At 53.9% G+C, this 127,346-nt stretch overlaps 46 protein-coding genes and 1 non-coding gene across 47 annotated transcripts in view; 26 read left to right on the top strand and 21 right to left on the bottom strand.

Annotated features, from left to right (window-relative positions):
* Positions 1-330, top strand: part of AES1 (hormone-sensitive lipase HSL) — a 1,551-nt gene extending 1,221 nt beyond the window's left edge. The window contains exon 4 of the mRNA XM_062880290.1: positions 1-330. This exon is cut by the window's left edge and continues 156 nt beyond it. Within this exon, the coding sequence (XP_062731610.1) occupies positions 1-194 (194 nt within the window). The 3' untranslated portion in view covers positions 195-330.
* Positions 331-990: 660 nt separating this feature from the next.
* Positions 991-1,593, top strand: QC761_511295 (uncharacterized protein). The gene is made up of 3 exons (XM_062880291.1): positions 991-1,203; positions 1,260-1,338; positions 1,399-1,593. The coding sequence occupies exons 1-3, from the start codon at positions 1,041-1,043 to the stop codon at positions 1,502-1,504; spliced, it is 348 nt and encodes a 115-aa protein (XP_062731609.1). The 5' UTR covers positions 991-1,040; the 3' UTR covers positions 1,505-1,593.
* A 567-nt stretch (positions 1,594-2,160) lies between these two features.
* QC761_511300 (uncharacterized protein) lies at positions 2,161-9,144 on the top strand (the record flags this gene model as incomplete). The annotated part of the gene is given in 6 exon segments (XM_062880292.1): positions 2,161-3,097; positions 3,159-6,477; positions 6,493-7,552; positions 7,577-8,580; positions 8,644-8,721; positions 8,787-9,144. 6 exon segments carry the CDS (start codon positions 2,161-2,163, stop codon positions 9,142-9,144), a joined length of 6,756 nt encoding a protein of 2,251 aa, XP_062731608.1.
* A 752-nt stretch (positions 9,145-9,896) lies between these two features.
* QC761_511310 (uncharacterized protein) lies at positions 9,897-11,954 on the top strand (the record flags this gene model as incomplete). Its single annotated transcript, XM_062880293.1, has 1 exon — positions 9,897-11,954. The coding sequence occupies one exon, from the start codon at positions 9,897-9,899 to the stop codon at positions 11,952-11,954; it is 2,058 nt and encodes a 685-aa protein (XP_062731607.1).
* Positions 11,955-11,973: 19 nt separating this feature from the next.
* Positions 11,974-14,290, bottom strand: QC761_511330 (uncharacterized protein). Its single transcript, XM_062880294.1, has 2 exons — positions 12,367-14,290; positions 11,974-12,275 (listed from the first exon to the last, which is right to left on the bottom strand). Exons 1-2 carry the CDS (start codon positions 13,859-13,861, stop codon positions 12,151-12,153), a joined length of 1,620 nt encoding a protein of 539 aa, XP_062731606.1. The 5' UTR covers positions 13,862-14,290; the 3' UTR covers positions 11,974-12,150.
* On the top strand, positions 12,386-16,125 carry QC761_511340 (uncharacterized protein). Its single transcript, XM_062880295.1, has 3 exons — positions 12,386-15,394; positions 15,626-15,679; positions 15,783-16,125. The coding sequence occupies exons 1-3, from the start codon at positions 15,088-15,090 to the stop codon at positions 16,034-16,036; spliced, it is 615 nt and encodes a 204-aa protein (XP_062731605.1). The 5' UTR covers positions 12,386-15,087; the 3' UTR covers positions 16,037-16,125.
* QC761_511350 (uncharacterized protein) lies at positions 16,126-17,751 on the bottom strand (the record flags this gene model as incomplete). The annotated part of the gene is made up of 1 exon (XM_062880296.1): positions 16,126-17,751. The coding sequence occupies one exon, from the start codon at positions 17,749-17,751 to the stop codon at positions 16,126-16,128; it is 1,626 nt and encodes a 541-aa protein (XP_062731604.1).
* Positions 17,752-19,467: 1,716 nt separating this feature from the next.
* Positions 19,468-20,949, bottom strand: QC761_511360 (uncharacterized protein; the record flags this gene model as incomplete). The annotated part of the gene is made up of 1 exon (XM_062880297.1): positions 19,468-20,949. The coding sequence occupies one exon, from the start codon at positions 20,947-20,949 to the stop codon at positions 19,468-19,470; it is 1,482 nt and encodes a 493-aa protein (XP_062731603.1).
* A 289-nt stretch (positions 20,950-21,238) lies between these two features.
* QC761_511365 (uncharacterized protein) lies at positions 21,239-23,056 on the bottom strand (the record flags this gene model as incomplete). The annotated part of the gene is made up of 2 exons (XM_062880298.1): positions 22,015-23,056; positions 21,239-21,956 (listed from the first exon to the last, which is right to left on the bottom strand). The coding sequence occupies exons 1-2, from the start codon at positions 22,791-22,793 to the stop codon at positions 21,239-21,241; spliced, it is 1,497 nt and encodes a 498-aa protein (XP_062731602.1). The 5' UTR covers positions 22,794-23,056.
* Positions 23,057-23,525: 469 nt separating this feature from the next.
* QC761_511368 (uncharacterized protein) lies at positions 23,526-24,855 on the top strand. Its single transcript, XM_062880299.1, has 2 exons — positions 23,526-24,374; positions 24,435-24,855. The coding sequence occupies exons 1-2, from the start codon at positions 23,558-23,560 to the stop codon at positions 24,599-24,601; spliced, it is 984 nt and encodes a 327-aa protein (XP_062731601.1). The 5' UTR covers positions 23,526-23,557; the 3' UTR covers positions 24,602-24,855.
* Positions 24,856-24,951: 96 nt separating this feature from the next.
* On the bottom strand, positions 24,952-27,090 carry QC761_511370 (uncharacterized protein; the record flags this gene model as incomplete). The annotated part of the gene is made up of 1 exon (XM_062880300.1): positions 24,952-27,090. One exon carries the CDS (start codon positions 27,088-27,090, stop codon positions 24,952-24,954), a length of 2,139 nt encoding a protein of 712 aa, XP_062731600.1.
* A 496-nt stretch (positions 27,091-27,586) lies between these two features.
* QC761_511380 (uncharacterized protein) lies at positions 27,587-30,022 on the top strand. Its single transcript, XM_062880301.1, has 2 exons — positions 27,587-29,529; positions 29,597-30,022. Exons 1-2 carry the CDS (start codon positions 28,584-28,586, stop codon positions 29,890-29,892), a joined length of 1,242 nt encoding a protein of 413 aa, XP_062731599.1. The 5' UTR covers positions 27,587-28,583; the 3' UTR covers positions 29,893-30,022.
* An 819-nt stretch (positions 30,023-30,841) lies between these two features.
* QC761_0086420 (uncharacterized protein) lies at positions 30,842-31,733 on the top strand (the record flags this gene model as incomplete). Its single annotated transcript, XM_062872914.1, is given in 2 exon segments — positions 30,842-31,690; positions 31,696-31,733. Coding segments are annotated over 2 exon segments (264 nt in total). The 5' UTR covers positions 30,842-31,464.
* On the bottom strand, positions 31,060-31,884 carry JID1 (J domain-containing protein 1; the record flags this gene model as incomplete). Its single annotated transcript, XM_062872913.1, has 1 exon — positions 31,060-31,884. One exon carries the CDS (start codon positions 31,882-31,884, stop codon positions 31,060-31,062), a length of 825 nt encoding a protein of 274 aa, XP_062731597.1.
* Positions 31,885-32,740: 856 nt separating this feature from the next.
* Positions 32,741-36,051, top strand: DHH1 (DExD/H-box ATP-dependent RNA helicase dhh1; the record flags this gene model as incomplete). Its single annotated transcript, XM_062880302.1, is given in 5 exon segments — positions 32,741-32,784; positions 32,842-32,902; positions 32,961-34,236; positions 34,249-35,935; positions 35,947-36,051. 4 exon segments carry the CDS (start codon positions 32,741-32,743, stop codon positions 34,527-34,529), a joined length of 1,662 nt encoding a protein of 553 aa, XP_062731596.1. The 3' UTR covers positions 34,530-35,935; positions 35,947-36,051.
* A 2,848-nt stretch (positions 36,052-38,899) lies between these two features.
* Positions 38,900-40,874, bottom strand: QC761_511410 (uncharacterized protein). Its single transcript, XM_062880303.1, has 4 exons — positions 40,301-40,874; positions 40,144-40,229; positions 39,173-40,090; positions 38,900-39,123 (listed from the first exon to the last, which is right to left on the bottom strand). Exons 1-4 carry the CDS (start codon positions 40,465-40,467, stop codon positions 39,050-39,052), a joined length of 1,245 nt encoding a protein of 414 aa, XP_062731595.1. The 5' UTR covers positions 40,468-40,874; the 3' UTR covers positions 38,900-39,049.
* A 266-nt stretch (positions 40,875-41,140) lies between these two features.
* On the top strand, positions 41,141-43,934 carry QC761_511420 (uncharacterized protein; the record flags this gene model as incomplete). The annotated part of the gene is made up of 2 exons (XM_062880304.1): positions 41,141-41,744; positions 41,804-43,934. Exons 1-2 carry the CDS (start codon positions 41,479-41,481, stop codon positions 43,932-43,934), a joined length of 2,397 nt encoding a protein of 798 aa, XP_062731594.1. The 5' UTR covers positions 41,141-41,478.
* Positions 43,935-44,289: 355 nt separating this feature from the next.
* Positions 44,290-45,486, bottom strand: QC761_0086370 (uncharacterized protein; the record flags this gene model as incomplete). Its single annotated transcript, XM_062872912.1, has 2 exons — positions 44,290-45,121; positions 45,182-45,486. The coding sequence occupies 2 exons, from the start codon at positions 45,484-45,486 to the stop codon at positions 44,467-44,469; spliced, it is 960 nt and encodes a 319-aa protein (XP_062731593.1). The 3' UTR covers positions 44,290-44,466.
* On the top strand, positions 44,332-46,638 carry QC761_0086360 (uncharacterized protein; the record flags this gene model as incomplete). Its single annotated transcript, XM_062872911.1, has 2 exons — positions 44,332-44,375; positions 44,563-46,638. 2 exons carry the CDS (start codon positions 44,332-44,334, stop codon positions 44,711-44,713), a joined length of 195 nt encoding a protein of 64 aa, XP_062731592.1. The 3' UTR covers positions 44,714-46,638.
* On the bottom strand, positions 46,163-47,380 carry QC761_511440 (uncharacterized protein; the record flags this gene model as incomplete). Its single annotated transcript, XM_062880305.1, has 1 exon — positions 46,163-47,380. One exon carries the CDS (start codon positions 47,378-47,380, stop codon positions 46,163-46,165), a length of 1,218 nt encoding a protein of 405 aa, XP_062731591.1.
* A 310-nt stretch (positions 47,381-47,690) lies between these two features.
* On the top strand, positions 47,691-51,542 carry NMT1 (glycylpeptide N-tetradecanoyltransferase; the record flags this gene model as incomplete). Its single annotated transcript, XM_062872910.1, has 4 exons — positions 47,691-49,364; positions 49,414-49,784; positions 50,386-50,566; positions 50,634-51,542. The coding sequence occupies exons 1-4, from the start codon at positions 48,042-48,044 to the stop codon at positions 51,540-51,542; spliced, it is 2,784 nt and encodes a 927-aa protein (XP_062731590.1). The 5' UTR covers positions 47,691-48,041.
* A 1,659-nt stretch (positions 51,543-53,201) lies between these two features.
* Positions 53,202-55,821, bottom strand: QC761_511470 (uncharacterized protein). The gene is made up of 2 exons (XM_062880306.1): positions 54,529-55,821; positions 53,202-54,475 (listed from the first exon to the last, which is right to left on the bottom strand). The coding sequence occupies exons 1-2, from the start codon at positions 54,774-54,776 to the stop codon at positions 53,449-53,451; spliced, it is 1,275 nt and encodes a 424-aa protein (XP_062731589.1). The 5' UTR covers positions 54,777-55,821; the 3' UTR covers positions 53,202-53,448.
* Positions 55,822-57,052: 1,231 nt separating this feature from the next.
* On the top strand, positions 57,053-58,841 carry QC761_511480 (uncharacterized protein). The gene is made up of 2 exons (XM_062880307.1): positions 57,053-57,770; positions 57,835-58,841. The coding sequence occupies exons 1-2, from the start codon at positions 57,137-57,139 to the stop codon at positions 57,876-57,878; spliced, it is 678 nt and encodes a 225-aa protein (XP_062731588.1). The 5' UTR covers positions 57,053-57,136; the 3' UTR covers positions 57,879-58,841.
* A 409-nt stretch (positions 58,842-59,250) lies between these two features.
* On the bottom strand, positions 59,251-61,505 carry QC761_511490 (uncharacterized protein). Its single transcript, XM_062880308.1, has 4 exons — positions 60,271-61,505; positions 60,029-60,210; positions 59,701-59,965; positions 59,251-59,634 (listed from the first exon to the last, which is right to left on the bottom strand). The coding sequence occupies exons 1-4, from the start codon at positions 61,285-61,287 to the stop codon at positions 59,287-59,289; spliced, it is 1,812 nt and encodes a 603-aa protein (XP_062731587.1). The 5' UTR covers positions 61,288-61,505; the 3' UTR covers positions 59,251-59,286.
* Positions 61,506-65,033: 3,528 nt separating this feature from the next.
* Positions 65,034-65,570, bottom strand: QC761_511502 (uncharacterized protein; the record flags this gene model as incomplete). Its single annotated transcript, XM_062880309.1, has 1 exon — positions 65,034-65,570. The coding sequence occupies one exon, from the start codon at positions 65,568-65,570 to the stop codon at positions 65,034-65,036; it is 537 nt and encodes a 178-aa protein (XP_062731586.1).
* Positions 65,571-65,956: 386 nt separating this feature from the next.
* Positions 65,957-67,414, top strand: QC761_511503 (uncharacterized protein). The gene is made up of 4 exons (XM_062880310.1): positions 65,957-66,332; positions 66,395-66,639; positions 66,713-66,954; positions 67,018-67,414. The coding sequence occupies exons 1-4, from the start codon at positions 66,074-66,076 to the stop codon at positions 67,079-67,081; spliced, it is 810 nt and encodes a 269-aa protein (XP_062731585.1). The 5' UTR covers positions 65,957-66,073; the 3' UTR covers positions 67,082-67,414.
* A 599-nt stretch (positions 67,415-68,013) lies between these two features.
* On the top strand, positions 68,014-68,241 carry QC761_511505 (uncharacterized protein; the record flags this gene model as incomplete). Its single annotated transcript, XM_062880311.1, has 1 exon — positions 68,014-68,241. The coding sequence occupies one exon, from the start codon at positions 68,014-68,016 to the stop codon at positions 68,239-68,241; it is 228 nt and encodes a 75-aa protein (XP_062731584.1).
* Positions 68,242-68,456: 215 nt separating this feature from the next.
* QC761_511510 (uncharacterized protein) lies at positions 68,457-69,845 on the top strand (the record flags this gene model as incomplete). The annotated part of the gene is made up of 4 exons (XM_062880312.1): positions 68,457-68,705; positions 68,772-68,870; positions 68,951-69,330; positions 69,393-69,845. Exons 1-4 carry the CDS (start codon positions 68,639-68,641, stop codon positions 69,843-69,845), a joined length of 999 nt encoding a protein of 332 aa, XP_062731583.1. The 5' UTR covers positions 68,457-68,638.
* Positions 69,846-71,779: 1,934 nt separating this feature from the next.
* On the top strand, positions 71,780-75,063 carry QC761_511520 (uncharacterized protein; the record flags this gene model as incomplete). Its single annotated transcript, XM_062880313.1, has 2 exons — positions 71,780-72,088; positions 72,145-75,063. The coding sequence occupies 2 exons, from the start codon at positions 71,780-71,782 to the stop codon at positions 75,061-75,063; spliced, it is 3,228 nt and encodes a 1,075-aa protein (XP_062731582.1).
* A 361-nt stretch (positions 75,064-75,424) lies between these two features.
* KIP3 (tubulin-dependent ATPase kip3) lies at positions 75,425-79,732 on the top strand. The gene is made up of 4 exons (XM_062880314.1): positions 75,425-75,769; positions 75,836-75,875; positions 75,964-76,081; positions 76,135-79,732. The coding sequence occupies exons 1-4, from the start codon at positions 75,746-75,748 to the stop codon at positions 79,271-79,273; spliced, it is 3,321 nt and encodes a 1,106-aa protein (XP_062731581.1). The 5' UTR covers positions 75,425-75,745; the 3' UTR covers positions 79,274-79,732.
* Positions 79,733-79,949: 217 nt separating this feature from the next.
* On the bottom strand, positions 79,950-80,040 carry QC761_0086240. The gene has a single exon. It is a non-coding gene; the product is annotated as a tRNA-Pro (tRNA).
* Positions 80,041-81,013: 973 nt separating this feature from the next.
* On the bottom strand, positions 81,014-85,311 carry QC761_511535 (uncharacterized protein; the record flags this gene model as incomplete). The annotated part of the gene is given in 6 exon segments (XM_062880315.1): positions 81,014-81,693; positions 81,747-81,855; positions 81,915-82,061; positions 82,119-82,162; positions 82,220-82,415; positions 82,426-85,311. 5 exon segments carry the CDS (start codon positions 82,284-82,286, stop codon positions 81,014-81,016), a joined length of 1,047 nt encoding a protein of 348 aa, XP_062731579.1. The 5' UTR covers positions 82,287-82,415; positions 82,426-85,311.
* COX10 (Protoheme IX farnesyltransferase, mitochondrial) lies at positions 83,584-85,038 on the top strand (the record flags this gene model as incomplete). Its single annotated transcript, XM_062880316.1, has 1 exon — positions 83,584-85,038. One exon carries the CDS (start codon positions 83,584-83,586, stop codon positions 85,036-85,038), a length of 1,455 nt encoding a protein of 484 aa, XP_062731580.1.
* Positions 85,312-86,333: 1,022 nt separating the features above from the next.
* QC761_511550 (uncharacterized protein) lies at positions 86,334-89,761 on the bottom strand. Its single transcript, XM_062880317.1, has 2 exons — positions 87,276-89,761; positions 86,334-87,221 (listed from the first exon to the last, which is right to left on the bottom strand). The coding sequence occupies exons 1-2, from the start codon at positions 87,861-87,863 to the stop codon at positions 86,733-86,735; spliced, it is 1,077 nt and encodes a 358-aa protein (XP_062731578.1). The 5' UTR covers positions 87,864-89,761; the 3' UTR covers positions 86,334-86,732.
* A 340-nt stretch (positions 89,762-90,101) lies between these two features.
* QC761_0086200 (uncharacterized protein) lies at positions 90,102-90,790 on the top strand (the record flags this gene model as incomplete). Its single annotated transcript, XM_062872909.1, has 2 exons — positions 90,102-90,505; positions 90,642-90,790. Exons 1-2 carry the CDS (start codon positions 90,415-90,417, stop codon positions 90,788-90,790), a joined length of 240 nt encoding a protein of 79 aa, XP_062731577.1. The 5' UTR covers positions 90,102-90,414.
* A 355-nt stretch (positions 90,791-91,145) lies between these two features.
* On the top strand, positions 91,146-91,455 carry QC761_0086190 (uncharacterized protein; the record flags this gene model as incomplete). The annotated part of the gene is made up of 2 exons (XM_062872908.1): positions 91,146-91,172; positions 91,246-91,455. The coding sequence occupies 2 exons, from the start codon at positions 91,146-91,148 to the stop codon at positions 91,453-91,455; spliced, it is 237 nt and encodes a 78-aa protein (XP_062731576.1).
* Positions 91,456-93,779: 2,324 nt separating this feature from the next.
* QC761_511560 (uncharacterized protein) lies at positions 93,780-95,861 on the top strand (the record flags this gene model as incomplete). The annotated part of the gene is made up of 5 exons (XM_062880318.1): positions 93,780-93,987; positions 94,054-94,279; positions 94,337-94,477; positions 94,547-95,519; positions 95,577-95,861. 5 exons carry the CDS (start codon positions 93,780-93,782, stop codon positions 95,760-95,762), a joined length of 1,734 nt encoding a protein of 577 aa, XP_062731575.1. The 3' UTR covers positions 95,763-95,861.
* Positions 95,862-97,371: 1,510 nt separating this feature from the next.
* Positions 97,372-98,784, bottom strand: QC761_511570 (uncharacterized protein). The gene is made up of 3 exons (XM_062880319.1): positions 98,379-98,784; positions 97,904-98,323; positions 97,372-97,841 (listed from the first exon to the last, which is right to left on the bottom strand). The coding sequence occupies exons 1-3, from the start codon at positions 98,409-98,411 to the stop codon at positions 97,377-97,379; spliced, it is 918 nt and encodes a 305-aa protein (XP_062731574.1). The 5' UTR covers positions 98,412-98,784; the 3' UTR covers positions 97,372-97,376.
* A 227-nt stretch (positions 98,785-99,011) lies between these two features.
* CET1 (mRNA-capping enzyme subunit beta) lies at positions 99,012-101,686 on the bottom strand (the record flags this gene model as incomplete). The annotated part of the gene is made up of 3 exons (XM_062880320.1): positions 99,012-99,173; positions 99,225-99,677; positions 99,743-101,686. 3 exons carry the CDS (start codon positions 101,684-101,686, stop codon positions 99,012-99,014), a joined length of 2,559 nt encoding a protein of 852 aa, XP_062731573.1.
* A 490-nt stretch (positions 101,687-102,176) lies between these two features.
* RPN2 (proteasome regulatory particle base subunit) lies at positions 102,177-106,683 on the top strand (the record flags this gene model as incomplete). Its single annotated transcript, XM_062880321.1, has 3 exons — positions 102,177-103,232; positions 103,304-106,226; positions 106,279-106,683. The coding sequence occupies exons 1-3, from the start codon at positions 103,093-103,095 to the stop codon at positions 106,681-106,683; spliced, it is 3,468 nt and encodes a 1,155-aa protein (XP_062731572.1). The 5' UTR covers positions 102,177-103,092.
* A 438-nt stretch (positions 106,684-107,121) lies between these two features.
* Positions 107,122-108,470, top strand: QC761_511600 (uncharacterized protein; the record flags this gene model as incomplete). Its single annotated transcript, XM_062880322.1, has 2 exons — positions 107,122-107,930; positions 108,042-108,470. 2 exons carry the CDS (start codon positions 107,122-107,124, stop codon positions 108,334-108,336), a joined length of 1,104 nt encoding a protein of 367 aa, XP_062731571.1. The 3' UTR covers positions 108,337-108,470.
* A 12-nt stretch (positions 108,471-108,482) lies between these two features.
* QC761_511610 (uncharacterized protein) lies at positions 108,483-110,339 on the bottom strand (the record flags this gene model as incomplete). Its single annotated transcript, XM_062880323.1, has 1 exon — positions 108,483-110,339. One exon carries the CDS (start codon positions 110,337-110,339, stop codon positions 108,483-108,485), a length of 1,857 nt encoding a protein of 618 aa, XP_062731570.1.
* Positions 110,340-111,330: 991 nt separating this feature from the next.
* QC761_511630 (uncharacterized protein) lies at positions 111,331-116,123 on the top strand. The gene is made up of 4 exons (XM_062880325.1): positions 111,331-114,986; positions 115,117-115,694; positions 115,764-115,813; positions 115,880-116,123. The coding sequence occupies exons 1-4, from the start codon at positions 114,874-114,876 to the stop codon at positions 115,937-115,939; spliced, it is 801 nt and encodes a 266-aa protein (XP_062731568.1). The 5' UTR covers positions 111,331-114,873; the 3' UTR covers positions 115,940-116,123.
* Positions 111,731-112,918, bottom strand: GE2 (4-O-methyl-glucuronoyl methylesterase; the record flags this gene model as incomplete). The annotated part of the gene is made up of 1 exon (XM_062880324.1): positions 111,731-112,918. One exon carries the CDS (start codon positions 112,916-112,918, stop codon positions 111,731-111,733), a length of 1,188 nt encoding a protein of 395 aa, XP_062731569.1.
* Positions 116,124-116,182: 59 nt separating the features above from the next.
* On the bottom strand, positions 116,183-120,687 carry HST6 (ATP-dependent permease; the record flags this gene model as incomplete). Its single annotated transcript, XM_062880326.1, has 2 exons — positions 116,183-120,104; positions 120,158-120,687. 2 exons carry the CDS (start codon positions 120,685-120,687, stop codon positions 116,183-116,185), a joined length of 4,452 nt encoding a protein of 1,483 aa, XP_062731567.1.
* Positions 120,688-121,103: 416 nt separating this feature from the next.
* On the bottom strand, positions 121,104-121,906 carry QC761_511650 (uncharacterized protein; the record flags this gene model as incomplete). The annotated part of the gene is made up of 3 exons (XM_062880327.1): positions 121,642-121,906; positions 121,270-121,579; positions 121,104-121,213 (listed from the first exon to the last, which is right to left on the bottom strand). Exons 1-3 carry the CDS (start codon positions 121,705-121,707, stop codon positions 121,104-121,106), a joined length of 486 nt encoding a protein of 161 aa, XP_062731566.1. The 5' UTR covers positions 121,708-121,906.
* Positions 121,907-122,029: 123 nt separating this feature from the next.
* On the top strand, positions 122,030-127,049 carry QC761_511660 (uncharacterized protein). Its single transcript, XM_062880328.1, has 3 exons — positions 122,030-122,711; positions 122,881-125,777; positions 125,830-127,049. Exons 1-3 carry the CDS (start codon positions 122,491-122,493, stop codon positions 126,846-126,848), a joined length of 4,137 nt encoding a protein of 1,378 aa, XP_062731565.1. The 5' UTR covers positions 122,030-122,490; the 3' UTR covers positions 126,849-127,049.
* Positions 127,050-127,346: the final 297 nt, after the last annotated feature.

The raw sequence follows: 127,346 nt of genomic DNA, 5'->3' as shown, positions 1-127,346 counted from the left end.
TTGCGTTCAATGAGGCGTTGGATAACCCGACCGAGTATGGCTCGCCGGATGCCAAGTGCTGGAATGGGGATGGGGTTTCGTGCTTGTGGTTTAATGATTACCACCCGGGGATTGAGATTAACCGGTTGGTTGCTGAGGAGGTGGCTGAGGCTTGGGATGGAAGCTTCTTTGAAGGGAAGGTTTGCATCGAGTAGGGTGTAATGAAGGTATATTAGTGACATGAGACGTGTACATATCATCTGCTGGGTACATATACTGGGAGGCATCGTAACTCGCGTTGTTCTCCGTTTAGCCCAACCACAAGATTTTGTCAAGATATGAATCAGCCCACAACAGTTCCTTGCAAGACACCTCGACGGGATAAATATCGAGGCTATCACTTTGGGCAAACCCCAATATCGTAAAGTAGCTGCTTCATCCAGGCAAGTGATGTGAAATAAATAATGACCGCCAACCATGCAATGGGTGCCATCAACACTAAGCCAAGTGTCACGTGGAAAACGACTTGGAGGACGGCTAGGCATTAGTACGGTCTGGATCAACAACACGGACCGTGCTAAGACAGCGAGAATAACGGCAGCCAACACCAGACCAGATTGTCGATTCAGAGGCTGTTGCCGTTGCACTCCACTGTTGGATTGGACCCCTGCCATCTCACCTCAGCTAACAGAACGTGAGACTCGGGAAGCAGATCCGGACCTGTCGCGTTGATGACTGGAGGCCACCCTGATATCCGTGCTAATCTAGGATCAAATATAGGATGCGATAATACCGGCTAGGCGGAAGCACTAGCGTCTAGGGGAGCTCGGGAGATCACCTTGGACCCTGAATAGTGGATCATGATCCTGGATCTCATCTGAATGACCCCAACTTCATGACTGCCGATCACTTGACGGGTCGCCGAAGGATCGGAGGGGGGGGGAAGGACCCTGGAAAAACATAAAACAAGGCCGCCCGGCTCACAAACAACGACCTACTGCTCTTTCACCCTCGAACATCACCCTTGGAGCCTTTTCCTCGTGGCTCTCGACACCATCCAGATGTTCAACGTCAAGTCTCTTGCGGTGCTTGTGGCACTTGGCGTCCTGTCAGTCACGGCCTCCCAGTCGAATGGGGGTCAAGAGCAGATCAGTGTTTATGCCTGCAAGGACCCCTGGTGGGGTGGTCAATGCCGGACCTTTTATGGCGGCCGCAACGAGTGCGGTAAGCAGCCTTTCTTCCTTCTCTCTGAGTAACTATGGGTTAACAAAGTCCTCCAGTAAACTTCTCTGGCAGCTGGAACGATGTCATCAGTTCGATACGCCACTCTGGAAAAGGATGGCATTGCCAGTGGTGGGAGTAAGTCACAGCACCAGCCCTCAATCAAAGGAGTTCACATTGTTCTAACCATCATTGCAGACACGCCAACTGCCAGGGGCTGGTGTACCAGAACCAAGACGACGCCAACCTTAGCGATGGGAATGGGAGGTTCGATAATCGTATCAGCTCGTTCCGTTGCGGGTAATCGAGGCGGGTGTATGGTCGAACTTGATGAGCGACAACTCAGGAGATGTTGGGGTGATTGAGGGCATAATGTATAATATAACTGAATACAACCATTGCATTTGTGCAAGTTGATATGTTGTCGAATCTCGTCATCGAGGTCAGAGGGATGAGAGGTCACATAGTACCCCCCGCACCAAACCTCATCACTCAATGAATGCCATTGTTAGGTCAAAAAGCATTGCTTGCTCTGCAACTCGCCCCAAGAACGATTGACAGGCTCAAAGGCGCGCAGCCGTCAGCAATAAAACTCAATCCCATCGCCATCATTGAGTCTGAATGTTAGGTCAACACAAACCTTTGTTATTTGCATTACCCCTTCCGGACACAATCCGCAGAATTTCCATGTTCGCAAGCAGCCCTGTTGCCTTTGTTTGTTGCCCCTCGACCCAATGGCGGTCCTGATTTCCAGTCCGTATTTTGACTCCAAGAACAAAGAAAATAGCACGCAGCTCTCCCCACACAACACACCAGCGTGTTTACTGACCACGCTTTGTCCCCAAGCCTCGAATATTTCCACCTCCATGAAGCTTCCAACCCGCCCCATCGGCGTCTCACCTTCTCCCCCACCACCACCCGACCTAAACACACTGTCACCACAACCAAGCCCTTTCCAAGATGGCCCACATGTTTCAAAGGATTTGGAACTTTCTCAACGCCGGCTGGTCAGACACGTCTGAGCAGCGGGTGGCCGGGACACGACAAGACTGGAAACTGATGGCCACCCCCGAGCCCCCAGGCGCCTGGCCTGACACGCCGGCAAAGACACCACCGTATCGACGTCCCGTTTACGGCAAATGGAAAGCACCCAAGTTCGGCCACCGGAGCGCGAAAAAAACCTCGCCCTACGCATGGAACAAGCTCGCAGCGGAAAGAAAAGATTACCACCCGCTCGATCCCACGAGCGAGCTCACGTCGGTCAAGAACATTGACAAGGTTCCCGAAAGATTCTGGAACGTGGAGGAGGCCGCGAGGGAGGCAAAGGAACAGGAAAAGGACTGGGTGGGGAAACGGGAGGTGCCCAGGTTCTATCGGATCGACGACCCGTTCATGCCGGACCATGAACGGGAGGATTACAATCTGGATCCGCGGCTGAACCCAGATGCGCGGACAAAGGACCGGTTTGGGTATATCACCAAGCAGTTTAGGAATGCTGTTAGGGAGATTGTCAATGGGAAGGATGTTAACACCACGCTGAGGATGTTTCTCGAGGCCAACTTTACGACGCAGCAGCTGGCCAAGATTTGGCCTTTGATCCCTGTCGCGTACAGCAGCAACCGGGCTGAGGCGCTGATTCAGGCGGCGGATATGCTTGGGTATCAGAGGTTGAGGCCTCAGATTGGCAAGGTGTTGGGGTATGATGCTGAGGATGAGGCGTGGGATTTGCCGTCGAGGCTGGCGGCGTTTTATATTGGGGTGCCCATCCCGGCGCCGGGGGCTGAGGTGCAGGGCAATATGTTCGAGCCGGGGTCGAAAGAGTTTCGGGAGCAATACTTTGAGGATACGTATTACTTTTTGAATGACTTCAAGAAGTATATTCCGGAGCCTGCGAAGGGTATGTTTCTTCTTTCGGCCTCCTCCTTTGTTTTGGGGTTTCTTACTGACATGTTAAATAGCCCTGAATAATGTCACCGCCTCGCCAGTACCCAAAAAGATGGGTGATGGGAGGAGACTGTTGTTGACGAGGAGGAAAGAAGAAAAGCGGTATGGGCCTTACTATGATGGGCCGGTTGGGTTCAGAGGGAGGTCATCTGGTTTTATAGGGAAGCCCCCGTCGCTTGCGGGGATGAAACGGAGGCCTTATCATGAGAATGACCTGGATATGTACGCTGATGACGAGGGGAATTGGCAGCTCAAACCGCCGCCCTGGATGCGCCGGCTCCAGGACGATGCAGGGCTTCGAGGAGGTGGGAATGATCTCGAAGAACTGGAAGAGGATGAGTGGGAGGACGAGCTCGAGGAGACAGGGTTCGAGGCGGCGGAGGTGAGCTCAGACGGTGGGTCCGATGTGGTGATGGGGGAAGAGCAAGACCTCGTGTCTGATGAGGAGAGCACCAAGGAAGGCTCCGATGTGGACATGGTGGCGCTGGAGGACCTCGCCTCGCGCGAAGGTGATTTGGACGTGAACGCCTATCTCGACATGATGGAAACAAACGAGATAGGCCTTCGCGGTGGAGGTTTGGATGGCGATTGGGACATGGAAGAGGAAGAGGATGAGAGCGACGACGACCTGCACATCAGAGGTGGCATGGCAGATGAAGAACCTCCGAAAAGTAAGCAGTGGAGGAATCTAGCAAAATACCCACCGCCGTCGACCCTCGACAATGCCTCGGATCGATGGTCACTGGACGAGAAAAGGGCGCCGACGTTTAAAACCAAGGTTGGCCAGTTGGAGAAGCAGTTCGCCAAGGAAACTGATTTCCAGCCTGGAAAGAGCCTGATGATCCCGCTTCATGGGTACCAGGGTGTTGTCTGGTTCCGTCGTGGGATCTTTAACAGCTTTGTGGACGCCGTTGACCGTCTGCTTGGCCTTGACAGCAGAGCTGGAGTGACTTACAACCTCTACGTCATGGATCCCAGCAAGGATTATGAGTTGCAAGAGGAGAAGGACGCATTTCTCGCTGATATCAACCAGCATGCCTGCCGCGTGCAGTGTGCTGGGGTAGGTGCCCTTGCCAAGGACCGCGTCGCATTCAACTGGCTTTGCCAGCAGATCGACAAGCAATACCGTCCAGGAGACAGCGCGTACTTTGGGAAGCTGATCCCCTTCGTGGCAGGTCCACATGACCCCATTCCCTGGAAGTGGGAGCCGGGAGCCAGACACCATGTTGGAAAGGTCACCTTGGACTGGCCACAGTTGAAAGGGAGAGGTAGACCAGACGTTGCTTACCTTCGGTTGCCGTTGCCCGCCGGGGACGATGCTCCTGCCACTGCCTTCTTCACGAATCAGTACAGCCGCTGGATGCAACAAGTATGCCGTGTGTTGGTACCGGGAGCTATCCGCGACCGTCCAGGCCGCCCAGCGATCCCAGCTGCGCTGATAAATGCCTTCACCACCGACGAGCAGGGCAATCCAACCCAAGCTCCGGTAACATATGGAGGTTTGGCCTTTCTCAAGTCAAACTGGGAGGTAATTGCGGCGCAACTCGACGTAGTCAACGCCAAGAAATACACTTACGCGGTAACGCTTCGGGCATTCGCTCCAGGGGGGGCGGGGCAGGTTTCCGATCGATGGCACATTTTGGCCCCTGGCCAGACAAAGGCATATGACAGCGCGTGTGACGACTGGCATCTGACGCACTTGGAACTGACGGCTCCATCGATTGTTGCCGAGAGGTTGCTCAGACCGATCCTTGCGAGTGAAATCTGGAAGACAGCAGAAGGGGTCCCTTTCGCTGGGCTGACCTACCTCGAGGTTTTCTTTCCTGGCGAGAACTGGCTCGGGCCACACTTTGGAAAATACCCTGTTGCTGACGAAACGGGTGCACCTCCATCCCTCTACATAAGCCTTGTCGACGTACTCGATACGAGTAGCCCGGATGCAGAGTTCACCCCGGCATTAAGCAGAGCCTTTACGCCTCTTGTTGAGGCGTTTGTCGAGTTGATGGCGAAGATAGAGAAGCTGACAAAGGAAGCGATCTACCCCAAGGGTGTTAAAGCACCCAGCCCACTCAGCCTGTTCCCTCAGTTTATCGTGTCACGACCGGTCTGGAGGAGGTATAGTTTCCAGGATGCCTCCTACGACGGGGCTTCGGTGCATGAGTGCCCACTGTCTCTGTGGGAGATCTCACTTGACAAACTCCGAGAGTTCGTGGGCAAAGTGATGGCAAACGGGGGGCCGTTTGACAGCAAGACGGACCACTTCAGCATCACCCAAGGCTTTGACCCCGACCTCCCTGACATTCTTGTTAGTCCATCCATGACTGAGACTGAATGGGAAGTGGCCCGGAGGCTCATTGTCCACCCTTACCTGCGGATCAACAAGGTGGATGAGCAATCGTTGCCGGTTTTTGAGGACATCTATGAGCATCAGCCGTTCGGTTATCGCGACATCTACACCGAAACTCCACAGAAAAAGCTATGGGGCAGATACAAACCGCCGCCGGTTACGCACAACTTTGACTGGCAATTGTATCGTGCGACACCGATTGAAGACTTGGGGACATGGCAGCCCTGGGAGAAGCAGTTGAAAGTTCCGGTGCTAGATTTCCTTCCAGATGATTTTCAACTCGTGAAGATACCGAAGGACAAGCCAGAGTTGCCGGAACAATCCGAGCCACCTCCGCTGACGCGGCCGCTGCATCTGAGCGTCGCGCCTGTTCAACAGGAGCAGCCTAAAGAAAAGCCCCGTATGCAGCCGACTCCCAGTCCGACCCATAACAAGAGGCGGAGAGTGACCCTTTCCACCGAGACGGGAAAGCCAACGCTGGGCCATTACACTACACCCCGGGTCAAACCGGTCAAACCCGTCGCACGTTCTACAATCAGGACACCCCAAAAGCCCAGGGGATCTCCGAAACCATTTACAGCCCCCCGTAAGCCCAAGGGTGCTGTCGACCCCCGTATCGCCCAGGCCTTTGCAGGACGGGCGGCGAAGAGGGCTCCCAAAGAGCCAACAAAGGAACCAACCACCACGACCAAACCAACAAAGAAAAGCCCGGCAAAGACGGGTGTGATTCCGCCCGACCCCCAGCATTGGGTAGAAAATCCAAACCGCCCTGGATACTGGATTAGAAAGTGGCCAACCACCAAGCCCGGGGTTGGTCTCCCAGATATCACGGCAAAGGAAAACTACTGGAACCAAGTCCATGCCAACAACGAGGCAGAAGCAGCCGGCTACAAGAACAGGGAAACCTTAGACCAAGTGTACAGGAAGAGGATCCAAGAACTCACCGGCGAAAGCGATCCCACCCCACCCGCTCCTGCCAGCACCAGTCCTGCCAGCACCAGTCCTGCCACCCCCTATCCTCCCGGCAAGCGTGACGCCTCCAAGTTCGACCCAACAGACACCACACCCCGTCCCCCCGGCCCCGGTGCGGAAAACAAGAAGCCAGCTTCCCCTCCCAAACCACCTTACTCCACCCTGGAGGACATCAAGGCCTTGGACACGCTGACAAAGGCAAAGCTGCTTTACACCACCAAGCTCGCCCCCGGAGCACCCCCCACAATCGACCCTACCGACCCTCCCCTGGAAGATCCACCCGTCATCCGCGAGGTGGTCACCGCCCACAAACCCAGCATGTCCCCTAACCTCATCTCCAAAGTAGGCATCCAACCTTACACCCTCCACCCGCCACCCATCCCGGAAGGACTCCGCGCGAGGGCCATTCAAGACCTGGCTCTCCAGACGAGAAACTGTCCCTTCTTCCAGTGCTACCTCCCTGTTTTGCGCACCCCCGAGACGGCAGTCGACCACTTCCGCAAAGTGCACAAGCGTGAGCCATGCCCCATCTGCATGGACTTCGTCGGCCAGGGCTGGGATGCCGCCAAGTGGGACGAGCACTACGGGGATGAGATACATGTCGAGTGGTTGGAGAAGTGGTGCACCAACCCTGTCGGGAAACCGCTCAAGCTGGGGATTTTTACCGACGAGGGGATCCCGGCGGAGGATCTGACGGGGTTTGAGTGGGAGACCCCGTTTGATCCTGACGTGCCGAATGTGCGGGCTAGACCGTCGTGGTTTGATGAGGATGATGGCATGGCTGGGCTGGTGGCGGCTTCGAGGGGGAGTTGGGAAGGGGGGGTCCCGGTAAGTGAGATTAGGAAGAGGAGTCTGAGGAAGTGGAGTAGGTATATGGCTCAGATTGGGAGGACGCCGGGGTTGGGTATTGGGGTTGGGAAGGGGAATAGTGCTTTGGTGTCGGTGGGGGGGTGTTATGATGATGAGGTGGATGGGATGGGGTTTGATGGGGCTGGGGATACTCCTGAGAGACGTACCGGTGTCTCGGCTGGGACTCAGACCACGCCGGTGCAGGTGAGCAGCTCGACAGAGGAGGAGGAGGAGGAGGAGGAGGAGGAGGAGGTGGTGGCGGAGGAGGAGGCAGGTGAGGATGAGGAGGGTGCCCTGGAAGATTATCACTCGTCACAGGACGACAACTCGGGAGACGAGCCCGATCGGTTTGAATTTCCGGATGAAGGACCGTACAGGGCTCCGGGGCAGCGCTTCAGCCCTAGGACCATGCGGGAGAACATGCGGACTGTCAGTCAGAGACACATGGTGGGGCAGATCGAAAGACGGATCGGGATGAGAGGGCTTCCACAGGGGTTGAAACCGTGGCAGTACAAGGAGATCATGGAGGGACTGGGACATGATGGGAACCAGTGGGGACTGAGGACGACGAGGATCAGACCAGGCCGTGTTGGTCTGGGTGAGGTTGACGATTTTCCAGTTCGCGACAATGAAAACGATGGTGATGGTGGTGGTGGTGGTGGCGGTGGTGGTGGTACTCAGCAGACTGAACCACCAACGGAGGGTCCTGATCCTCCAGTAGCTCCACAACCTACAACGTCCAGCAAGAAACCGACTGCACGTCGTCCGCTGACCGAGGAACAAAAGCAAAGAATAAGGGAAAAAGAAGAAAAGAGGCGAAGGCGTCAGCGACGAGAGGAGGATCCCAACTATGTCCCCACCGGCGAGACGTCCGAATCATCCGACGAGTTCCTCGTTGTCTCTGATGAGGATGAGGAGACCCCCGCGGTGAACCAGCCTGGGAAACGAAAGCTGCCGCCAGATACCAGTGCCACGAAGCAGCGCCCGGGGAAGAGACAGAGAAGAGACTCCGAGGACGGCACGTACAAGCCTGACAAGGAAACGGAACAGCAGATCGCCCAAGAGGACAAGGTGCTGGAGGAGGAGTTCAAGGCCATTGCCGAGTGGGATGATGAAGTGAAGCAGATGATGGGGGACGGGCCGGTCAATCAGTGGCAACGGCTGCTAGCTCTTGTTAGTCAGACGGTGAGGAAGAAGGAGGAGCAGAGGGATCGGTTGAATGTGTTGAGGGATAAGAAGAAGAATAGCGCGAACGGAGAGATGAGCAAGTAAGTTTTTCGACGTCTAGTATTCCCCCATTATGAGGTAGCGCTAACACAGATGGGAAATAGACACGATGAGAGGAGATGGAAAGAGATCAAAGCCGAATTGGGCAAGTTGGCGAGGTCTGAGAAGGAGTATAGGCGCCTGTAAGTGTCTCCATTCATTATCTGGGACGTGTGATCGCATGAGATACTGACATGCCCTACCTTAGAGCGACGCGATTGGAAAACGAAAATGAAGAGGTGAAGGCTGAGGCTGACAGGCGAGCGACCCCTATGCAAACTCTTGGGAAGAGGGCGAGGAACATTAGTTTCAGGGAGCCGTTGGAGAGGGGACAGTCGCCGCCGAGGCAGCACCAGGGCGCCATCCCGTCGGCTCTGAAGAGGACGGAGAGTGCGGAGCAGGCTGAGCAGGCTGAGCAGGCTGAGCACCCGTGGGCGCGGTACATGGATCTCATGGGACAGGCCGATCAAGATGACGACGGCTTGTATCCATACCGACATGTTCTTGGGGCCACGGGGGAGGATGACCTGTATGGGGATGGTGGGTATGGGTATGGAGATGAGTAGCTATGATGAGCCTCAAGAACCTGAAGCCTATAGCTACGAAGAGTGGTTGGGCAAGCAGTAGATGGAGAGGGTTTCCTCAGTTGGTGCTTTTTCTTGTTTCAAAATCTCACAGCAAAATAAGGCAGTTGGAATTGGATAGGTACCAGTGTTTTTTCTTCTCTTTGCCTTTGATGAGAAGTGTGGCCTGTAGTTGCACCGCCAAGACAGGGCTAGTTTCAGAGCCAAGGCGCCGTCGAAGCCGCTGAAAATCCGGGGAAAAGCTTCTGCTCCACAGCGGCGCAGCGGGCTCCAGGCGGGCTTGTGAAGCTGTCGGTGGGCCAGTCACAGGACGTGTTTTCGAATCGGAACGCTCCCGACGTGCAGCTTGGCTGGACCCTGACATAACAACTTCTTTCTGTCGACGGCAACCATCGGCTGCCCAACTGAATCTTGCCCTGGTATGGCTTCCTACCGTGTTCGTCTGGCGGTGAACAGCGCGGGCCGCTGCGTGGTGGGCAGAGATTGGATGACTGCTAGTAGCAGGTGTCCGACCGCCCCCAACGCCGTGTTCGCTTCCGCAGCCGCTTCCGACGCCCGTGTCTTATGTTGTTCCCTGTACAACAAGGCGATCAGATGACCCTTCCATCCTGTTGGGTTTGTGGAGAGAAAACGTGAAGATATCTCTGGAACCGGTTTGTATTCTTTTATCTAAACTCCTTCCCGACATTTGCACAAAGCTTACCAAATCTACACACACACAGCCTCCCCCATCCATGGCGACACGCATCCCCCGAATAGCCATCACCTCCCTCCTCCACCATAGCCGGCCCCGACGCGGCCCCCCGATCAACCTCCGACTTCTCCCTCGTCCACTACACACCACCAGCCCATCCCATCACCCAAAACCACCCCCCAAAGCCTCCCACCTCGCCAGCCTCCTCCTAACCACCTCCCTCCTCCTCACCCTCCCTCTCCTATCCAAATCCGAAACCTCCTCCCTCGACCCTTCCCCCTCCCCTTCCCTCCCGCTCTACCACCTCTCTGAAATCCACCAGTCTCACGGCCCCACCTCCCCCGAACCATGGGTAACCCTCAACAACAAAGTCTACAACATCACCTCCTGGCTCCCCGCCCATCCAGGCGGGGACGTCATCCTCCGCGCCGCCGGCGGCTCCCTAGAGCCCTACTGGGAAATTTTCACCATCCACAACTCCCCTCACGTCAGAGAGATCCTAGAAGAGTATCTAATCGGGTACATCCACCCCTCCGACCTCGGTCCAGACGGGAAACCACCCGCCACGAGCATCGAAGACCCATTCGTAAACGATCCGGTGCGGGACAAAAGACTTATAACGCACACTTACAAGCCTAGGAACGCGGAGCCGCCTAACCAGGAGCTGGATAAGGGGTTTTACACCGAGAATGGGATGTTTTATGTGCGGCATCATATGTGGGTTCCTGAAGAGGATGGGGGGGAGTTGGTGGTGGAGTTGCCCGATGGGGAGGAGAGGAGGTACACGATTGGGGAGCTGAAAAAGAGATTTAAAACGGAGAGGGTTACGGCAACGTTGCAGTGCAGTGGAAACAGGAGGAACGACATGACGCGACACGCAGGGAAAACGAACGGGTTGCAGTGGGGGGTCGGCGCGATAAGCAACGCGGTTTGGGAGGGCGTGAAGCTGAAAGATCTCCTAAGAGATGCTGGGCTCGAGTTGGAACAACAAGAGAACGAAAAAGATATGCACGCTTGGTTTGTCGGCAGGGAGGCTTACTCGGCCAGTATACCGCTCCCGAAAGCGACCGACCAAAACGGGGACGTGCTGCTCGCGTGGGGGATGAACGGAGAAACACTCCCGAGGGATCACGGGTTCCCACTCAGGGTGGTGGTGCCGGGGAATGTGGCTGCCAGGAGCGTAAAGTGGCTGAGCAGGATTGTCATCTCGGACGAGGAGGCGACGAGTCAGTGGCAGAGGAGGGATTACAAGAGCTTTGGGCCGAACGAAGGGGGCAAGGAGGATTGGGACAAGGCGCCGAGCATACAGGAGATGCCGGTGACGAGCGCGATAACGGGGGTCTGGGTGGGGGAGTGTGTCAAGAAAGTTTCTTGGATGCCGGGGGGAGGTATTGGGAGTGGGGAGAGGGTGAATGGGGGGGGGAGAACGATTGATATGGCGGCTACACCGCAAAAGGTGGGCTTCACCCCCAAACCGACCTCTTCTGACGGCAATACCCCCTGTCCGGAAACAACACCGGACAAGGAACCCATTGCCCTCCAGGGATACGCCTACTCTGGCGGGGGCAGAAAAATCACGCGCGTTGATGTCTCCCTCGACGGCGGCGCGACGTGGGACCAGGCCCAGCTCGTGGACGACTGCTCCAACCCAGCCACGCCGTGCTATGGGAACAAGAGCTGGGGGTGGACAAGGTGGAGATACAACGGTACTCTTCCCGTCCTCTCCCTCCCACCCACTGTCCCCTTACCCCCGGCCCTGGCAAAGGTTGGGCAGGGCTGCGAGGATGGATTCGGCCGGTCGGTGAGCTTGATGGGACAGTTGCCTAAGAAGCAGTGCACCACGCTTATTGTCAAGGCCACGGACGAGAGTTACAATACCCAGCCGGAGAGCCACAAGGGGATATATAATGTCCGGGGCAACCTGGCGACGGCGTGGCATAGGGTAAAGATTTGTCCCGAGTGCACCAAGGGGAACGGGGGTAAGGGAGGGTTGGTGTGGAATACGGGGGAGACGTATGGGTGTGGGTTCAGGAAAGAGGCGGAAGAGGTTAGGGAGGGGATGAGGGCTGCTTCTGAGAGTACTGGGAATGGCAAGTGACGGTGCTGGCTGGGGACGGTCTGGTAAATATGGCGTTTGGGGATATATCTCAGGTTTCATGGCGCCTCAGACAGGAAAACGCCAATTATTTGGTCCTAATACATTAATTTGATCATGATTTACACCTCGGAGCAAGCCGCTCTATGCAAATAGCCAATCTGTTATCTCACCACCATCACAACCCCCAAAAAGCTCTCTACGCGGGGGCCAAGAACCCATCAATATCCACCCTCTGAAGGAAACTCACATGGCCAAACTCAGACCAATACTGCGCCAGCCTATCGTGGCTGATCAGCAACAACTGCGACTCAATAAAGCTATCTGTCGCGCCATCCCAAATAAATTTATGGGGTCTGTCAGCCATCATCCTCGTCCCTCCCGCCACAGGTAGATAGATCGAAGAAGAACTCACCATTGACAAATCCCGTCGAGCCCACATGTCCCTGGCTCTTCACAATCCTCACCCCCTCAAACGGTTCATATTGGCAGATATTGATGAGCCCCCTTTCTCCTAGGTCCGCAACTCGAAAGGTTACTTCCCCTCGGGGAACGTTAGGGTCACCCGTAAGTTTAACCGCCTCCAGCGGACCACGATAGACAATTTCGTCGTATTTTCGCTTCTCAAACTCGTCGGGCGACTCTTCCTCACGGGGTTGGATACTCTCGGCATCAAAAGGCGTCTCATCATCTGGTTGCGTGACAAGAAGAAATTCACACCCGTGACCCGAGTAATCGCCTACCCAGATCCCCCTAAACGGCTTTTCTTTTGTCGGGGTGTACAGTTTCGGGTCCAGCGTGGCATAAGTAGCGAGTTCCTGCCCTATCTGCATCCGGATTGAGACGTCGTCGTCTAGGCTGTCGTCTACGGCGTCGTCTCCCTGGACGGCAAGGGGCAGGTTCATCATGCTTACGGCTAACGGATCTGCGATGACGGACATATTGGAAACAGCTCGGCCGGGGATGCGCGTGGCAAGCCATGTTTTGATCACAAAGGCCTTGTCGGAGAGGTCGGAACGGGAGGAGGGGCGGGTCTCTGGTTTGAAGTGCCGTCCACCGGAGAGCTTGGCGGCTGTTCCGAAGACGCGGTGGCCCGAGGGGATGGCGGGGGGTGGCCAGATGAAGCCGTAGGGAAACTTGGGGGAGGCGCAGAAGGAGATCTCGTCGGAGGAAAGGACGCGGGTGTGGAAGATGGTAGCATACATCGAGTCGGTGGAATTCTGCATTCGACGCTCGCAGAGGAGACGTGAGCGTTTAGGCGGAGCGACTGAAGCTGGGGAGGGTGAGCGAGAGAAGTTGCCTTCCCTCGAGGAGGTGCGAGAACGGACAAGGCGGAGGTTGATGGTGTTGAAACGGGCCCAGGCTGGACTGTCCGAGTCGAAGGCAAGAGAGTCGGCAGAGTCGACGGCGTCCAGCTGGATCATGGTCTTGTCCATGTGAAGTTGAACGACAGGGTCAAAGTGGTGAATCGAGACGTTGCGGTTGGCTTCCCAGGGTTGAAAGGTGCGACTTCGGTTTGCGGCGACGAGTTGGTAGCCTTCGATGCAGCCCCTTCGGGGGTCGTAGCGGACGATGATGAGTCTGCCGGTGAGGTTGACATCTGCGAACCATATCTTGTATTTGGGCAGGTACCAGTAGGGATCATGGGCCCGGTAGAGAGCCTTGAAGCTCCGGCATGGTGCCGGAGTCCTGACTTGGATACCAGGGACGTTTTCTTGAATCAGAGCTTGCCAGAGGTGATCGGCGCTGGCACGGGTGTAGAGGATGCGTGATGTCGCCGAGACAGCGACAAGGTCAAAGGGTGAGAGGTAAGATAAGATGCTGTACACCAGCTCAGGGGGGAGCAGCTCCAGCCTGGAGAGTTCTTCGGCTGCCATCACCACTGCGGCGCCGTGTTCCAGATGGCTCATTTCAGCCGGCGTTTCCTCGAGATGTCAAAGATGGGGACAAGGCGGGGTTCACTCCACCTCTGCCATCAAGGTGCTCTTTCCCCTTCTTTATCAACAAAAAATGGAAGGTGGACTCTTAGCTGAGGGGGCAGGAGACACCGGAGGGAGAGAGCTACCCCGCACCACCAGATGCAGAAGGCAAAGTTGGAGACAAAGCGACAGGGCAGCTAGCATGAGGTTTTGCATCATCGACATGGCTCTCATCCTCATCATTTATCCCCAAATATCGCGCGACCACGCCCTGGGAACCCCTCCTCCCCCCACCATGTCACACAACCACGAGGTGCAGGGTTCGAGCTGCTGCCCGGCACCGGCGCTCGGGTATCGGATCTGTGATAAAGACGGCCACCATTGCGGAGGGCACACATGTGCAGATGCCATCACGGTCCAGATAGGGCAGGTGTATATGGCCCCGGACTGAGTACCGAAGCTAGTGGCGACGGCAGCAGCTGCTCGGTCGGCGCTTCAAGCCCGCCATCCCCGCTCCGGCAGTCAAGCTCGAGTGGGGTCCCAGGCGGTACTTCAAGACTGCACCCAAGTGGTACGTACAACGAAGTACCTTTCTTATCGCCTTCCTTATCACGCAGCCCAACGGACAGCACAGCTCCACTGACCTCACCGCAATCCTCACCTCACCTTCCGGGATGAGAGTGAAACATCAGGCATCGGCTCAGTCACATTGTTATTTACTTCACCCAATACCATCGAGACATCGTCGACGTCCTCCCTCTTTTGTCGATTGGACCAAACACTCCCGATTCTGGTTGCGCCGCAGGTTTCCCGATCTCGGGTATCGATCTGGACGGCCAGTTGGCAGCGAGCTCACCAACACGGAAGGTGGCAGAGGACGACTCACAATTACCATCCGATGCGCATTGTGTGACTTTCAGTGTCGGACTTCAAAGCAGGCCGCATCTGAAGACGAGAAACGGGCGAATTGTTCTTTTGGGCTACTGGCGACCACCGGGGCCGATCCCTGATACCCAACCGTCAACTGTGCCAACTCACCCATCCCTCAGCAGAACCCGACGACGATAAAAATCCCAGACGGCACCGCTCTCAAATCATCCCCGTTACAGTCACCACCTCCAGTCGGCATCGCATCTCATGTGCCACTGCCAACCTCGCAGGCCAAGTCCTGTCCGTCATACTCGCCTTCCTACTTTGTCATAGCCACACCTCTACGGATGTACATCCCGGACGCGCGTGAACTATTCCACACGATGGCGTCCTTGATCCCAATCGTCCAGGAGGTCCTGCCCATGATCATGCCGGCATCCATATCTGTGACCAGATCCGCCGATATACTCCCCCCCTCGGAGCACCACACATCAGGTGACCAACAAGCCGATGACCGGACAGATGTATCCCCGAAAACGGTGATACCAGCAGCAGCGCCGACTCCAGCACCAACTCCAGCGCCAGCGGCAGAAGGGCCGCGGGTTATCAGCAGGGACGCCATAGTTGGGCAGGCGGAGAGCATGTGCGCGACAGGTGAGTTTTAAGTTCCGATGTCCCCTACTTGTTCCCGGGCCCCCTTGATCAGTGGGTTACCGTGGTTTGCCCATGCTGGAAAGCACCGGTTGGCTGGCTGAGGGTGGGAAGGCCATCCATCCATCCATCCATCCATCCATCCATCCATCCATCCCTTCCCAACACCCACCACCATTTAGCTAGCTGTTGAGCTTGATGAGCATGCTACCAACCAATATCCCGCTTTGCCAGTCCTCATTGTGAAGCCCCGATCATCCTCTTTAATACACCACAACGGAGAGCAAGGTACGTTTTTTTGTCTGTTTCTTTCCTTTCCAACTTGATACATATCCTAGAAAGTGTTGTATCATGCAATGATCCATGACCCTGATGTACCTCACCCTCAAAGAAACAATCATCTACGTGACATCCGGCACGGGCGTCCTCCTCGCCCAGCCAAAAGACGAAGACGAGCAGCACCCCGAACGCCACGTGCTCGGAAAGGGGGACTTTGCGTATATTCCTGCGTGGCTCGAGCACCAGGCTGTTAACGAGTCGGAGGCGGAGGATTTGGTGATGGTTGTGGTGCGGAGCGGGTCGGCGCCTGTGGAGGTTAACTTGAGGAGTTGGGGCGGAGCAGAGTTGAAGGAGGGGAGGTCATGACTTGGGTGTTTTTGTTTATTATTTATTTATTGACATATAAATGGAAAATACCTACGCATATATAGGAAATATCTAACCTATTTACAATGTTATTTTCCATTCTCCTTTTTGTGACCACAATAACTCTCCACCACTTCAGCAACAAGTTGATAGTCTTTTTTCTGTTCAAAAACCTGCGCGTGGTCTAGGTCGGGGAACCAGATGATTTCTATCCCGTCCCGTGTCTTGTGTGTTTTTTGTGCTTGCACATCAGTTGTTGCCGTCGTTGTTGTTGTTGTTGTTGTCCACCTGTGATCCTTTTGCTTTGTCCAATCCCCCTCTTCACAAGCAAGGTACTTGGCCACCGTCCCGGTATCAACTATCAGATCCCTCCCGCTCAGCACAACCGCCACTTTTCTCCTTTGGGTCGTCGTGGTCGTCAAGTCCTCCCTCCAGAGGATGTTCTCCCTCCAGAAAAAATATCGCCCCAGCCCCTCCCCTACCCCGAGGTCTGTGCTGGCAAAGTACCACAGCTGCCATTCGTTTGCTTTGGCGGGTTGGCGGCGGGTGAAGTTGTAGGCCACATCGGGGAGGTGGAGCAGGATGGTCACGGGGTCGATTAGCACCAGGCTGGTGACGCGGGGTGAGAGGGTGGTGTCGGAGAGGATGTGGGCTGCGAGGACGGAGCCGTAGCTGTGGGTTACGAGCGTGAATTCCTCCCAGCAGGGCGGTAAGTGGGAGAGGATGGAGCATAGTTCTTGGAGGAAGAGGGTTTTGGACAATGGGGGGCATGTTAAGCGGGAGGAAAAGGGGAGGTTTTCCAGGATGAGGATGCCGATTTCCTTGGGGAGGGAGAGGAGGAGGGGTGGGTAGGGGTAGAGGCCTATGCCTATTCCGTGGAGGAAGATTACCGGTTTGTGGGTTGGGGATCGGTGAGGGCGGAGGTAGTAAGAGAGGTGGTTTGCCGGGGAGGGGGGGCGGTGGGGGAAGAGGTGGGATAGGACTGGGGGGGGGAAGGAGTGGAATAGTTTGGGAGAGACGACAGTTGCTGTGGTTTGGGGAGGAGGGCAATAGGGGCGGTGGTGGGAGAAGTTGTTTCGGTAGAGGGTGAGGTGGGTGAAGGCGTCGATGGCACAGACGAGGAGATACCAGATGATACTTCTGTAGCGGGTTTGGATCGGATCAAAGGTAAGGCGGAGGGCGGTGGTGGAGTTGCCGCGGCCGGGAGGGAATTTACGATTGGAAAGGGTCTCGATGTGGGAGATGTAGCTGTCGATTTCGAGTTCGATTTCAGGGGTGAGAGGGGCGGTTGAGTCTGTGTCGAAGAAGCCCCAGAGGATGAAGTCACGGATGTTGTCGCGTTTTATCTCAGTGAGGGGTGCGTTGAGGAACCAGAGTTGGAGGTAACGGTGCCAGTCGGGGACGTTGGCGGTGCATTGTTGGAAGAGCGCTTGACGTTGAGAGCTGGTAAGTGGTGGGGAGGGGTGGATGGCCTTGCTTTTGAGCAGGCGTTCTTTGTGGGGGAGATAGAGGAAGAGGAGGGAGAATATCTCGAGGATGCAGAGAGTGAGAATGAATAGTTTGAGGGCTATTGCTGTGGGGGAGCCCGATGTTGGTTGAGGCCCGAAAAAGAGTGAGGTGAGAATGAGAAGTGAGAGCTCGATGAAGAGAGCATGCTCAAGGAGAAAAATGCAGATGCGGATGAAAATGAGGTTGGTAAGCGAGTGGCTGATCATGATTTGGTTGTGCAAGTGTCAACCGCTCCATAACACAAGTATGGTGTTTATTTTCATGGATAAGAAATAATCCATAATGGATTTGTGTTGGTGTGTCTATCGCCAGGTGGGCCCTGTTCTGTTGGGCTTGGATGACGTATGCGTGCCTGGCTGTGTGTGATTGGATGAAACTGAAGATGTCCTCTACGTCTATCTCAAGTACCTGATATTATAATGGCACAAAACCAACCGAGACTCGGCGCTGGTGCCTCTATTATAACTAGCACTTTGTACTGCCACCAGCCGCTGTTCAATTCGCCACAAAAATGTCCACCAGTTGAGGGTGTTATTCCTGCCACCTGTGCGAATCCCCCACTACAGGCCTTGCCTGCCGTCTACCACCCTAAACGTGGTTTATAGGAACGAATTCCGACAGTCCCAAATGTCTTCGGACACGTGGTTTTGGTCTTATAGCCAATTATGATTTGGGGACCGTGGATGCCTAGACAGACATCTTTTTTCCTCGGGGAAGGCTTCAAGTTCAAATCCAAAACAGGTATTTGGTTTCCTTCCCCCCTACTTTGTCAAACACTGGTTTTGTCCACACCATCAACACCGCCTTTGGCTCGGGTGGCACTAGGCCCCTTTCCAAGATCAGCGAGGAAGGCAGCAGTGTCACGGATGGCAATGCCGAGCCATCCATGATGAGACAGAACCTGAGGTGGTACACTCTCTGATCTGGATGATGACAAGAGTTTCAGCACTAGTCAAGGCTGCCATCAAGGGGTGTGTGTATGACGAGATGAAAGGACATTGCAATGAATCATGGTTGTGATGGAATGGGTATCTTGCATTTTTGCTGGGTTGTCAAAAGTTGGACAAACACAGCGGTATTAACTGGAGCTTTGATTGGATACTACGGGCTTCTTCTGGCTACTGTTTGGGGGGCTTGAGGGATGAGAGTTGGGGTATTCCTGGATAATGTAGGCACCTAGAGTGAACGACATTCGTAACTTTAGCTGTTACCCCCGGTCGTGCTCGTTCGGAGAAGCGAGTTCCATTCTCAAGACAGCCGGCGCTGAACAGCTGAGGACGGTGTTCCGGATTCCAACCGGGTTTTGGCTTTACATCTTTTGTGTATGAGCCTAGTGCACACTAGTTAGCACCGGTGACCGAGCTAGCCTTCACCAGTGCCATATCGTGATACCACCTCTTCGCCCTGGAATTCAAAGGCGCAGGTCACACAAAGAACCTAGATCACCGCTGGACATTTGATGGTTGCGACCCCGGCATTGAGGCTGTGCTTGCCAAGAGGCGCATGGCAAGACGAACAAGGAGGTTGTGGGGGCGGGGAAGAAGATCAGGGGGAAGTAACGTCGTCTGAGCTCTGTTGATAAGCAGGCACATATATCATCTTTCACATTCCCATATTGTCACAGTATATACTGTGCCTGGGGATATGTGGGGCCACCATTCTGGTTGCTTCCTGGTGGTTATATTCCGGGCCTGCATGGCCATGGTAGTTTTGTTCCTGTGCCTGTGTAGCGGTTTGTCAATTCACACCATACCATAACACATATATCGTGCCCAAAGAATCGCCATTCTCCTCCTCAAAGATTGGCCATACAAGATCGCCCGACGCCATTTTCCCCCAGCTAAGCATAAAAATACCTAGGTAAATATATTTAACCGCGCCCATTTCCTCCATAAACTCACATCACGTCCCTTTTCCCTTACTCAACCACCCCCCCTTGGTACCCCCTCCCCTATCCTCCGTTCCAAATCCTCCATCCCCGCCAATATGCCCGCAACCCAATCAACCTTCCCCCCTTCCTCCGCCCCATCCATATCCATCTTGTGATACAACCTCAACAACCTCTCCCGATGCCCCCTAACATCCCTCTCCACCAACCTGAGCGCCTCCTCCACCGTCTCCGGCTCCTCCTTCCCCGCCGCCATCTGCTTCGTCAGCGCAAGCAGCAAATCATGCTGCGCATCCAGTTTCGCCTCAAACGCCGGCGGATCAGGCGTCAAAAGCTGCTGTGCTTGTGGCTGCGGCCGGAAAAGGATATCATTCTGCAGACTCTGCAACCCGTCCACAATGTGATGAGATGATTCCATCAGCGTCGAAACCGCATTCGTGATAGTCGAAAGCGTGCTCTTCAACTCTTGGGGGTCAAAGCCATTAGGTTTTGAGGGGGGTGGGGGTTCGGCTTTGGCGTTGGCGAGCTCTGCCTCTAGGATGGAAATCCGATTGCGGAGTTTGACCACCCCTTCGTGTTCGGACGAGTCTGAGAGCGGGACAAGGTCTGCGATTGATGGGGGTCTGCTGGGGATGTGGCTGCCGGCTTTGAGCAGCCAGGAGGATCTCGGCGAGGGATCTCCCCCTGGAGCGGTGGGTAGTTTGATGCCTACCAGGTGCTGGGATGCCTGTGGCGTGTTTGTCGACTCTGGAAGAGGGACTTTGGTCTGGGCTTCGACTGGAATTGGATGGTTGGTGGCTGAAGTCGACGTCATTCTGGCTTGTTTTGAGCTGCGTTCAGGTGGCGGCGAGGCAGACCGCTTGCGTGGGTTAGACCGACTAGTGCTGCCAGCTCGATAGGCAGATTGGTTGCCAGGCGAAGCTGGTCGGTCGTTCCTTGAGCTCTTGCTCGAGAGCTGGGACTGTGTTGAAACAGGCTGGTCCTTCAGAGAGACCCAAGCTGCATTCAGCCATTGCTTCTGCTGGGACTTGAAAAAGGCAGCAGCGCGTGCTCGAAGGTCTGCTTCCTTGCTAGGCGCAAACTGGAAAAGCGAAGTGTTCCGTCCTCGGTGATCCAAAATGTCGATCCACTCGTCGGCCGACCTTGCTGTTTGGGATGAGGCACTGGTTGGGTATCTGCCCTTGACAGCCTTGCGGGCGGCGACGAGGACTGTTACTATCGACTTCACTGCGTCTGCGTTGGCGCTGAAGCCTTGAGAGATGACATGCCAGAACGAGGGAAGCTCGTAGAACTCGGCGCATTCCACCAACACGCCAAAGAGAACAGCAACATTGTTCCCATATCTTACCCTGCGAAAGGCTACTGGGTCCATGTTTCGGAACAGGTCGTGGTCTATGTCGGTGTAGACGCTTGTCAACCAGGCAGCGCCCCATGACGTGTCGAAAGGCTGGCCGATCTGAATGTCGTGGGAGAAACCATCCAGAACGATGGCCTGAAGTCTTTTAAAGCCGCCCATGCTGTCCAGGTCTTTGTCTCATGCGGCCTGTCCCGGATTTGTCCAGGCGTGATGTGATGGCCAGCAGCAGGTCAGGCAGTTGCCCGCAATGATGACGGAGCCGTGCCCGACCAATCTGTGATTTCTGATTTCACCACAGTGCAGTGCCACACTGTGTGAGTGTGTACCAAGCGCACCGTGTTTCCAACTCGCAGCCAGTGCTTCTCTGTTTTTTTTTTTTTTTTTTTCTTTTTTTTCTTTTATTGTAAAACTACCTGCACTACCTTAATCTCCATTCCAAATCTCAAACTCAGACACTACGTCGGTATGCTTCCAGGTAGCTGGTCAGTCCTGGAATCGCACTGAAGGCCCTAGTAAGCTCTCCCAGATCCACCGTCGCAGCCAAGTTCAGGTAGAAGCTCCGCCATGCCTTCTTCTCTCTCTCCTGGGAGAGAGCCAGCCACGGGCTTGCTTGCCGTGCCCAGGTGTTCTCCTGGAAGAGAGCCAGCCAGAGGCTTGCTGGCCGTGCCCAGTTGTCTTCTCCCACCTGCTCATTGCACACAACGTCGTCTCGCCACTCTGCCCCAGCAGCCGTGTACCTGGTTGAACGATCAAGCTTGGTCTCGAGAAGCTTGATATCGGTCCGAAAATGGGCCAGCTTTGTAATGTCCAGACCCGCGTAGTACTGGCTGAATTCAACTGCTTCCTTCTCGCTCATGCTCCTCCTCAGCCCTCTCGACTGCCCTTCCGACCGCCACCAATGCTTACCCGGCATTAGTCGCCTGGCGATCGCCTTGAGGAGACGATCGCAGGACGAGATGCCAAAGATGCAGAAATGATTGATGTTGCGCATACCATTCAAGCAGATCTCGGGGGCGCCGCCTTCCATTCCCGCCAAGCTTGTGTTGATGGTCTCACGGATGGCCAGAAGGTGCCTGGCCGTGGTGTAGATGGCGGGTCGCAGGTCCATCAAAGTGGCCCAGAGGTAGACGCTCCGAATCGGTGCTTCGCTAACGTGCGACAAATTTCTGAAAGAGTCAGCAAGATGCGATGTGTGCCACAGACCCGGCAAGACGATGTGCTTACTTTGTCCATGTCATCAACAATTCCCCCAGCGATCCAACTGCTCCAACGATGTCCTGAGGACCATCTGGTCCATCCAACTTGTTTCTCAATTCCAGGCATGCGGCCACGATTGGTTCGTGCAAACATGGGCTGTGTTCAATCGAATATCCCGAGGTGTCACGAACCAGGAACGCATGGTAATCATGTGATCCCACAATGAATTTGTTCAAGTGCGGTCCAGGGCCGCACGTAGACTCAAGGACGTGGTTCAAGGCATCCAAGATTACACCATGAACCCTGCTGTGCACGGCCGGGTGGTCCCTAATTTGTAACATGGCCTGCCTGCAGTCCAGAAGTTGTGAAGATATACCTCTTGCCTTGTCCCCGTGGAAAGGGTACGACAGAAGCTGCGCCCGATCCTCCTCCTCCTCCTCCTCGGACTCAGATGCCGAAGCGTCCTCCCCATGTGCCTCTGAGGAGGCTTCGATGGTGTCGCCCGTCACTGTCTCGGAGAGAAACTGAGCATCATCAGCCTCTTCTGCGTAAGGGACTGTCGATATCTCTTCGGTATCAGGGCCGGTGCCAGGGCCGGCAGTGATGTGAGAGCCATTGAAAGGGCCTTGGGCAGGTAGGTTGGTGGGTGTAGGTACCCTTGTGGTTGCCGGTGCCAGGCCGGTGCCAGCACCAGAGTTGAAGCCCGAGTCGGAGGGGGCTTCAACCATGGAATAGCTATCATCGTTGTCAGCATCAATGTCTGACCAGTCGTCGCTGATAGAAGGTGTTGTGGCAGTGCTTCTCATGTCGACGAACAAACAAAGGGCGAGAACAAAATACCAACTTGTGGGAGGAAGAGAAAGCAAAGAAAACCAGGAGCAAACCGCTGGTAAAGGGGTTTTAATAGTAATTTGCTTTGAGTCAAAGAAAAAAAACCACAAGATACGCTTCAACAGTGGCCCTGCTCACTGCACCAAACCCAAAAGCTAATATCAGAGTTTTCGAAGGGGAGAGTTTGCACACAGCCTTTGGGTGGCAGCAGTCGAGGTGGATATAAACTGGTCATCGACTATGTTTCCATGCCTTCTCCCTCAACAAAATTCGGAGGAGGGGACCTTTGGCTTAGCTTGAAGCTATCCCGGCTCATCTGATTTACCTAGTTTATAAGCCTTCCAGTAGCTGTTCCAGCCCGGTATTTTTAGTATAAATACCTACCCAGTACTCATCAGTGTCGGGCCAGAACCCTCACCCACAGGTGCCCCAGATAGCCGGGTTAGCCGGGGACCCCCTAAGCTAGGTTTGGGAAGCACCCTCACCACCAAAAACCCAGGTATCACCACTTTCTTAGTGCTTGAAAAAGCTTCAAAGGAAAACCCTAGGGCTTGGCTTGAGCAAAAATACGGTCGGCTTGGCTTAGGGTTAGGGTAGCTCCAAGTTGGGGGCTCAGCAGGCCGGGCATTGGTCTTCCCGATTCGTCAGCCTGAACTTTGAGGTTAAATATCCAACGTCGTCTGGCGGGTTTGGCTGCCTGGTGGGGAGACAATTCCTCCCTGCATCTCCAAACGTCGGGATGACCTCCAACACCACCACTTTCCCCCAGTTTCAGCAGTTTCCTGCCGAGATACGCTGCCAAATCTGGAGGTACTGTTTTCGACAGCGCACTATATCGATTGGCTACAGGAGGGACCATTGGTGGACATATGTCAACCTGTGGCCTCTCCGCGATCTCACCCAACCCATCGCCACAGTGTGCTACGACGCCTTGCATGAAGCCGTTTTCCATCGAAAACCCGTCGAGCCCGCCCTCAGCCACGCTTTCAAGCCCATTCAGTGGCTCAATCACAGCACCGATACCCTCTACATCCAGCCACCCGATTCCTACGAAGACAACGCCTTATCTTTAGATGCCAAAGCTTTATTCGAATGGCTCTTCTCCTCGGGCATCACTATAAGTTTCCATCACCGCCTCCTCTCCGACTGGAAAATATGGGAGGACTGCCCTGACGACGGCACGCCCCATGAGCTTTGGAGACAGCTCAAAGAAGCCGCCCAGACCCGATGCTTGCAGGTGGTCGTCATGGAGAGTGACTTGCACCTGACCCGGGATGAGACCCTGTCGACTGGGCTCTGGGGGCCTTTCGCCGAGCCAGGGGATATTGCCTATTCCCGCCCGGATAAGTTCCTGGGCACCTCCCAGCTGCAGCGTGGTCACGCGATATGGCGAGCACTATCTCTCAGCTTTGCCAACCGGTTGGATGATGGCGTGGAAGTTGGGTGTCAGGTGGTTGACTCTGTGAATGAGTGGCGTGAGAGGGTTTCGTCAATGGCACAAACCAGTTCAACATGGTTTGATCAGGAAACGAGGAGGGCTTTGGCAAGCCAAGCCGGTTCGTCAAGCGAAGATTCTTCTATAATATGAATGGGTTGTTTACTTATACACTGGCTAGGTAACGGATCTGTTGGCGTTGTGCATCTGCCTCCTGCCACGCCTCCACCCGTCATGTTTCAACAAAGAAGGGAGAACTGGATCAGGCTTTGTGATGATGTGAACCCGGAGGCGCTGGTACCGGTGGCGAAGTTGCAATGGAGGTTACATGGTCAAACCAGGGTCTGAAAACCCAAAGGATGGCACAAACACCCTCAACTGCCCTACATTTTGCCACTCTTGCCCGATATGGTGTGGGCCTACAGCGAAGTACAGGTGGGTGACACAAATGATGAGGTTACGGAATCCTTCCTGGCAAAATAAGATCATCCAGGAGGACAACCCAGCGACAGAAGATGGTCGGTCCGTCCATGACGGGAACAGTGGGGGTAACAGAACAGATAGATATTCCACAGAATTGATAGCATCAACGCCAAAGTGTGGGCCCCCGTCATAGCATACAAATGAGACAATGTTACGTGATTAGACCCTGATCACCAACAGCCAATAAATGTAGGAGAAATACAATACCCAAGAAGTCACACAACCCCAACGGCTTCAACCTCTTCGGCTTCAGCCTCATTCGTGAACCCCATCCGACCGTCATACCTCCTCTTTTTCGTCCCCTTTTCAATACCAGCCGACGGCACAACTTCCTCATCTTCACTCTCCTCCCCACGAGCCAAAGCCAGCACCCGTCCCAACTCCCCGACAATTCTCTTCCCCCTTTTCTTCTCAGCCTCATACTTTTGAGTAATAACCGCATTCTCCGCCTTGAGCGCATCATTCTCCCCACCCACCCTCGCCACCTCACCTTTCAACCTCCCCACCAACTCCCCCGTCTCTCTCAACTCCCCCCTCACCCGTTCAATCTCAGCCCGCCATCCCAAAATAGCCTCCTCCCTCCCGTTTAATTCCTCCTCATACATCGTCTTCACCTCCGCCAACTGGTCTCTATACCCCCGCTCCAGCGCCGTGACGTGAAGCTGCTGATCGATACTCTCCCGTTCCAACCTCTCCTCCAGATCGCTGATGAGGGTTTCTAGCTTGGAAATGCCATTGGTGTATTTATCCACCGCCTCCCTCAACTCCTCCACCTTGGCCTCCAACTCTTTTTTGTCGTTTTGCTCCTTCGCCAACCTCTCCTGTAAGTGATCAGTGAAGTCAACCCTGGCACTCAACTCCCCCTTCAACCCCCTTTCCCGCTCCCGCAACTCCTCAATCACTTCCCCCGCGTCTTTACTCCTCTTGTCCAGCTCCTGCAGTTTTTGCACCATCATCTTGAGAACTTGTCCCCCCGAACCAGACAAGGGGAGGGTTAGTTCCCCGGGGAATAAGTACTCCAGTTCTAGGCGGCAAGAGCGCAAGGTGGAGGATATGCCGGTTATTATATCCAGCGCGTCTGGGTTTGGAGTGCTAGCGGGGGCAAACCCGAGGGAGGAGAGGGATTTGTTCAGGGTTGTCAACGCGTGGGTCTTGTCGGACAGGGACGTGAGGGTTTGAGAGAGGGAGGATAATATGTCCGAGGGGGCGGTGCCGGTTGGGAGGGAGAGGTGCGAGGTTAACTGGTTTTTGAAGATGTCGAGGTCGCGTTGGAGGGTTGATAGTTTGGTTTGGAGATGGGGGATGGCGGGGTCGGGGAGGGAGGTTTGGATTGCGATTGAGGTGGCTGTTGTTGTTGTTGTGGTGCGGGGCTTGGACGAGCAGGGGGTTAAGGGGTCGTCGGTGGTGTTGAATTGTCGAGCTGGGCTGGTTGATGGCGGGGTGGGGAATGACGACCGGAAGGAGGCAGAGGTGTGGTGGACTGTGGCGTTTGGCTTTCGGGTGGGCGTGCTGCATGCTAGTTCGGCCATGGTGGAATCGCCAAACATCTCCTCGTCTGTGTCGTTGCCTGGGAGGTCGTCGTCCATGCCCAGATCCATAGAGTAGGCATCCTTTGAGAAGGGATCACGAGCGGCGTCCGTCCAGTCTTGCTGTGGGGGGCTGCTGCTTGCTGCTGTTGACGGCCTAGAGGGTGATGATGTTGCCCCTGACATCTGGCTCAACTGCCTCCTTAGCCGTGATACCTTCCTTTCCAGCTCCCATACCCGGTCTGTGTCCACCATCACCGTCTCCTGCTGTAATCTCATGATCGCCTCGTCCTTTTCCTCTAATTCCTGCCTCAGACGGTTCATCTCCTCTTTTGTCTGCTTTGCCTTGGACTTTCGTTCGGCGAAAATGGTGTTCATCTCCTCACTGAGCCCATTCCGTCTGATGCGGCGTTTAACCCGGCCATCGAGAACTTGGCGGAGGGGAAGGAAGGTGATTTCTTCGCTTTCATAACTGGTATTTGCGGCTGAGTAGACTGGTGCTGAAAAGTGTCGGCGCTTAGGGGTGCCTGTGGCCAGACGAGTCCGGGACATCATGGGTGTCAGGCCCGTCCAAGACGTCGACACCTCATCTTCCACTGGTGTTGCTCCATTCCCAATAATCGGTCCCGGATCCGAAAATCTCACGCGTTTTCTTGTTGTCTTCCTCCTCGGCGTCGTTGCAACTGCCGAATCTGATGTTTTTGGTGGGGCTGTTCGTGATGAAGATTGCCCCTTTGTTGAAGTTTTGGACGAAGCCTGAAACCGAACACTCGCCGCCGTCCTCCTCGGCGTGCGCCGAAGCGCAACGGGAACATCTGAATCCGCCATTGTTGATCAACCAAGAAGAAGAATAGTCTTCCGAAACGTCCCAGTCACACACAAGCATCAGTGGATATCAAACTCAAAGAAAAGACAATCCTCGGATTTTGTACCCAACAAAAAGCCCAACCCTGATCGCCACTGCCGTTGCCCCACAGCTGCAGCCTGCACGCAATCAGGCATGTTTATTTACTTTCCCTTTTCGGGGTAAAAGTGGGCCCAGGGGAACGCGACCGCGACCCAATCAAGCACAGTTTGCTGGGAACCCTCCCTGCGGTTTTGATGGATTGAGTCACCATCGCGACTTGTTGCATTCTTGCACGCGTCGTGCCACGTGGTGAGGTGTCAAGCAATGGTATTTGACGTGGGTGACGTAGGGAATGTTGGAATGTCGACCGAAACCTGCATTTTGGGTGACAACGCATAGGGCATGGATGCAGGGGAAATTGTTGATTGGATCTTGAGAAGAACAGAATGGTATGTGCAAACCAATCAGGTGTTTGCCATGTTGCCCAATACGGTCTACAATCCAGCAATATCTTGTTTGTGATGTTGCTCCTCATCTTTGCGGCTACAACAATGCACAATTATAGCTTCAAAGGACGCTACACAAGCCCTTACCAGTACTCTGTCTGTAAATTATACTAATATTCTTTCTGTAAAGTCCTGTGTTAAGGTGACGAGATCTTGTATAGTTGTATGAACACAGTTTGGTGCTTACATCAATCAGCTAGGTGGGCAAGAACATCCTGTGTCTCGTAATGGCAAATGATGTGTCCAGCTCACTCAACGACTCCGTCCTAATTTTTGAACCTTGGTACTCTTGCCTACCCACTCAGTCTTGTAGTTTGCTTTCTTTGTGGTCCCATGTGGCCAATGGGCCCCAATAGTTGAGTGATGCGGACTTAGGTAGGCATAATACCACACTGCAAGTTCTAAGTTCCAGTGCAAATTAAATATCAACAGGCTTCCTAATTCAACAACACACCACAAGCAGTCTTGTCGATACTGCATTAAAACCCTACGGCGGGCTATTGCTCTCGGTCTTTGCCGCGGGGCTTTGCCATTCATTGTCATGCTCGTTATCAGGCTTCCGTGGAAGTCGAGAGAGCAACCATCCCAAGCAGCGGAAGCACAGGAGGGTCATTGTACTATCAAGCTTTCAAAGACTTTCGATGAACAATGGCTATACGGTCTACACACCGGCAGTTTCTAGACAATATGAGGATCTGTTAGAGATAGCTCAACATTGCCCTGGCCTCCATAACCACCAGAGGATACACCACCAAACATCTGAGCTTCTTTCTGCCTTTCTTATCGGGCCTTTATCGCTCCTTATCACCTGCTCGCCGCCCTCGTGACCCATCGTTCCTTCCCTGACAGTCCAGGACAGTGAGGTCGGTAAGGAGGTTGTTTTTATTCTCCCATATTTCTTCTCCCCCAAGAATTGCGGTTTCTCTCCCTCGCCGAAATCTCTCCTACAGCGTCAGACGACCGCCACCATGCCTCCCAAAAAGGAGAAGGCCTTGATCAAAAAGGCCACCCCCAAGGGTCGCCTCAAGGCCAGCAGCACCGAAAGCACCAAAGACAAGGCCACTGCGACCACCTCGACCAAGAAAACCCATGCCGCCTCCAAGGCCTCCAAGGACAACGACGACGGCCTCGTCAAATTCCCCCAGTTCAAGCGTTTCCCCCTCGAGATCCAGCAAGAGATCTTCACTCAAGCCCTCCGCAAACCCAGCATCCACTTCATGAACGTCGAGAAAGCCGTCATCCCGGGCTACACCAACGACAAAGGCAACTGGGTCGACCCCACCTGGCATCTGACCTACTACCCCAAACCCAAAAGCACCGACGGCTCGGGCTATCGTATCAACAAGGACATGGGCTCCGTCAGCCGCGCAGCCCAGCAGGCTGTTATTCTCGCCACAAAAAACCCGGGCAACCTCCCCTTCTCTCGCGCCTGGGGACCCATGGACACAAACCACGACCTTGTCGTGCTCGACTTCCTCGCCGGCGCGACGTCAAACCCCAAGTCTGACTTTCGCTACTTTCATGTTAATAACCAGTTTTTCGTGCCGTACTTTGATCCCGAGCTGTCTTTTCCCGCGGGGAGATCCAGGCTCAGGGATGAGGGGGAGATGAACAAGAAGTCTGTTTTTGGGACGGAGACTCCGGGTGGGATGGCTGATCTGAAGAAGGTGGGTGTTGTGTACAAGCAGAGTTCTGAGCGCACTTGCGCGAAGCAAAACACTGTTTTTCAGTGCTGCATCCATGTTGACGGGAGCATCGTGCCTCATGGGGACTGGACCATGTGTCCGGATGAGGTGGCGGGGTTTATCGACTCGATGCCGGGGTTGGAAGTTTTGTACTTTGTCGTGCAGGTTCCAAAGGGAAGCAGGGAGGATAGGGAGCGGTTGGAGATTTATAGGAGGTGGTTTTCTACAAGTGAGTCTTGGCCTCCCGTCTCATCACAATTTTATCACGATCTGCTACTAACCTGATCCTTGACAAGCTTACCATGAACAGCGCCGCATCAAGGGCCAACCTGAAGACTGGCTCACCCTGTTCCACGACGCCGACAAGACCTACATCGGTGTCGACCGCTTCCTCATGCTTCCTAGCGATGAGGCCCGGCGTATGGACCTTGATGTTGTCAGGGAGGTCAGGGAGCTGATCAAGGAGGTTCATAGGCAGCTGACGCAGGACAAGGACGCGACTCCGATGGATCTCCGGAGGATCTTTCGGACTCCGCTGGGGAAGAGGCAGGCAATGGCTTACAAGATCTTGCTGCCGGTCAGTGGCATCTAGATTAGATATCGGTCTCTAGGTTATCGGAATTTGGAGTTTGACCTGGGCTGGAAAGGGGAATCAAGAGGTTTCTTTTGTAGTTAGGCCATATGCTTGGTTGGTAAAGTGGAATAAACACGGTGATTTTGAGACTTGGTGTTCGGTACCTACTATGTGTGTCGTGAAGAAGTGTTGGCATGCCAACCCTGAAGTTTTACCCATTGCAGAGGCAGGGAATTTTGGTGCCTTTCGCCAACATCTTGCTCCCATCGATGGAAGCCTGTCTACAAAATTGAAGCATCTGCGCTTGATGTATGTTGTCAAAGTTCGTCATCCATCTCCATTGCCTGACCTCGGCTTTATATCATCTGGTCTAATAGCCTCCTCATGAGGCTCTGCCGGCCAATGAATTCTATTTTCAGGTAAGAAGGTCATATCAGACACATTCAAACCGAATCTCTGTTTTTAACAGTCATGCAAGCTCCGTGAACCATACTTAACATGAGGATGAAAGATGCCCTTCCCCATGACGAAATAGATATGGGATCTCGGACTATGGCCACCATTGTGTGAGGAGAGGTATTACTCCAGTGGAATTAAGCTCCATCACCTTCACATCTTCTTCAACTCGGTTCCCAGGTCTTCCGCAGCCTCGTCCCAGCCACCATTTCTCACAGATAATGGCTCGGGGACAAGAGGAAAGAACAAGACACCGATGGATGAGGGATATGGCCCGTGCACAGAGACAATGCCCTTGCACATAGACAATGCCCTAAGCAGCCTCAACGCCCGAGACGCACTACACAGTGATAGACCGAGCTCTGATAAAGTCTTCAGATATTCTATTATCCGGTTCTCCACGTGATCGTGCCCCGACAAGCCTTCGATAGCTCCCGTTTGACCCCGCCACGTGCAAGCGACTTGTTGAACCTACTTTGGAAGTGGGCAGACGCCGTCCTTCTCGAGTTGCCGCAGAGAATCGGGGGTTTTCTCTTCTTCTTTTCTTTCGCGAGCGGCAACGAAACAACCACTACGACAAGAGGGCCGGTCGCTCCAATACAATCAGTGTCTCTCTGGCTTGAATCAAGCAACAGGCACCATCAGAAAACAGTACAGGTCTGTATACAGTCTATGATGACCGACTATACGACTCGCTGACAGAAATCACCGAATACAACCAGACCGACTTCATGGCGCCTCGGCCTCACCACCTCCACCGTCTGAGGCTCTGTGTCCTGGTAAATCATATTCCGACTTTCCAAGCTCTCGTGACAACAAGAATGTCTCGACCCTACCCTCGCGGCTCATGGCCGCTTTCGCTCTCTCGCGCGACATCATCTCTCTGGTGATGACGGCCTGTTGCTGGGCTTGCAGGTTCAAGATGCTTGCCGACTTCTTCTCGGCATATGCTACCTGGGTCCAGACACCAACAACAGCACAGCATGCCAAGATGGTGGCGAAGCCAAAGTTGGACATGAAGACCGGCTCTTGCTTCTTGCCATCCCTCTCCTGGTACCATTGCTCCCAGTCTTCCCAAGTGGCGTTCTGGCTGGCGTTCCCAGGCTCCTTCCTCCATGACCTCCCTGCCGCCCGATGTTCAACATGTGGGTCCGTGTGATTTCCCCAGCCAATTCGGTGGAGGTCGTAGAGTCGACGCTTCTGAGGATTGCTGAGGATGTCATTGGCCGCAATGACGAGGCGATATCTCTCGAGCTTCGTCACATGGGGGATGCCATCGTGGGCCGAGTGATGGTGGAGATCGGGATGATAGAGTTTGACCAACTGGTTGAACCGTGCTTTGGTGTATACATCGTCTTTGGTAAGTCCGAAGACCTCATACGGAGTGGGGCTTGCAGAAGTAGGCCATTGCGGTGGCTTGTCCTGAACCGAGGCATATGAGCGCTTCTGGAGATGGCAGCGCGGTAGCTGACACGATGACGTTATCGAAGCTGATGGCAGCACAAAAGTGGTCAAGGGAAATGGTGAAACGGTATGTCTTTTGAGCAGCATCATGGTGAAGTTGACAGGATCATGTGTCCAGAGCTTGAAGGTAGGAAAAGGACCATGGCGCCGGCAACACAAGAACAACTCGTGCTCGCGTCAGTGGCGGATACTAGTGGTGTCTGGTTGAAGTGCAAAAGGGAAGATGCGGGACCTGCGACAATGGAGGGGACGGGACCATCGGCGTCTTGGCCTTTCTACAGTGGGGATCAACCCCACAGCCGGTTATCTTATCGCTGCCAAAGCACCGCCCCTGTTCTAGGAGAAAGCACCGTTGTTGGGCACGTGACGAGGAAACCATCATCGTCCCGAACTTTTCGAGTGGTTGCTGCAGAGAATTGTTCAGCCCTGCCTGCCTCATCTTTCTGCCCCGCATCGACGACTCCAGATCACTCTCCCGGCTCTACACCGACTTCTCGAGCAACACACGAACCACTTCGAGCCCCCAACAATCCATTCACTGTCCCCCACCACCCACATCCCATTCGCAGAGAACCGCACTATTTCTCTGTCCCGACTTCCCAGTCCCCGAACCACCGAAGCAAGCCTCACCAGATCACCACACCACCAGACCACCAGACGAGTAGCTAGCTCCACAGCTTCCACGACATATCGGTCGACCAAATCAAACCCACAACTCGATCCCCAACATATGCCGCAACTGGTATAGCACTTCACAACCCACAACCCACCGACCGCACGACATCCACCTCGATTCGCAATCTGGAAGAGCCAGTCTTGCGCCTCTGCCACGACCACGACCGACCACAAGACCTCACTTGAACAAGACGGACGGGATACCTCCGCGCCACCGAATCCGACCGACTTACCTCTCTTTTCCCAAGATTTCCCTCCTTTTGCTGCCAAAATGACCGACAGTCTCGCGGACAAGCTCCAGGCGACAAGCTTGAAGTATGTGGCGGGCATCTTGCTCTCGACCCCCATGAACTGTGGTGGCTAACAGATCAGTGATGACGAGTGGAAGAAGAACTTGAACATTCCCACGAAAGACAACAGACAACAGACCGAGGTTTGTCCCCCTCATGCTTGTTCCTGACCAGGTTTGCTAACACTCCTTTGTTGCGCAGGATGTCACCAACACCAAGGGCATGGAGTTTGAGGACTTCGGACTCAAGCGATCCTTACTGATGGGCATTTTCGAAGCTGGTTTCGAGAAGCCCTCGCCCATCCAAGAAGAAAGCATTCCAGTTGCGCTCACCGGGCGTGATATTCTTGCGCGCGCCAAGAACGGAACCGGCAAAACAGCTGCCTTCGTCATCCCCGCTCTCCAAAAGATCAACCCCAAAATCAACAAGATCCAGTGTCTTATCCTGGTCCCGACCAGAGAACTCGCCATGCAGACATCCCAGGTTTGCAAGACGCTTGGAAAGCACCTCGGCATCAACGTCATGGTTACCACTGGTGGCACAGGCCTCCGCGATGACATTGTCCGTCTCCAGGACCCCGTCCATATTGTGGTCGGCACCCCGGGCAGAATCCTCGATTTGGCTGGAAAGCAGGTGGCGGATTTGAGTGAATGCCCCATGTTCATCATGGACGAAGCTGACAAGCTTCTCTCGGCCGAGTTCACCCCCGTCATCGAACAACTTCTCCAGTTCCACCCCAAGGATCGCCAGGTCATGCTGTTCTCAGCCACCTTCCCTATTTCGGTCAAGGATTTTTCTGATAAGAACATGAAAGAACCTTACGAGATCAACCTCATGGACGAGCTCACTCTGCGCGGTATCACCCAGTACTACGCCTACGTCGAGGAGAAGCAAAAAGTGCACTGCCTGAACACCCTCTTTTCAAAGCTGCAGATCAACCAGTCCATTATTTTCTGCAACTCGACCAACCGTGTCGAGCTTTTGGCCAAGAAGATCACCGAGTTGGGCTACTCGTGTTTCTACAGTCACGCCAAGATGCAGCAGCACGCTCGCAACCGTGTCTTCCACGACTTTAGGAACGGTGTTTGCCGCAACCTCGTCTGCTCGGATCTTCTCACGCGTGGTATCGACATTCAGGCTGTCAATGTGGTGATCAACTTTGACTTCCCAAAGAATGCCGAGACATATCTTCATCGTATCGGTCGCTCGGGCCGTTACGGCCATCTTGGTTTGGCCATCAACCTGATCAACTGGGATGACAGGTTCAACCTCTACAACATTGAACGTGACTTGGGCACTGAAATCCAGCCCATTCCTGCCACCATTGACAAGAGTCTCTACGTCTACGAGAATCCCGAGTCGATTCCTCGGCCCATTTCCAACTTCAGGCCTGCTGGTAACCAGCAGCAGGGTCAACAGCAGCAGCCAGTGAACCCACCAACTCACCAGGCTCAACCCGCTGGTCCCCGCCCGGGAGGTGCTTCGGGAGGTGCTTCGGGAAACTGGCAGGGACGGGCTCCCCAGCAGATTGAAGGCAATCAGGCGTCAAACAGCTTCCAGCAGTTCCCGGACCAAGGCGGCCGGGCAACCAACACTGGTTTTGCGCCCCGCGGAGGGTACCAGTCCCGTGGAAACCCCGGCGGTCACCGGGGCAATGGCCGAGGCCGCGGTGGGTTCCAGCAAACCCAGCCTTCTCGCTATCCGACCCGCGGCGGTCGTGGTGGTCAGGGGCAAACCCCTATTCAGCAGCCCCCTTCTGGGCCCAACTAAGGTGCTGAAACTCTTTCCTCTACGTGACGCAGGTGGGACACCATGAGCATGGCGTTACGTGTTTCTTCTGTTTATTTTCCTTTTGGCATTGTACATATTTTCTGCGCCTCTGGTCCGTCAACTCCCAACGGCCCCGGCGGCTTCAACCGTCGACCCTACCTTTCGCGACTGATTTCTTCGAGGACACCTGCATCTGCACCAGCACTCTCACACAGCAACAGCGCCCAGGCTACCAAGCATTTTTATGGCGCCTCATCACACGATCTCGAGCAAGATCGGCTGTATCATACATCACAACAACTAATTTCTCTTCTTGCCCTCGGGCTTAATCTCGAACATCTTTCGTCGTCATCGCGTTACAGTCAGCTTCTTCCTTGACGACTGGAAATTCGCAGCGAGCGTCAGGGTTAGCACGCGGGTGGTTTGAAGTCTTGTAACATTGTATTGCGATGTACTCGTTCATTTTTTTGGCTGTTTTTCCCGCTCAGGTCCTCGCGTTATTCGGCCTTTTCATCACGTTTGCAGAGGCCCAGCCCCTGTTTTCGACTGGGACACAATTTCTTCTTCAAGGATAGGACGAGTTGGGCCAAGATGCCCCTGGGGAATGCAATTTTTCCTTCACAAAAGTATCAAATGGCACGCGCATGGACTTTGCATGGTTGGTTGGAGCCCTCGAGGAGACGGTTGGGCTGGGAAGAAGGTGGTATGAGCCTGGGTAATGGGTTTTCCGGCGAGATGGTTCATATACAACGGCGTTTGGGTCATTTCACGGGTCTGGCTTAACTGGGAATCGGCGTATATGGGAACTGGAGGTTCGGGCTGTTGGCGTTTGCCTGGTTGGGGAAAAGGCATGGAGTTGTACCCATATTTTCCCTCGTGCTCCTGGAGGCATTCGACGATTTCCTTGTTGTCATTTTTTTTCCGGCTGGGCTTGGAGGGAATGAGTGTATGCGGCTGCGTTTTCGGCGTTGGCTCGGTGCTGGGGTCACGGTGGTATTCCGCATAGAGTCGACTTGCGCTCACGGCGGTGGTGGGATGGTGTTCTCACACGCCCATCAAGGACAACGGACTGTTTACAGGCTCACGATAGTCTGGGGGATCATGTTGAGTCCCAGCAGATTTGGAATTGGAAGCGAACAGGTCGGCAGCGCTCGGATTTGCAACGGCCATCTTAGCCCTTGTCCGGCGGACTGGCTGGTTGTATTTTCACAGCGACTCTGGCATATCTTTGGTGTTTGGCAGAGACTCTATCTCTTGTCAAAGCAATTTTGGAACAAGTCATCACCTCTCTTCGGCGATCTTCTCGGTATCTGGGAGGATCATGATCAGCCATCGACAACAAATACGATTGAGGAGGGTTTGGAGGACTTGACAAAAAACAACACAGAAAACAGGAAAAGATATTTTTTTTTTTTAATTTTTGGGGAGCTCTGGGAGGATTTGATGGGTTTTCTGACTGAGCGGGTTTTTTTTTCGAAAGATTTAAGCTTGGGCTTGGTGAACCGGTTGAGGCCTCTTGGGACAAGTTACATAGACAATTGATGTTGTTTATCTCCTCACTTTTTGGTGTCCTGTGCGGCTTGATACTGAATTTGCATGATGAGTGGACTGGGCCGACGTCGGCCTGCAATGCTCTGGTCTTTCGGTATGACTTCAATCCCATCCGGTCCATAATTTGCTCATGATGCAATATGTCCTGGTCCCTCTCTCTTTGTACCGCGTGGCCTCAGCTCGTGACGTGAGATTTTCCCCTCCCCTCTTCACCGTCTTCAAGACAAACACACTATATACAACTGTGCCGCTCGTCGTCAACCCAGTCTCTCCTGCAGTTATAGAGAACAAGAAAACGACAGCGACATAGAACACGTGCCCAACTCAGATCGCCATGGCTACCACAACCATGAACTGGCTGTATGAACAGCTGTTCCCCCCCGAATCCATGCGGCGTGGCATATTCGAGATTGTCGCTGGAGTGTGGTCAATTAAGCTTACTTCACCCCCTCCCCTCTCTCTCTTCCCCTTCCCCCATGGCGGGTGGGCATTTGTTAGACAACGTCAAGGCTGATCTCTTCCATGGCCAGTTCCAATCGTACATCGTCTTCGAGAAAAACTGCTTGGCATGATCCGTTTGCGCGCCATCACGATACGTCACCGTCTCCGTTTTGAAGGCAAGACTGTAGCCTTGACGGCCCTGGAGTGCGGTTTTGCGGCATGTGGCGATGACCCTCCTCGGTCTTTGGCGACTTCCATACCCCGCCTCAATGGACTGCACCCGCCCGCAACCACAATTTCATCGGGTGCTCAGCTCAGTTAGAACAGATATATGGCATCTTTGATCGCGACGAGTACGAGGCTATAACGACGACCCGGATCTGTGTAATACATGGGCGCGAGAGAAGTCCACGAGCCTCGTGTAATGGGTCAGATCTCATATGTAGGTAAGTAGCTAGCTAATCACTCTCAGTAGCTACCTGATTTGAAAGTCCACACACAACCAAGACCAAGCATCAAAAGAAGTAAGGCCATCTGAAAAGAATAGTGGATCTGACCCTGGGGAAATCAAGAGGGGTACATCTATAATGTCTTACCTCGTCACCAACAGCCCTGTGATCGGTGACTAGAGGTACATCCGACAAGTCTGTGACACAACGATGACAAGGAAAGCTTTCATGCTCAAAGACCGAGGGCAAATAAGAAAAGTCTGCGCTCAACACGTCAGATGTTTAGATTTACGGCTGATAACATTATTACCTCGCATAACTTGCGCTGCATATGGGTTGGACGGCTCAATATCACTGAGGATGCGTTGTCAGACAACAGTCAGCTAATGTAACCGCAGCGAAGCATCCTGAGGTCACGTATAGAGCGGGAAATCAACCAGAAACACTTGAAGGTCAACTTTAGAAGGATACAATGCTATAGCAATCCTGGCTGGGGTCAATAATGTGCATGTGGTTGTGTAGATCAATCATCTCAGAGTTTCGGAGCATCCCCGGGTGACTCACCTAGGTAGCAATGGTGAGGTAAAATAGCTAGGTGAATTACGGTATGTATGTATAACTATTCATTTGCTCCTTTCATACATCTTCCAAGCTTTTCCCCATCACTCTCAGCTTACCTCAAACTGTATCCAGCGGATTCAGTACTTCTATTACCACAAACCACCTGACTATTATGTCCACTCAAACGTCAGCCCCTATCCAACCCCCAGAAGCTTCGCCGAAGACCCGACGGAAGCCATGCACTTCGTCAAGTGGACAATCAAATTGGGTTCAAGAACAAGACACCAAAGAAGCAGCCGGCTCAAGGGCATAGCCCTGGAAGGATATGCTCTGAGACCAAGCTCAGGACCGAAACTTTCGCGGTTACGCACCTCTCCCGTGTGACGATTCCGGTGCCGGGTCAGCCACGCGTACAGACTTCTTTCGAAATCCCAAAAGTCCGGTAAATGACAAGAAAGGAAAAGCCAAGGGATGTGAGAAGGTTGGAGACGATGGCAAAGGTGGGTAGCTCGGGTCAGGGAAAGACTGATGCTGGTGGCTTCTATCAAACACCTCACAACATTTGCCGGATAGTTAGATGACCATGGTATGGAACCTGCGGTCTAAGATGGAGAGGGCTTTACAGAATGGTCCGGATCAATCAATCAGGGGCTCAATCTGGGCTTCATTCAGGGGTTCATTTAGGCGGTTGTTGTTGAGCTTGGAACCCACACAGCTGATTTGAAGCCTGTGATTGAAAATGATGGTATCCTCTGACAAAAACAAACAATCCAAACGAGGATACCATACCCATCTATGTCACCTTCCCACCTTGCCTGAGTCGAACTAGGTATTCAATCTTCCCTGTCCATCTACTGCATCAAGACTTGCGTTTCTCCACACTTGTTTGGAGATTACATAGGTAGTTAATTGGTAAGGCTTAGATAGTCAATCGTTGAGTCAGGGGTATCGTCCAGGGGGCTGAGTCATTGTTAGATTCAACACTGGTTTGAGGCCCGATATATGGAGTTGTGACGTGTAATTTTATGGAGTGACGAACCAATATGTCGTGATCCTCCCCCGAGCTTATCCCTCAAGTTCACAGTCGGCATGCTTTCATAATAGATATGGATTTTCTTTCATAATTCAAGCCTTCCAAGCTTCCAACTGTTTACCTCCCCTAGCCTCAGCTAACTGGTCTCCCAGCTTAAGCCTCTGCATTTACCAGTCTAGCTGGGTACCTAAGTTGAGCTTACATTCTGTCAATCACAACCTTTTCTTCAACAGACCGAGTTGTGCTCTAACCAGATACCTTGTCTAAGCTTAGTATGTAGTAGTCTGAGCTGTTCCATTTATTGGCTTGAGTATTGGTCAAATGTAGCACCATGACAAGTGATGGGATGGGTAATCACATCGTAAAAATAAACCACAAGATGGATGCACCTTATGGAATGATGCGCAATAAAAGTTACTTCGTAAGTCTCTATGCAGAGTATAAACATTAAACCCACTCCCTACCACTCTCCACAGCCTCACATCTCACTCTTCCACCCCTTCAAATGACCTCATGATAGCCAACAGCGTTGGCGCATAAAACGTGACATCGTTGTGTCCTGCAGTCTGTCAGCAACCTTTCATCACCTTCATGTTGACATTACTCACCTCCAAAAGGAACCAACTCCTGCCTTACCACCACCCCTTCCTCCATCCACTCGGCCACAAACCCCTGGTTCTCATCCTTCACCACCCTCTCCCCCTTCAACCTGTCAATATCACCCTCCGTCAACTTATCCCCCACCAGCCCCCCCACCGCAGCCCTAAACACCTTGTCATCCTCCTCCGCAGGAATATCCCAATCGTTCTTCGCATGCACCATCTCCAACCTCAACCTACCCCCCCTTCGCTTCACCTCACGCGTGGTTTCCTGCCAGCGAGCGGCACTCTCCCACTTATCCACCACCCTACCTATCACCACCCTCAACAACCAAGGCCACCAAGACAGCGGCCTCAACACGGGGATGAAGCCCGCGATGCGATACCCGCTCAGCATAGCGGGCAACGAGCTAAATCCAGCGACAATGACCGAGCCAGCAAAGTCGATTTGGTGGTTAACAGCAAAATGATGCGTCACTGCGGCGACGACAGCCGTGCCGAGGGACTGCCCGAGTAAAGCGATGCGCTGAGGTGGGACGCGGCATTCGTTGAGGAGGAAGTTGAGGAGGGAGATGGCGTCGGTTTTGAGGCCGTCTTCGGTGGGGGAGCCGGTGGAGAGGCCGAAGCCGCGGTAGGAGAGGGTGAAGAGGTGGTGATTGAGAGAAAGGGTGTGGTAGACTCGGGGACGGTGGGATTGGAGGAGGTGGCCGGCGTTGCCGTGGAAGGATACGACCACTTTGGCGTCGGGGTCGTTGAGGAGGAGGTCGTACTGCAGGGTTTTGGTGAAGTCTTTGTGACATGTGCCCTCGTCGGGGCGCGAGATAAGGGTGGGGGAATGTTTGCTGTAGAGGGTTAGGGGGAGGACGTGCCAGGCGTAGAGGGATTCGTTGTCAGGGGTGCCGAGGAGGAAGGGGGTTGCTTGGTTTTCTGGGGGATGGTCAGTGTGATGAGGTTCATGTGAAAGTGGGCAGGAGACTGACTTGCGAAGCCGTATCGTTGGGCCTGGTTGCTTCTCTTTCGAGCGCCTGGCCACCACAAGCTGTGGATATTGTGGGCATATAAGAACCTGGGACGTGCATTGCAGTCAGTTTTTTAAAGAACAGTAAGCTGTAAGAGATGAAAGATGTCAAGTCATACTGGCGCTGAAAGAATGGTATCGAGCTCAACCCAAGAAACAGAGCATATACGGCAACAGGAACACCGAGAACAAGCCCCACGAAGAGGCCGGAGATAGCAGCCGGGCCCAGCATCCTTGATGCAGAGCTCCGGGACAAAGCAGCCTGAGTGAGTCGTTCCAGGGACATGAGAAGACGTCCGTCTATATAGGAGGATGCTTTTGCAATGAATCAAAACGAAACAAGTATGAGCATGCCAACGGCCCTGAAAAACACCTTTGCTGACTTATAAGATGGTGGCTTGAAGCTTGGAAACGGCCCGTGTTACGTCGTCAGATCTGTGGCTGGTTGCACTGCTGAGCTTGGACAGGGACATGCAGTTGACCTTGTGAGCTTGATAGTGGTGATATCAGAACACTGCACGAAATGCGTGACACTCTGTTAGTGGCAATAACTGTGATCATGCGGCTTAGTTGATCCCCACCAGATATCCCGGTCAGCCGCACTGTCCAACAACTCATCATCAGCAAGACTTTGCTCTGGAAAACACGGAGCGCATTGTGATGGGACACATGTTGAGATATGTAAGAGATGGATTACTCTGCTGCACTTTACCAAACCTCAAGATACAGCAGGAGTAAGAAGAAGAGAACCATTTGCGAGGTGAGGTGCTTGGGGAGCAATCCTGCATCCCCAATTAATTACAGCAGCGCATTCATGGCCTGTGATTAGCTAGGGCCAATCAGACGGCAGGAGATGTGTCCAGATATAGTTTAGCGCACAGGAAATGCGTGCTTGATAAATCGAGCAGCATCCACCCCCCAGCTTTTGCCGATGCTTGCTAAAGGTGCTTCCCAAATCCCAGTTGGACCCATTTTCTTTTGGGGGTTGGAACTGCTGGTGCCTTCGTCACGGTCTCGGTCCCTTCTTTTCCAGCTGCATTCTGCCATCAGCAGCACGTCTTGGGACTGATCTCCCTTCAATTGCCCACGCGCACTCGCGCGCTCTTCTTTGCTTCGTTGGGGTTTCCTTTTTTTTTTTTTTAATTAACCTCATCCGTCTAGATAAATCTCCCTCCCGCCATCAACATCGAATTGCTTGCTCGCCATCGACGCTCCAGCTCGACATCTCGATCGATCCCGATGTGCTTATGACGAGCTACTTACCAACTCTACACGTCGGGCTTGAATAGTTTGCGAGATGGAGAAGAAGAGGAAGCTTCCAGCACGCGCTGCCGCCCGGGTTGAGCAGGCTGCCAAACGGAGGCATACCGATTCGACACCAAAGTCCGTCTCCAAATCTGCGACGCCGACACCTGCCCCGGCTGCAGAACCAGAACCCGCCCCGGTTGAAGAGGTTCCAAAGCCGTTACCGAAATCGATCAGTGCTGGCAAGCCCCTGCCAACCGTCGCCTCGCCACAACCACACGATCTCTCAAATAAGGATTATCAGTCGGTGACAGAAAGGTGCGCTCCCTTGGCTTGTCATGCTGTGGCAGGGCGAAATGCTGACATATTCTTTCCAGTGGTGTCCTTTCCGAGTCTCTCGCACGATCACGGCAGCAATGGATGTCGGAAGCCATATTCCCAAAGTATTGGTCCAAACCGGTCAAGAAGAAGGGACAAATCATTGAGGAACCGAACAACCCGCCAAAGGACAGCATGGTGAAGCTGGGAAATGTGACCATTATCGTGGAGCCGCACAGTTTCGAGGCAACCATGTATGCTGTCAAGGACCCGAAACCGCCTCCGCCTCCACCGATCACCCAGCGACCAGTTCTGCAATATGGTCCCCCGAATGGGGTCATGCCTCCACCGGCTACCCCAAAAGTGACACAATCTGCCGAGCCGCCGTCTCCTGCTCCCGCGCCAGCGACTCAACCTCCAAGTCAAGCTCAGACACAGACGAAAGCACCAAGTCAGGCGCGACCGCAAACCCAGACACCGACCCAGACTCCCACTCTTCCGGCGGCGCAGCCAGCTGGGGTAAATCCGCAAGGACCGGGTCAGCCGCCAGCTCCCAACCAACCGCCGGCTCCAGAAGTATCGCGCATGACGCCCACCATACCTGCAGCTCTGCCTAGACCAGTTGCCTCTCCACGAGGCATGGAATCAGTCCTGTCTCCAGGAACAGTCACCCCGCAACCACCAGCGAGGCCACATATCACGGCGCCGTTTGGCACCCAGCCGCCACGACTTCCACCTTCGCCCAATCCCACCATGGTGGCGGGCGCAGGCGCTGCGGCTTTCCCTGCCGGGCAAAGCCCCGCGCTGGCTAAACCTCCGATGAATGGTGCTCCGGCGGCCCCAGGGACACCTGCGCAAGGAAAACCGGCGCCGGGAACAGATCCGATCATCTTGATGCTGGCCTCTAGAGCAGGGACTGATGCCGAGCTGCGAGATCTCATGAAGCGTGTCGCCAATGGCGAAGCTGCCAAACAAGAGCTTGCCCGATTCCAGGCCATCATTGATGCCATCACAGCGGAGAATAAGCGCAGCGGTAGCACCGCTGGGCCTTCAGCTGAAAGGCTACTGGTAGACGGCCGTACAGTGAAGTACTTTGCGGATGAAGTCAAGGCCATCCTGGACATTGTCTTGACCTCTAATGCCAAGCAAACATCTGCAGATTTGAGAGCGCCGAATGGGTGCGATCCGCTCATTGTGGCCTTGGTCAAAAAGGCCCTGGACGACATTAAGACGAGGGAAATGGTCCGACGTGTAGCGGAGAACAAGACCCAGTTCTCAGACGCTACTGACCTGAAGCTGATAATTGATCAGCTGCGGACGGCGTTGAAGGAGAAGGAAGCCCACCCCCCGAAGACGCCAGCGTCGGCAACGACACCTACAGTAGCCAAGCACACCAACGGAGTGAATGGCAGTGGCAACAATTCGGCCTCCTCTACACCAGTCCCACAAACGGCGCCTCAGGCACAGCAAGCCCTTCGATCCAAAGGACCACCACCGCCTCCCAAGCCAGATTATTCGGCTGTCCTTTTTGAGTTTGCTGGTGGCAACGGTGATCGATACATGTTTCCGAAATTCAGCATTCTGGAACAGATGCCAATGTCTCCCGGAGCGGGACAGCAAGTCGTGGCGTCTTTCCTGGTAGTCCGCCGGGGCAGCAAGTCAGAGTATCCGCAGGCGGACCCCGACCAAGATTATTACGAGCCCCTCACCGTTAGGCTCTTTGCTCCCAGCGGCCGCCACCTCGACAATCTCTTTCGAGTTGTGGCTCCTCAAGAAGAGGTTCGGCGCTATATGGAGGGGATAATGGAGACGATGACGAGGTCAGAGTATGTTCTGCTGGCCATGCGGCTGCCGAGGCGCGACGGCACAGAGACAGAAGATACCGAGATGGGCGGAATAACCAACGGGGCCGCCAAGGACAAGGAGGCCGAGATGGAAGAAAGGGAAAAGAAGCCGGCACACCAAACCCCGTCTGCCCCGCAGGTTTTGTGGGCCACCAACCCGCCCAAGATCGAGATGACTGAGCTGAGCTCACGGTCTAGGGGTAGCGGCAAGCACCCCAAGGTGGAAATGCAGGAGCTGGCCTCACGGTCGAGGGGGTTGGTGTATAATGGTGTGGAGGCAGCCGACGAAGATGCGCAGTACCAAAGTTTTATTGCGACGGTGGCTGGCAAGGCGAGCAGGGAGTAGGCTGGTGGTTGGTTGGTGGTAGGTGGAAAATATTTGTATCAACTCTTCATCCTTGTGGAACTATTCTCTTGCTTTCTTTCTTTCATTTTTTTTTTGGGACAACAGCGCGTTGCAGATGGTGGGGATACCTGGGCAAAACGGAAAAATATGTGTTGCCCACGCGTGGAAATTCTTGCCTTTGTTTTTATTACTATTTTTTATTCTCAGTATCCTCATTTTTGGTGATGGGGTTGGGTGCTGGGCTGCTACTAGGTTTCAAGATTTCTCTCTCTTTGTGTGTTGCGCGACAAGAGACTTGAGGTATTCATGGGCTGGAGTTTTGGGACTTTGACGTGGGGCTGAACTTTTTCTTTGGTTACGAATAAACTACTGCTGTGTGTATTTGCCCCTATTTAACATGAAAGATTCTATGGAGATGGGTGAAAGGGTTGTGTTATTGTTGTGTGTTACATGATCAACTTGTTGTATATTCTGCTCATCAACGACTTAGAACCAAACACCTCTATCCCTAACGACGAAACCATCATCGCTCTCACAAGATACTAACAGCACGAAGGTAATCCCCCTCCGCGCCCCCCTTGACCCCGTCCCGATCGGTCCCCCAGCTGACGTGTTTCCACTCCTGCAGGACTTGCTGCGTCTCGTCCAGATTTTGGTTCACGCTCTCCCAGGCATCGCTCCCTAGGACCAATCTGACGGGTACCTTTTCGCCCTTTTGGATCTTGTTGATGACTGAGACCATGGTTTTTGCCATTTTGGAGGGGGACCCGGGCATGTAAGCCGGCGGATCACGGGTGAACATGGTTATCAGGGAGGTTATTCCTTGGGCGTAGGGTGTTTCTTGTGGTGGTGGTGGTGATGATAAGAGGGAGGAGGAGGAGGGGGAGGGGGAGGGGGATGATTGGCGCGGTTGGCCAAGGTTGGTGACTGTGCCACCGCATTCGAAGGCCAGGACGGAGATGTGGAAGGGGAGGAGTTCCTTCGCGAGGGAGGTGATTGTGGTGGAGAGGGCGGATTTGGAGGCGGAGTAGTGGGACATGAAGGGGAGGGGGGTGTAGGTTGATGAGGAGGAGGTGAAGGCTATTGTTACGCCCTTGCGGTTGTTCCGGAAGAGAGGTAGAAATGCTTGGGTGAGGCGCATGGGGCCGAAGAGGTTGACGGTGTAGATTTGGGAGATGTATTCTTCGCTGATGTTTGGGGTTAGCGGGGGGGTTGGGAAACGGGAAAGGGGATAAGGGGGGACGTACGAGGCTTCCTCGAAGGGTTTCATGGCTGACATGCCTGCGTTGTTGAATAGGACGTCGATGCCGCCTGGGAAAAGGTCCCAGGCTTGGGCGGCGATGGATTGGAGGTGGGGGAGGGGGGAGGCGATGTCTAGTTCTAACAACTTGAGGTTGTCGGGGTGGGAGGTGACAAGGTCGGAGGGGAAACGGGAGACGATGTTTCTCCCCGTGGCGATGACGTTTTGAGATTGGGAGAGGAGGTGTTGGACTAGGGCGAGGCCGATGCCGGAGGTGGTGCCGGTTATGAGGTAGGTCTTGGGGGAGGACATTTTGTGTTGGTGTCGGTAGGGTTGCGTTGGAGTGGCTATGTGGTAGTTGTTATTGGAACTTGTACTGGTGATGATGATGATTTACAGGATGAGATGAAGGAGACAACATCTTTATACACGGACGCTCCATCGTACAATCACTCAATACTCAGGGGACTCCCGGGCTCACGAATGTCTCAGTATCTCCGAATACAACCCCCATCTCACAGGTTCGTCAGATACAATGCAGCGGAATGTCGTCCGGCCGGAGCGGATACACACCCCGGAGGCTGCGGAGGTGTGGGTCCATGCGGACGGCAGCGGGTAGGGCATTTGCGGGCGGTGCGGCCGATGCGGACGGGTGGGTCCCCGACTAACCACCAGACCAGCCAAATGTGCTGCTCAATGCGGTCAACTTTTCCGCATCTGCGCTTTCACCGCGCTAAGATGCAGCAGATAAGAGGAATTACGAATGTCTTGAAAGGGACGGTCATATTCGGCAGAGAGATGTTGGCTGAACGTGTCACACCTCATACGGTGCTCGGTCTCGGGAATTAGGGGGTGGTCCTCGTCCGTGGCAATGTGTCTTGGTGGTGTCCAGAAACTGTTTTCAATTTTATGAGGGAACGAGATAAACTAGGGGGTATGAATGAACCCAATCGCTAAAAGGAACAACGGTAAAGACAGAAGAACCGCATCACGACCAGTCCGAACCCCATCCGAGCTGACGGTTGACATGCGCAATGGCCGTGACACCTCGTCTCACAAAGCTCGGAGCATTGACCGCGTCCATAACGTCAGCCACAACATCCGGCCCATCAGTGTGAGACGCAACAAGATCATTGTGGTCCAGACACGTCTGCCTCTTCCCCAAAACAGCACGGCTGATGGCCCTCGCCCAGGTATTGTAGATATGATCCTCCGACATGCTGACATAGGCCAGTCTGCCATTTTCCTGCGGCCTGGAAAAGTCCCAATCGGCCGTCACAACCTCAAAGGTCTTGGTTAAGAAGTATAAGAATGGCCAGGAGAAGATCCACAGGAAGGTGAGATAGAAGATCCAGCGGATCCAGTTCGTGTGGCGCCACCTGTTGATCCAGCAGTCGTTGTAGATGAATACATATTCGTCCTTGACCGGGAAGGTGATGCAGACGCTGCCGCGGTAGTTGGTGCTGCGGACGAGAGCGTCGAGCTGACTTCGAAGTTTCTCCTCGTCAAAGCCAACGACACGACGGCGGAGGACAAGGCATTTGACGGCGGCATGGCTGGCGCAGTAACGGTGGCACCACTCAGACAGGGTAGGTTTGGGGCCTGTGCCAACCTCGATGTCTTGTTTGTATCCAGGAGCTCTTTTTCTGAAGACAGTGCCTCGACAGGTCTTTTCGTTATTCTCAACGGTGCGTGTCTCACGCCATGAGAGCTGAGTGGCGACATCAGAGAAGAGATAGGGCGTGAGTTCGACACAGACTTCAAAGTCGGTCACGGCTTTCTCAGTCTTTTTGCCGTTCTCCTCCACCATCTGCCGGTGAGTACCATGGATGCACACGAATGGCCTGGGTGGCTTTGCAGCAGAGATGTTGATCTGTTTCTCTAGAAGCTTAGGGTCGGCTTCGAACACCGAGGCGACAAAGATCTCGACTCCAGTGTTCTGGTCAACCTTTTTGGGTGCCAGGTCGGCGGACTGGCCGAACTGAGTTCCAGGTGGTAAAAGAGGGGCACCGCTGCCAGCGTCATTGTCGATATCAGAGTAGAGAGGTGGGAGGTCATCAGTTCCCAGGTCGGGAGCGTCGAGATCAAGAGGAAAGGCTGGGTCGCTAACACCACCGGTGGGAGTGTGGAGTGACAAGGCGTCAGGGTCGGCGTCGGCACTGCCACCGGCGCCGGGTGTATAGGCCGGAGGGGTTGGTTTGCCCATGCTTGCGATTGCTACCGTCTGGCCTGAGATGTAGGTGCTTGATTGAGATGATGTTGGACGAGCATGAAAAAGAAAGCTGAATAGATTGCGAATAAAGAGAAGCGGCTGAACGCCCCTTGAACCACAAACACCGCGAGGACGGCACTGCACACTTGGGCGGCGACAGGCAACAGTGGCGGAGCGCTGTCGTTTGCATTGAACACTTGCTGCGTAACCAATCAGAAGCTCATCGCCCCGCAATCTGAGCTGAGCACTCGATCCATACTTCTGGTGCGACTTCAACAAGGCTGGATGGTTTTGTATCTTGACATTTGGTATGCTTTAAGAAAGCGGAATGAGGCCTGTATATCTCGGGATACCTACTGATGACGAGTGTCGGTCGACGCAATACGGTTGACAACAGTGAACCGAGCAAACTGCATAAGACTTATCGATAAAGAGCTGGGGGTTGAGACCCACCATCACAAACTCCCAAAGCTTGGAGGGGGCCCGCGTCGAAGTAACCTGGAAGCTGCCCCGCACACCTGCTTGAAACACCAAGCTCCGTTGCCGACACGACACCACAACTCTGCTGCCGAAGTTCCAGAAAGGAGAGACTTGAACCTTTTATGCATCTCGAATCTTCGCACATTGGTTTCCGCGTCCCAGATATTGCCCCAACATGTCGACCGAATCGAAAGAGGTCGGCCCGACCAAGGAGCAGGAGAAGGCTGCTGAAGCTCTCGTCAACCTAAGCTCTGCCAAGGGCACCACAGCCGAGTCGGAAGGGGAGTCGGGGTCCGAAGCGGAGGAAACACCACAAGCAGGCGCAAACACAGAAGCTCCCGCAAAGAAGAAGAAGAAGAGCAAGAAGAAGAAGGCCAAACAAGCTCTTGCTCAAGCCCTCGGCGGAGGCCCTCCCAAAGAGCTGACTGCCGCCGATGTCGAGGCCGACCCCAAGAAGGCCATCGCGGGCCTCTCGAACGACCAGATCGCTGAATTCCTCACCCTCAATCCTGCCTTGCGGAATGAACTTCTCGGCGCACAGGATGCCCCGGGCTCGTCGGACAACACGGCCAAAGCCATCGAAGCCTTCAAGAAGCTCAAGTTACAGGATATCATGACCGGGTTGGCAACGAGTGGCAAGAACCGCAAGGATATGGCTTCGTACAAGTTTTGGAGCACACAACCAGTACCTCAGTTCGATGAGGAGCCCAAGCTCATCGAGGAGGGTCCCGTCAGAGTCCAAAAAGTGGAGGACATTCCAACCGAACCCATTGAACTTGCGCTTCCACAGTTCCGCTGGGTCACGATGGATCTCACGGACGAGAGGCAGTTGGAAGAGGTAGAGAAGCTTCTGTATGGTCACTACGTGGAGGATGACGAGGCCATGTTTAGGTTCAAGTACTCTGGCTCTCTGCTGAGGTGGTCTTTGCTGTCTCCGGGATGGCGCAAGGAATGGCACGTTGGGATTCGCACTGGCGATACCCTTTGCGCTTTCATTTCTGCCATTCCAACCCAGATGCGGGTACGGGACAAGATTCTTCAAAGCTCCGAGGTCAACTTCCTCTGTATTCACAAGAAGCTCAGAGGGAAGCGCCTTGCGCCAGTGCTCATCAAGGAGATTACACGGCGCATCAACCTTGATGGCATCTGGCAGGCCATTTACACGGGGGGTATTGTCCTCCCTCGGCCAGTTAGTACCTGCCGATACTACCACCGCGCCTTGAACTGGATGAAGCTGTATGAGGTTGGCTTCAGCCCATGCCCAACCAACAGCACCCCCAAGTTGCAAGATATTAGGTTCAGGGTCCCCGAGAACACGTCGACTCGCGGGCTCCGTGAGATGGAAGCCAGGGATCTCAACGCGGTGCAGGTTCTGGTCGAGGCGTACCTGAAGCGCTTTGATCTGACTCCAGTGTGGTCCAAGGAAGAGGTGTCGCATTGGCTGTTGCATAACAAAGAGGCGCCTGGTGAGCGTGTGATTTGGTCATATGTTGTTGAGGTTAGCATCTCGCCCCGTTTATGTCTGTTCTGCGCTAACATATCTCCAGGGCGACGACGGCAAAATCACCGACTTCTTCTCCTTCTACTGCCTCGAGTCGTCGGTCATCCGGTCCAAGAAGCACTCTGCCATTCGCGCCGCCTACCTCTTCTACTACGCCTCGGATGTTGCTCTCAAGAGCCCTGACGACCGCCCGGCCCTCAAGGCTCGTCTTAATGCTCTCATGGCTGATATGCTCATTCTTGCCAAGAAGGCCAAGTTTGACGTGTTCAATGCGCTGTCGCTGATGGATAACTCGCTGTTCTTGGAGCAGCAAAAGTTCCACCCCGGTGATGGGCAGCTTCACTACTATCTGTTCAACTACAAGGCCAACCCTGTCCACGGTGGTGTCAACAAGAGGAATTTGCTGGAGGAGAACACGTCCAGCGGTGTGGGCTTTGTAATGCTTTGAGTCAGGGCCATGTAATAGCTTCGAGTTGTTGGGATGCGTGTTTGGTGGTGGTAGCGTGAAAGCAAAAGGCGTTCAGGGAGCATTTTTCATGCTGGATACAAAAGTAGACTGTCCGGTTGTTTTTGAGCCATGTGAACTACCGCTATCAGTGATAGCATTGATCTGGATCGGCTTCTACGAATTCTCTATGATTTGTATAAATGATAGACCACCAGATCAATGTTTGCTGTCAACACCCTAACCCTCCACCGCGGACAGTTCAGGGATATTTTGATGGATTCACATGCTGATTACGTCATTTGGGTCAGGGGGGGCCGCCGTGGCGCTCGCGCCGAGGCTCAGGCTCAGGAACGCTCGCTCCGGCGGCGATGACAACAAAAGTTGAGACGACCAGACTGCTGACCGGATAAAACCTTGACAGAAATCTATCATCCTGTCAACACCGTGCCTAAGCTAGCCGATTTACAGCACAGAGTATATTTGATCTGACTACCCCTCTCGATCACAATGCAAGCCCATAAACCTCTCATTCTCCTCACTCATGGGCATCTCACTAACCTTACCAAACAGGACCCTCGACCCCCAACTCGGAATCCCCACCGTGGCCGAAACGCTCGCCCATCCGGCCTTTCCGACAGCCATCTGGAACCTGGAGCCGGACCGCAAGGGGTTGTGTCCCGTGGCGGAGGGGAGGGGAGGGCCGTTTGGGATCAACTGGGAGGTTCACGGGGATGGGCCCATCAAGCTAGTCGTACGTCCCCCCTTCTTTTCGCTTGTTTTTGTGTTTCGCTTTGATGTTTGACAGGGAAGGTGAGTAGTTCATCATGGGCCTCGGCGGGCTTTTGACTGGCTGGCAGAGGCAGACGTATCACTTTGGGCATTTGAATCGGGAGAGGTACTCGGTGCTGGTGTTTGACAACCGGGGGATGGGGGGGAGTGGGAAGCCTCTGATGAGGTACTCTAGCAGGGAGATGGCGAGGGATGTTTATGACCTCGTCACGTCGGAAGAGGTCGGGTTCCTGAAGACGGGAGAGGAGAAGAGGTGTCTGCATGTTGTGGGAATTTCGCTCGGGGGGATGATTGCGCAGGAGTTTGCGTGTTTATACCCCGGGACCATCTCGAGTTTGGGGCTGTGCTGCACGGCGACGGAGATTAAGAATTATGAGTTGACTTGGTTGGAGAATATCAAGTCGAGGTTGGGGATGTTGATGCCCAAGAGTCCGGATGAGAGTGTGGCTGGGGTGGCGAGGCAGATTTTTGCGCATGGGTGGCTGCCGTTGCCAGATGATGCGGAGGTGCCTGTTGCTGGGAGAGATCCGAAAGTTTTGCCGCCTGCGGGGACGGATTTGAAGGAGTATGGGAGGTTTGAGAGTAATGCGCAGAGGTTTGTTGCGCAGGAGATGCACAAGAGGATGGATAAGGAGCGGTTTGGGTTGAAGGGGTTTTTGTTGCAGTTGATTGCTGCTGGGTGGCATTACAAGAGTGAGAAGCAACTGCAGGAGATGGCTGATCAGGTGGGGAGGGAGAGGATTTTGGTCATGCATGGGACGGAGGATGGGATGATTAGCTCGCCGCATGGGGAGGTGTTGATGGAGTGGCTGAAGCCGGGGAAGGGGTTGATGGTGGAGGGGATGGGACATGCGCCGAGTATGGAGAGGACGAAGTGGTTTAATGAGTTGATTGGGGAGTGGTGTGAGATGGGGGAGAGGTTGGATGGGAGGGGGTAGACTTGGAGAGGTATAGACAGACTTGGTGAGCCTAGTAGATGCCTATCGAAGATCGTAGATGAATAAATCCAGGGCGATTAAAGAGGGGTTAGACTTTTTGCAAGACTATCACAGTCCACCACCACCAAGATGTCCGCGTTGCCTGATCAAGTAGTTGGTGGATGATTTCAAGGCCAAACCATCAATTGTAGTTGTTGATAAGGCTTGATGATCAGATAAGACGATGCACAACGCTTCAGGCCCCCTCACACCAAACCGTCACCCCATTCTACTCTTCCTGTCTTCTCTTCCTGTCTCTACTCGGTCACCCTCCCAGCTTTCAGCCGTCCCATCAGCAGTTGTTGCTTCTTGCGGGGGTGGCTACAGAAATTGGCGTCTGCTCCTAGATCAATTGGCCGTAGCCGTGTTGGGCAACTAAGTCAACAATTGACCGAGGGGTCTTCGTGCACAGGCAACCCTACGTTTTGTCTGGGAAAACTGTCGCTTTCAACGTCAGCCAGCTCTTCCTGTTGTTTCCAGTGTGACTGGGCGTATATCTGAGGCTTTAGTCCTTAGCCGTGATATTCAAGTCTGGTGGTTTGGAAGTGGTGGTTAAAGTGGTGATGAGAAGCCAAGCGTTGGTTTACAGTGGGCGAGTCTCTGCGAGGCCTATGTAAGTGCCTGATGTAGTTGCGGCCAATCGATATAGGGGCGCACGACAATTTCTGTAGCCACCCTCGCTTCTTGCTCCTTCTCCGGCATCCGGTCCCAAACCATCCATCCCATAACTACTACTGTTCTATCCCCATAACACAATAGCAGGAACAATAGGTACAAACAACCAAAGAGCCACTCTGCCATCACGTCTCAAAGGTTCAAGGTCGTTCCCCACAGTTAGGTGCCACGAAAACGCACACAGCATCACCCTAGCATGAGCCATCAACGCCAGCGCATCGCAGATCAAGTTTCGCACAAAGTAGCCCACTCCCATTTTCCAGTCAAGATACCCGGTCCTTCCATCCCAAAAATTGAACACTAAACGCTACCAGATGGTATTGCACGAGGAGGTTCAAGTATATACCCGACCAAAACAACGGGACCAAATCGTACGCTGTTGCGGCGAAAGCAGAGATAACAAGGGGAGTAACGAAGAAGTCGGAGTAAGGTAGACAAGGAATAGACAGAACGAGTCCAAGACGAGAAAGAAGACGGAAAATACAGTGATGACAACGATGTGCCGGAACAAAATTGTGCGCTGTGTGATGCGGTGGGTGGCGCTGTTGACACTGACGCGGACTGTAAACTGGTGGTTGGTGTGGTAAATGTGATTGGCGAAGGGCGACTACGTCGATATTGGTTGGTGAGGAGGCGGTGGTGTTTCTCTCCTGTGAGAAACACGATCCTGTACGGTAGGTGTGACGATGCCTGATGAACCGGCGGGATTGATCGGGTCTGTGTTTTGGTTGGCAATATCGGGATCTCTCTCTGTTATAGTCTGCAAGGAACGAAAACCAGGTGATACCTGAAGACACTGGGCAAGGTCGTTTGCTTGCATGGTCCTCTGCTCACCTCTTACCTTCTATTTGCCCTGAGTTCTGCTACCTTATTTGCTCCAATCAGGGTTACTCACGATGCAAACACCCACGGTCAAGGAAGGTAGCATGGGAAATCAGAATGGACCAGAAGTATACAATATCAGAGATGAATAAGATGTTAGTGACGAAAGAGAATTATGTTTGTTTTATGTCGATCGACCCGGCTGGAGCTTATCCAAAAAGCCTCACTGTACAATCTGTATGTGTATAACCCCCTTCCTCAGCGAACAGATACATCTCTCTACCAAAGCATCATCAGTCATGACCAACTCTCAAAATCCCCCACAAATAAACCAACATTACAAGAACAACAATAACAGCAATGGGTATCATCAAACCGTCTCCTTCCAAACCGGCAAGAAAATAAAAACAGTCACCCAAATCGTCGCAAAGATCGCCCCTCCCACCAAGCTCTGCAACACAATTTTTCTCTGCAGCCTCCTCAGATACTTTTCCTTGACCCGCAGCCTCCTATCGAAAATCATCAACCTTGACACCGACTTCAAGAAGCCTCCCTCGTTCCTCAAAACGCTGTCCGTGTTGTCATCAAATCTCTCCCACGGCAGCCTCTGCCTCTTGGAAAACAACAAAAGAAAAAAGCAGCTGCCTCGCAGGCCAGCAAGAATGAGCGAGACACCAAGCCACCAGTTGGGCCACGCCGCCCAGGCCTCCCATCGGGTGTGGGAGCCCCGGTAGGGGACAAAGGCGCGGCACATGACGACGACATAGCCGGCAATGAGATTGGCAATGCCCAGCATGGTTGCCACGCAGACTGTCTCGAATGTCCCATTGCCTACTCCTAGGCGGACAAAGTTGCGGTGGGAGCAGTTGTGCATGAGGCCGTAGACATGGTCGGCAACTGGTTTGAGTGCGGAGGGCTGGGTCGACTTCTGCAAGTCGGCAAGAGTCTGGGCTCGAAGAGCGGCGGGGATGTTGAGCTCCTTCTCTCCGGAGGGCATAAGAAAGAGATGAATGATGGTGTCGAGTTCGTGGCGGCTGGCCTGGCCGTCGGAGTTCATGAGCTTCATGGTGGCTGGAGCAGAGTCGGAGGTGCAGGAGGTGATCTGGAGGGATTTGCCATTGGACTGGTCGGGGGTGAGTTGAAGGGCGGCGGGTGAGCACGAGCGGGAATTGCACATGGCGCTGGCAACGATGAGCTGGGAGATGCGGTGAAGCGTCTTCTCGGGGTCTGCGTCCTCATCATCGCCGTTTTCTGGATCTTTGGGACTGCATGAACTGGCTGCCTGGCTTTCCTTGACAATGGATGAAGTCGACTCTGCTGCGCTGGAAATAGCCCCATATTCCTTCGTGTGAACTGGCGTGAGACCCTTTTCGTAGGATGCTTCGTAGTTTTTGTACCTGTGCCATCCATTAGTCCTGTTGGCGGGCGAAGGTCAAGTGTAAGTGCTCACCAGATGTAGAACTCGAGGTTCTCGGCCGAGAACTCAATGTACTTGAGGTACATGTAAAAGTCATAAAGGGACATCGGACTACATGTCTTGTTTGCGAGAATGCGGTCGAGCCTCAGGCGGCTTGGAATGGCAGCCGGAGTCGGGCTCTGAGGGCGCTCGCCAGCATTGACGTGTGCCGAATATTCTTTGATGTCCCGGTACTCGGGCTTCTTGTACCAGTCAAGCCATTCTGGAACCTTGAGCGGCATGGTGACGGTGAGCAGTCTCGGAGACCGCAGAGGGAGTGAGGAGAGGGAGCAGTTCCCGGGCGGACGTTGATTCGTTTTACATTCGTGATGAAGTGAGAGAAGGGGACCAAGAAACTGGACGAGACGGCCAAGATATGTAGGGCTTGCTTGGAAATAGCGATCGAGGGGGGGAAGGGGGGGAGGAGTCGGGTCAGGAGGAGCAGCTTTGACCACAATGCGGGCCGGGACGCCACTCGGCGGTACCTATGACCACTGAAACGGACTGATCTCACCAATTTGGCTAGAGGCGTCCATCGTTGTTTGCTTTGACCCGGCGCTATGTATCCATAATGGCACGCAAGCCATGTGGGCCAACCAGCTGAGGCCATCAGTGCGTCCACGACAACAGCTCAACATCTGACGGGCGTCGGCATCGCAGGCATTCTTGCGAGTCTCACGGCTCGGCAGACGAATGAGGATCTGCTCTCTTTACCCACTCGGGTGGTATTCCTCTGTTTGCCATGACATTCACGGGGTCGAAATTCCCTGCAGCAAGGCGAAGGTTGGAGGGTCTCAGGTCAACCGTTTGCATTTTGGCGGAATGTCTCGTGTTGGTCAGCCCTTCCGGAGCTTCTCGAACAGTGTGTGTGTCTTTCTTCTTGTCTTTGATGACGGAAAAAAGTGCCGCACCCACGACAACGGCGCTTTGTCTCGAGATGTCGATATCTCAAGCCGCCATTGATGCCAGTGCGTCAGAGCCCCAATCAGAGGTTGTCTCTCTTCCCAAGAGGGTGTCATCGAGGACACGAGGGGAGTCCAAGTGCATGTCTGCGGCCCCGAAGGGTTGTTGAGACGTTGACTTCGAAACAGTGCGGGGTTGATGCAAACATATCGAGCGGAGGGAGGTTTTGGGAGAACTTCCACTGGTTGACCCGCATGAGGTGGGAACCCTTTTCGGCGTAGATCTGCGACGCTCAGATCTTCCAGGTTATCGAGCATGGTGATGTTCCACTGCTGCTGCCCTGTCGTTCCTGCCAAGACCAACCCTTCCTTTTTTCGGGATGCCCAGTTGCAAGGAAAAGCAGGGGCAAGGGTCCGTGGCATCCCGGCTGTCCATCGATAGCCAGTCATCGACGGTTCGTTTTCAGGCCGAGTCTCCATCCACCACGCATCACGCACAGACCCTAGCTGGGAGAGGAAGCTGTCAAGGTTTGTCTCGACCACTCTAGGCATCACAAGCGAGCGAGAGGTTTTTGTTGTCCTTCTGCGAGCCTTGGCCATCTGGAATGCTCTGTAGCCGTGATATGGATCGACAAGAATCGAATTCGTCGTTTCCCATCATCGCGATCGAACCTCACAGTTGACAATCTCCATCCCAACAACCATCATGTCGTTGTCAGTAGGATTTAACCTTATTTTCCCCTGACCGCTTTGTCTCCATGTCCGATCATGTGGAAACTCGAAGATCATCATATGTCGGCTTGGAGACTTGGAAAGTTCTTGGGTCTCTTCTCGAGTGGAATTGATGCATATTTCTGCGAGCTTCGTTGATGCAAATAGATCTCTCTTTGTGCCCAGGCACTTGTGCAGCATCGACTCCAGACTCGGTGTCTCACCTGCATCTCAGTCTGATACGGTCTATAAAGAAGAGCAAAGTGGCGCAGAGGTTTTAGCAACAGGGTGATGTAATTTGCTCTGGACTCTTCTTTCTTGCATGAAGAAGACCTGTATATTCAGGGGCTGTACACTTGCCACATGTATAGAAGCCGCCCAAACATAGCTCCGTGACTAAGCTCTAGAGAATGGGTCTGCTGCCAGCGTCGCCTTTTACCCGCTCCTTTCTGTTCTCAAGATGACAGTATCATTGCCTGTAATGTGACCCTAAACTTTGATGGGGTTACCGAGTTTTGGGAAGAGAAGGGCAAGCTGTTTGGGTGCCCGCAAATTCATAAAGTCTCGAATGGTATCTCGATCGATGGCCGCAGCTTAATGGGGCAGCCAAACTCACAGAAGTGGTCGATTTCGCATGGCTTTTGAGCCTTGGTTGATCATTCTGGTACATTTCCAACGCCATCACTTATTGCCTTTGCCCGAGGCGTCACTCGCAGTTTTCTCTGTTCTACGATTCTTTCGTCCAGCACCCCGGCATAGGACAACACAGCCAGCCGTCCACATACCAACTTGTAAGATGTACCGGTATTCGGCTGCTGGATCATTGACCGCCTTCATCTGGTTGAATGGAAAAGACAAATGATATGACGACCAGCCCCAGGTTCAGCTTGGCATGCAGGACAGACCTGCCATCCTCCCATTCAGTCCGGGTAATATCAAACCTTTTTACTCGTGCTGCTCCCACACGTAGAACTTTCGGTTGGCTAAAGATGTTACATTCGTCCAAGCAGGAGGTAAAAATAACCTTTTGGTCGCGTGATCTTACAACTGTCCATGTCTGGGCAGGCCAGAAGCCCTTCCCACTTGTCTTTAGGAACCGTAGCGAAGTTACATGGAGAAAAAAAATGATCGGTAACGAAAGGAGCTTTTCGTCCATTTGCGAGCAAGAATATGGTCTAGACTGTGGACTGATGAATCAGGGACCCGGGCACTGGTGTGAGGGGAGGGGGGATACAAATAGAGCGGACTTGGACCTCCAACCCATTCGCTTCGCAAGGTTCGTCTTTCAACTTGGAACCTATCCTCTGACCGGCAAAGACCAAATCACCACAATGCACTCCATCCTCGTCCTCGCCACTCTTCCCTTGGCTGCCTTGGCCGCTCTCAACGGCAGGTGCACAGGCAGCGCGGCCACTGGCAAGTGGGGAGAGTCTGGCATTTGCGTCAGGACATCGACTTGCAACTCGTATGGCGGCTCATACAAGACTGGTGCCTGTCCCAACGACCCGTCCGACGTCAAGTGCTGCTTGGTCGGTATCACTCCTAACGCTGCCACACAACCCTGTGGTGCCGATTCGTGGTGCACCTGGACGTCGAACGGTTGCCTGGGTAGATGGATCTCTGGTAAATCTTCTCCGCTCCAGTATTTCCTTGTTTTTTAGACATCAGTTATTGATCAAGTGATTAGAGCGTTGCCCTGGCGGATCAAATTACAAGTGCTGCAATATTTAGGTCAGACGCTCAACTACAAGGATGGGGAGTTATATGTATCCACCAGTCGAACGTTGAATACCTCTCCTAGGATTGGGGATGGCTCTATCAATATGATGTCATCTTCAGTTCAGAATTACATATCAGCGGTTCTTCAGAAAGATCTTGATCAAGTCCACGGGCGAGTAATTGGCCCAAGTAACACGGCGAAAGATATCTGTTGCGAGGGTGGGTACTTGTAAGTACCCAAGGTAGGCAAGGTGGTCAGGCAGCCAAATTCGAGTAAGTCGGTTGAGACATAGCTCCCAATACCGCAACAGCGAGCCAATCATACACACTGCGAGTATATTAACCTGCATCCTGGGTAGCACAGCGGGGTGATGAGGCAAGCTTGAATGTAACGCTCGAGCTGGGGAACGGCGGTGCAAGCGTATGATTTTGGGCTAACTGGGAACCACTTCAAATTCCAGGCCACAGGAGACCTGCTTTTCTTTCCTGCGCAGCTCTTCTTGTCTCACAACTGGACTTACAACACCTTTCGGAAGACTTTGAGATGGCCACCAACACCACAGAATCAGTTGCATGCGGCAGGAAGGACTATTTCGCTTGTAGTCCTAACGTCACAATCGACGGGTGTTGTCCGATAGGATACATTTGCGGAGAGAGGACATGCCACCTCCCGGGTTGGGACGAGAACTTGAGTTTGACGGAGCCTGTAGGGCCATATCCCAACTTTGAAGGTTACCGTGCTTGTCACGAGGATACTGGAGGTGAGCAGTTCTCTCTCTCACCTTTCACGCGAAGGCTATCTGTGAGACTAATCCTCAGCAGGGAACTGTTGCCCATTCAACTATGCCTGCCTTTCGATCCTGCAAGCAGCTCAGCGGCTCTCTCTTTGGCACGTCTCACAACACACGCCGAAAGAGGCGCGGGGTCGTCATCGACAACCGTAACAGACACTTCGCCCGATGCGATGGGAAGGGACAACCCGCCTATTAGCTTGCCGTTTCCTGGGGCCCAAGATGTGACCCGGGACTCTGGCTTGAGTCAGGGAGCACAGCTAGCGGTTATCATCTCTACCACTATCATCGTTTTGCTCATTGCCATCGGGATTTATGTTGTCATCCGACGACATCGACGACGGAGTAGACGTGATAAAAGCCCTGAGGAAAGCCCGCACGTAATGGATGATGAAAAGGAGGCCCAATTAGAGCTAGGCTCCAACGACCCTTTCCCGTGCGAGACGCCAGCAGACAACGGGACCATGGAGCTGTCACATCACAGAGAAGCTTGGGAGTTGGAAGATACACAGTATACCCCAGAGTTGCCAGCCTATCATGGCGTGTCAGAGGTGCATGTCAAACGACACGAGAGTGGGAAGAACGAATAGTTGGGTATTTTTCAAGTCTTGGTGTTGCTCGAATCCAACTCAACTAAAGGCAGACTTCCTCTTCGCCTCAGCCACTTGAACAACCCTTTGCAACAACAATGTCGCCTGAGCTGTGTCGGTCGTATCAAGAACAGTCATATGGATAGAACCGCCCGGATGCTCCTCAACTCTGGTCTGAAACTCGTCAATGAAAAATTGAACCCCTGCTTTCACATCACCTGGGTCTCCTTGATACTCAGGATGAAAGTCAGAAATTGGGACGTGACCACTGTTGACCTTTTGCTCAAAGAGGTCTCTTTTTGTGAAGTTGACAAAGAATGTTGTGTTGGAGAACCATCTTGAGTTGACAAGGGACTCGAAAAGGTTTAATGACTCTTCCATGTTGAACTTGAAGGAGGGTATATATCAGCAACTGTGCAAGAGCGGACTTTTAGGTAGGCAATTAAAACGTACCGAGTATTTATCTTCACGTAGTCGTTCATCGTATGCCCCTACAGGAGCCTGAAAGAGGACAATATCAACATCTTCGAATTCGTGAATCCATTTTCGTCTTTCGGATCGGGAGCCTCCAACGTCGTATACAGAGTATGGTATGTTGCCAACTGTGAAGACAGAGCGTGAGATGCCTAGTGTTTGGACCACTGGTGAAATGTGCATCAAGTCCTGGTCAGTTGGCACGTAGTTTTTATCGGAAATTCGATCAAGATGGCGCATGAAACTACAAGAGAAAATGTTAGCCGAGCACCTGAGAAAAGACACAGGATGTAGGGCGCCACCTTACTATTCAACATCAAATGGCGGCTTTGACCTTTTCTTCTTCAGGTTCTTCATTGCACGAGCGCGCCAGGTCTCATCAGCCCAAACCTCGCGGATTAGCGGAACCACCCGATCACAAAAGATGATATCATCCTCATCTGCAAAGTTGTCCATCTCATGAAGGGCGATGGCGTCTTTGAGGATGTCCTGTCCATAATGTCAGCATCCAGAACATGAATGGTAGAGCTCCAGGGGCAGGCGACTAACCATTTTTCCACACACCAATTGAGCCACAGCGTCTTCCTGGCCAAACAGGAGTAAATAGAAAAAGCGACAAAGTTCCTGGACAACTTCACGTCTAATGCGGATTTTGTCATGAGACGTCGGCATTTGACTCTGGTTGCCCCAGACATACTGCATTTGTTTCAACAGCGTGCTCTTGCCTGAACCCCCAGCTCCTAAAAGCAGGATTTTGACCTTTGAATTGAAAGGAGGGCCGATGGGGATGTTGCTAGTACTGTTCCTTCTGTTGGGGACTCGGTCTATCGTTATCGTCATCCTCCTTTCGGTTTCAGCTGGCAATAGGGTCGTTGCTTCAGACAATGTTCGTCGGGATGTTTTTGGACCACGGTTCAAGAAGGTTGTTCTCCAGGCACGACCGTAAACCTTTGTGGTGAGCAGTTGGCTGTCGAATGGGAAGATGGCAGAGAGTCTCGACAGGGTGTCAGTCTCCACGGTGCATATTGAAGTTCTGTCTTCGTGCACGATGAGAGAGGCCGAGTCCTGCTCCATCGCGGCGATGGCGGTTCGTGTGGATGGCGCCTCGAGGAGCTCTCTTTGTTCAGCAAGTGATTTGGTGTTGCAGGCTGCTAGGAGTAGTGTCAAGGTGGCCGTCTGTTGTCCGAGCATCTTTTGGATGGCGTCGATATTGGATCCGTTCAAAGCGAGCTTCAACTTTCCAATGCTGCTCAACCGCACGCGTCCCTGATGTAGACTCTGGAGGTGGTTGTCGAGTTTGCTGGCCAGGATTTGGCAGCACATCAGCACCGAATCCAGGTCCATTTTTAGCTGATAGTGAGGCTCTGGTTGTGTTTCGGCCCATTCTGCTATTTTGACCAGCCCTGTTCGTAGGACGCTCAGCTGACTGGTGAGGTTCATGAATAGTAGGTCGGCATCCTTGTACTGGTTGCGGAGGGTTGCAATGGCACTGATGGATCGTGACAGGACATCGATAATGCCTGCCACCGAGCCCACAGCACCGACGATTGAAAGAGGGTCGGCCATCTCATCAGAGTAAGAGATGCTGGATATTGAAAATATGACAATTCCAAGGGATGTTCGAGAGTTCCTCAGGACTCCAGGGGCAGCAGTGGGGTGAAATCCTTCATTGTGTTCAGTGTTGAGCGGAGGTGGCGGTGCATCGAGACGTCTATGTAAACTGGCGACGGGGTTTGCGAATTGCCCAGGCAGCCTTGCCGAGCAGGCGCTTATGCGTACCTAAGGTATCTGTAGGGTCTTATCGGCCTGTGGTTGGTCGTGATTTTGCGAGGGGCGGCCTCAGTTCTTACTGCGACATTCAGATAAGCTGGCAAGATAAGCTCCCTCAGTTGGAAGTCAGCCACAAAGCTCCACGAGCACCAAAGGCCTGTCAGGCTGTCCAATGAAAGGCACAATTATTGTATTGTTAAAAAGGCCTCTTTTTACAATATGGTACCCAATGACTGTCAAGGAGAGGAGCTCAATGAAGCGTCGAACTCAACGAAAACAAATAGCTCAGCCACCGACCGCCAAGCCAATAGCTTATGAGCTGGACAAGTCCAACACATCAAAACCAGAGTGAGTTTGCCTCATTTTCTTTCTGAGAATTCTACAACTCAGCTGAATGTTGATCAGAGATGGGCGACCACATCCTGGAAACAATCACTCTATCCCAGCAGCCATGTCCCATCGATGAACGACGCGACACTGGAGAGTTGTATATCAAGCTCTTGGTTGTCAGCGTCACTACGCTCTTCTCTTATTCCCGACTTCTCAAGATCAAGGAAAAGACCTGCTTCACATGGAGTCCACTGTACTTTTGGCTCGCGCCCCTGAGTTATGTGATATCATATGTCCTGGGTCTGGTCTTCATCTTCAGTATTTACCTATTCGGCCTACTTTCCCGGATGTTTAGTCCAATTCTCGATCCAAACCGAGGTGATCACAATCCAGAAGCCAGACTAAAGGCGAATTTGCGATGTCTCTTTGGCAAGGTGCCCCCAAATCGGCTCACCTACCAGCAGTCAACCTCGAGAGAGAGAATCAACTTTTGGTTGGAGACGGGTCGGAACAAACGTGGAATCCAGTACCTGAGACCTGGAAGGAAATCGCAGAGATGGTCGGGAGACTGATCACAGCTACCTTCTTCCTAGCCCTATGTGTTGGGACCATTATCCTCTACCAGCGACGAAGGGAAATGAACGCTGTTTCCACGGTGAGTCAAAGAATCTTCGAGCTAGCCTGCGCAGGTTTGGTTGCTGGCATCTTTACACTGTGTTACATCTTGCGGGTCCCAATCTTCAATCAACCTATTTCCGAGTAGCTCAACACAGAGACGATTGATTCTGTTGGCTTTATCTTCCGAGACGTCTGTCCAAGTGAGGTCACGGAGGCTGTGGGCTTTTCTCAGCTATTCAAGCATATTGCAACCACTGGGCTGGTTTGCCTCATCTTCAACTATCATCCCTCGATTTCTTTTCTCTTCCACGACGGTTATGTACGAGGTTGCAGCTGGATGCTGGATTCTTGGATCTCTACAATGCCGCTCCTAGCTTGCACAGGTGCTGGTTACGGAGCATGGGTCATGGTTGTTGGGCTATTGATGGTGTTCGAGTAGAGGAACCGCGAAAGATTGTGCACCCTTCTGGCGATACCTGTCGGCGGTCTTCTTGTTGCTTTTTTTGGGTGTATAATTATGGAGATTATATTCGTGACGGTCACGCCACTTCTATGGATTCTGCAATGCTTACAAGACCTCCATATCACTAGCCTTGGTGCCTTCGAAACCCACGCCACGATGTGCCCTGCCCGGAGCTGATCTGGACTAATCCGTTATCTGAGAGGATTCCATGGTTGGCTTGAGCTTTTATGTACACAGATACACTGACTGAGACGGGTACATGTACTCGCTTACTTGAATTATCGGCATCTCTCTCCTGTAAACGAACAACGATCTCGATCATATCCCACCCTGCAAGCCCTCTTTTGCTAAACCAGCTAGCCGCATCCAAACACTCTCAGGCAAGACGCCAATCTTGAATGCCAAAGCCTTTGGCTTCCTGACTGTTGATAATACACTCCATACCGGCCTCCTTCGACCGGGATGTCCGCACTGGACCCCTCCCTGAGAGGACCGGATGTTTCCAACCCAGCAGATTGAATTCGTGAATCTTCAAAAGAACCGTGCCTTAAAGCCTGACCGGGGATAGGCCGCGGGCTTCCCTTGGTGGGACGTTTCAACAAGGATATGAGAGGCGGCATGGTGGGACTGAAGACTTTGATAAAGAGTGCTTTGAACAGCCCTATGGGGCTCTAATTGTCGGGAGATGTGTGGGACAAAATCATGTACCTGTCTTCCACAAAGATGTCAGGGCTTTTAAGAGAGCAATCGGACATCAGAGGTCTAGACCTGTCACATCGCTGCTGTTTCGGGCAACCTTTCTCGCCGAGATGCTTATCATCTCTCGGACAGGGGCTCAGCTGTAAGCCACGAACCACGCTTTCATGACGAAAGCCAATTGGTGAGCCGCTGCGCAGACACCCCCCTCGTCAAGAGAGCCTATCAACGAGGAGCTCTGCGGAAAGATGGTGTGAAACCTGGGAGCGGGGTTATAGCTGCCGATTTTGGTGAACGCCTGACTGCCTAAGGTACCTACGTAGGTATCTTGAAAACCTGGTATGCCTCGCCTCGTGTTTCGTTTCTCATGACGACCTTCCACAATGAAAGACAGTGCACTTAACATCAACTATCCCTTCCCGGAAGCTCTGATACATCCAAAGAGCCTCAAAAATGACACCAGCTTCGGATGTCGAGTCCTCCAACCGCCTTTCTCTTCTGAAAACGAGCCACATCGGTTCCCTTCTCTTGGTGGAACTCTGACCATGACCAAGGCCGGCGGCTCCTCGTGAAATGAGGCGCATCTTTGGGCTGTGGGGGGTGTAGCACGAGGGTTTGGTGGCGTGAAGAAGTAGTTGTTTGGTCTTGGATCTTCATAATAGCCCTGTCTCATAGCAGAAAATCCCGGACTAACATGCAGATTTGTTGCTGGTGCTGGAGGAGGTGGCCCCGAAGATATGTACGGGGCCGGGACTGGTGGCTCCCCGTGAAATGACCCATATCTCTGAGCTTGCTCGGGTGGCGGGTAAAAGTAGTTGCTTGATGCTGGAGGAGGCAGTTGCGGAAGCATATATGGTGCCTCACTCGTGTGTTGGGTTGGGAATGGTGACTGATCACCTTCTTGGTTTACGTTATTCGCGGTGCCAGTCGGAGGCGGAGCCGTTGGAGAGTAAGTGTTTGGCGTCATTGTGCTGTTGGAGGCATCTAGGGAAAATGGCATATGTTCATGGAAATCTGACCATGAAACTCCAGGAAACGTTCACGTATGGCGTGGTATATAGTTTTTTGAAGTGGATACTCCCAATATTTTACATGGGCTCACGCTTAGAAGCCAGCCATATGGCGTCTTGCATAAGTTCCACAAGTGGCGACATGGGTCATGCAGCAACATGTGTAGACTATTCTTGTATCGTATGATCGTTCGCGAGCTTCATTGGGAATGGCTGCTTACAGGGATCAAGTTGGAGCTCAGCCGCAAACCACACATTTGTGTAGCGGGACGATGGCCAATCAGTGAGCGACCATTGAAAGTTCTGCTGGTACCGGGCAACAGTATTGGGTGGCTATACGGAAAGATGGTGTGAATGGACGAGGTGGGTTGCATACAGCCATCTATCTACTAATCAGACAAGATATCCTCACCGCATTTCTCATGTTAACCTCGGAAAGAACATGTCAGGAACTTTTTCATCATCGAAGGCTCCCGGGATGGCCAGTCGTCAAAGGTACCGATCCTCTCCCCACCCAAAACTCTTGAACTATCTCTACCGAGCTCTGATTCAAAGGTCCCAAACCGTGCGGCGCAAAGCATAACCTCAACGTTCTTCTCGAGGAGCAAAGTAGAGCCTGGCTCAAGATTGTACTCCGAGAGCAACTTCTGCGATTCCAGCACTTTGCCATTGAAGTAGAAAAAGAAGGCGTCTTTCGAGCGACCATCCACGAACCACTTGTCAATTTGCTCAAATATGCTGCCTGCGGTGGCTGTTGAGAGGTTGATAAGTAGTGGTATGGCGATATTGGGCGCTACTTCGATGAAGATTTGATACTTTTGAGCCGTCTCATGGGTCTCCTCTTTGCGGGAAGGTTCAACTGAGGTGTTCTCCGCAGGTGGCTGTAATATTTGATTATTCTGTGGAGATACCTTGTCGTTAACTGCATTATCTGTACCGCGTCTGTTCAGGCTCCGAGTCATCGTCGAAACCAGGAGGTGGTAGCATAACTTGTTGTTACCTAGGCGAGCTGTAGCTCGGTAAGTAAGGTAGATAAGGTAGCTAAAACTCAAGAAAGAGAAACAAGCGATTGGAGCAGGTACCCCTTGGCTAGAAGTTGAAGTAGAGAAAAAGGAGTTGTGATGGAAAGTCTTGTGGGGGCCAGAACTTCTCTCTTGTTATAGCCCCTTCGCTTACATTATGTCGTGGAACCACCTGCTGGTAATTGGACAAGACTTGCATAAGCAATCCAGAAAGGTTACGTCAGTCTTAACAGTGAGAGCTGAAAAGATGAGGTTTTCTAGCCGTACAACCCCACGCTTTTGCTAACCGTGTAACCCCCACCCAATACCTCCCAAAGATAGGTAGTGCCAAAGAGGGGTTACCGATGAGCAGGTACAGTATCAGCCTCTGAAATAATCAACCTTCTTTTCGTCTCTTGCTAGACATCGAAGAGCAGTTGGACCCAGTCCACTCGGACAATGCCATGGCCACTCAGATGCAGTCCCCCCTGAATCAAAGGGTGGTAGCCCATTCCCTGCCAGCCACCCAAGAAGCAGCTACCAGAGCCCTTTCCCACATGATGGGATCAGCCGACAACTGGGCTATGTTCAAGGGACACCATACCCTCAATGTTCGCAACCTTTTGCATTTGCAGAACCAGCTGGATGAGTTGGCTCGAAAGCACGAACAAGACGACCCGAACTTTGACATGAATGAGTTGGATGAAGTCCTGTACAAATACAGTGAGTTATATCCTTTTTCACAAGGCTGCCTATTCTCGTGTTACCTAGCTGATTCAGACAAGACCGAGCTCTTGTTGCGTATGCAAAGGTTAGTGAGCTTCTTGAGCCTGAAGAAAAAAATGTAGCAAGTATTCTGCGGTATAGCAGAGCCAGACTCAGCAATCACCCCGCGGTCTGGGCCTTTCTTTCCGAAGCATACCAAGACCTCATGCATGGAGGGTTCAGTGGCATGGTCGCCTTGTACGTGAACCCCAATGGCGGGGCCTTGTTCTCATTTGCCAACAGGATTGTGGGCAAATTCGCCAGGGTAAGTAATCCTATTCTTTATCAACTACCCCTGGCACTTGGAATATTGTGGGGTCTAAAAGTCATCGATACAGTTGCTGTCTCCAAGGACAGATGGAGTCCATATTTGGTCTGAAGCGACAACAAACAGGATAACAAGAGCAGTGTTAGGAATGCTTTCTGCCGGTCTCTTGCTTGTCCCCATAGTGATCATGTCCTTTGTTACGGATGGCTACAAACCACTGATTATTATTATCGTGTGGACGATTGCGTTTTCAGCCATAACATCCTTGCTCACTGACGCAAAATACAGCGAGGTTCTAGTAGCTGCGGCAACGTAAGTCTTGCAGACATTCTTAAACACATACTTATGCTGACACTGACCAATCTTCTGTGGCAGATATGCCGCTGTCATGGTTGTATTTATCAGTGGGGACGGGGTACAAAAGCAGGAATCAGCCTGAAATGAAATCTTTGCCTTGCAAGCTCACCTTGGATTCACCATCCTTCACTTCAAACACGTCTACAATGGCCATGTTAGGTGTTGGCGTTACTACTGAGCTGAATGCCTTGCCCCTATCTCTTCAACCCCTTTCGACAGTCAACGGCTGGCAATACCATCAACGTGAGCTTGGGCAGGAACACATCCCCCGTTGATCACCATAGAGCCCCGTAGAGTACAATCAAAGCGAATGGCGCAGACTGGTCAGTTCTTGAAGCCCTCGGCAGTGCCAGTGATAAACTCTGCTCGCTGTCCCCATCTCATAAATCGGTTTTTATTCCCTCAGCGACTCCCAAGAAAGAATCTGGCCACAAAAGCCAGAAAACTCGAGCCCAAAGCAATTTTTCGTAAGTGATGTTGCCTTTTTCTGGAGCCAGGACACGGCGGTGTCTTTGATATCCCTTCTTCAAAAATAGTCTGTGAAATAGCAAGCTAGCCGCGATTAGCACATCAAACAAGAGACATGTGTATGTGAGTTGAGCAGAAATGTAAATGAAGCGTTTGCTCGCCGACTTTGTGCGCCTGTCCGCCCAGAGTTAAGAACCTGCTCGCCATGTTGAACGTTAAGTCGCCCAGTAATTGGAACACCTGCTCGCCCATTTTTAAGCGTTTTCTCGCAATTATAAGAAGGCCTGCTTGCCTATTTTCAGCGCCTGTTCGCACATTAGAGAGGGCTTGCTCACGCTATTCGAAGAGGAGCTGCTCGTGCTAGAGACAGTGTGCTCTTGGTTGTTCTGGCGTGAACAGACGAGTATAAGATTTATGTTTTCCATCCAAGCATAACACGTTGTTATTTTGTTTCACATGCTAACAGAGATATAGTCTAGATTTCACCACTTTACGATCACTCGTTTTGCTCTTCTTCTTATTTTTGTTTTACAAGAAAGAAAGATAATGCCTGTGGCCACGGAGAATGGGGAGAAGAACAGCGGCGATGGTGGCGGCAAAAAGGAGATGCCAATGTTCAAGTGCATCTGTTATAGATGCAGCTGCGAAGAGGAGTCCGAGGATGAGGGCAACACGTGCATAAAGTGCCTGATTCTCTGCTACTGGGGCGGCCACCCTCGCAGAAAGTTGAAGAGGTCGACATCCTGTCCCGCTGCTGCTGCCGGTAAGCGCTGAGCTTTGGCATCAACAGAGATGGATGGCGGTAAACAGCCGGAGAAGAAGAGCAGGAAGAGCAGATGTTGGTTGTTGGTTGCGGTGGCGTTGCTGGAGGAGAACAAGGGTTAGGGTCAATGGAAAGTTTACGAGAGGCCGTGCACTGGCACGTGACTCTGTGCTTTGCCTGTTATCGACTATCTCCGAAAAGGCTTAGCGTGATCTGGCGGCTGGTTGTCGCGCGCATCGAGAGGTTGAACATTTTGGGAGCGCAGTCAATTGTGCCACTTGCTTCAACTCCATCCTCCAATTCCAAACATCAACACTCGACGACTTTTCTGCGGCCGATTGCGCAAACACGCGATTTCCGAGACTCGAATCAACCAAATATCTCGATAACAAACCAAAAAGAAGCAAAATGGGCAAGAAGAAGCGCGGACACCCGGACATTGAAGAGCTCCTGGCCCGGCCGTGGTGCTACTACTGTTCGTAGACCCTATCGCGACTGATTGTGATTGATTGGATTATTGTCTTTGGCTAACACTTCCCAGGCGAGAGAGACTTTGAGGATCTGAAGCTCCTGATCTCCCATCAGAAAGCGAAGCACTTCAAATGTGAACGATGTGGCAAACGATTGAACACCGCCGGTGGTATGTGCTGCCCTCCGCCTTGAGCGCATCCATTCCTTGCTTCTTATCAGCCCGCACAATTGCTAATGTCATATTTATAGGTCTCTCTGTTCACATGAACCAAGTCCACAAGGAAAATCTGACCAGCGTCGAGAATGCTCTGGCTAACCGGCAAGGACTCGACATCGAGATCTTCGGCATGGAGGGCGTCCCTGAGGACATCATCCAGCAACATAACCAGCGCATCATCCAGAACTTCTACACAGCCCAGGCGGAGCGACAGGCTGCTACTGGAAATCCACCAAGGGGGCTGTCCGGTGGACAAGGTCCGACCAAGAAGATCAAGATCGAGACTCCCGAGGAGATCAAGAAGCGGCTGGCAGAGCATCGCGCAAAGGTTGCCGCTCAAAAGGAAGCGATTGCAAATGGCACCCCCCTCCCAGTTGTTGCCCCAGCCAATGGCCCAAGTCCATCTCAGGTTGTACGTGCCATTCCAATTCATTCTGTGCACAGAGCAGTGCTAACCTACCACTCCCTCAACAGGCTTCTCCTTTCCCTCCACCGCAGCCAGGTTTCCCATATCCTGCAGGAGCCCCAGCATACCCTCCTGTTACTTACTCCCCCGGGGCAGCCCCTGGCGCTTTTGGCAGCCTCCCGGCGAGACCTCCAAGTGGTGGCCCGATCCCTTCGGCACTCCCGCAGAGACCTTCTTACCCGTACCCCGGTGGTGTGGCCCCTCCTGGCTTCCCAGGTGCTTCACCAGTCGACGAATCTGCGGCCAATGCCGGTAGAGCACCCGGTGGCGATGATATCGATCAGCTGATAAGGATGGCTGAGGCGGGCATCAAACCGGCCAAGAACGGAGACGAGCAGCCAGCCCCGACAGAGAAGAAGAAGAAGGGGATGCGGATGGTGTACGATGACACCGAGGTCAGTCCCGAGGAGAAGATGGCCTTGCTGCCAAGATATCGGTGGGTTGAGGAGGCGGCGGCGTGAACTGTTGGTGTTGAAGAGCGTTTGGATCAAGAGATTCGTTGATGGCTTTCATTTGGCAGCTGCGATTCGGCCATTGCGGAAATTCTCGAGACCGGCATACACCTTGAACCTCCAGCTGCACTTGCAGCTGTATGTTTTTTGTTGGGTCTAGAGACGTTAGGAATGGGCAGGCTTGTGGGAACTGTTAGGTACGTTCCCTTCTATGTATCAATCAATTTAAGAACAGAAAATGGCATAGCGTGTTATGATGGTTTACATATGCCGACTCAAAGTACTCAGTTCCCAACGTGATCATCCGCGCTACGCGAGCCTGGTGTTTGAGGGTGAGTCTGCCATTTCCCAGGCTCGTTGCTAATGGTGCTCAGGAGAGGAAGTTTATGAATGCATCCACCGACCGAGGTGCATATTCACCGGTTACTCAGGTAATGTGCCCATCAACTTTGAGCCATCAAGGGTCTCTTACTCGGGATCCGGACCGTGGCCCAGTTCTGATGTCAACTTGGTTGCATTAAGCACAATGCAAGGAGGACGCATCCATACTACATACCGGTGTACAACCACATACACAAACCCGACAAGGCCGTTGGCAAAGCCGTTCGACACCTCCACCGTCGCATACAACACACCAGCACACCCGATGGGCCCGATTCAGGAAGTGATGCCTCAACAACAAGCACCTCCACGGTCCACCTTGTCGATCTGGACCATTCATAGAAGCAGCTCGTCGGCATCGGATGCATCACATTCACCACCGGCCCACGAGTGAGCCTGGTAACTGGTGTCGTCTTGCCATTTACGAAAGGTTAAAGTGGTTGTCCATGTGAGCCAAGACATGGAATTGGCGGCTAAACGCCCAACGTCACTCTGCGAGTCCCGCCTCCCCAACCCCACAGCACCACCTCACGTCTCCGCCTCCGCCTTTTCCACTCAGCCGTCCGCCGTCCGCCTTCTCCAATTAGTTTTCACAGGGGTAACTCTTCATTGCTTTAATATCCTCCCGTTTGTCGATATTTCACAACAATTAGCAGTATGGGATTAGGCTCCCGAATTAGAAAATGAGGACCTAGAGTCCATGTCGAATAAAGCATCGAAGTCCCTACCACTTGTTCAGCTCAATTTTTAGCTTTGTTGACCCGTCTCCAATTTTCTAAGAGGATCTTCTCCCCGCCATCCCCTCATGAGCACACCTCAACATGCATAAGGTACTACGACCATATACCTTGCTTCGCTCCTGGCTAGCACTCCCCCACCTTTTTGTCTTACGGGCTGCGGGAATAACCTTCTAGAAGAGCGGTGCCGAGGAAAGCCGTTAGCCCTAGGAACGGCGAACGCACTTCCGCCTACCATTGCCAAGTCATTTGATCGCGGTACTCGAGTGGCTGGCGAGGACCTTGGTGATGTCGTCGATGTCTCCCAGGGCTTAGCTTGCGAGTTGCAAGTGATCTCCGCTCATGATTCCTTTTACCCGCCATCCCGTCGTCACCCGGGTCTTGGGGGTCTCTACCATATTCTTGGCTTCCCAGCGCTGGTATTTGTCCAATATCGAGTGATGGCTGGAGGCGAATTACACCACGGGTAGTTTCCAATAGTGATCGGTTGCACTCTTCTGCACCGGTATACCATTTTACCTTTGGAGGGGTAACGGATACGACCTCGCCATGAGGAGATGGCTCGTGGTTAATCTATTTACCCAGGAAAACCGGTCAACATACCCCTTCTGGGCCATGCGAGGCCATGTGGTTTGCCATATTGCCTCCCAGTGGAGCGTTCGGTGCCTTGCATATCCAGGAAACTGGGTGTATTATATCATGTACGGTGTGCCTTCCCCGGGAATGCCTCGCCTCTCCTGATTGTTCACATATCTCGATCTTGTTGCCCCTTTTCCTGGGTGTAGCTGAGCAATCCCGGTCTGAACATCAAGCTCGTCATCCAAGATGTTCGCTACGGGTGTGAAGGGAGCCCTTTGGCTCGCCTTCAGCTCCGTGGTGACAGGTCTGGGCCAGGAACGCATCATTTCTCCTAATGCCACTGGTTCTGTTCTCCAGATTGCCGGCGGATCTGTGTCTACGGGCCAGATTCTTGTGGCTCCGGATGAGTACTGGGGTGTTGTCCGTGCTGCCCACGATCTTGCTCGGGATTTCGGCAGGGTCACGGGGATCAACTACACGGTCAGCAATGGCGAGGCTGGCGCGGCCCCGATTACGTACACGTATAACCCCATCAACAACAAGAACAACACCTTTGTGAGTCGTCCGAACAGCTCGGGAAATGAGGGCCTAATTTACTGACAAGGTCACAGTTCTCTACCCTGGGCACAGCCAACTTCACCGGCCCAGACTTTTCTGACCCATCCCCGGCCGACACTGTCATTATTGCCGGCACTATTGGTCACTCGGCCATCATCGACGCCCTCATTGCCTCGGGGGCCGTCGACGTCTCGGAGACGGAGGGCAAGTGGGAAGCATTCACCAGCCAGGTGGTCGAGAACCCCATCCCAGGCACCACCAAAGCCCTCGTCATCGCCGGCGCCGACCCCCGCGGCACCATCTACGGCATCTACGACGTCAGCGAGCAAATCGGCGTCAGCCCGTGGTACTTTTGGGCCGACACCCCGCCCAAGAAGAGCAAGAACCTTTATGTCATCAAGAACAAGAAGGTGCAGGGTTCCCCCACAGTCAAGTACCGCGGCTTTTTCCTCAACGATGAGCAGCCCGCTCTCACCAACTGGGTTGCCTCCCACTGGGAGGATACCCCTTACGGTCCTGGTTACGGCCCGGCGTTTTACGGCCTCATCTTTGAGGTCTTGCTCCGCAACAGGGCGAATTACCTGTGGCCTGCGCTTTGGGCGACGATGTTTATGGTTGATGACCCGGGGAACCAACCTCTGGCAGATGCGTTTGAGATTGTGCTTGGGACGAGCCATACCGAGCCGTTGATGAGGGCGCAGAATGAGTTTGGGAAATTTTACCCGTTGCCGTGGGCGTATAATGAGAATAATAAGACGATTGATGAGTATTTCCGGTATGGAGTTCAACGGGCGAAGCCTTATGCGAGGAACAGCTTGTGGACTGTGGGGATGAGGGGGACGGGGGATACGCACATTGAGGGGTTGGGGGTTGAGCACATTGTCGAGATGTTGACCGTTTTGGTGGACAACCAGCGGAAGATTATGGCTGAGGGGCTCGAGGTGGAGGATGTTACTACTGTTCCTCAGGCGTGGTGTTTGTACAAGGAGGTCATGACGTATCTGTTTGCGGGGTTGGAGGTTCCGGAGGATATCACGCTTTTGTGGGCGGATGATAACTGGGGGAATGTGAGGCGGTTGCCGCTGTTGAATGAGACGGAGCGGTCGGGGGGTGCGGGGGTTTATTATCACTTTGATTATGTGGGGGATACGAGGAGTTACAAGTGGATCAACACGAACCAGCTGAGCAAGACGACGGAGCAGATGCATTTGTCGGCGGCGAGGGGGGCGGATAGGATTTGGATTGTGAATGTGGGGGACATGAAGGCTTTGGAGGTGCCGATCAGTCACTACTTTGATCTGGCGTATGATTACAAGAGATGGCATAAGGATAGCACGGAGGAGTGGGCGAGGTTGTTTGCTACGAGGGAGTATGGGCCGAAGCATGCGGTGCATATTGGGGATATTTTGGAGAGGTATGGGATGTTGGCGGGGAGGAGGAAGTTTGAGTTGATCGAGCCGCATGTGTATTCGCAGATCAACTACGGGGAGGCGGATGCGGTGTTGTATCAGTGGGCGGAGCTGCACAAGGAGGCTCAGGCGATTTATGATGATCTGCCGGTTGAGCAGCAGCCGACGTTTTTCCAGACGATTCTTCACCCGATCATGGCGGGGGAGATCGTCAACAAGATTCAGATTGGGGGCGCGAGGAATATGTTTTACTCGGGCCAGAAGAGGAACGCGGCGAACAAGGTCATTTCGGAGGTCTTGTCTTGGTCTTCGGAAGATGCCAACCTGACGAGGAGATGGGACGCGCTGTTGGATGGAAAGTGGAAGCATTTCATGGACCAGACGCATCTCGGCTTTGATGGCTACTGGCAGCAGCCCATGAGGAACACCCTCCCTGCTATGGTCCATGTCCAAACCGACTTTGCTTCCCTCGCTGGCCACGTCGGTATCGGTGTCGAGGGCTCCAACGCTACCGTCCAGGGAGACGACAAGTACCACCCCAACTCGGCCAACCAGCTCTCCGTCCCAGTCATGGAACCTTATGGCCCCATCACCAGGTACTTTGACGTCTTCTCCCGCGGCACCCAAGACTGCGCCTGGACCGCCTCCCCCTGGCAACCGTGGGTCAAGCTCTCCCAGTACAACGGCACCGTCGGCCCCGACACGGCCGACACCAGGGTGTACATTACCATCGACTGGGCCCACCCCCAGATCAACTCCTCCACCGTCCCCATCAACGTCACCACCCCCTGCCGCGGCATGGACCGATACGGCTTCGGTCTCCCCCGCGTCAACGTCCCCGTCAAACTCCGCTCTCTCCCCTCCAACTTTACAGAGGGTTTCGTCGAGTCGGACGGCCACGTCTCGATCTCGGGCTCCCACTTCAAGGCCATCATCCCCCCCAAGGAAGAGTCAGAATGGAACCGCAATAACGTCACGTACGAGGTCTTCCCTCACTTTGGCCGAACTGGTTCAGGTGTGGGTATGGTGCCCCTCAACACGGAGAAACTTACTGTTGAGACCGCCCCGGCGTTGGAGTACGATGTTTACTTTTTCAGCAACCACTCGGCTGCCAATGTCACGCTTTACATCTCCCCGGCGCTGAACTATCTAGGTGATTACAACCCGCTTGAGTATGCCGTGGCGTTGTACCCTAAAGGGGGAGACGAAAAGGTGGTGAATGTGAGGCCTGTTGGGCCGACGGTGGGGACGGGGATGCCGGCTGGGTGGCAGAATGCGGTAGCGGATCAGGTTTGGGGTGCTAGGGGACGGTACACTACTAGTACTTTTGAGGTGCCGAGGGAGGGGGCGTATACACTGAGGATCTGGGCGCTGATGCCGGGGGTGGTGGTGCAGAAGGTTGTAATTGATGTGGGAGGGGTGAGGGAGAGTTATTTTGGACCGCCGGAGAGCTTTTCGGTGGGGAGGGATAAGGTTGGGGGGTATAATGGGACGACGATTTTGAATGAGGTTGATACTATTGGGGGGTGGAAGGGGGACTCGAAGGAGGGGCATGGGCATTAGGGGGGTGTTGGCTGGTGGATTAATGGTTAGAGATGACATGAGTATATGAAGGGGAGCGGGGATGGTATGATTTTTTGTATACGTAGTTGTAAATGAGACCTACTTGAAGTCATCTTGAAAAGGCAGCTGTGAATTTGGTGCAAGTGAAGCCTCAGGCAGTCAAAACAAGCAATTGGCCCCAAGTGGCATCAGGTGCCCAGCGGTGCCAAGGTGTTTTGTGCCTGAAGCCGGCGGGGTCAACGTGGGGCTGGTGCCAGCACAGACCTGCACTAGCTACGTCGCCGTGGAAACCAAATAGTGGAGTGTCCAAAACAACCAGATGCGCCAATCAACAGCCGCCTCAGACACCTAAAGGAAGAAACGAAGCCAGGACCGGGACGTCATTTCTTTCCTTTCCTTCGCTGGAGTCGCCTGTCTTTCCTTCTGGGAGTCTTGCGTTCGACAGAGGCAACGGTGCCTTTTCTTTCCTTCCGCTCTTTTCTTGTTGGTTTAACTTTATCTCGTCGCATCACATACACCCACCCACCACCATCACCACCACCACCACCACCACCACCACCACACACCGCCAGAACGAGAAACTACCGAGGGGCCTTTGTTGACGGCTTTGTTGTCCCACATTCTGCCAGGTCGCCCGCGCTGCGAGGGCGGCTGGCACCCAGAGGGCCCAAGATGGATCCCAATGCCTCGTCTATTATGGTCGCAGGTAGGGCACACACCGGAGGGAAGAGTTGGTGGGCTGGGTGTTTGTTTACCTACTGACGGGAACTAGTGCGAGTGCGACCTTTCACCATTCGAGAAGCTGCGCAACTGTGAGCATATCTGGCCCCTCCCTCGAGCATATCTGGCCCCTCCCTCGAGCAGCCCGAGTCTCGAAACTGACAAAACCCCCCTACAGAGTCAGGAACGACGATAGCACAGTATTTCTTGGCGATGGCTCCCTCGCCGCGGCTCCCACTCCCAAACTGCACCAACGTGGGCTCAGATCAGTGATCAAGGTCGTCGATGACAGATGCCTGTACGTGCCAACAAACAAGATGATAGTCTACACTCGAGCTTACCACTCTGCAGAGTTTTCGATCCGCCCGAGGACAACCCTGTCCAAAAGTTCTCCCGATCCGTCGTTCCCCGCGGAAAGAAGGTCAAGGACCAAGTCTTTGCTTTCGACAGAGTATTCGACGAAAATGCGACGCAGGCCGACTTGTACGAAGGAACAACCAGGGGGTTGCTGGACAGCGTTCTGGACGGATACAATGCCACGGTATTTGCCTACGGCGCCACGGGCTGTGGCAAAACACACACCATCACGGGCACGCCCCAGTCGCCGGGTATCATCTTCTTGACAATGCAGGAGTTGTTCGAAAAGATTCAGGACCGCAGCGATGAGAAGCACACCGAGATCACCCTTTCTTACCTCGAAATCTACAACGAAACGATCCGCGATCTGTTGGTGCCGGGCGGGAGCAAGCAAGGGCTGATGTTGCGCGAGGATTCGAACCAGGCTGTTTCGGTGCCCGGTCTCACCAGCCACCGCCCGAACAACGTGCAGGAGGTTATGGATATGATAGTGCAGGGTAACGAGTATCGCACAGTATCGCCCACAGCGGCCAACGCCGTCTCGTCCCGATCCCACGCCGTGCTCCAAATCAACATCGCCCAGAAGGACCGCAATGCCGATATCAACGAACCACATACCATGGCTACTCTCAGCATCATCGATCTTGCCGGAAGTGAGCGCGCCAGTGCTACCAAGAACAGAGGAGAAAGACTGATCGAGGGCGCCAACATCAACAAGTCACTCCTTGCGCTCGGCAGTTGCATCAATGCGCTGTGCGATCCACGAAAGAAGAATCACGTTCCCTACCGTAACAGCAAGCTCACACGTCTCTTGAAGTTCTCTCTTGGTGGAAACTGCAAGACGGTCATGATTGTGTGTGTCAGCCCGTCGAGTGAGCACTTTGACGAGACCCAAAACACACTCCGATATGCCAACCGCGCAAAGAACATTCAGACCAAGGTCACTCGCAATGTCTTCAACGTCAACCGCCACGTCAAGGACTTTTTGGTCAAGATTGACGAGCAGATGGCCATGATTAATGAGTTGAAGGCGCAGCAAAAGGATGCCGAGAAGATCTTCTTCACCAAGTTCCAAAAGCAGATGGACAAGCGGGATGGGATTGTCAAGGAAGGAATTGCCAGGCTGCGTGCAGCATATGAAAATGCGGCGCAGGAGAGGCAGGAGAAGGTCAACATGATGAAGAAGCTCAAGATCTTTGAAAGAAGGTGCGGGCTCCTGTCAGCGTGGATTGCTGCTTTCGATGCTGTGTGCGATTCCAGGGGTGACGAGGATGCGATGCCGTCCAACTTGTCGGCTATGCGCAAGACGGCGCACGGGGTTCTGATCGAGCTGGAAAGCAGCAGACATCATATCCGGCAAAAGATGGAAAGGTCAAACTGGGAGAGGGCGTTGGATTCGGCACTGCACCACAGTCTAGGGCAGCTACCAAAGGGCGACGGGATTGCTGACACGTCGGAGAGAGACACGTTGACACGGGAAGCCGAGTCACTAAAGACAGCATTTGTGCGGGACGCTTATTGGGAAGTATTGGAGCAGGACAAGGCCGGTGATGCGGCTGTGCTCCAGGTCCTGATGACGGCTCAGTTTGAGATTCTGTCATCGCTGTCTGAGACGCTCAACATGACTGAGGAAGAAGCCATTACTCACGCCAAGGGGATTATCAGCCGTCTTCTGGAAACCGGATACTCGGCAGCCTCCCACGTCGTCAAGCCGGACGGATCCATGATGCCCGTCGAGCTGTTCCCTCCCACCAAGCGCGGGACCCCCAAGCGTAATAAGTCGCTCAGCGTCCACAACCTCAAACCCATCCCGGCGCCCCTAGGTCTGGCCGCACTGTCGACAGCGCAACAGCAGGTACTTGTTTCTCCGATGAGAGCTTCATCCCCGAGACGCCGTAAGGTCGGCACCGCCAGGAAGGGTGTGTCTTTCACGCCTGTCAAAAAGAAGAACTCTGTCCGCTGGCGCGATGACGAGACGGAGGATGGAACCCTGGCTGACTTCGAGAAGACGCCCCAGAAGTTTTCTTCCCCGGCCGAGGCCTCCCTTATCGATACCACCGAAAAGTCCCTTCCGGCTCCTCCCCCGGCTCCCTCATACCTCAACCACCCGGATTCGCCGCCGCCCAAGGAAGCCCCAGCCCCGGTTCCCGCACCCACAGCCTGCGAATCTCCGAATGATGACGACTCAACCATGTCTCTGCCCGACGTATCGACCCTTCGTGTCAGCAAGCCCTCGACGAACCGATTCCAGGCTGGGTTCCTTTCCAAGTCCCGCACGTCACAGATTGGCACCAGCTCACCACCGCCGCCTACCTTTACATTGAACTTGACCGGATCGAGCGATGTCGAGGATAAACCGTCGCCGCTGCGCAGCATTCCCGTAAGTAGAGCAGGCAACAGCTTCTCGCCTCCTCAATACCGGAGTGTGAGCCCCAAACTTCCCAATAATTCCATTCTTTCTACCCTGAAGGAGAATGAGTCTCCACAGCCGCCACAGCCCCAGCGCCTGTCGCCATCGGGCATTTCCAGGTTACCGAGAGCATCGCTCGGCTCGGGTTCCGACTCGGAGTCGTCCACCCTCGACCCGCTGAAGATCAGAAGTGCTCTGCACTCGCACAAGCGCAAGGAGCGCCTGTCTCTGATGTCTGGCACCGCCTCTTCGAACGCCAAGCGCGTGTCGACAGTGGGGTCAGTATCGGGACACCGGGCTTCGCTGTCGTGCTCGGGGCCAGCCACATCGGCCGCCGCATCCAATGGCATCTCGCGCCATCGCCGCGGGAGCGCGGAGAGGAGAAGGTCGCCGCCTATCAGCTGCTCTCCCCCTGGTAAGGGAGGGGAATTGTCGTTTTTGAGCCTGAACAGCGCTGTTGCTTCGGTGGGGACGAACGGTAGGCTTACGCAGGGCCAGGCGAGGAGGATGAATATGGGGGGTGGTGGCAGTTTGAGGAACAAGGATGGGCCGGGGCATAGTCCGGGAAGTTCGAGGGCTAGGCAGCCGGGGCCGCCGTTTCCGGGGATTGGTGGACTGCCGGGGATTGGGGATGGGAAAGCTAGAAGGGTTACCATTCAGGCTTTTTCGGGGCAGGCTCAGGATGGGGGGACGAGGACGGGGGGGTTTGAGGAGCAGGCCTAGTATGGTTTGGCGGTAGGGGCTTTGCATATCACCGAGGGGGATTCTGTATGGTGATTTGGAGTTAGGAGTTTTGCTTGTTGATGAACCGGACCGGACTGGGTACAAAGTTTGAGGGTGTTGATTAGTTTGAGGGGCATGGGACGGGTTGGGGTGGGTGTGTTTCTGTGCTATATCAACATGCGCACACTATTGCATTATTGCTTTGCGAAGGGGGATGGTTGGGGGTTGAGTAATTATTGCTTATTTTGGGTTGAGAGGTGGCGTTTGTTTTATGAGAGAGCAAGAGTGGATGATGAACTTGTGTATAGTTTATGGGGTTGGGGAGGTGTAAAGTAGATGATATATGAAGTTTGAGGTTTGATGATGATGCTTGTGTTGTGTGGTGTTGTGTGTGTGTTGACTTGGGGTTGATGTTGAGCGCACTGGATTGGTGCATACATTTAACATATTTGGGAGCTGACGCCGCACTGCATCGGTGATACTTTTTACATCATGAGACTGGTGTTCCAGATGCTTCGTCTGTGGTGGTTGTTGTTGAGACTGCCGAGAACCAAGAGAAGCAACTCGGACTGACTTATACCGAGTACTCCACAAGTGCATGCGGATGGAGCCCTCCGCCGCCATCCACCCACCCACAAAAGTTGAAGATTGGAAGAATGAAATCAACACACAACAAGGGCCGCTGGTCTAGTGGTATGATTCTCGCTTAGGGTTCACCCTACAGCATTGCTTGCGAGAGGTCCCGGGTTCAATCCCCGGGTGGCCCCGACCATCCTTCCTCAGGGAGGAACTCCTTTTTGGGGGAGTTTTTTCTATTTTTGAGAGATGGTGATGTCCTGTTGCATTTTTTTGGGGGGGGATTTTATGGAGGAAGGCTTGGATGGTGCGAATTGAAGGGTCAGACAGTGCTGCTCTCGATTTTTCTTTTCAGCCTCCAGTTGTGGGGAGCCAAGCATTATCGATTGATATAAGGACTGGGGAATATTCGGACTAGGTGCAACGGAGTCAATCAAGGCCTCATTCATACAACGAGGTTTGTGACTAGCCGCCTTATGCTATTGGTTGGTTCATCAATCATAATGAGGCAACATGTTCTTTCGAAAACGCACGTCAAAGGCGAGGACCTGAATGAATGATTCTTTAAAAGAACATCAATACGCATACGGCAAAGCACCCTGAAACCCCCCGGGCCAGTGTAACATGTCAGCTCACTTACACTAGTAGAGGCGTCAAAAGGTCCAAGGTGAACCGTGCCACAAGAATTGGTTCAGCTTGCAAGTTTTTGCAGGCTTTAGTTTGAGATATCTCAGCGCCATAATTTCGAGTATTTCAACTTGTGATTGAAGATGCAGCTGGAATGTGTTGGCATTGGTTGGTTTTTGATAGACCCAACTGTGCCACAACGGCGCCTTTTTGGCAACTTACACTTGAATGTGGAGTAAGGTCACAAAGTTGGTGTTGACTAGCCGAGACATGGATCGGGAATTTGACTAGCTGGCTCAGAGGCTGAAAATGATATCTAGGACGATGGATTGGCTCACCAACTTGGCGAGAGGATTGGTGTTGATGAAGGAGGTTTTGGGCTTCTCATTTCGTGTACTCGGCACATAGGCTCGCCGCTCACCAGTAAAGACACTGAGAAGCTGAAATGGGGCCATGGATGTTATTCGCCCAGTCCCGTCATCACTCAGAGCTAACCATCAACCCTTGTGCACTCACCACAACCTCACCCGCCCCCCCTCATAGCCCTTGCTTCACCCCCCGCCTAACAACCTCCTCCAACCCCTCCTGCACCTCCACAAACAAATTCAACGCCTGCACCAACTTCCCCTCCGCCCTCCCCCCCTCCGCCCTCATGAAAGCCATCCTCCACCCCCCCCTCATCCCCTCTCTTACAACCCGTTCCACCTCCCTAACCCTACCCTCATCCCACCCCCCCTCCCCCCCAACCCACCGTCCCACCATCCCCACCGTCGCCCCCGTCCACCCCTCCACCTTCGTCCCCGCCAGCACCTCCAACAACGCAGGTGAAACCGTCAAATTCCTCACCCCCGCAAGCTGCATCACCTCCTCCACCGTCACAAAACTCGCCGCCATCACCTCCGTCCTCCCGACCCCCCTCCTCCGGAAATATTCCTGTATCACTCCGCAAAGAAAAAGGGAGTTGTCCCTGTCCGGGTCGACGTACCCTTGCTCAAAGTGGACTTTTAATTCGTTGACATAAGGGGCTACATACCGGCAGGAGGATGCAGAGGCGAGGATGGCTTGTTCGAGAGAGAACAGCGTCGTGGCGAGGGTGGTGATGCCCTTTGCTTCGAGGTGTCGGCATGCGAGGAGGCCTTCGTGGGTGGAGGGGATTTTGATGCAGATTCTACTGGGGGAAAGGGAGGGGGAGAGGTGGGTGAAGTGGGAGTGGACTCCTATGCTGAAATCAGTAAATTGAGCGCTTGAGGGAGGATGTGGTAACACGTACGTTCTGCGTTTTTGATAGTCTTGGCTGTCGAGTAAGCTAGCTTGGGGTTCGTCTGGATGTGCAGACGGCCGGTGATGTGAGGAGCTATCAGGAGGGCTAGGTTGACCATCTTGAGGGTGTTTAAGTCTTTATTGCGGGAAGGGGGGAGAGAGAGGGGAGAGAGCATACCATGAGCTCGACGGCGAGCTCTTCGAGGGTGGCGTCGGATTGTTTGGCAAACATCCAGTGGGCTACCTCGATGGACTCGTGTATGAGTTGCTGGTAGACCAGCTTGCCGTCTGAGTCGAGTCTGCTGAGTTCATTGTATGCTATGGCCTATCCACATCTTTGTCAGTGCGATTGGTGGGATTTTGCCACCATGAAAAGGCTTACTTGATTGGAGGTGCAATCTACAAATGGGCCGAATCTGGAGGCGACTACACAGGGGAATCAGGTCAGTGAGAATGTGTGTTGAGGAGACCTGGGATGTTCACCTTCGGCGTCAAGAGTGTCACAAGCAACGGAGCTCAGTCCCCTGAGCTCATCGAGCAGGCTAGTCATGATTGGGTTCGGGTGCAAGAGGGGGCGAACGTGGGGGTGGAAATAAGGAGTCGGTGATAATCAAGTAAGTGGTTGGACTTTACAGAACCTAGCCGTGGATATTGATCATTCAATGAAGTTGTTGACGACAGCAAGTCACTAAACCCAGCCAATATTGACAGTTTCGGGTATATTTTCTGACAAACTGGATGAGCGGGGAAAGTGCGTTGGCATGCACCAGACCAAAACCAGTGATGACGTTCGGGTTGCAGCCGTAGTGCCGGATGCCGCTCCGGGGCCCCCGCAATTTGCGGACCGAAGACGGACCCACCCTCCGGAGCTTCGGGCTTCGTACCCGGACGCAGGCATCAAAAGAGAAATGTCGGACAATTAGCACGGCGCTTGAGATCCCGAAGAATTGCCATCTTGGCAGGAATATTTTTGTGGCGTTCGGCACTTGTGTTGTTGCAGAATCCGAGCTCGCTCTCAGATCCTCTCGGAAGCTCTCTAAGTGACGCCCAGATCCAAACTGCCGGGATTGGTACGACCAGGCCTGTCAAAAAGCCACGGGCTGGGCCAGCTGGGCCATGTAACGCCAGATCGCTGTTGGGCCGTGATCGTAGGCCGTTGCTGGGAACGGGAGCTGTATCCGCTTAGCCAGCCGCACTGCGGTCGGTCTCTGATGTGATGGCCCTGCGACATGCAGACAAACAACGGGGTCTACCCATCATGGCATGATGATGATGATGGAATACCTAGCAAGCAGATGATGATCGCGCGCGTCTTCCTGCGCTGTGTTTCCGTCAAGCTGGCAAACCGGACTCCTGGGACCAATTGTTTGGACTTGGATGGAATTTCGAGATTGCTGTGGTGCGATTGGCCGTTTAGACGCTGTTCATTGTTTTCTCCTGAGCTCGGAGTTGAAGGATCAAACTGCATAACGGGTTCATAACTTCCGGACGCGCGGCTAAAGGCAGGACCGAGGGGGTGTCTGCCTATACACCTCTGGTTTCCATCGTAGGCGCATTCAGCGGCCGCTCGAGTCTTGATGGAATTGTCAAAACGTTCAGCATCAAAAAGAGATGACGTCGATTGTCTGTTCCAGGTGAGGCCCAAGCTCCCACACGAGCCACAGTGGAAGCTAACGTTGCGGGGCGCAATCAGCCACACCAGCTGCCACACAACCGCTTGGCGCGCGGGCCAAAAAAATACTAGCGAGCCACTCACGCTGAAGCTGGAGAGGAGCTGGTGATCGAGTTTACCCAAAAAGATCCAATTGACGGCGACGATGGCGATGCGAGCCGGCACCTGAACGACGATGCCACCGCCAATACCCGGTCTCAGACTCCGGTCTGGTGTTTTCGACAACAGCGTGTGCCGGCAGTGCACCAAGCGCGTCCTCCTGAAAGCAGGAGCCGAACGGCCTGTCCCGAACTACCCCACGAGGTTCTTTACCAGGTCAACACAACCGCGCAACACTACCCCCCTACGGACCGGCTACTTTCTGTCGAACGGCCTCTTGGCTCGATTCAATGGCACCAATGTAGCTCCGACAGCATCGACGCCCGATGTGACCGACACAAGCACCTTGCTTCCCCACCGGAGGCGGCAAGCCGAAAGACGAAATGCCGCCGTCCTGGCCGGAGCCGGATCGGGCGGCTCATCTGCTACCAGCGATGCCCCGACGGCAACAATGGCGCCCGACGCCTCGTCCCTTCTCGCTGCCGCAGCAGCCCAACATCCGGCCGATTCCCTCCGACGAAAGCTATCATCTCTACTGTCACTCTCGAAACCGCGGTTGACAGTCTTGGTTGTTCTCTCAGCCATGGTCCCCTACGCTTTATACCCCGTCCCGGCCTTTCTCTCCACAGCCGCGACTGCCACACCCTCCCTCTCACCATTAACCCTCCTCTTCCTCACAACCGGCACAACCCTCTGCTCAGCAGCCGCCAACGCGCTCAACATGCTCTACGAGCCAGACACCGACGCCAAAATGTCCCGCACACGAGCGAGACCGCTGGTCAGGAGGTTACTAACCACCAAAGCGGCCGTCTTGTTCGCCGTCGGCTGCGGCGCAGCAGGCACACTGGCTCTCTACTGGGGCGTCAACCCCACCGTTGCCTTCCTCGGCGCGAGCAACATTGCCATCTACGCCGGCATGTACACCCCGTTAAAACGGCTTTCCGTGCTCAACACATGGGTAGGCGCCATTGTGGGCGGTATCCCACCTCTGATGGGCTGGGCTGCCGCTGCGGGTGAGAGCGCGACGGCAGATGGGACGTGGAGGGAGCTCCTCTTTGCGAGCGATGGCTCCAGCTTGGGAGGGTGGCTGTTTGCCAGTTTATTGTTTGCTTGGCAGTTTCCGCACTTTATGCCGCTGTCATGGGGCATCAGGGAGGAGTACAAGGCTGCCGGGTTGAGGATGCTGGCCTGGACGAACCCGGCGAGGAATTCGAGGGTTGCGCTGAGGTACAGCTTGGTGTTTATTCCTATTTGTCTTGGGCTCTGCGCGGCTGGGGTGACGGAGTGGAGTTTTGCTGTCACAAGCACGCCGGTCAACTTGTGGCTTGTTGCCGAGGCGGTCAAGTTTTGGAGGCATGAGGGGCACAAGGGGAGTGCGAAGGGGTTGTTTTGGGCGAGTGTGTGGCATTTGCCTGTTGTGATGGTGTTGGCGTTGGCGCAGAAGAAGGGGATGTGGGGCAGGGTGTGGAGGAGTGTGATGGGGGAGCCCGAGGAGGATGAACTGGAAGAGTTTTACGATGAGGAAGAGTAGGTGGTTAGTTGTCTGCCTCTTCAGGACTGGGGATGGGATTCGGGAAGGCCGAATGGTGCCCTGGTGTAGAAAGCTCGAGGACTCTTTGGAGAGTTTATTGTAAGATTACGTGATATGTTTTTTATATTTTTCTTCAAAAAGCATGGGCACGGCGTTTGTCTATGTTGACCATTTTCTTTGCACGATCGATCATCTGTCAGATGTGCGGGCGGTGACAGAACGGGGTCTGCATTTGTGGTCAAGAAGCAGAAAACGCGATGATGGGTTCTGGATAAGGTAGGTCGCAGGAGGGGCTAAATGTGTAAGAACTCAATCTTGCCTCTTCCTTTGGGTCTTGTGTGTTGCTGGGGCAGTACATCTCGGGGACCAACAGCTGGATGTTGATGCCAGAAGCCCGATTATGTCATTGTTGTTCGTCTCGGGGAATCCTTCACCTTGGTCAGCAAGCGTATCCGGACTTGACCAGCTTACTTTTATCTCTGTCCCGCCACTGGGAGGTGAATAATCCCGATCCTCGCGATCTTTGCCTTCCTTCCCTGGCGCTGGGGGATTATTCCCCGCAGTTGATGTTTCTCGACCAACCAGTCTCACACCCGCCTGGGGGCCGGGTTGGATTCACTCAGATCCCCGCCCGCTGCTCACTATATTTCGGAGGTTACGAGATATGACTCGCAGCATGCATTGAATGTGTTATTTTCCGTTTGGTGCCGTGCGGAGCAAGTAGCCCACCACCGCGCCGTCGCCATCTTACACTTGTGTTGTTTCGTTTCGAGGAAGACATTTGCCATATAGTGATTCCTCACCGTTACGGTATTTTGTCTCATCGCCACGCATGAACACTGAACTGAACTGGAACCTGAGTTTACATCCTGACCGAATACCCGAGATACCGAATCTTTTGATGTAAACACCCCTCCCCTCCCCCCTGTCTCTCCCCCGTGCCACCGCCTCACCTCATCCATCAACAAACCTTGCCGTTTTCCACAACAGTCAACTTGTCCCAACTGAGCCTTTTGCTATGTGCATACTCCACATACACTGGTCCACATTTCCAAATCTGAACTCTGGTACCAACGTGCAACCGTCCGCGCCGCCGCCCACCAACGGTCGTCACTGTTGCACACCCCCCCCAACCTGCTTCTCAGCCGCTCTCAGCCTCTTCGTCACCAAGAACCCCCACCACAATCGACTTACACCTCACCGGTCTCCGCCACTTATTGCGGGAAACCACCCGAGTTAGATACCAGAAAAAGTGATCAAAACATAACAATTCTTCATTTCATTCAAATCTCTTCCTCCCATTATTCCATCCATCCAATCCACCCAATCCATCCCCTTTTTCTTCTCTATAGCATATAGCATGACATGATAAGTAGGAGTTAAGACAAAGGAAAAAGTGATGACTATGAGGAAAAAAGAAAAATGCCAAGGAATGGTGTGGTATCTGATAGAGACAGAACAAGAGACAAGAAGAAAAATCCCTCCGATGCGGAACCCAACGCCTTGCCAAAAGATGAAAAGGTAAGTAGAAAAAAAAAGGTAGAAGAAAAAAAAGAAGAAACAGTAAAGCCCGAACCCGACCCCGATCCGGAACCCCAATTCCGAACTCACCCAACCACCTCCCGAACGCCTTTTTTGAAGCCAAACCCCCGACCAAAAAACTCCTTATCCCAAAAGTCAAAGAGAAAACCAAATCACTGCTGCTGCCCCCGATTAAGCATAGCATCAATCCCCATATCCCCAACGCTAGGCAACCTCCCCCCGTGCCCCATATACGGACTCGCCCCTTGACTCTGCCCCCCATTCTGACTCTGCTGCTGCGTCTGCTGCTGCCCACCATACGCCGTCCCCGTGCTCGACACACTGTTGCTGTACCCGTGCCCATACCCCGTCTGATGCCCATAACTCTGATGATACTGTGGCATGCCCCCATAGTGATGCCCCATCCCATGCCCGCTGCTCCCATTGCTGCTCGCCGCGCCGGGAGTGCTATGCGCACCCGTAGACCCCGTAGTTTCAGGAGAGGAATAACTCTGTTCCGCCACATCGTCGATAGGAGTGAGAGCCCCGAGCCCAATGTCATCGTCGTAGCTCGAAGGCAAAGGTTGGCCAGTCTCTAACCTCTCACGACGGGCGTAGGCGCGGGCGTGGGATTGGATATTTTTTAAGCCGTTGGACATGCACTTTTCACTTGTCAGTATTGGAACAAGCAAGAAAGGGAGGGGAAAAAAACAAACCTGCATCTCAACCACGTTCCACTTCTCCCCACACCTCGCCGCCAAGGGCTGCCAAATCTCCTTGCGCATGCTCATGTACTCTTTGCACAACCTCTCCAGCTTCCTGTTGTCGAAATCGTTCTGTCCCCTCCTCTCCATCAACCTCTCGTGTCTCTTCCTGCAGGCGTTCCCCGTCTTCCCCGGGAAGGCCTCCCGCTGAATCTGGTTCCAGTTCTTGCCCATCGCCCTCAGAGCAAGGAGGGTACGATCGTCTTCCTGGTTCCACGCCCCCGAGGAAGCGCGGTGCTGAGTGGGAAGGGTGCCTCCTACTGGCCCGCCCATGTGGGGTGGTTGGTGGTGGGTGGAGATCTGCAGGGACGGGACCGCATGGCCGACGGGGTTGACAGCGTAGGGATCGTACGAAGCGGCCATCATGGGGTTGCCGCCGGCGGTGGTGGTGAGGTCCGAGTAGAACCCGGAGAGCTGCCGGGTGGGTTGGTAGTAAGACATTGTGTCGGGCGCCGATGTGACGTCGGGGTAATGGTAGTATGTGTTGTTGCTATTGGCGTTGCTTCCACTGCTGCTTGGTGCCCGAGTCAAGTTGGGCATGCTATGTTTTTCGCCTCCTCGGTCCTTATTGGTGCGGTGACGATCTTGCGTTTCTGTTTGGCCCGGGTCGAGTGTATTACCTATCAGGCGGGCTTTGTGGGTCGGTTTATGATGTTGTAGTGGTTGTTGTCGTTAACAAGAAAAGGTAGGCCGGCAACCCAGTTTGATAAAGACAACAAGGAGACGATGAGGAAACTCTTCAAGACCAAATGAGACCAGAAAACCAGATGAGACCAGAGTAGGAAAACCTGACAATGACAAAATGAACAATGGAGAGGAAAAAAAGAAGAAAGGGGTCGCGGTGAGGCGGGTCGAAGGGCTCGAGGACTGAATGACTGGCTAGAGAAGGCCGGCCGAGGAGAGAAGGAGAGGCGGTCGACTTATAGTATCTCAGGCTCAAGATGGAGACCGGAAAAGAAACAAGGGTGGAAAGAGAATAAGACCCAGGCTTTGATCTCTGGTTGCCAAAAAGGGAAGGGCACTCAGCCCGGGGTAGGAGATCTGAAACGAGCAGTATAGTGACAGGAAAGCTTGGACTGATGAAACTACGCATCTGTATCTGAAAGACCTTGATGAGCGGCCAGCGGCCTCTGCTAATGGCTGATGGGTTTCGAAATGGCGTCTGTTTGAAGAGCGGGCGGCTACCAAGCAGACCCTGTGGAGCACGCGGAAGTACTCGTAGGGCGGTTAACTCGAAGAGGACCTGGGGGCTAGACAGGGGGGGGGTAGGGGTCCGTGGATAAGGTGACAATAGAAGAGAAATCACCGGCCACTGGCGGCAGTAAGGACAAGAGACAGGACGAAGAGAGAAGGTAAGAAAACGCGAGATTAGACTTGCAACGGTGACGAGGTGTGTAGGTAAGGTAGGTAGGTAGCTGTCGAGGGCCCAACAGGCTCTCTCTCACCGTTCGCTTAGGGCATGGTGCGGTGCTGTGCCGTGACTTCGCCAGCTCTCGTAGATGCAGCGAGAACACAAGTATCTCGAAGAAGAACATCCCAAAGCGGGAATGGCTGTTGTGGGGTGCGGGAAGCGGAAGACATGCAGGCGTGTGCAAAAAATAGTACCAACATCCAGAGAGCGGCTCGTAGGAGTTTGCCGCCAGCCTCGTGCATACGGTACCCAAGCCTCCTCTCGCCGCACTCGACATCCATCATGGCTCTGCGTAATTGCCGTCTCAAGAGAGATGGATATCAGTCAGATACTACAACGGAATCCAAAACCAACAAATACCACCTACCTATCTTACCTTACACTGCCCGTAAACAAGGAAAACACCGGACCTGATAATGGAGGCCATTGATGGCCTTGTGAGGAGGCGATCAAAATCCGGCCGGGCGATTCTGCGACTGGCCGGCTGGTCTCACAAGGCCCAGCAGCCGGTCCTCGAGAGTGTCCCGGAATCCGACAGATCGGGACTGCTCACCAAGAAGGCATCGAGAAAGGTAAACAATGGCATTGAGCTCTGGCGCGCGACAGGCGGCAAAAGAGCGTCTCGCGAGATTAGAGCGGCAAAGGAGATTATCAGGGACTGAGCATCTGTAGCGCTCGGTAGCAATGTTGCAATCGGAAGCAGAAGGGCAGCAGCCGTGGAAAACATCTTTGACGTAATTCGGCCCGGCAGCGAGGAGAGGTGATGTTGGTGGGTAGCCGCGGGGTACAGCGCCAACGTGGAACCTGCGACACAGTGGAATTCAGCTGGCGAGCCAGTCAGTATGGACTGCCAGCTGCTGGAGGCGTGTTGTCGGCTGTCAGTAGACGAGATGACACAAAATAAATCTGGTTTTCAGAAACAAAAGCGCTGTGGGATTGGCTGCCTTCTCCGGGCAATTGATGAGAGGAAAGAACGGACGAGGATGGACGGGACAGAGGCGCGCGTCAAACTGCTTGGAAGATCGATCTTGCGGGTAGCGAGTGGGGCTTGCTTGCCTGGCGTCCTGGCTTTCCGCTCTAATTTTGGGAAGGCGCACGTGCTCTGGATCCACTGGCTTGGTGTTTATTGGTTGGAAAACAGCCGTGATCCCTGTCGGCGGCAGGAACAACGCTGCAAGGGACGATCATCACCGTTGGGAGCATCACTCACTGTAGCATTGGGGGTTGCACAGCGTTCACTATCAGACTGCCATTGATCTTTGCGGCAGAATTGTTAAAGATTTTCCACTTGCCCCCATCCCGTCTTTCATGGATTTGGGGTCCGAGCTTCTTCCTCGTCAAGATGCGATGCTTTGGCAGTTGCGACCCCCAAATTGTCTCTTGCTGTTTGAAGCACCCACAACTTCTCACACAGTATTCCAAAATCCGAGGCATGATTGTAAATTGGATTTCCTGCCCAGCAAAATCTAGACAAATCATCGCATCGCACCTCATCTCATCTCATCAGCCCCTGGCTGCCCAGTCGTTCTGCCTCTTTGGCACCTACCCGTCAACAAAGACAACATCACTCCGCCTCATTCTCGTCTCAACTTTCTTTTGGGCAACTCCCGGAATACCAGTTCATGTAACCTCACATGTGAGTAGTTCCGGGACTTGGACTCGTCAAGGCGTACGAGCTCCATGGGAAGGGGAATTACACACGCCTCCGGGGAATATTTTCCAAGTCAACCCAGCGGCGCAAGCATAACAGGAGGAGGCAAAACACCTTGTGGTAACCACCCTTCCATAACCCCACCAACTCTTTTCATCGCTGCCAAATGCTGACTATGCCCCTCTCTTTACGACATACCTTAGTCACTCCTTCTGCCCCCGACCGACATACATCTGACCCAACCACACCTGCATAGCACGGCAGTTGACGGAACGGCCAAAGTCAAGACCCGGCCTGACAGAGCGGCCGGCCCTAAACGTTTTTGTTTCGAAACTTTTTGACCTGGGCGAGACCAACGTCGACCTCGGCTGCGTTTCTGGTCATCTTTGTCAATCTCCCGCGTGATACCAGATATGCGTGGGAGAGATCGCGGTCCCGTCATCTTTTTTTGGTTTCCCGCAACCACTCGGGCTGCCGGCCGACGACCGTGACTCCTGCACTCGGGCCCGGCCTGCCTTCTCGAACATGTACTCACCAACATCCCGTGTGACCATCTCGAGAGTTTCCGTTTCACCATTCGTCTCGTGAGTCTAGCTTCTGAATGGATGCTCGCGCCGCAATCTTATCAAGATAAGGCCAGGAGATAAGATCAATCCCGCCCACACCTTTGTTGGTTCGAACCCTGCCTCATCACATCCTTACTGCCATCCTCTTGGACTAGACCCCGGCCGGCACTTGGGTTTATTTTGGTTCTGCGATTATGCCAATGAACCAACAGAGTGGCTCGGTATTACATATGTAATCAACTTGACATGAGTTATGCCAGTGCAAGACTGTACAAGCAGCTAACTGATGCGAAGTGGACACCGGCCCTGTCCATCGGCACCCCGCCGGGACTGGTCGCCGGGTGCCGGTCACACAACCCCACTTTGAACCGGCCGGACACCGGGAGCAGCACGGCCATCTGGAACGGCATTCAAGCAGCACCTCATGCTTGTAACAAGAACCATCTCGCCTGGTTCGCTAATATTTATCACAGCTGTGTCTCTTGTCAAACTTGCAGTCGGTAGGTATCCAAAAAGACTGCACCATCATGCATATGCAACGTTCGGCCAGCCATATGGTCGATACAGATCTGGCACTTGCAGCATCTCAATCGTCGTTTCATGTTCATACTATTCTGCATGAGCTGAATATCACACCCGGCAGTCTGGAACTTGGTGATATCGACACTTTGTCGGCGGAAATAGACTGGCCACTGTGACCCTTCTGCAAGTTGGCACCTGTCATCCATACTTCCAAACATTGGCGAGCGGCGCGCAATATTCACTTTCCCCTTCTCTCCATCCGCATGCCATGACTAAACGCAGCCTTATATACTCTCTGTTGGCTTCGCCTCTCTGGGCACTGTTGGAACACGGTCATGCAGATCAGCTGAGCCTCGATGATAATTGGCTTTATCTCGAGTCTTCTCGCCCAAATCGGTATCAATTTTCGACTTCACAACTGAGAATCTCCAACGTGCACCGCGAAGCCACCGATGGTTTCCGGGGTGAAACCTTCACGAGAATTATAGGTCTCTTGACCTCGGTGTCGGTCTCGGTCCCAGGAGTTTCCCAAGGCCAGTCTGGTTGAGGGCTGGCCGCCTTCACACCTACTACTTTCTCACCTCACCTGCGTGCTACCCCTCATTTGATGTTTCGACTTTTTATAGACCCCGCACCACCAACATGACGGGCAGATTCAGCTCACAGATGCCGCGGGCAGGCATAGGTCATCCGGGGTATCGAGGTGATCAGGAATCGGTCTTGTCAAAAGTACAGTCCCGTCTTCACTGCCCTTCCAACCCAGGATGTCGGCAAGCCTCGGCCGAACGTCTTTGACATCTTACTTGCTGCTCCTGGCGCTCCATGGCGGGATAATATTCCCAGACCTCAACACTGGCTCGGGCTAGTTATCCCCGAAGAAGACAAAAGACAGGGGGCTCTTGCTGACAGAACAGACAAGAGACTGGCCAAGTGCGCTAACGCAGCGCGCCGTTAAGCCACCAAGCCACCCGCACGACTCAAAGCAGCTGCCGTTCGTCATCGTCTCCCCCCACAAAACACCAAGACGCCACACATCACGGCAAACTCCTTCTCTTATACCGTACAAAAAAGAGGACGAATGTGTGTCTGCCGTCGAACCAAGATAACCGACAGAGAAAGAAGGCCCGATCGATATTGTCAACGGCTTTTGCCCAGCGAATGACAGCGTTTGGTCCCGAGAGCTGTCCAATGGGCTCGCGGCGGAAGTTGAAGCAAGCAGGCCAAGCATTTCAGGCTAAAAACCACACAAGTGCTTGTTTCCTGTGCTACTGTGTGGCATGACGGGCAGTTGCCGCGCGAGCGAGAGGGAAGATCTGCGCCGAGGAACTTGGCAAGATGGTTCTTTTGGCTGGTGGCTTTAAGAGGCTTCTTTTGTTGACGACATGTCAAGCGGCATGGTGGTGGTGTAAGTGCTCTCTTTTGGGGGTTGGTCATAAATGAAAGAAGTCTTTCGGATTCTCAAATTGGCGGTCAATGGATGGACTGAGAGAGTGTGTGATGGTGTCACCGGGTGGTGATTACCTCCCGGCCTCTGATGCTTTCCACTTTTGGCCTCCTCTGTTCCAATTCCCGAGTTTGAGCACACAGCATCGCATCGTCCGACCTGGCCAATGATCCCCATCGTAATCCCACATTCCCCCATTCATCCGGGAAAGAAAAGTACGGTCACATTGACATTGTCTATCTCCGGAAGTTGGATTGAGTTTACCCCTCATCCCGGGAGCCATGATCCTGACCTTGTTGCCGCTGTTACCACCGCTCTAGACTCCTACGAACCATGACCGGCAGAGAGGTGCACTGGAAGGATGCGATCAGCCTCAGTGACTGCAGGTTCACACTGCTGATTCGTGCGGGAATGTTACGCTCGCCTGTTTAAGGTATAGAGACAGGCAAGCTTGAGACCCAGTCCTACTCCCTCCTTCTTGAAGAGGAAAGGGTGCGGACGGACGTGCCACGACAGATACTCGCATTTTGGACTCGGTTCCCGGGCAATTGGAAGATATGGGCCCATTGGCAAGCAAGAGACGAGGTGGGTGGTGACACTGAGGTTCCATCCGGTCAGAGTCTATCTACCTTATCCATGTGGGCGGATGAAGGGGGACTGGTTTGCGCCTACATGAAGAGATCAGCAGTAATATATTGGGGGTCGTCCCCGCTTTGCTGACCTTTTGGACCCCTCTACTTGCTTTCCCACACTCTCTCACATGCCCTCTGTGGACCTGGCCCAGCGGTTGGTTTGATATCGAACAGCAGACAGCATCGTCCTCACTGAGACAGGAGCAAGTAAACACATCAGCCAACACATCATGGGCGGAGCCGACGCCGGCGCAGGCGCATTCTACGATGCAGCCCTCCACAAGCGCGAGGCCCTGATGGGCAAATCTGGACCTTCGGCCCTGATCAAGAACTTTAGGGTGTTCCGCATCGCGCTGTTTGCCTGCATTGGTGGTGTGCTGTATGGGTACAACCAGGGGATGTTTAGTGGCATTCTGGCCATGCCGGCTTTTGAACGACGTATTTGCCTACTTTCTCCTCCCCTTGTTTTCCAACCAACTCATGCTAACCACAGGTTGGATGTAGATATGGGCGAGTACGTGACCGACTCAACCAAGAAGGGGTGGCTAACTGCCATTCTCGAGCTCGGCGCCTGGATCGGGACGCTTCTCTCTGGTTTTATTGCCGAGGTTTTGTCGAGAAAGTATTCGGTTCTGGTTGCTAGTGCGGTTTTCATGCTTGGGGTGGTGATTCAGGCGACGGCGATTACGGGGGTGGGACATGATGCCATTCTGGCGGGGAGGTTTATTACGTGAGTTCCCCCCATCTATCATCACGAAAAAGGACAAGTTGCTGACGGTGAAAATAGGGGTATGGGTGTTGGTTCGTTGGCGATGATCATCCCCATTTACAACAGCGAGGTGGCTCCCCCCGAGGTGAGAGGTGCGCTTGTGGCGACGCAGCAGTTGGCGATCTGCTTTGGGATCATGATTTCCTTTTGGATTGACTAGTAAGCCTCCGGTGTTTTTAAGAAAGAACGAAGCAAAAGGGGGGGAGGTTGTTGACAAGAGGAAAACAGCGGCACCAACTTCATCGGCGGCACCTCGGCCGAAACCCAATCCGACGCCGCCTGGCTCACCCCCATCTGCCTCCAGCTCGCCCCGGCAGTGATCCTCTTCGTCGGCATGATCTTCATGCCCTTCTCCCCCCGCTGGCTCGTCCACCATGGGCGCGAGGAAGAAGCCCGCCAGGTCCTCTCCTCCCTCCGAGGACTCTCGCCAGACCACGAGCTGGTCGAGCTCGAATTCCTTGAAATCAAGGCCCAGTCCCTCTTTGAAAAGAGAAGCGTCGCGGAACTGTTCCCCAACCTGCGCGAGCAGACAGCCTGGAATATCTTCAAGCTCCAGTTCGTCAGCATCAAGAAACTGTTCCAGACCCGGGCGATGTTCAAGAGGGTGGTAGTGGCGACGGTGACGATGTTTTTCCAGCAGTGGAGCGGGATCAATGCCGTGTTGTACTACGCACCCTCGATTTTCAAACAGCTCGGCCTGGATGATACTTCCACCTCGCTTCTTGCCACGGGCGTGGTTGGGATTGTGATGTTTATTGCGACCATCCCGGCGGTTTTGTGGATCGATCGCGTAGGGCGCAAGCCGGTATTGACTGTTGGCGCGATTGGCATGGCGACATGCCATATCATCATCGCGGTCATTGTTGCGAAGAATATCGACCAGTGGGAGAGTCATAAGGCGGCTGGTTGGGCAGCCGTGTGCATGGTCTGGCTGTTTGTCATCCACTTTGGCTACTCGTGGGGACCATGCGCGTGGATCATCGTCGCCGAGATCTGGCCGTTGAGCACGAGGCCATATGGTGTCGCGTTGGGAGCGTCGAGCAACTGGATGAATAACTTTATTGTTGGGCAAGTCACGCCTGATATGCTGGAGGGAATTACCTACGGGACGTATATTCTGTTTGGTATCCTGACGTACATGGGAGCGGCGTTTGTGTGGTTTTTGGTGCCCGAGACGAAGAGGTTGACGCTGGAGGAGATGGTAAGATTCTTTCCCGCTCAGTTAACCCTGATCTTCCCAAGCTGATAGAAACCTCAGGACATCATCTTTGGCTCTGAAGGGACCGCAGCAGCCGATTTTGAAAGAATGGCCGAGATCAACAACGAAATCGGCCTTACTCGCATCCTCCGAGCCGAAAGCTCCAACACGACAGGCACTCCCTACGAAACCCTGCCAGAGAAGGGCAACGCCAGTGATCACTCCGAGCGTATCCAGGCTGTTTGAATCGAATTAAAGAAGGAGTAATCAGTCGGGCCATGATTGCTACATGTTATACCCTAGAATAACAATCCCAAAATCTTGATCAGCGGTGTCTGTTTTCAATTCAATCTTCCCTCCCAACCCGTGACCCCTTCGGCCTCGGCCCCATAACATCCAACATCCAGCTCTCATTCCTCCCATCCCTCTCCCTCTGCGCCCTCGACTCTTGGAGTAGTGCATTACACCCCCTCTTCCAAGCTTGATACTCGTCCGAAAACAACATGAGCGGCATCGCAGTCCGGCTCATGCTCGGCCCGGCATAACTCCCATGACTCAACACCCTTTCTTCCTCCTCCTCCTCTTCCACCACCTTCTCCGCCTGTTTAGCACCCCCCCCCATCACCACCTCATCAACCTCCAACCGTCCCCCTAGCTTATCCACCTCCTCCCTCAACACCCGATAGACCAACCCCCAACACCCCAGCACCCCCAACCTCTCCTTTTGCTCCACCCCCTCCCAAATTTCCTTCTCCAACACCCTTTTTGGGTCAGCCCCTAACCTAAGCAACCCCCGAACAGTATCCCGATGGGTAAACCGCCCCGCCAAATGCAACGCCGTCCGTCCCCTCCCATCCCGCTCCTCCAGCATTTCTTTTCCCACTCCCGCAAAAAGCTCCTCAATCACCACGGCAGGAACCCCATTCCTGGCTGCTACATGCAGCGCGGTCATCCCATCCTGGGTTTTGACTTTTAGGATCCAGGCTTCTTGGCCGAAGAACCGGAATAAGGTAACTGCTAACTCGGGGGAGGGACCGCGGAGGGCGGCGTGGATGGCTGTGGAGTGGACAGTATCGCGGATCTTACAGGCGTGGGTTGAGAGCAGGGAGTGCACGAGGGGGGTGTTCCCCCATAATGAGGCGATGGATAAGGCGGTGGTGAGGGATTGGGGAGGGGGGCCGTAGAAGGAGGGCCAGGGGTGGGATTTTAGGATGTGGGAGAGGAGGAGGACTTCGGAATTTGGGGATAGGATTTTGAGAGGTTTGCTGGGGGGTTTGCTCGGGGGTTTGCTCGGGGGTTTGGGGGGGAAAGAGATGGGGTTGTAGGTTGGTGGTGGTGGTTGGGAAGATAGTAGTGGTGGTGGTTGGGATGATAGTAGTGATGGTGGTGGTGGTGGTGATGGTGGTGGTGAGGTTTGGGTGGTTGGACAGGAGGGAGGCGAGTAGGGTGGTGGCGGGTCGAAGTAATCCATTTTACCCTAGGGAGTGGTGAGGATTGAGCGGTAAAAGATGTAGAGCGCTTGGCTGGGGAAAACAAAGAATGTTGGGTGAGTTTTGGTCGAGTAAAAACGATGGAGTTGTCGAAAGACAAGAGTGAGGTCATCCCGAGGGTTACTAATACTCGTTTGGGGTAGGAGCGGGGGGGGGGCGAAAGTTGGGGGGATAAGGCCAAGGCAGAATCATGGCAGATTTGAGGGGCGGTGGTGCATATATGAATCACGATGAGGCTGACTTTATGCTGCCATTCCGACCCATCAGCCACGACTGGACCAAACTGAGATTAATGATATCAGCCAAGACTGGATCAAACTGAGATTAATGATATAGAAACATTACTCCATATCGCCGTTCGTCTTCAAACTCAGGAAATAACCCCCGCCCTCACCAACCACCCTCTCACACACTCTCTCAGATCCTCCTCCTCCAACCCAACCAACCCATTCGAACTCTCCTCCTCCCCCACCGCATTCCCTGCCCCGTCCGCATTATTATACGCCCTCAGAAAATCAATAAAAGCCCTATAATCCCCCACAGCAAGCTTCTCCTCCCCAGCCCTTTGCAAGTCCTCCGCCCTCTCTCTCTTCACAACAGGGTACTTCTCCCCCGTCAGCTCCTCCACAGCCTGTATAATCTCGTTCTGCGACACCTGGAATGACGACGTGACGAGATACCTATTCCTCGTCTCCTCCAGATGCTTCAAAACCCCGACAACCGCCCTGCCCACCTGCGCAAGCGTGCTCACTTGAAACTTTTCGTTTCCCGAGTCGACAATGGATGATGTTTTATCGTCAAGGTTGATGGTGCTCAAGCCGTGCTTCTCCAAACCCTACCTAACATCAGCATCCCTTTCCCACAACTTGTACTATGGTGTTGTGTGGCAAAACTCACCCAGTCAAAAAACAACCCCGTACTCACCCCCGTCCACTCAATCTCTCTCTCTCTCTCAATCAAATAATCCACCACCTCCACCTTCCCCCTCAGTATCGCTCCCATCGGCCTGTCCCTCACCTTCCGCGTGTTAACCCCAAACTCGCTCGGGATAAACCTCTTCACTCCCGCAGCAATAGCAGCGTCAACAGCTAGTCTCTGGGCTGAAACCCCTGGGCTGCCGACCACAGAGACAACAGCGTCCTGGCCTGAAAAGGCATCCTTAAGGGAGTCAAAAGATCCAAAATCGACTTTGTGGACAGTCACACTGTCGGGGTAGGCGGGGGTGGAGTTGGCAGAGGAGAAACGGGTTAGGCCTGTGACTGTGAAGCCTGCTGAGAGGAGTTCGTGGACTATGGAGGGGCCTAGGTTGCCGGTTCCCTGGGAATTCGTTAGTCTTCAAGAGAGTGAGGGAGTGGGGGACAGAGGAACTTACGCCGAGGACGGCGACGGTTTTGACGGAGACCATTGTGTTTTGACCGGAAGAATGAAGCAGTGGTGAAGTGTGTTTGTGGGAGGGGAACAGATGTGAAAGACGAAGAATGTGTTGGAGATAGCGATGAGGAGAAAAAGTTGGAGAAAAGGGGCAAACGTATCTGTTTATATGCCGAGAGTGATATCAGCCTATGTTGCAAGACTGGCGTGTGATGGCGGCAAACAAGCAGAATGGATGGGGTAATGCAATGGGGATGGTGCAACGCGGGGTCAGAAATGCGACTTTCCAAAGTCGGTAGCTATCATCGGGGAAAACTAAAAGACACATCATGACTGACGCCAGGGATGGAGCAACGATGTAAGTAAGAGGATGATACTAGAACTTTTGTTAACAGATATTGATGTTTTGGTGATGTGGAAGAGGGAAAGACCTCAAAGCCAAGCCAAGAACAATCAGCCATCTAAATGATCTTGATGTCTCGCAAAGATTGAAGATGGCAGTTCACATTCAGACCAAATCCCATAAATCCTGGTATCTACCACAACCCCATCCCCCATCCCAAAACACCAAGCTTGCCCCCCTCCTCATCCCCCGCCCCCCCCAAAAAAATACATTACCAATCGAATACACTGTTCAGCTACGAAACTCCGCCGCCTTGTGCGCCAGCACCCTGATATTATTCACCAACCCGCCCACCAATTCCATGTACTGATTTGGCTGCTGATCCATCGCCCTCCTCCCCTGATCAAACAGCGCGGCCGGATCCAGTTCAACCTCCAACTCATGCTCCTTGTTCTGTTAAATCGTTAGCATAATCCACAGTGTGCCATAACAACATAACCTTACCTGTGATATAACTTGCGTCAAATCCACCTGATAAAACCGGTGCTTATAACACAACCGGTCCTTATCCCTCTGATAACTCCCCCCGCCCTGCTCCTTCACCAGCTGATCCAGAACCTGCGGTGGCCCATCCCACGTCCACTCCAGATTAATACTAATGCGACAATCTAGCGGTGATCGCGGGAAGTGGATATTGGTGTCCGCAACCCGAGCCTTCACTATACGAGCTAAGACCTGATTCGTCTTCTTTTCGTACGTGATCCTCACCCGTGGTGGCTTTCGGCCAGAAAGCCTCGTCACGCACTTGGGCAGGTGCCTGTCCCGGATCTCGGGAGGTAGCTCGACGAATCGGTCGATTTCGCGGCGGTGTAGATATTCGATCGGGACGCGCATGCGGTTCACGTGGGTCTCTTTGACCATCTCGTTCAGGAAGTCGTTGAAGGAGCGGTGTTCAGACTGAAGAAGACACAGGTTAGCAGGTGGAAAGGGCGGTAAGAGGGGGGAGGCGACGAAAGATTTACCTCGGACATGCTACTTTGAAACTTGACCCATTCCCCCTCTTCCAGCACGCACTCGGTGTATATTGGTAGGCGAAGACGTTCCGAAGTATCCTTGTCTATTATTGTGCCCAGTTTCGCCTCAATCTCAAACTTGACACCCCTGGCCTCCATCTCTTGGATGTCTGGTGAGCCGAGGACAAAATGAGTTAGCCAATCGGCAATGTGTTTGGTGCAAGAGTCGTAGGGAAGAGCAGTGTTGACGATGCTGGGTTCCCATGGTCCTAGCCCCGACGCTATCACGGCAGCATCCGGCTGCGGGGGCCCGGGTGGTGGTAGTGGTGCCGACTGGTGGTCTCGGGGAGCGGCGATGGAACGTTTTTCTTCGGGGGATGTTTGCCGGCTGGGCTGGGGCTCGGTCTTGGTGCCGTTGGTCTGATGAGATACCGAGCCGGAGAAGGGGACGGGGTGGAATAAGATGCTGTTGGCCTTGTGCAGTGGACGGCCGTCCTGGGACTGCGCCCAGACGGGCGGTTGTGTGTACACTTTTCTCCTCTTTTTCTCGGGCGCAACCATGGCTCGTCGCGCATTCAAGGGAACGGCGCCGGCATCGACGAGTGCAGGGCGGCCGCTGGAGTCTCGCAGCGGAGGCGGTCGCGTATCGCGGTTTTCGAGTTCGTCGGGTCGAAGCTCGCGCTCAGCGAGTTTGCGCTTGGCGGGAGTCGAGGCGCGGTCTCGCGCGGCATCCTGTTCTGCAATCGGGGCCATGGTGGTGGTAGGTGGTGGCGGATGGATGGGGGGATTAATAATACGAGAATCAAAGTCGGAAACAGAACGAGGATGGCCAGAACTGCTTGGCAAACTGGGGACTCGAGTTTTGGGACTGACGCTAAGGCTCCGGTCTCTGTCACCGTGTGAAGGTGGGCCCCGGCCTACTGAGTCTCGACTGTGTGGGTCATGCTGGCCTGAACTTTGGACGCTCGAGTTCCGGGGCAGGGAAGGTGGAGGAGGTGGTGGAGAGGTGTGTGGTGTCGAGTGCCCGTGGAAGCTTGGAGCTGGCAGCCGTTGTCCGTACGGACTGGTCGGCTGGCCGTACCCTGTTGACACCTGCGCAGGGCGCGCCGACAGAGGGACGGCACCTGCTCCCCCTCCCGGCGTGGGTGGCAGCGAGGATTGTCGCTGCAGGTCCGGCTGCGGAAGCGGATGGGGGGCTGCCACGGGACTGCCTTGCACAAAAGGCGCGCCATATTGTGCCGGTTGGCTGTGTGCTGACGTCGGTGTCGGCGTCGAATGGGCCGAGTGCGATCGTTGGACATAGGCGTGTGGCCCGCCCGGAGTGCCAACCGGAGGCGTCTGCGGAACGTGCGATCCTTGCATATACGAAGAAGGCGGCCCTGTCATACCAGCAACACCCGTCGGCTGGCCGTAGCCTTCTCTGGGGTAGGCGCTGGTCGGCGTATACTGGTGTCGTTGCACAGGGCTGGGGGGGGCTTGCTGTGGTGGGAAAGGGTAGCCGCTCGCCGTGCTGATTGAGGAGGAGCCTGGTGTCTGCCGATACGGGGACGGGACGGGCCCGGAGCTCATGCTCGGCGACCGGAGCTCGGCTGGTGGCATTGGCATCGGCTGGATAGATGGTGGAGGTGGTCGACCGGCGCCATATGGACCTGCGCTCGGATAGGGAGGCGGCGATGCGAAGGCGCCCGATGGTGCCCGCTGTTGGGCGCCGTAGTCGTGCGATACGTGACGGCTCGGGGATGGCTGAGGCTGCTGGCCGTAGTCACGGAACGACTGGTGGGGGTTTGTTTGGATCGGCGTCGATGGCAGCGTCGGCTGTGGATGCATCTGCTGCTGATGGTGGTGCTGTTGCTGGTGGTGCTGCGGTGCTGGCTGCAGTGTTGGTGGTTGTGGCGGCTTGCTGGGTGTCGAGGCAGCAGGCCCATTGTCGTTCAGCATGACCCTGAGATCCATCTTGAACCACAGCTCTGATATAACGTCTTGATTGTTCTTATCTGTCGTCTCTCTCTACTTCCAACCTTGCTCTCTGCTCTCTGCTCTCTGCTCTCTGCTCTCCGCTCTCTGCTCTCTGCTCTCTGCTCTCTGCTCTCTGCGCTCACTTCAGCTGATGGCCCGTCTCTTGCATGTTCCTTTATTCCAGACAATAGCGATGCGACGGCGACGGCGCTGGCGACAGGATCGGGGCGCGATTTCGGGGCGCGCACAAAGGAGCAATGGGATGGATGGATGGTAGGTTCGGGATGTGTAGCTGTAGCTGGTGGTCATCGCATCTCCGTCGTTGCTCTTGATGCGCAGCCAGACAGACACGTCGGTTCGTTCTCTCGGATTCAGTCGCACATCACCACGCGACGCGGGCCATGGGGCGCAACAGGCGATGGGAGGAGGGGATGAGCGGGGCGACAGGATTTAGGTAGGGGAGCGCGGGCGTGTTTATCACGATATGGGCGTCATGGGGGCTGGGGAGGATGGCGAGCTAGGAAAAAGGTTGATGTGTGCAAACGCCTTGTGCCAAACGCAGGTCCGCCGAGTGGATTGTGGAGTCGCTTGCTGGGCTGGGACCTGGTCCGTCCGCGCGCATACGGTAGGTATCGGTATGTCTGTTGCTCTCTCGTGTCGAGGGGGGGAGGGATTTCTCAAATCACGGCCTAACAGTGCGTTTTTTCCCGCTTCCGGCATCGATGCCGTCCAGAGGCACAACTCACGAGGTCAGGGGCAATGGCGTGCCCTGAGATCAGTACAGATACACGCTGTCTACATTCAAGGATCCACTCATCCAGCTCTGCACCAGCTTGAGCTGACCGAAGTTGAGTGTTACGGTGTACAAGGGAGATATAGACTGATTGACTGCAAGAGGCTCCCGTCACAGCCAAAAGCCAAAAGCCGACAAACACAAAAGTTTCCGGTCGCAGTGGACAGCTGTCGCACTCAGCGACCCCAGCTGCCCCGGCTGTCCATCCAGCCTTATGACAAAGCTGGGGGGAGCATGGACCACCAGATGGCGGAGCGCAAAATATAAGCTTCCGAACTGGCCATTGATTGGCTGACCCGCTGACTAACATCAGCCTTGGCCTCTCCCGGCCCTTGTCCCAGACAAGCCCAAGGCCAAGCCTGGGCGAGGCAGGCAGGCAGGCAGAGCTCCTGACGTGGACTGGACTCCAACCTGGAAAGCGCCGCTGCCAAACAACAAGCTCCAAGCAACGAAGCTTCAACAACACCACATTCTCAACACCACATCATCCATCTCGACTCTTAGCGCGCAGCTTACTTTCGAGTCTTGATCTGCGAAATCCTCGCTGAGATATTGAAATACAATCACTACCCCGCCCCCCCCCCCTCGACATCGAAGCGCATCGAACACAATGCCAGGCCTCGTTACAGCCAGCGGAGTGTTGGCTTTTCTCACTGACGAGGAGCCCGAGCTCAAGGTCTTCGCCCTCAAGACTCTCAACGACGACATCGACACTGTTTGGACCGAGGTTGCCAGTTCGTTGAGTCAAATGTACGTGATTGTGTATCGACCGCGCTGTGTCTTGCCGATCTAAGCTGATCGTTTGTGTTTGAGCCACACAGTGAGGCCCTTTACGAGGACGAGTCCTTCCCCGAGCGTCGCCTCGCTGCCCTCGTTTTGGCCAAGGTTTATTTCCATCTCCAGGCTTATAATGAGAGCATGACTTTTGCCTTGGCCGCCGGGCCCCTGTTCAACTTCGATGCTCCTGGCGAGTTCGAGGAGACTATCCTCTCCAAGTGCGTCGATCAGTACATTGCCGTCTCGTCGGCCCGCCATGTCCCTTCGAAACAGAGCAAGGCCAACATCTCTCTAGAAACCACCTTTGGCACTGGTTCCATCGACGGCTCTGCCTTGATCTCGCCAACCACGCCCTTCTCCCAGTCGACCTTGCCACCCAAGTCTTTCCTCTCGCGTGCCTCGACCGACAACACTATCCTGGACCCCACTTTCCAGCCAACCAAGGAGGGGCGCTCCAACTCGGTCGTCCAAATCACCGACAGCAGCACCCAAAAAGCCCTTCAAAATGTCATCGAGCGTCTCTTTGAGAGCTGCTTGAAGCAGGGAAAATACAGACAGGTTGTTGGTATCGCTGTGGAGGCCAAGAACCTCGAGGTTCTCCGCAGGGTCATCAAGCGGGCCAGCGAGGAGGGCAAGCAGTCCAAGGATAGCACACAGAGCCCAGCCGAGGAGCTCATGGACTATCTTCTCAAGATCTCCATGGACATTGTCCAGGAGCGTGGCCTGAGAACCGAGATCCTGCGCCTGATCCTGGATCTTCTTAGCGAGATCCCTAACCCAGACTATTTTGCCATCGCCAAGTGTGTGGTTCACCTTGACTCGGACGAGGAGGCCGACAAGATGATTAGGCAACTAGTAACCAAGGGCGACCCGAATTCGATTGCTATTGCTTATCAAATCGCATTTGATCTTTACGACAACGCCACCCAGGAGTTCTTGGGCAAGGTGCTCAAGTCTCTTCCGTCCGGCAGAGCGCCCGAGCCCCCAGCGACTGCGACCGAGGATGGCCCTGCCGAAGAAGAGGCTCTACTCGAGAGCCAAGAAGGCTCGGAAGAGGAGCAACTCTCCGAGGAGACGGCCAAGGTTTACAGGAATATTCGTTCCATCCTCGATGGCAGCAAGGCGATCAAGCTCAACCTCGAATTCCTCTATCGCAATAACCACACAGACATCTCCATTCTGAACAAGGTCCGGGACAGCCTGGAAGGTCGTAACTCCATCTTCCACACGGCTGTGACTTTCTGCAATGCTTTCATGAATGCCGGCACCACCAACGACAAATTCTTCCGTGACAACCTGGACTGGCTTGGCAAGGCCATCAACTGGTCCAAGTTCACTGCTACGGCTGCTCTCGGTGTCATTCACCGCGGCAACATCACCCAGTCCCGCAAGCTGCTGGAGCCCTATCTTCCTAAGCAGACTGGAGTCAGCAGCGGTGGCTCCATCTTTAGCCAGGGCGGCGCTCTTTACGCCTATGGTCTCATCCACGCCAACCATGGCGCTGATGCTCTTGAATATCTGCGTGGCCAGTTCAACGGTGCCGAGGAAGAAGTCATCCAGCACGGCGGTGCCTTGGGTCTTGGCATCGCTGGCATGGCCACGGGTGACGAGCAGATCTTTGAGGATCTTACCAAGGTCCTCTTTGCCGATTCTGCCCTCAACGGTGAGGCTGTTGGGTTGGCCATGGGCTTGATCATGTTGGGCACCGGAAACGCCAAGGCCGTGGAGACCATGTTTACCTATGCCCACGAAACCACCCACGAGAAGATTGTCCGCGGTCTTGCTCTAGGCATGGCCCTCATCATGTTTGGGCAACAGGAAAATGCCGATGTCATGATTGAGGGCCTTCTTGCCGACCCCGACCCGACGCTGCGCTATGGAGGTGTGCTCACGGTTGCCATGGCCTACTGCGGTACTGGAAGCAACAAGGCCATTCGCAAGCTCCTTCACCTTGCTGTCAGCGACGTGAACGACGATGTGCGTCGTATCGCCGTCATGTCTCTTGGTTTCATCCTCTTCCGCAAGCCCGGAAGTGTTCCCCGGATGGTGGAGCTCCTTGCTGAATCCTACAACCCTCACGTCCGGTACGGCTCCGCCATGGCTCTGGGTATCTCATGCGCCGGCACCGGTCTGGATGAGGCCATCGACCTGCTCGAGCCCATGATGAAGGATCCTACCGACTTTGTCCGCCAGGGCGCCCTGATCGCCTTGTCCATGATCATGATTCAGCAGAACGAGGTCATGAACCCCAAGGTTGCCGCCATCAGAAAGACTCTCAAGAAGGTTGTTGGCGATCGTCATGAGGATGCCATGACCAAGTTTGGTGCCGCCGTTGCCATGGGTATTCTGGATGCTGGCGGCCGCAACTGCTCGGTTGGTCTCCAGACTCAGACTGGCAACCTCAACATGCCCGGCATTGTGGGCATGGCCGTCTTCACGCAGTACTGGTACTGGTTCCCCTTCACCCACTTCCTGTCGCTGAGCTTTGTGCCCACCTCCATCATAGGACTTGATCACGACCTCGAGATCCCCAGCTTCAAATTTCACTGCAACACTCGCCCGAGCCTGTTTGACTATCCCCCAGAGCAAGAAGTCAAGACCGAGGAGGGGCCGGCGCTCATTGCAACTGCCATCTTGTCCACCACAGCACAGGCCAAGCGTCGCGCTCAGAAGAAGGAGCGTGCCCAGCGTCGTGAGAGCATGGATATTGATACTCCTACCCTTGCCAAGACTCCTGCCCCCGCCGCTGGAGACAAGATGGATGTGGACGAGGACAAGAAGGCCAAGACGGAGGAGCCCAAGGACAAGAAGGAGGAGACCGGGGCTGAGAGAGAAGGCTCGGTCGACTCCAAGAAGAAGGCGGAGAAGGAGAAGGTTGGCTACGAGGTTGAGAACATGTCTCGTGTTCTTCCAGGCCAGTTCAAGTACATCAGCTTCCCGACGGGACGTTACAAGCCCGTCAAGAAGGTATGTTTGTCTGCACAATTCTTTGTTATGATAGGTGTTAATATGTTTCTAGCCTACCGGTGGCCCCCTCTTGCTCCACGACACGCAGCCCGACGAGCCCAAGACGTTGATTGAGGAGAAGCTGAAGAAGGTGACGACCGAGAGAGCTCCCGTGGTTGGCGCGCAGGCCGGGCGAGGTGGTGTCCAGACGTCAGCCACGCAATTGCTGCAGAGCATGGAAGCTGCCCGTAGCCGGGCGGGATTGGGCAGCGAGCTTAACGAGATTCTCCGCCTTTCTGCCCAGGCTGCTCGGGAGATACCGCAGGGACGTTCTTCCTCGACTGCTGGTGGCGACGGAAGCGGAGCGGCGGCAGCTGCGGGTGTGTTGACGGCTGTTGATGAGGACAATGAGGGTGATGAGGAGGCGCCCAAGCCCGCGGACTTTGAGTACTTTACCGATGCCGAGGATGAGGAGTAGATGGTTGGTGACGACTGTATGATATGGTAGACTTGTTATATGCTAAGTAATAGGGGAGCGCTGAATACATAGAGAAGCCTGTGCCAACAGTTGTCACCTGTTGGTCAGTTTCCCGATCTGAAGACCCGGCGAGAATTGTCTTGATCTGATTGGCTGCGCGAGCTGGTCCCTGAATATCACATGTGGGGCGATTGATAGTGCCCGACGACGTCATTAATTTTGGGCGACCTTGATGACGGGTGCACTCAAGCTGCTTTTCAGTCAGTTCTGTTGTTAAATAACTGCCTGTATCCCTGAGCGGCCAGTCAATACTCCCCCATCTTCAATAACCCATCACCATTTTGAACACACCACATCATCATCATCATCATCAACAACAACAACAACAACAACAACAACAACAACAACAGCAACGCCAGTGTAGGTAGGTTCTTACAAATGGCAGACAAATACGTGCTCCGCGTCACAGCCGGGCCGTCCTACGACCTGTCGACCCACCAGCTCGTCAACGTCAACTCTCCCACCCCAACCACCATCTCGTCCGATTTGATTTCTGCTAGCCTCAACGTCCGCATCCAAAACTACCACCGCTCTGTCCCCCCCACTGCTCCCAGAACCTCCCCCTATTTCGAGCAGGAGCCGCACAAGTCCAATAATGACCAGTACTCGATCGCTTTCAAGTTTAAGCTTCACGCTCCGGAGAGGGACGAGTCACACAGGAACGAGATCGGGGAAGCGGAGGATGATGAAGGGGAGGAGATTGAAGATGATGATGACATTGGTGTAAAAGGAGGGGACCTGCAGTTCGGGAATGACTTTGACCATCCTATCCGTGACAGACTCCCGCCTGGGTTCGGGGCGGCGATGAGGATTGTCAAGTGGTGGGTTGATCCCGGGTTGGAGGGGGATCCGTACGCCGACACGCCGTATCTGTATGGAGCTGGGTTGAGTAGCTTTAATGCTGTGCATGTTGGGCCTGGGGTGGAGGATGACCCAAAGAAGGGCGGGATTTGGGTTGAGGAAGGGGGGGATGAAAAATGGAGAATTGAGAGGGGGGTTCCACGGGAGGGCAGGGAGAGGATGAAGTGGGGGTTGAAGGGGGAGAATCTGGAGAGGTGGGTTTGGGAGTATGGAAGGGAGTATGCGGTTGATTTTTATAACCCTTACATTGACTTTGGGGAGTTTGCGTTGAGGTTGCCTGGGTTTGGGTTGGGGATTATGAGGTATTGGGATGGGCAGGGGTTGAGGTATGTCTCTTTACACTTTTCAACCTTGTTGTGCCCCTTGCACCGTGGGAAAGCAGCAAGTGCTGAAACGAAGATTGATAGTAACAAGGTCAAACGCTCACACCAGCTTAGGTATGTCCTCCGCAACAAAAAGACGAAGCAGGTTTACCTGGTGGTGTTGTTTACACTGCACCTGAAGGGGGATGTCAATGAGGATGGGAGCTTGAAGCCGGCTGCGATTGAGGCGTTGAAGAAGAGGTCGGGGGCTTTGGAGGGGGAACAGGGGGCGCCGTTGGCGGATGATGTTGAGATAAGGGAGGACGGGGAGGACTCGAAGAATGGGAAAGTCAATGAAGATAAGATGGTGGAGGAGGCGAGGAAGAAGTTGGAGGGGGCAAAGGTGGAGGCTGACGAGGATGTTGATTGAGGAGTCTTGGTTGGGTTTGAGGGGGCTTGGTTTGTTATGAGTCATGATACCATGTTTGTAATGTCTTTAAACCTTTTTTCCTTCCCTTGGTGTTTATTTAATAGAAAAAATGGCTTTTGATTTCAAGTTTGTGAAGCCGAGATCAGTCATGCTGTCTTGTCAAGCGACAAAGCAAAAACACTCCTCCCCCTAATCTCCTCCCCCTTCCAAACCAACACCCAAGGCACAACCGATAGTACAACCGCAATACTCCCCAAGACTACCCCTGCTTTGGCCTCTCCCAGATTCCTGTACATCAGCCTCGTCACCAGAGGGAAGGCGCCACCAACCAAGTTGCGACACAGGGACTGCGCAGCGAGGGCAGAAGAGGCGTATTTATGATAGACGTCGGCAAAGTAGTTGAACACTGCGAGGTAGATGCTCAAAATGCCCACGGTGCAGAGAAATATCCCTATTGCGGGGAAGATCCAGTGAATTTCTGGCTTGGCGGTGAAGCCAAAGAGGTAGAGGCCGATGGGAAGGAGTGTAGAGGTAAGACAGGAAAAGTACAAGCGGGATTCGGGAGAGGAAGAGGGGAAGTAAGTTCGGAGGATGGACCATATCTTGTCTGTTCCATTTGCTGGCGCTGGTGTTTCATCCGACAGGGAAGATGTTGTCGTGGAAGTAGAGGTCAGCACTTCGCGAGGGTCGACCCATTTGGGATGAGACAGCAGCCGCTGCTGGTAGATGCTCATTGTGGTTCCGACAATGGCGCCTAGGATAATGGCTGTGAAAGCGTGTCCCGATTGCTCGAGAGACCAGCCGTAGACATGCTGGAATACATAAGGGATGGAGCCGAATGTCAGATAGAGGACTCCCCACGCAAAGGCGACCCAGGCGGAGAAGAAGAAAATGACCGGCTCGGTGAAGAGCAGGTAGAAAGGGCGGGAGGATGATATGGCGATCATTTTGCCGATAGAGGCGCGCTCCTCGTCTTCTTTGACCACCCATCTGACGCGCTTAGTGGAAGGGCCCCTTTCATGTCTGCTGGCTGAGGCCGAGAACGATCTCTTTTCGTCATATCTGTCGTCCGTGCTGTCTTCCGAGCTCGTCATATTCTCGCTCGCCTTCTCCTGTCCCTGTTCATCTTCAAAGCAGAGCCCATAGTAACCTTCATTTTCCAGCTCTTCGTACCACCTGTTCAGCGCCTTGGCTTTCCGGCTCAGCAGCACGCTTCCCCTGCTTTCCTTGAAGAACACCACAAAAGCCACCATCAACACCCCAGACATGATCACCTGATGCCACCAAGTCCATTTCCACATGTTCGGATATCTCTCAACATCTCCCCATCGCTCGGCCATGATGGCACAAACCATGGGCCCGAGCCCGGTACCGGCAAGGACAGATCCACTAAACAAGGCCATCGGCGTGTTTCGTTCCTCGTTTGCGTACATATCAGCAATAACACCGCCAACCATGGTGCTGAAAACGCTTGCCCCCACTCCAACCAAGAATCTGGCAACCAGCATGCCTGCGAGCGAAGTCACCACACCGCAGACACCCTGGAACACGACGTAGACGATGCCGGCACACACAAAGACGGGATATCGGCCATTCATCTCTGAAAGAGGGGCGAGCATCATCGGGGCAAACCCAAAGCCGACGCAGAAGGTGGTGATGCCGGCCAGAACAGGCTCAACGCTCGAAGGGACTGGCGAAAGAGATGCTTGTATGAGTTCGGCGGGCGGAGAGTAGGAGCCTGAGGTGTAGGCTGTCAAGAAGGTTGCTACGCATGACAAGAACAGGAGCACATTCTTGCGATGTGGTGCCCAAGTTCGAGGATCAGCATAGGGCGTCAGGTCGGGTGGTTGTGGAACCCTGCTTGTTGGGGTGGCAGGGTGAGTATTCTGGTTGAACAGAGGACTGGGGAGTGCTGTCTCGAAGGTCAAGTAGAGAGTGGTAATATTGAGTTCTTTGGCATGGGTGTCGACAGCCGTTGTCGTCGAGGGCCCGGGGCTTGCCATGACAGCTGGTGAGCCTAAAAGCTCGAGGAAAGACAAGACGAAAGGTGAAGAGAAAGGGAAAAAGGAGCAAGCGGTCAGCTTCCAAAGCTATTTGGAAGACGGGTCAATCGGGGCAGATACCCCAGCTTCATTGACATAATGGAAAAAGAAAGGATACAGAACTTTCAGCTATACGGGCCGACGGAACTGTCTCATCAATAATCCTGCCTCTGTCAGGATGATGACCAACCTGGGGGGGATTCTGTGTCCGTGTTTAAACCCGGAGACGATCGGTCTTGGCTGAGATGGGCTCTCACCCTCAATCCCCCATATCCCCCGGCGGTGCTAGGTAATGTAGGGGGAAGGGTGCCCTGGTTGGGGTGTTGCCAAGGCCCGAATGCCCTCGCCCAACTCGGCTGCCGTTCTCCAGACAGGGGAACATGTCGAGGCAATAGATGGCACAGATGGGGGAATATTGCGGGCCAAGACAAACATGTCCGAAAAGGGCGTATCCAATGGTTCCCAACTGCATCCTCCTCTCTCGGTAGACATTGGACCTGGAAAGCTCATCAGATGGGCCTACCAACCAACTGGCGCCACTGAGCGGGAAGACTTCCTTCCATGAGGACATGTTGTAAAGCAGGGGCTTATGGGGCGTCATGAATCGAGGAATGCAAAACGGCACAAGACCACAGAAGAAGAGAAAGCGATTGGACTGAAGCAGATATCAGAAGATGGAAAATCCTGGGACAATGACGACCTGGCTTGAGCTGTCGTTGGTGTAAACTTCAGCAACTCCACCACCACCCCGCGTTGCCGGCTCGCAACTGTCAAACCGTAAATACCCACAGCTTGTGTAAACCCGGTTATCCCCGGAATGCTTATGCATCCAGCTGATAGCAGGGGCCACAGGAAGGTCCAAGCTCCTGAGCTCTGTTCCACTGCAGACGGCAAACCACATCTCCCGCGTCCTCCAACCACACTTTCTCACAGTCAGCAAGACCAATAGATACGACACATCACGGGGGATCTCTTCTCCTTACTTGGTCTCGTTATCCATTGATCCTCGAGGCCTTACGCCTGATCTTTCTCGGTCTGCAACCTACCTACGACATCGCTCACCCAGCACCGGGAAGCACGAAGCTGATATCCGGACCACTCTTATCATCGAGTTCTCGGCAAAGCATCGCCGTTGTGGTTCACCACAACAGGATTCTTTTGGGGCAGCTCTCGACACATCACCAGGCACCGTTCTGTTTCGGGGCACAAAGATAAGCTCCAGAAAACCCGTCATATATTTTCCCATATTTACATGCCCAGTCCTCCTCCCAGCCCTCAAACGAGCTTTGCTATCGACAAGATCCACACCTTTTCGACCCCTCACCCAAACATCTTCACACTCCTGCAACCGCTCAGGAAAGGGTGGGAGCGCTGGCGGCCCATGGGTACCAAGCATCAGTGTTGGCGTTGGAAGTGCTGCGCTCCACCGAGCCGGGGGCGGTGCCGCTCTTAAGCAGGAAGTAGTTGATGTACTGGTTGAGCTCCGAGTTCTGTCCGCTGGGGAACTGGCAGTGGTTGTGGCCACCGATGAGCGAGAAGCCCATGTTGTTGGGCACGCCGTAAGCCTTGTAGATTTGGCGACCAGCACGCATGCAGCCGGTGGTGGAGACGGGGCCGAGCCAGTCGATGTTGTTCTCAAACACGGCGAGACCACGGGGCACGATCATGGCCGCGAGGAAGTGGTGATCCTGCGGGATGTTGGTGATGGAGCGGACGTGCGCGTCAAAGTTTTTGGAGAACCAGGGCTGCTCGCCAATGATTTGACTGGCAGTCTGGATGTTGGCGCCAGACGACTTTTGCTGGTCAGAGATGCGCCAGCAGGCCGCACCACCGGCACCGGACTCCTGGGGGATGGTGAGGGCGATGCGTTTGACGAAGGCGCCGGCAACAAAGGCACCCTTGCCGTTGCGGGAGCAGCCGGTCACGCCGAGACGTGTGGTGTCGATACCCGCAGCAGGGGTCTTCTCCAGAGCATCGATCAACCGGTCAATACCCCAAGCCCAAGCGGTAAGGGAACCAGCCGAGTGGCTGCTGCCGAAGAGGTCGTAGAACTGACCGCGGCCGCGAGAACCCATACCGGACTGGGCACCGAAGGCGTCGTTGCCAAAGGTGATGGTGGCAACGTTGCTGGGGATGGGGATGGAGGCGCCACCGACACCAATGATGGCGGGGAAAGGACCGCTGCCGGATGGCTTGCGGATGCCGGCGCTGAAGGTGATGCTCTTGCTGCCGACGGTCACGCGGACCTGGATGTTGTTTCCGCTCATGGTACCGGTGACGCTGTCGGGGGGTGGTGGGTAGACACCGAACTCATACTGCTGCATGATCTTGCTGATCTCCTCCTGGCGGCACTCAAAGTCGGCCTTGGTGGTGATCTTTTGCCCGCTGGCGCTGGTGAACGGATCGGGGAGCTTGGAATTGTTCTGGGTCGGGTAGTTGGCCTGGACGGAGCAGGTCTGACGCTCAAAGATCTCGTTGGCGGGAGCGGCAACGGCAAAGGCCGCGCTGGCCACGAGAAGGGCGGAAGCGAGATGGACCATGATGACGATTCTTGGGAGGAGACGTGCTGTCAAGAGATGAACACAAAGAGTTGGTTACCCCTTCCCATGGCAAGTCGTTTGACGACTTCTGATCCTTATATGGACTCAGCTACTCGCTCGGCCTCCCCTCATGAGCCCCATCCCGGTTCGGTGGTAGGGGGCAAAAAGGGATGCGGGAGCTGTGCCTGGCGCGGCGTCATCTGCAATATTCTCCGGACGCTTGCTTCCCTGCGGCCTTGCCGGCTGCAATCAATCATGGGTCGAGCTGATATTGAATCTTGGTCAACCCCTACAAGAATAATTCCTCCAATCCGCTTCTCAGATTCCTCAAGCGTGGCGAAGAAGACGGTGCAGCCTTGCTTGTCCTCCCTCCCCCCGGAACGGACGCTGTACCCCACCCAGATCGATGGCGATGGTTGACATTTGGCTGGTTGGCAGGGTGAATTCAACGTGGTTGTCTCCCGTCAACAGGGGTCAAATGCGTGCGGCGACGGCAGAAGGCAAAACAAAGACGGTTGTCTGTTGTTACCCTGTCTTGGCACTTTGGATGATGGCGGAGGCTGCACGTGTTCCCAAGCCCGTGTGAATTCTCGACGAGATTGGGGACTGATTGGGGGTAATATGGATATTTGCCGGCGCATCGCAGATCAAACACACACCTTCTCGTTGACCCTCGGCCTCTACTTCGACCACCGATTGGCACCGGCCGACGGGATGCTTCCGAATGCAGCCACGGCTGACCCAGTCCCGATTGTGGGATTGACGAGACGGGCTTGGGGCAGGATTTATCATCTCTTTTATTGTTGTGTTTGTTTCGTTTCCATCTTGTCTTGGCCGCATCGTTGAGGTTTCTAAAGTTGTTGGATCTGGAGAACATCGGTCCACTGATCGTCTACCAAGTGGAAGATGACGCTGCGTCGATGGTGGTATCTAATACAGCAATACCGGTCTGCCCCTGACAAGACCTACCAACATCCCAACTCAACCTGAGCGTTCCAGAACGGCTGTCACTAGCTTGGCTCCCCGATCGTCACGGTACTCAGGCTCCAGTGGGCCATATGTCCGCCAAGCCAGCTTGACAGATCTCGCAGTGACGTTGGGGTTCGCGGCAAAAGTCGATGGTGCCCCACGCCGGAGAATTCGGGGCACCCCATGTACCCCAGACCAATTGATTGAGCTCTCTAAGACTGCCGACATGTTGCAGGGCATGCTGGCAAGGTCCTTCAATGCCACATGAAATGCCACACGGCGGCCACACGACTGCCACATGCGTGCCACATGGGATCACTTACTCGCCACCATCGATACGCCTTACCTACCTTGGGCTTGGCGTTTGGTTCTTGAAATTTTTGATTGTTATGTTTGTTTTGCGGCCCATTTTATCGAATCAACGAGGCAATCAGCAGAGATCGTGATACCAATATTGCACTCATGACTATTGCACATTTTGTCCAAACTGCAGGTGCTGGTTGTTGATATTGCCGCCACTTACCCAGAGACCGGGTGGGCAGTGGTGGTCAAATATAGCCGCCATATGGACAACGCCGTGTCTTCGTCACAAGGTCTATTTATCTAGATTATGTGCGGGGAACGTGCCTGAGATCACTCCTGAACCTGTTTAGGGAAGACCAGTCCATCCCTGAGCACGCAGCTCATCTCGTCCGGGACGACCGAGTTTTCGTCTGATGGCGAACGGGTCGTGAGTTGTTCCATGAGATTTTGGCCATTCCCGATCTGCTGGGAAGGGGATTTCTCCAACTGGAGCTGGTTTGCGAAAGTGGAAAATATACAGCCATGTAAATTTGCAGAAGAGGTGAGAGTGAGCTAGTTTTCCACAACGAAAGAGCCTCCTCGGACTTGATATACACCCTCCGTTGCCCAAGCATACCTGCCCACTGTGCCCAGCCTTTTCCTCTCCTACGGACCCCAAAACCTGACTTTGGTGGGAAGTCGCGATGATGGTACCGGTGATCTTGGCGGCATTCTTGGCTGCTGCCCTCCTCCCGGGGCCGGCGTCTGCACACGGGGGACTGTCCAACTACACGGTTGGCGAGACTTGGTATCGAGGGTAGGGACGGATCTGACGGCATTCCTTTTTCTTTCCTTCTGCTCGACCTCTACCACCACCAAGACACCTGGCACCTCAAGCCACGAATCCACTTTTTCCCTGTCTTGCAACTCACTGACTGAGAAGGCAGATACGACCCCTCGACCCCACCGGAAGAGCAGCTCAACAAACCCTGGCTTACCCAGCGCCAATGGACCACCATCGACCCCCTCTTCAGTCCCACATCCCCCTTCCTAGCATGCAACGACCCCGGCACGCCCCCCCCGTCCTCCATCCCGATCAGCGCGGGCGAAGTCATCACCGCGGTGTACTACTACTGGCTTCACCCCGTCGGCCCCATGACCGCCTGGCTCACCCGCTGCCCGGACGACAACTGCAACGCTGTCAACCTGACCGAAGCGAAATGGTTCAAGATATGGGAGGCAGGCTTATTGGATGGGACACTAGAGCTAGGAACGTGGTATCAGAAGAGTTTTCAGCGATGGGATGGGGAGCCGGGGATGTGGCCGGTGAGACTGCCAGAGGGTTTGGGCAGTGGGAGGTATATCATTAGACATGAGATTCTCAGTTTGCATGTTGGGTTCAAGCCTCAGTTTTATCCCGAGTGTGCTCACTTGAAGGTGACGGGGGGGAAGGAAGGGAAGGGGGTGGAGGGGGAAGTGCCGGGCGGGTATCTGAAGGTTTTTCCTGGGGCGTATGATCAAGATGGTGAGTTACCTAGCTGTGAATTGGGAAGGGAAAAAGGGAAAGGGTTGAGCTGACGAGCAGAGGGGGCAGACGAGAGTGTTTTTGTTGACATTTACTCCGAGGAGAATGTCAATACGACGGTGCGTCCAAGTTGGTTGTTGGGATGATGATTTCTTGGCCAGAAAACACTGATTCGTTTTGTGCAGACATATGTTATCCCCGGAGGTCCGATCTGGGAGGGCCTTGGCTTGGACTCGGAGATTTGAACGGTCATGGAAGAGTCATGAACAATGAACCGGCGAGGACACTGAACTACACAAACATGCGCTTACCAATCTGGGAAATGGACAAAGAAAAAAGCCAGCTGCAACCAAGTGTGAAAATTCTGTGTACCAATCTATCGTATATACCATTTCCGCGTCCCGATCCCAAAACCCATCATACCCTCCCTCATCAACGCCATAACCCATATACCGCATAAAAAAGAACTCCCCCGCCCCCCGCCTCCCTCACCGAAAACTAAACCCCTCCAACCGTCTCAACGCCTCCTCCCTCCTCGTCCTCAACCCCCCATCATCACCTCCTCCCTCCTCTTCCCTCCTTCCCTTCCCCCTCCTCGGCTCCCACACCCCCCCCGTAACCAAGCTCGCAAACTTCCCCCCCCTCCTGATCAACTCCTCATACCCCCCCCGTTCAACCACAACCCCCCCCTCAACCATCACCACCTCCCCCGCAACCCTCATCATCTCCTTACTATGCGTCACAACCACAACCGCCATCTCCCTGTCCCCCCCCTCCACCAGATCCTGAACAACCCTTCTCACCCCCTCCGCCCCCTCCGCATCAAGCGCACTGGTCGGCTCATCCAACACCAACAGCTTTGGCCTCCTCGCCAGCGCCCTCGCAATACACAATCTCTGCGCCTGTCCCCCGCTCACCGTCTGCCCACCCTCCCCAACCAAGGTATCATACCCCAGGGGAAGAGAGATGATAAAATCGTGAATCCCCGCCTCCCGCGCGGCAGTCTCGATATTATTTCCGTCCGTAAGCAAAGGCGACGAGTCAGGCAGACCATACGTGATATTTTCCCTGATCGTATAGGGAAACAAGATGGGAGTTTGGGGTACATAGGAAATAAACTCCCTCAGCGCTGCCGTGTCCAGGGTCGAAGCAGCCCACCCTGCAAACGTCAAGGGTGGGGGAGAGGCAGGGTTTTGATCCAGTGGGCTGGCAGGGAAAAGCGGGATCGAGTGCCGCGGAGAGACGCTTGGTGTGGTGGTGGTTTCCCAGATTAGCGTGGGAGGGCAAAGCGTGAGTTTAGGGCCAATATTCGAGAACCGTTTTGATGACGATGGGGTGGGAAAAACATCTGCGGGAGGGGGCCGGTGGTAAGACGGGATGGTGTCGTTTAGTGGTTCATAAAGCCCAAGAAGTAAAGCCGCGATGGTGGATTTTCCACAGCCCGATGGCCCGACGATTGCGGTGCATGTTCCCGGTTGGATCTCGAGGTTGACGCTCCGTAAGACTTCCGTCTTCGGGGAGCCAGGGTAGGCGAAGCGGAGGTTGGTCATCTTCACGGGAAGAGGGGAGTCAACTCTTCGGTCTCCTTTGGCCTCGTGGCTTGAGTTGTGGGGAAGGTTGGCGTAATAGAGGATCTGCGTGGCGGTGGCTTTTGAAGCGGCGATTTGAGGGACGTTGCTCAACGCCATGACCGAGGTGCCTAGAGAGAAGAGAATGAGGTTGATGACCTTGATGACATCCGTAACAGTCGTCGAATTGGTGCTCAGAATCTTTGCCCCGTAATAAAACACCAACGCCGTCAGGAAAAACGCAATCGACTGATAAAAGCCATAAAAGATGCCCACAAATCCAGCCCGCTTATACCCCAAAAAATACGTCGAATGGGCAGACTTGGTGTGCTTGTCAGAAAAGTACCTCTCCAGAGTCAGCGCCCGCACAACCTTGATGTTGGCAAACGTCTCGTTGAAGATGGCGCTCGTTGCAGCAGCAGCCTCATTAGCAATCGACTCCCACTTGTCGCTCATTGCCGCATTCCCCCTCGCAGCCGCAATAGCCACAGGCAAACCAGCCAAAGCCACCAGAGTAAGATCCCACTTGATGATCAACGCCCAAACCAACGACGTCAGAATCATCAGCGAAACCGTCAGCACAATCGGCAGAAACATGCCCACCAACTTCCTCATCTCTTCCGCGTTCCGATCCAGGCATTGCGTTATCCTGTTAGGAGAATGATTCGCCTTGTCGAACCAAGACTTGGGCTGGCTGAGGATCCGTCTGATGGCCTCAGCCCTCAGCGCATTCACCCACTTCTGAGCAACCTTCTCCAGGAAAAAGTACCCGAGAAACGTCGCACTGGCATCAACCACCGCAACAATCGCCAGGTATCCCGCCCACGTGCTCCCCGCCGACTCCGGCCCCTCAGGCAGCCAAAACGCCCCAATGAGATTGGCAAAGATAAAGGAGAAAACCGGGTTGCCAGCCGCAATGACCAGACACAAAAGCAAGCCAGCTATCAACTGCAACCTCCCCCTCTTATCAAGCGTAGGCCAAACAGTCTTCAAGATGGCCCCAATAGAAGGTAACCGATCACCCTTAATCGTCCGTCCCTTCTTCCTATCCTTCTTGCTCGCCAAGTGTTCCAAAAAGAACTTGTCCAGCGAGTCCAACGACGCCGAGCTCTCCGCCACCGACGGCTTCTCTTCCTGTCTCGCATTCGGAATCCTGCTGCTCTGCACTTCTCGTCCCATTGTCGTGACGATGTGCATGCTCTGCGGCCTCAACGAAACGCGCGAAGTGGGCCTAGCGGCAGTGGACCGTCGACGCTGCTGAGGAGGAGGAGGAGGAGGCTGAACAGGATCAGATGTCCACGACATGCGAGGGAAAAAACGGAGCGAATGCATCCTAGGATTGTCGATCAATGCCCCGCGGAGGAATTTCCCATAGCTGGCCTCCTGGAGTGGCTCGTCATCAGACAGCTCGTAGACACTATCAACGTCGCTGTCGGTTGAGGCGAACCCTCTTGAAGAGCAGGCATCATCTGCCGAAGCGAGCAAAGACCCAAAGAGTCCATCTTCTTCGGCGGCAATCTCCTTGCCAGGACCTTGTTGGACAACTCGACCATCGGCCATGACATAGACAAAGTCGTCATCTTCAATATGCCCCACCTCGTGGGTGATGATGATGGTGGTCCTGTCCTTGCGCCAGAGGCGGATAGCTTCCATGATCATGGTTCTGCTGACGGGGTCCAAACCGCTGGTGATTTCGTCGAGGATGAGCACAGGGGGATCACGAAGCTTTGCTCTGGCAAGTGCCAGCCGTTGCTTTTGTCCACCGCTGAGGTTGTGGCCGCCAGAACCGAGCTGCGTGTTGATGCCATCAGGCATGCCCGTGATGGTGGACTGGAGAAGCGCCATGCCGCAGGCATGCTGGATCGCCTCAGGGGGGACCTTGTCCGGCTCGGTGGCACCAAACGCAACGTTCTTGGCGAAGGTATCGTTGAACAGGATGCTTGACTGCTGAATGAGTGTGACATTGCGGCGTAGCCATTCCAGATCAAGTGTCGTAACGTCATGGCCGTCGACAGTAATGCGGCCATCGGTAGGTTCATAGAATCTCAGCAAAAGATTTCCCAGCGTACTCTTCCCAGAACCACTCCTGCCCACAACAAAAGTGAGTTCTCCCTCGGGAAAGTGAAACGTCGATGGCTCGAGCACCGTCTTGGTTGGGTTGGAGGGATAGGCAAAGCTGACATTCGTCATCTTGATGTCGCCCGCGCAGCTTGAAGGCTTCTTCCATCCGTTATTCTTGTCGAGCTCCTCATTTGCCTCCTCACCGGCCACATTCTTGAGCAGCTGCGCAGCCTGCATTCCCTTGGCCAATATCAGCCACTCGGGCCCCAGAGTCTCCATACTCTTGAAAGCACTCAAAGCAGCGTAAAAGGTCGTGAGTGCATTTCCCGGAGTGAGATCACCTCTCCCGACGAGAACAACGGCAAAGTAAAAGCCCACCACGAACAGCATGATCATCCACATCTTGATGTAGCTCATCTGGCCGCAGTTGCAAAGCACCTGCCTCGAGTAGTACTTGGCAGACCGGCGGATGGCTGAGATGAACTGAAAGGCTTCCTGATCGGCTGCATTGTAAACCTTGACGATATCGATGGATGTGGTTGCGGCGGTGGCATGCTTGGCAGCCTCTGCTAATTCTCGTTTCTGCCCTTCGATGGCGGGATCGAGGAAGCGGCCGAGGGCCCAGAGTATCACAGCCGATGGCACGCCAGTAGCGAGCAGCACCAGCGTGAGTTTCCAGGAGAAGGAAAAAGCGACGATGAAGCAGGCCACAAAGACCAGCACATCGCAGACCAAAAAGCCCAATGTCTGGGAGGTGGCCAGCTGAAGCTCTCGGGTCTGCCTGTTGTTTTGTCAGTCTGGCTCCAGTTCAGCACCTCAAAACATGCGACTTACGTCTGAATCTGCACAAGCAAAGCCCAAACACCCTCGCCCCTGAGATCATACCACCCGGCCGTCTTGCGCAATAACGATCCAAACATGATCTCTCTTGTTGTCCTGGCCCTCAATTCGCCAGACACCACCCACAGGGCAATGTCAATCGAAGAAAACAGCCATACTCCCAGCCCAAGAAGGACGAAGTAGATGGACCATTGTGAGATCTGGGAAACAAACTCGTTGGGTGTCAGGGTGCCGGCACCCCATTTCGACACAATTTCGAAGATCTTGCCAAGCATGATGGCATAAGCAGTGCGGCCAGCCGCAACGAGGGAAGCAGTGAGAAACGAGAGAAGAATGAGAGGTATGTGTTTCGGTCGGGTGAAGCTGAATAGCGTCGCGAATGTCGATCTTGTGGTCGGGACTGGCCCAGCCTTTTCTCTTGTGCTTGGTGTCTCCTCCATTTTGATGGCGATGTCGTCCCGCTCTGTCGTTGGAGTCGGGTACCCATTGAGGGAAGAGGACTGAGGAATTGACGAGGAAACCATGTCGATGGTGATAAGTCTCTCGGGGAGAGAGGATCATGGAATTGGTCGAGACGAATGAGACCAAGTGCTGTCAATTGATCGAGATGGGTGCGTCGACAAAGTATGGGAAAACGACGTCGGATTTCGGCATGGAACTGATTCCCGACAAAAAGTCTGTGTGGCTTCCATGATTGCCGCCTCTTGATTCCCGAGTATAATGGGACGTGTAGTGAAGCTGTAAGCCTTTGTGCGATGTTGGTATTGTGGTGTGGTGCTCTTCAGGGGTTGTGGTCGAGGACAATACTAAGGGGAACAAAGCATGGTGGGGGGCCACGCACAAGGGTCCAGAACGGGGTACAGTCACAGGGGACATCATCTCACTTGAGAAGAACAGTGAAGAGGTAGGTATCATTTCTAACTTCAGAAAAAGTATTATCTCAGGCGCTAGATCCAGCAGCCTTCTCCTGCTGCGCCTTCTCGTAGATCCAGTCATTCAGGCCAAGTTTGTTTCGCGCAATCTCGATGGCGTAAAATTGCATTCTTGGTACTGTTTAATGTTAGTGATCAATTCTCGAGAGGTCCGTTGCTTCAGCCAAAACATACCGAAGATGGTATCCTCCTCGGTGTACTCGGCCTTGGGGTTGGAGCGCAGCATGGTGCCAAAGTTGTAGTCATCGACCCTCTTGTCGTAGGCCATCAGGAACTTGCGCCACCTCTCCTTGCCGGTTTTGCTCTTCATCTCGTCTTCATCAATGGTGGCAGCGGGGTCGAACTCGGGGAAGTCGGTCTTGAGGTGCTCGTAGATCTCGTCGTCGATCTTGGTCAGGCGCAAGGTAGAGCCCTTGACCTTCTCGAGGATGGACCAGTAGGTGGCCATGTGCTGGACAGCCTTGACGGCGAACTGCTTCTCGATCTACGGCATCATAGTGTCAATGGAAGCGCTGGGCAGGCAACCTAGGAACAGGGAAGTCGCACATCCTCGAGGTTGTCCGCATTTTCAGCGTCAAAGTTCTTGGGAACGGGGCCTCCGACGACAGACATGGTGATGGTGGGTCTTTGCGGTTCAGGTAAATGATGGTTTATGTGTGCAGCTATCAAGAGAGCAGCACAATTATGGGAGGCGCCGTCAGCGAATGTTTTATCGCAAAAAGTAGGAGGCAAAAATACCAAGGGCGGGCGCCACGAGACAGCACCAGAAGCTTCAAGCAGCCGCCAGAGCTTATGGCGGGGTGACTGACGTTTTTTCGCGGGGTTGCCAGGGTTAGGCTGTTATCGATAACAACCCCGGCATGATCTTATCTTATCTAGACCACTTCACACTTTCATGCTGTCTTGGCATGGACCCGCTTTTGACATCCGCCAAGCCAATTCCACTAAGTGACTGCCAAGACTGTCTTTGCTGCTCGCTGTGTGCCACAACATCTCCATCTCGTTCACGCCAGCAACTGTCGCAGAATTCTAGCAGTGACCTCCCTATTTCTTCGTATACCTGAGCTGGGCTTGTCTCATCCATTCCAACTCCCCAGATATACGATGGCTGCCCCGCTGCCTTGAAAGGCTCGCCTTGTTGGTGTAGCGTCGTTAGCCGTGTCATAAGAACCACATCGCCGTTGGGGCTTCGTCGCCCATGGTGGGGGAACTTTAAGGCGCCATGAGCTATGATGCGTGCTCATTGGGTTCGGGTCTTGTGGCACAAGTCAGGGGGAGCTTAGTCGCGAAAACCCAAGTCGGGATCGGAATGGCTTGTGCCGAGCATCCACTGCCATCAAAGACGGCAGCATCACCAACTTTCTCTACCTCGAATACACAGCCATTTATATACAAATGGAGAGACAACGACCGCCGGAGCCCGCAACAGCCGTAGCCGGACAACCAGGGAGCACTGCGCGCCTGTTGGAGGATGATGACGATAAGGCCCCTGACGATGGAGCTGTCCTCGAGAACGAGGGTGGTGGTCTCCCGGCCACCACGGGCGACATCAGACAATCCTCACCTCTAGCCCTGGGTGGCTCTCGCTCACGGATACCTCTGAAACAAACTGAGTTGTCAGTACTTCACTTGTTCTGTCACTTTTGGCCTTGTGCTACTCAGTTGCCTCCACAAGCCCATCCCCGCCCTTGTTTGTCCCACCCGCGTACTTGATGGACGCAAGCCTTCCCGATGTATACCATATCGCAAAGTCTGAAAGTCCAAATTTAACATGCCGATATTTAGGCTATCTGCGCCAACATTCACTGGCACCAGGCAGACAATCCGAACCGCACGAACTCCACCGTTCACCCAGCCCCCTACGCCCAAAGGAGAAAATACAGCTCTACCTGGCGGTTCGAAGTCACTCAGTCCTCAAGCAGCGCGGCACAGGTCCTTGTCTGCCTCATCGTTACGCAAACCGTCTTCGATGCCGTCAATGGTGGGAGTGAAGATACGTCCAAAGCCGTCAAGTGGCCCCAAGCAATCCAAAAGCAACAGCCGACTCACAAGTCCTTCATCATATTCCCTGCCAGGGCCACGGAGCTCAACTACGCCAATAGGACCAAGACCTTCCACGACACAACATGGACGAGGTGCAACACCGTCAAGCAAAGCACCTGTCCCGCCTATGGCAACAAGTAGGACTGAGACGAGGAGACAATCGCTCTCTGGCATACCAGTCGCTCTGGGTTCCCCTATTGCTTTGCTTTCATCTGGAGTACTAAAGACCGAACCTCGACCACGCCCCGCTAGCCTTTTGGCTGTACCATCATCAGGGCCACCCACGTGGCAAACTGACTCAAAGGCGCCTTCTCCTGCACCCACGCCGACACCCACAAAGGCCAAAAGACTCCCCGACCAACTCGAGACAAGGGAGGTTGGCTCTGCCTCCACGGTTGGCAACCCAACCAACGGAATTCTACCTCCCACCAGGTCCCCTATTCCCTGTCAACCCGTCAGAGCTTCTGCGACGCAATCCGCCATTCCAGCCAGATCATCTCCGGTACAGGATGCCGTAAAAACACAAGATAAGCAAGGGACATCGTCATCAAGGCCTTCCACAATCCAAGCAACCTCGAGGCGATTGGGGACGGCGTCAACTGAAACACTTGTTAATCAAGAAGGAAGCGGTAGGTTGGCGAAGCAAACAACTGTGACTGCTCCTGGGGGAGCGCCTGGAGGGATATCCGAGAGACTACCAACTCTGACCACACCCAGTAGGCGTTCCTCCACTCATGAGGTAACATTGAGGCCAGAAAGGGCATCTGGGCACTCTGTTTCGATGAGAATCCTGGCCAAGTCGGCAGCCAGTCAAACGACGGCAACGCCTTCTGGAAGGCTTTCTGCAGCCCAAGAAAGTCAAGACACAAGAATAGCCAAGGATCCAGACCGTGGGTGCTCGTCTCACTATCCACTGTTGAGCACAAAATCTCGAAGTTTGACAAGGACCCAAGGCAAACAGCTTCAGATGCAAATTCCATCAAGAAATCACGCGGCACATGCGAGTCTGCCCACAACCCCGGTATCTGCAACTTCAACTGCTTCGTCAAAGCTTGTTTCACCCTCTACTTCTGCTTCACGCAGGAGTTCGTCCTGCGCCTCGGTAACTCAAGGCGGTTCGAGAGATTCTGTGAAGCTTTCTCCGAGTCCACCATCCTTGGCAGCCCCCAGCAGGCTCCCCACAACCCCAGCTGCAGTTCCAACTGTACCAACACTCCTGCCGACCCCAGCATCGCCAAAGTGTCCACTGGACCCCCCAGGAAGTCCTGCTTTATTTGCCGAGGCACTGTTTCAGAGCATATCCTCACCGCACTGTGTGGATGTGAATCTTAAACACCCAGCTGAGATTCAAGGACTTTCGCCAACACCCATTATCTTCCCACCAGTACCCACACCGGCTGTTGAAAAAGAGTCCCAATCGCGGCAAGGAGAGTCAAGCGCCGGCAAAACGTCGCCGTCGTGCTCAGAGGGGCATCAAAGTCCATCAGATTTGCGAGCGCCTCCGGACACGCCGGCCGTTCGAGTCCCTGCCAATGATGTGGGAACTGAAGCAGCAGATAAACCGGCTGTCCCATTCCATCCACTTGCAAGTGGCGGACTCTTCATTTGTGGCAATGAGCCACGTATACAGAAGCAAGAATATCCGAAACTGCCCAGATTCGTTGGGTATGCGCCTCCCGTAAGAATTCTCCGCTCCCCGGAACGGGCTCCCGTTCCCCTCGAGTACCCTCCTTGGGATCGGACTGTTGAGGTAACGTGGGAGAGAACGCTCAACAACCCGGCGGATAAGGTCATCTTTGACAAAGAGCTGTCCTTTCAGCAAGGAGTTCTTCGTCTGAGAAGGGAAAGAGCTTCCAATGACCCCGATGGCACACACACATTAAACCGTACAGGACTCCAAAATGGAAGGTATCCTCAGCTCAAAGGCCTAGCAAGATCAAACCGTTGTCTTTACTTCTTATTGCCCGCTCGAGCCCGCTTCAAGATTACCAACATGATTCTCAACGATCACAATACGGGAAACCTCAATCCAAAGCCTGTTCGCATGAACCCTCCGCATTGCTATGAGCCAATATGGCCCCTGAATCCTCTGGATGGTCGCAAGCTGTGGACTACAGAATGTTTGGACTCCTTTGCGTCTGCAATTTCTCCGCTTTACCCTTACATGTCAGTCTGCTACGACATGCGTGTCGACTTTCTCGCCGCCTTTTTCCTTGCTCGGAGATTTCACGTTGTGTACAGCCCGTTTGTGGCGGAGAAGAATTGCCCGACAGCGACACTTCTGATGGACTCCTTCGCTCCTCTGATGAGATACATCACGCTTGAGGTTGACTACACCAAGTTGGGAGGGAATGTTCATCCAACTGCTGTCGGTGTGGATCAATGGAGAGGACTTCAGAGAGTTCGCCAGTTGGTGTTGAGATTTGCCGACTTGCAGTGTACCAGGGCTGACGGAGTCAACATTGGGAATTTGTGTTTGATGGTGCGCAGGTATTACGGCTTTCGGGAAGGAATGAAGTGGAAGAAGGGGTCGGCAGAACGAAGAGTCAGGCATGATGAGCCAGAGACAGAGGAAGAATCATCGGGTTGGTCAGACACCGGTCACGCCAGCGATGAGACCGCAGAGAACGATGATGAGGGTAAGCCTTTATGCTCCCAATGCAATTCTACACACTTGCTAACACGTTCAAGAATTTGTACCATATCATCCAGATGCCTATCTTTGCATCCTCGATCCACTGAAGACGATAGGCCACCACATCGACAGTCTTACCATAGTGGGCACCACTCGGAGCTATGCGAACGAGCTGATATACGCCGTTTGGGGAAAAGACGAGATTCCCAGAGGCCCTGGCTGGAAGACACGAATTGAGAAACACCGCAAGTATCGCACCGCAGCCACCTTCCCTTTTACGCCTGGTCAGAGGTCAGCCCTGACGCGGTCCGGGAGGCTTCAGATCATTCGTCACACGCGTGATCCGCGCTGCTGGGTTGGCTCTTACGGGTGCAGACTGCGACCAGAGGTCAAACTAGCCGAATCGAAGCTGGTCCCGGGAAAGACCAAGTACGGCTTTCAATGGAACGAGGAAGTACGACCTGGTCCCCCGGGTGGCGGTTTGACAATAGTGAAGCTGCCCGCAGATGAACATCTGACGAAGGTCGTGATGAAACCGGCCGAGTCACCCCAACGCTTTACTTCTACCATTCTATCCAAAGTCTTCAACCGGACACCAAAGGGCATTCGGCCCCCGCTATCTGCACCTTCGTCGCCCGGCCTTAACACCACCCCAAAGTCGGCTGTAACGCCAGCCTCAGGACCGGTATCGCCGTCTATTACTAAGCCGAGTCCCCTTTCTCAAATAACCTATCTCGTAGAGGAGTGGAATGATGAAGGTCGGCATAAGTTACGACAGTCGTCACCAAATTCCGATGCTCAGCACGTGGAGGATGATGGTGATGACCGGAAACGGCATTTTTGGAAGCCGTCCAAGATTCCTTTGGGAACTCTGATCAAGAGGCATGCCAAGTCAATCACGAAGAAAATATCGAGCAACAAGCTTGGTGAGATTAATTCAGAACATGATAGTCATAGTGGTGGTGGGTCTGAAGATCAAAAGGGGACTTTTGGGAAGTTGATGAAGAGGGCGAGTAGCAATGTGTTGAGGAACGGCTTTTTTGGGAAAAGGGGGATTCAGACGCATCGGTATTAGTTGGAGTTTTATTGGGCTCTTGTATATATTGCATGATTTGCTTTGGGTGTTTAGGACTGAAGATACAACCTGTGACATGCAGTCAACCGAGCAGATGTCGTTTTGGAGAACAAAACATAGTCATTATCATCGTCGCTGTACTGTGATTCACATTACGTGTCAGGTCAAGAGACAGAATGTCATTTGACAGACCAGACCCACTGCCACGGAGTTGACTGTTACAATGGTTGATAGATAAGGTACTGATTGTAGCTCATTGCTGCTTTATCATAAACACGCTGCCTCCATAGACTGACACCAATCACCTATTTTAGGCCTATGAAAATATCCATCAAACCAACAAAAACCGCTCAACATTCCCGAATCATCATGTCGCTACTTCAACAGCCAACAACCACGGCCACTAACCCCGAGCCTTACAACCCCAAAGAACCCCCAAAGCTGAAAAAGCGAGTCACTTCCATCGCAATCAGGTGTCCCCCTCACAGCCCCCACTTC

Source organism: Podospora bellae-mahoneyi, chromosome 5, assembly GCF_035222275.1.
Source record: "Podospora bellae-mahoneyi strain CBS 112042 chromosome 5, whole genome shotgun sequence".
NCBI lineage: Eukaryota > Fungi > Ascomycota > Sordariomycetes > Sordariales > Podosporaceae > Podospora > Podospora bellae-mahoneyi.
The sequence above is the reverse complement of the archived record's forward strand: the minus strand, read 5'-3'. Positions and strand labels throughout refer to the sequence as shown.

Coding starts and splice junctions, on each gene's coding strand:
- QC761_511295 (XM_062880291.1), top strand. CDS start 1,041: ATGTTCAACGTCAAGTCTCTTGCGGTGCTTGTGGCACTTGGCGTCCTG. Junction 1,204..1,259: donor TGGCGGCCGCAACGAGTGCG/GTAAGCAGCCTT, acceptor AAAGTCCTCCAG/TAAACTTCTCTGGCAGCTGG. Junction 1,339..1,398: donor TGGCATTGCCAGTGGTGGGA/GTAAGTCACAGC, acceptor CCATCATTGCAG/ACACGCCAACTGCCAGGGGC.
- QC761_511330 (XM_062880294.1), bottom strand. CDS start 13,861: ATGAGCCATCTGGAACACGGCGCCGCAGTGGTGATGGCAGCCGAAGAA. Junction 12,276..12,366: donor CTCGACGGGATTTGTCAATG/GTGAGTTCTTCT, acceptor ATGGCGCGACAG/ATAGCTTTATTGAGTCGCAG.
- QC761_511340 (XM_062880295.1), top strand. CDS start 15,088: ATGTACATCCCGGACGCGCGTGAACTATTCCACACGATGGCGTCCTTG. Junction 15,395..15,625: donor GGAGAGCATGTGCGCGACAG/GTGAGTTTTAAG, acceptor CCGCTTTGCCAG/TCCTCATTGTGAAGCCCCGA. Junction 15,680..15,782: donor ACACCACAACGGAGAGCAAG/GTACGTTTTTTT, acceptor TCACCCTCAAAG/AAACAATCATCTACGTGACA.
- QC761_511368 (XM_062880299.1), top strand. CDS start 23,558: ATGACCTCCAACACCACCACTTTCCCCCAGTTTCAGCAGTTTCCTGCC. Junction 24,375..24,434: donor GGCTTTGGCAAGCCAAGCCG/GTTCGTCAAGCG, acceptor TACACTGGCTAG/GTAACGGATCTGTTGGCGTT.
- QC761_511380 (XM_062880301.1), top strand. CDS start 28,584: ATGCCTCCCAAAAAGGAGAAGGCCTTGATCAAAAAGGCCACCCCCAAG. Junction 29,530..29,596: donor TAGGAGGTGGTTTTCTACAA/GTGAGTCTTGGC, acceptor ATCCTTGACAAG/CTTACCATGAACAGCGCCGC.
- QC761_511410 (XM_062880303.1), bottom strand. CDS start 40,467: ATGTCCCTGGAACGACTCACTCAGGCTGCTTTGTCCCGGAGCTCTGCA. Junction 40,091..40,143: donor CCAACGATACGGCTTCGCAA/GTCAGTCTCCTG, acceptor ACCATCCCCCAG/AAAACCAAGCAACCCCCTTC. Junction 39,124..39,172: donor GGAGTTGGTTCCTTTTGGAG/GTGAGTAATGTC, acceptor GACAGACTGCAG/GACACAACGATGTCACGTTT.
- QC761_511470 (XM_062880306.1), bottom strand. CDS start 54,776: ATGCCGCTCAAGGTTCCAGAATGGCTTGACTGGTACAAGAAGCCCGAG. Junction 54,476..54,528: donor AACCTCGAGTTCTACATCTG/GTGAGCACTTAC, acceptor TGGATGGCACAG/GTACAAAAACTACGAAGCAT.
- QC761_511480 (XM_062880307.1), top strand. CDS start 57,137: ATGTTACATTCGTCCAAGCAGGAGGTAAAAATAACCTTTTGGTCGCGT. Junction 57,771..57,834: donor CCTGGGTAGATGGATCTCTG/GTAAATCTTCTC, acceptor TCAAGTGATTAG/AGCGTTGCCCTGGCGGATCA.
- QC761_511490 (XM_062880308.1), bottom strand. CDS start 61,287: ATGGCCGACCCTCTTTCAATCGTCGGTGCTGTGGGCTCGGTGGCAGGC. Junction 59,966..60,028: donor CCGCCATTTGATGTTGAATA/GTAAGGTGGCGC, acceptor TTTCTCTTGTAG/TTTCATGCGCCATCTTGATC. Junction 59,635..59,700: donor TACGTGAAGATAAATACTCG/GTACGTTTTAAT, acceptor CCCTCCTTCAAG/TTCAACATGGAAGAGTCATT.
- QC761_511503 (XM_062880310.1), top strand. CDS start 66,074: ATGGCCACTCAGATGCAGTCCCCCCTGAATCAAAGGGTGGTAGCCCAT. Junction 66,333..66,394: donor TGAAGTCCTGTACAAATACA/GTGAGTTATATC, acceptor GATTCAGACAAG/ACCGAGCTCTTGTTGCGTAT. Junction 66,955..67,017: donor GTTCTAGTAGCTGCGGCAAC/GTAAGTCTTGCA, acceptor CTTCTGTGGCAG/ATATGCCGCTGTCATGGTTG.
- KIP3 (XM_062880314.1), top strand. CDS start 75,746: ATGCCTCGTCTATTATGGTCGCAG. Junction 75,876..75,963: donor ATTCGAGAAGCTGCGCAACT/GTGAGCATATCT, acceptor CCCCCTACAGAG/TCAGGAACGACGATAGCACA. Junction 76,082..76,134: donor GTCGTCGATGACAGATGCCT/GTACGTGCCAAC, acceptor ACCACTCTGCAG/AGTTTTCGATCCGCCCGAGG.
- QC761_511550 (XM_062880317.1), bottom strand. CDS start 87,863: ATGCCCAACTTGACTCGGGCACCAAGCAGCAGTGGAAGCAACGCCAAT. Junction 87,222..87,275: donor GGAACGTGGTTGAGATGCAG/GTTTGTTTTTTT, acceptor ACAAGTGAAAAG/TGCATGTCCAACGGCTTAAA.
- QC761_511570 (XM_062880319.1), bottom strand. CDS start 98,411: ATGGTCTCCGTCAAAACCGTCGCCGTCCTCGGC. Junction 98,324..98,378: donor AAACCGTCGCCGTCCTCGGC/GTAAGTTCCTCT, acceptor ACGAATTCCCAG/GGAACCGGCAACCTAGGCCC. Junction 97,842..97,903: donor CGGGGTTGTTTTTTGACTGG/GTGAGTTTTGCC, acceptor GATGTTAGGTAG/GGTTTGGAGAAGCACGGCTT.
- QC761_511630 (XM_062880325.1), top strand. CDS start 114,874: ATGATGGTACCGGTGATCTTGGCGGCATTCTTGGCTGCTGCCCTCCTC. Junction 114,987..115,116: donor GGCGAGACTTGGTATCGAGG/GTAGGGACGGAT, acceptor CTGAGAAGGCAG/ATACGACCCCTCGACCCCAC. Junction 115,814..115,879: donor AGGAGAATGTCAATACGACG/GTGCGTCCAAGT, acceptor CGTTTTGTGCAG/ACATATGTTATCCCCGGAGG.
- QC761_511660 (XM_062880328.1), top strand. CDS start 122,491: ATGGAGAGACAACGACCGCCGGAGCCCGCAACAGCCGTAGCCGGACAA. Junction 122,712..122,880: donor CCTCTGAAACAAACTGAGTT/GTCAGTACTTCA, acceptor GCCGATATTTAG/GCTATCTGCGCCAACATTCA. Junction 125,778..125,829: donor CGCAGAGAACGATGATGAGG/GTAAGCCTTTAT, acceptor AACACGTTCAAG/AATTTGTACCATATCATCCA.